The sequence below is a fragment of the Lytechinus variegatus genome, chromosome 4, assembly GCF_018143015.1.
Source record: "Lytechinus variegatus isolate NC3 chromosome 4, Lvar_3.0, whole genome shotgun sequence".
NCBI lineage: Eukaryota > Metazoa > Echinodermata > Echinoidea > Temnopleuroida > Toxopneustidae > Lytechinus > Lytechinus variegatus.
Genome location: NC_054743.1, coordinates 47523548 through 47645443, shown reverse-complemented (window position 1 = coordinate 47645443; position 121896 = coordinate 47523548). Strand labels below are relative to the sequence as shown.

At 36.4% G+C, this 121896-nt stretch overlaps 3 protein-coding genes, 1 long non-coding RNA gene and 1 pseudogene across 10 annotated transcripts; 3 read left to right on the top strand and 2 right to left on the bottom strand.

The window, feature by feature from the left end:
* The first annotated feature begins 1630 nt into the window (after positions 1-1630).
* On the top strand, positions 1631-8865 carry LOC121412730. Its single transcript, XM_041605499.1, has 5 exons — positions 1631-1784; positions 2698-2869; positions 4691-4759; positions 6406-6538; positions 8300-8865. Exons 2-5 carry the CDS (start codon positions 2780-2782, stop codon positions 8371-8373), a joined length of 366 nt encoding a protein of 121 aa, XP_041461433.1. The 5' UTR covers positions 1631-1784; positions 2698-2779; the 3' UTR covers positions 8374-8865.
* Positions 8866-11854: 2989 nt separating this feature from the next.
* LOC121414202 (5'-nucleotidase-like) lies at positions 11855-27403 on the top strand. Its single transcript, XM_041607281.1, has 8 exons — positions 11855-12793; positions 18874-19087; positions 20285-20470; positions 20931-21134; positions 21616-21852; positions 22286-22441; positions 25447-25656; positions 26694-27403. Exons 1-8 carry the CDS (start codon positions 12449-12451, stop codon positions 26873-26875), a joined length of 1734 nt encoding a protein of 577 aa, XP_041463215.1. The 5' UTR covers positions 11855-12448; the 3' UTR covers positions 26876-27403.
* A 2141-nt stretch (positions 27404-29544) lies between these two features.
* On the bottom strand, positions 29545-61026 carry LOC121414203 (probable L-cysteine desulfhydrase, chloroplastic). 6 transcript variants are annotated; one of them, XM_041607284.1, is made up of 15 exons: positions 60903-61026; positions 54857-55213; positions 51946-51996; positions 49846-49910; positions 49077-49181; positions 47999-48164; positions 41552-41668; positions 40572-40666; positions 35858-35886; positions 35333-35425; positions 34174-34397; positions 33367-33477; positions 31488-31544; positions 30857-30966; positions 29545-30246 (listed from the first exon to the last, which is right to left on the bottom strand). In XM_041607284.1, the coding sequence occupies exons 2-15, from the start codon at positions 55185-55187 to the stop codon at positions 30073-30075; spliced, it is 1728 nt and encodes a 575-aa protein (XP_041463218.1). In that variant the 5' UTR covers positions 55188-55213; positions 60903-61026; the 3' UTR covers positions 29545-30072. The 6 variants fall into 6 exon arrangements, with proteins under 6 accessions (XP_041463218.1, XP_041463216.1, XP_041463219.1 ...); XM_041607282.1 differs by having other exon boundaries at positions 54857-55195; XM_041607285.1 differs by having other exon boundaries at positions 60906-61026.
* A 21925-nt stretch (positions 61027-82951) lies between these two features.
* Positions 82952-86427, bottom strand: LOC121414201. 2 transcript variants are annotated; one of them, XR_005969822.1, is made up of 4 exons: positions 86406-86427; positions 85044-85199; positions 84184-84253; positions 82952-83586 (listed from the first exon to the last, which is right to left on the bottom strand). It is a non-coding gene; the product is annotated as an uncharacterized LOC121414201 (long non-coding RNA). The 2 variants fall into 2 exon arrangements; XR_005969821.1 differs by lacking the exon at positions 86406-86427 and adding an exon at positions 85897-86250.
* Positions 86428-94148: 7721 nt separating this feature from the next.
* On the top strand, positions 94149-95011 carry LOC121413043 (annotated as a pseudogene).
* Positions 95012-121896: the final 26885 nt, after the last annotated feature.

Here is a 121896-nt window from a genome sequence, read left to right as displayed (position 1 = left end):
TTTTAGCGTTATTAAGAAAATACCACTGTTCGGACCCGCACACCCATTTTCCTCCCGGGGGGGGGGGGGGGGTGGGTGCCAAACGCATACTTTTATTTCGATGAAACTAGATTGAGAGGGAGTGAAGCGACCGAACTTATCAAGAGGCCGCTCTTGCATTTTCAAAAGTAGAATTTGGAGATTTCCTGCGCATATAAATTTTGTGATTTTTTTTTAAATGTAAGTTTCCATTTTTTCCTGAATATAAGGGGGAGAAGGGAGACTACATGTCCCCTGCTGTGTACGACCATGGTCACCGGCGTTAAGAGTAATGAACAGGTACCTCTCACTAACAATTCACACAACAGCGAAACTATTCAAGACCGACCGGTGGTATGTCACTTGACATTGCGTAAAATATGCCTACATTTCATTTATATGCCACAAGGGATCCGTAAAAAAGGTCAGCGATTAATTACTAATTTGAAAGAACAGTTCCTATTGGTTCTTAGTCTAGTGAGCAGAATGTGCATGCAACGATGAACTTGATAGGCCATTTCATTTAGCAATTAATCGCTAACCTTTGCAGGTGCTCTGGAGTCGGTTTCCCCGAGGTGAATGCACCACAAGAAATATCTATTTAAGGGGTGACCGAAAGTACTTTGGGTGTTTTTTTTTCAGTTGATCCAATGCCACTTCGTCCAATTACCTACTCGTCTGCTTGCATTTGGTCTACTTTCAGTTCGTCTTCTATCCATATTTTCTCATTGCCATCTCGTCCACTCATCATTTCGTCTATTAACCAGTTGGTTCAATAGCTATTTAGTCCTTATACCATTTCGTCTAATTGTGCTAAGTGTTATTTTGGCGAAATGGATGAAAATAAAATTGATATTAGACCAACTGGTTACGAGACGGAATGGTCATAGACGAAGTGGTGATTAGACGAAGTGATGATTTGACCAAATGGTTGTTAGACGAAATGTTGATGGACGTAATGGCATACTAAATGAATGTAGACCATGCATGTGACGAGTGGACGAGTTGGCAAGATACGAACTGGCAATTTACCATTTGGGTCACCATAAAAATGATAAAAATTCAAGAAGAATATTTTTCACAGTTGGACGGTGCAATATGAAGGGAGGGGGGGGGGGGGGTGCTTGCGATTTTCAAGTAGTGAAAACGAGAAAAGGAAGGGGATAGAAGGAAAGGCAAATTGAAAAGAGTTTTAATTCCATTCTACAATACCCATATTCTATATTATTCAATTAAGAAAAAATGGCGCAACTTGCAAAATCTTCATTTCACAATAGTTGAGTTTTTTTTCAATTTAAATAATGGTCCTTTTACTTTAGAGAAATAATACAACAAAACCCAGATCGATGTTTATCGAAACCATAGAAATTCTCATTCTCTTTTGCTGTTTAATTCATTAAAATATTCTCACCTTCAAATAAAGCATTCTAATTCCAAACTCCAATGTGTCATGGACCTTATTGACTTATACGCGATACGTGCCCTTGAACGAGGCGAGGTATACAATAAATTGTTTACTTCGGTACCCATGGTTACTGTGCCTATTTAACGTATGCATACCATAATTGCTGCGATATACTCAGGCTCGCCACGATGGACAGATTGTTACGCTTGGTCGGTATTATTTGAAAGGCGAATTATCCATTCGTTGGCGTGTGCACGCATTATTTACAATAATTTCACAATGATCAGCATTAATCATCATACATCAACCTTCTCCTGTGTGGAAAAGATGGTATTCTATATTGCATTTATACTCTCTACAGGTATGTGGTCTTCAAACGTCTGCAGAGTAAAACAGACATTCTTGTGCATTATCGCTTTCTGTGATTTAATCCATCAATTAATTATGATATATTTTCGTTTCAGTTGAATTTCAAGAGATTATGTGTGTGCGAGCGTGTTTGAAGCTTTCTGGGTGGTGTGTGTGGGATGAGGGTGTCTGTTAAATCTTGTCACATATTCATGAATCGGTTCACTGGCTGTTAGTATTGTAAAATGATTATTGTTATAAGAATGATGATTTTATCAACGACGGTATTCCAATTCATATGATGAATTCATAATATTCATGATATTTTTATTATTCTTAAAAGGTGTGCCCCCCCCCCCGAATGGTTATTCTGCTAATTCGTCTGTAACACATTATGGCTTGTTGTATGTGGATATTATAATTATGTTCATCAGATGTGACATTAGCATACATACAATCATTTCATATGACCAAACTTCTTTTTATAATCTTTATTCGTATGTGCGTGTGCATGTACTAGGTCTGTGTATGAGGGTGTGTGTGGGTTTGTATCCTACGCCTGAGACAGTTTTGAGTTTAACCATCTGAGGACACCATACAAGCAGGACGTCCCCATTCTAATCGCGATGCCTCGAGGCGGACAGTTAGGTAACGGGGGGGGGGTCTTTATTTTTTTTTAAATATTCAAAAATTAAAAAAAATGAGTCATCTGATAGAAGGAAGAGGTATTTTATTTTTTGTCCGGAAATTATTTAAGGTGTGCACACGACTTCAGGTAGCCCCCCTTTTTTTTTTGGGGGGGATGGGGTATAGCAAGCTTTGATTCACTTAAAGAGAAACACCAACTGAATATGAAGAGTCTACAACATTCACTGTATTATAAGTTTAATGGGAATTGATATTCTTCACATCTTATTTCTACACAGAGTGATGAAACTTCCATGGAATTAGGAAACTTGAATATTGTGAGTGATATTTTTCTCTGGGCTGGCATTGCTCATAGTCACGATGACGAAAGAATCACGTGGAACGAGCAGTCCAATGAAAGGAAGCGTGGATCCAGATACACTAAAAGGAAAGATTCCCGATTCCAAAAGAGTAAGTTTAGTGAGTTTGCCGAGAAAGTACATTTTTTTAAAAAGTTTGTTTAAATGTCTTTCCATTCACAACAAGTAACATTACAAATAAAATGATGCATGTAAAATTAACGAAGTAACACCGGAAGGCTAGCATTCAGCAGCATTAATTCATGGTGCTGCTGGTATACCGAATGGAACTAATAATTAAGAAAAACACATAAATATCAATTATAAACAGGAATATATATATACAAAACATAACGTGAAGACAAACCAATCGGCCATAACCTCCCACCCCGAAAGGTAACCTAGCCTACACTGCAATGTTCAATATTTCTTTCACTTAAAGGAATGATTATTAATACTATTCTGAAATAAGTGACGTTAAAAGATAGTTAAATTACTTCAACTCAATTTGCTTTTCATTTCATGGAGATATTGGCAATCGTATAATAACTTATTAAAAAGCGCAGCCATTTTACGGATATCAATACGAGCGACATACGGAGGAAAACTGGTCCAAAAAAGTAAGAAGCCCGTTTTCGACTCGTGGTGCGGACGCCGTATGGAAAATGTGACTGCATAAAGATATAAGCATAAGCACTTTGCTCTCAAACATTTCAACCTGGAATCACTATGATAGAACATAAAATACGTCCATGCAGGTCTAAATGAAAGCAATAGAGTAAAACCTTAGTATTAAACGGCCATTGAAATGAAAAGAGAAACGAGTGGAATGCCTCTGGCCGTCTCACCAGCATCACGGAGCTCAATATAGCAGCAGTGCTGACTTTGAAAACTACTCTAACTCGCACAAGATTTTCAGTGATACATGGTTACTATTATGTCCACTTTTTATGAACTAGACCTATAAACTTTCAAAGTTATGATGGTAATTCAACAGATACACCCAATTCGGCCAAAGTTCATTGACCCTAAATTACCTTTGACCTTAATCATGAGACCTGAAACTCGCACAGGATGTTCAGTGATACTTGATTACTCTTATGTCCAAGTTTCATGAATCAGATCTATAAACTTTCAAAGTTATGATGGTAATTCAACAGATACCCCCAATTCGGCCAAAGTTTATTGACCCTAAATGACCTTTGACTTTAGTCATGTGACATAAAACTCGTGCAGGATGTTCAGTGATACTTGATTAACCTTATGTCCAAGTTTCATGAATCTGATCCATAAACAATCAAAGTTATATTGGGAATTCAACAGATACCCCCAATTCGGCCAAAGTTTATTGACCCTAAATGACCTTTGACCTTAGTCATGTGACATAAAACTCGTGCAGGATGTTCAGTGATACCTGATTAACCTTATGTCCAAGTTTCATGAACTAGGTCCATATACTATCTAAGTTATGACGTCATTTCAAAAACTTAACCTCAGGTTAAGATTTTGATGTTAATTCCTCCAACATGGTCTAAGTTCATTGAACCTAAATGACCTTTGACCTTGGCCATGTGACATGAAACTCGAATAGGATGTTCAGTAATACTTGATTAACCTTATGGCCAAGTTAAATGAACTAGGTCCATATACTTTCTAAGTTATGATGTCATTTCAAAAACTTGATGATTTGATGTTGACGCCGCCGTCGCCGTCGGAAAAGCGGCGCCTATAGTCTCACTCTTATGGTATCACTCTGCTATGCAGGTGAGACAAAAATGACTATTGGAGGTAGGAGGCATTTACATTAACAGGTTCACACATTCCTTGCATATTGTAGACAGGTGGTGCCCGTAGACAGGTTTTGTTCCATCAAAATGGGGGATCGAGCACAATTTAATACTTGCCTCTTTTCACTTTGTTTTATTGCTTCAAGGTATTTCCTTATGACCCATCTTCACACACGACATCGAAATATGCCCTGGAACCGGATACAAGACCGGAGGTAAGACGGTTTGCATTTAGAATAATGAGCAAGGATACATTGTGAATCAAATGTGTGACATTTTGGGTGTGAGACCCGGGGGGGGGGGGGGATGGTATCCACTCCATGTAAGTGGTCCCCCGGGTGTGCGAGAAAGTGAGTGAGAGGGAAGACGATAGTGTGGATGTGCGACATTATGGTGTAGGTGTACGAGATGTGTGTGTGTTTGAGGGAGGGTAAAATTGTGGATGTGTGACATGATGGTGTGAGTGTGCGAGATGTGTGTGTTTGAAAGAGAGGAAAAGGACGACAGTGTGTGTGTGCATTGCAGGGTGTGGATGTAAATGGTGTGTGTTGTGAGGGAGGGCGATAGTGTGTGTGACATGGGGGTGTTGGAATGAGACTGCGCATGCCAGGGATCGAGTGCAAAAGTGTGGGACGTGAAATGCAGGGTGTGGATTTAAGAGGGAGGGCAACAGTGTTGGTACGTGGCATACTGGGAGTGGGAAAAGGTTAAATGAGGGCGACAACTACTGTGGAAGTGTGCCATTTGGTGTGAGAGGGTGAAGGCAACACGGGTGTGTGCCATGAGGGAATGGAGGGTGTGTGAAAGTGTGTCATGAGGGTGTGCGTGCATGAGAGGAGGGCAAGAGGGTGTTTGTGTGTCATGAGGGTGTGCGTGCATGAGAGGAGGGCAAGAGGGTGTTTGTGTGTCATGAGGGTGTGCATGAGAAGAGGGCGAGAGTGTGGGTGTGTGTCATGAGCTAGGAGTGCGTGAGAGGAGGGCGAGGGTGTGGCATGATGGAGTGCGTGAGAGGAGGGCGAGAATGTGGGTGTGTTTCATGAGGGGGTGGATGTGTGAGTGTGTGTCATGAGGGAGTGCGTTAGAGGAGGGCGACGTGTGTGCGTGAGAGTAGGGCGACAGTGTGTGTCATGATCGAGGGTGTGCGTGCTGAGAGGCTCAAGGGCGAGAGTGTGGGTGTGTGTCATGAGGGAGTGCGTGAGGGGAGGGCGAGAGTGTGGGTGTGTGTCATGAGGGTGTGTGTGTGTGAGAGGAGGGCGAGAGTGTGGGTGTGTCATGAGGGTGTGCGTGAGAGGGCAAGAGTGTGGGTGTGTGTCATGAGGGTGTGCGTGAGAAGAAGGCAAGAGTGTGGGTGTGTGTCATGAGGGTGTGCGTGAGAAGAGGGTGAGAGTGAGGCTGAGTGGCATGATGGATGCAGTTTTGAGAGGTAGTACGCGTGCCGGTACACGTGAAAGAAGTGCCACAGGGTAGGTGTATTGGTATGATGGATGATGGTTTGAGGTGTGCGTGTGGAGGGTGCAGTGTGGGTGTGTGTAGACGTTTGAATTCATGTGAAAAAATATGTGGATAAAACAAAACGCGTGTTGTGCGTTTGTATTTAATGATGTTTGTACAAGACGGTATCTCAAGAAATCAAGCATCCCACAAATATCCAATTCTGGTCAGCTCTAAATCATCATGAAGTCCATATAGGCCCAACATGTGGTTGAAACTCTTTGATCCTTTTGATCACATCATGCAGACCACCGTCTTGACACGCGTTTAATCATCCGAAGTGGCAGGGTACCACGTGCAATTAAATAGCCATTTCTATTTGTTAATCTTTGTGCTTGTTTGATGTTTTCTGTTTGATTTTGGGATTTAGGGCTACAACCAGAACTCTGCCGAGTCCAGTTTCAACATGGCACGACGGAAGCTACACACACTTCTCCTCGGCCTCCTTCTTGGCTCCATTCTCCTGGGCGTATCTCTCACGTGTGGCTTGGTCTTTGGAAAGGGTATTTCTACAAGTTACCTTTATATTAGAGGTCAAGTCCACCTCTGAAAAATGTGGATTTGAATCAATAGAGAAAAATTAGACAAGCACAATGCTGAAAATTTCATCAATATCGGATGTAAAATAAGAAAGTTATGACGTTTCAAAGTTTCGCTTATTTTTAACAAAATAGTTATATGAACGAGCCAGTTTCATCCAAAGGAGAGAGTCGATGATGTCACTCACTCACTGTTTCATTTGTTTTTTATTGTTTGAATTATACAATATTTCAATTTTTACGTATTTGATCATTAGGATCTCCCTGCCTGAAGCACAAAATGTTAAAATAATGGAATTCCTTGTGTTCAGGGAGGAATGAACGTTCATTTCACATGAAAATGACGAGAAAATAAAAATATTTCATATATAATATAATAAAATACAAAATAAATATTGAGTGATGTCATCAGTTCATCATTTGCATACCGACTGAGATGTGCATATAATATGTATAACTGTTTTGTGAAATGAAGCGAGACTTTAAAATGTCATAGCTTTCTTATTTTACATCCGATTTTGATGAAATTTTCAGTGTTAAGCTTGTTGAATTTTTCTCTCTTTATTCAAATCAAGTTTTTGTTGGGGTGGACTTGTCCTTTAAAGGAGGGGTCCATGCTGTTTCCCGTAGCACAAAGGTTTATTGAATTCTGATTGGATCCGAGTCAGTGTACTGCGCAAAATGCGCATGCAACAATTTACGATAAGATCAGAGCATATAAAAATCCTTTACGGAGATTTTGCCAAACAAAATTCATAAAATAATAAAAAATTTTGAATTCAAACGATTTTCAATTTGTGACGTTACATGCGCGAAACTCCTCTTTTATGTCAAGTAATGTAAATTTTACAACGTGTCTGCGAGAAGCTCCGTTATTAGTCAAGCAATATCATCATCCAAAATCTCTTTTTCCGCGGCTGAGATTAATCGAAATAACTGTCAGTACTTCAATAATGGTTTTCAACCATTTTTTTTAATAAAAAATCTTATATTCAGACATGTTACGCCATTCAGAGTGGCTTTTTCCTGAATCTAATACTACCGTGCTCATTTCGGATTCTCAACACTAAACTGTTTATCTATAAATATTATGTTACCAAAATTATCTCGACGTAAGGATGGATAGACCTGATGAAGGCCAAGGTCTAAAGGCACATTTACATATTTTAAAGAAGTATATGCGCACATTATACCCTAAGGCTTGTGATAAGACAGTGTAAGTTCGCGTCTTCAAGGTTAAAAAAACCCTTTTCGTGTACCTCCATTCCGGCACAATAAAAAAAAGCCAAACTGTGTTCCGAATGGGACAATGATCTGTACCTATATCGCGTACCTATATTACCACCCTTCTCCATGCGATTCCAAATCATTATTCGTAGTGACGGTTGGATCTTCTATCAGGGGTTCTTTGAATAAGTGTCGATCATACACTACCTTGTATACACTACCTTGTATACTGTGCAAGTTGATTTGATAAGCTAACCAATATGGTAAATAATTCATGTAATTTGTTCATGAATCTGATGTTTTAAATTGCACAAATCGAATGCCATCAACGAAGGAAAAGAGAGTATATATTCAGATTTTAATAAATATCATTACAAATCAAAATCATACCAACAGATTAAAAGATTTTCATTTATTATTACTACAACATAAATCCTTGTACAAGATTGTAGCGCATGTTTTTATTTACTTTTTTCTCTCCCCTCTTTATATGATCAGCCCATGAACGACCTATGATGAATTCAACAAACGCATCACAAACGAACTCTGGAAATTCAACAGTGTACAGCTGATGACTGAAGTTAAAAAATCCATTGCACGTACGAACTACACAGCATGCATGGTAGAAGGCTTTATGGTGGCCAGTACAGGAACGTGAAATTCATGTCCTTGAGAAGAATGGATCAACAATTCGCCATCCTCTGCACATGGTAAAGGATGCCAAAACGTTTGGCTGAAAACTCCTTCATCGTTCGTTAGTTGGCAGTGTGACCATTACAAACGTCCATGTGACAGTCGGTGTATCGGGGTTAACGGGTTTTAATGCATGGACATTTATAATGTTTATAAGGTTGATCTTTGACGATCATTAAGATTGAATCTGACGCATCTCGACGTTAAGGGCTATAGGGGGTAAGATGGATGGGTAGGATGCCAGCGATGATGGCTTGAGAGATACCATTACCATCGCGGCCACCCAGATGGATCACATCTGTTATCGGTGAAGTGTGTCAAGAACAAAGTTTCTTTCGAAGCGCTGTTCATCAACAACGAACCCCATCTTGGGGGGAAACATTTTGACTGTTACATGACCTAGAAATGTGCCATGATCCACAATTACGTCAAGGTTTGCAGATAGAGAAAGGCTCACTGATATATCAGACGTGCACGTTATGTCTGTGACATTGAAAAGTACAACCGCACCCAGTTGTAAACAGTCACCATTTCCATTTACCTACCGACGTCTAGTCATGCCAGTACATCAAACAGACGGGGCCTACTTAAAGGTCAAGTCAAGCCCAGAAAAAAATGTTAATTTGAATAAAAAGAGAGAAATCCCACCGCAGCACTAGAGTCCTTTGGCAAGGCGTTTATCTATATTTGCCACTCTCGACCCAGGTGTAGTAAATGGGTACCCGGTAGGAAGAAATTCCTTGGAATGCTCGATGCGCCCGATCAGGGTAGCCGTGCTAAAGCCGGGGTAATAGTATGCAGCGCTTAGAAACATTTGTATTAAGCGCTATATAAATGTTGCATATTATTATTATTATTATTAAATCAAACTAGATGATATTCAAAGTTTCATGAAAATCGGATGTAAAATAAGACAGTTTTGACATTTTAAAGATTCGCTTATCTTTCAAAAAACAGTTTTATGCACAACTCAGTGACAGGCAAATGAGACAGTCGATGATGTCTCCCATACAATTTTTCTTTTGTTTTTTGTTACAGATTTGACTAGGGCCAATCTTACTGAACCATATATAGTACTAAAATAAATGCTAATTCCACATGTTCAGGGAGAAATTTATCTTTGTTCCACTTAAAAAAAATCATATTCCATAAAATAAAATATAAAAGAAATAGAGGATGATTTCATCAGTCTCCTCGTTTGCATACCGACCAGGATGTACATATAACTGTTTTGTGAAATTAAGCGAAATTAAAGAATGTCATAACTTTCTTATTTTACATCTGATTTTGATGAAATTTTCAGTGTTATGCTCGTTGGATTTTTCTATTTTATTCAAATCAACTTTTTCTTGGGATGGACTCGTCCTATAAGATATAGAACGAGAACATTCCCGAGAACACGAAATACTTCAATAGCATGCAACTAGTGTTGCCTCGTTCTCGTTCAAATTCCATTCGATTTAACTTCCAAACAGAAAAAAACATTGCAAAGAATAAGTAATGAATGATTACATTGATGATATGAATGATTAACATAAAACAAAAAGTCATTTTGATCAAGGATATCTATATAGAATGTAACAATATTGAGAAATAACTCTTCATCTTTTTTCGAAAGTGAAATGTATTCCAAAGTAGTAAGAAATCAACTCATTGTAATTTAAGCAAATTTCCTAGAATAATTAAACATCCACCTCCAGAAGTGATGAGACATTTGCTCCCACGGCAGTGAAAGTATGATTTGATATTAGCTCACTTAATCATATTATGCCAAGAAATTTCAAAAGGGATGCAGAACGGTCTGTTGTCACCCCCCCCCCAATGAAGGCAGCGGATGGGGAGAGGGTGGTGATCGGTATCAAATGCCATTAATGAGTAAAACAGTTTTACTGAGGCCGTTAGGTAAATGTCTTTTAAGGGTCAAGCCCATACTATCAACAGATTGATCGGAATAAAAGGAAAAAAAAAACAAAAAAACAAAATCACAAAAATAAACACGAACATCGGATGTATATTAGTAGGTCATCGTATATTAGTACTGTTTTTTTCGTAAAACAGTTACATGATTTCACGGGTATAAAGCAAGTGAAGTATAATCATGGTGAGGGGGGGGGGGGGACTGCCTTTGAGGAGTGGACAGCATCCGCGCGAATCGTCCTCAATAAAGCACCCAAAACAAGGTTTTAAGGGCAGGTTGGTAGGACACTGCCAGACACTAGCCTGACGTGAAGTTGTGCAGATGTCCCGAATTAGCACATTCTAAACAGGAATTTTCGTGCAGATGCACCTGATTTGCAAATTATACTAATACTAGTGTTTTGAGGCCATCGTGATTTCGGGGGAGCTTTCCCTCATTAATTCTGTGTTTATATTATTCGGGTTCCACGCGTCCCTATCCTACCTGAAAAAAACCCTTTTTTTCTCGGGTAGGAGAAAAAAAAATACTTTTTTTTCTCGCGAGGATGCTGTTCACTGTCCAATGGTTCTGACCCCCCCCCCGTGTAATTAGTGGGTACTACCATGTAGGTTGGGAAGCTGTCCATAGACATATGAAGATGGCACACCGTTGGAATCTGATTTACTGCATGGTGGCTTGTTTGAAAAGTAATGACGACACAAAGATAGATCTGATGGAAGATGTTGGACCAACATTAGACCAGCGTTGGACCAATGTTGGCATAACTTTACCTCGACATAACTGCTCTCAATCCCCTGGTCCTAATCTCATGAATATTCATTACATCATTACCTGACGAAAGTTTGAGCTAATACAGCTATACCAAATTACATATATATGTTTATTAAGTATTTCCACATTTCCCAGAAAAGTACGTAGTTTGTTTATCAAAAATTTATAATCAAACAAGTTATTATAAGTGAAATTTTAAAGGTTATATGGACAATTGTTATTAACCGCTGACTGTCAAGTATTATTTTTTTTAACAAGTGCACACCTAGTTACCAATAATGCATATAGCATTTCCATTTATTTGAAAGCAAGATAAAAGAGCTTTGAAGATTAAATGCTTTGCTTACCGCCGGACATAGGTGCCGCGCCGGGGATCGAACCCCTGACTTCCCATGTATAGCAAGCCGCCTTAGACCACTCGGCCACGGCACCTCATAGTATAGTAAAGTTGCTCGATCGTAAGAGTCACTGACAGGACTCGACGGTTACATGTAGGTGCAGTAAGATAGGTTTTGGATGTATGATAAACTGCACCTTGAAACCAAAATAATGAATTTTTTTTATTGCCTTATGCTTTGGAAAAATTTGTGACAATGTTGCTAGGCAATTAATATTGGAGCAATAATGATAACGAACAACGTTGGAGCGACGTTGCAAACACTGCTGGACTGACGATGTATATGCGCGTGCACTTATTCCACCGATGCTTCAACGTTGGCCACCAACGTTGTTGCGACGTCGTAGCTGACGATTCAGACAACGTTGTAATATTGCATGTTGCCAGACAACGTTGGGCCAACATTGGACACATCGCTGGTCTGTGTATGCATGTGTACTTATATCATGATGCAACGTGGCCTGCCAACGAGAGAAATAGAAGGGGGTGGGGAAGAGAGAACACAAGTATGCACTTTTGAATTGACGTCATAATTAGCGGGCGCCCGATAATGCCAGGCCCGTTAAAATTCACATGAATTTGGCCACTATACAGCAAGGATCAGTGAACTTGACCAACTGACACTATTCCAAGCAGGTCGACACAATCTATTGAAGTTTTGTTTGGTGGAAGAATACAAATATTTATTAATAAACGAATCGATACCGGATATGTTGACCTTGTCTTTTGTTATCAGCCAGTCTCGATTTGGCTTAGAGACTGCGTTCAAATGTAAACAGTTAATAAAAAAACCTACTAAAAGGTGACAAAGTACATTCTACAAGTATAGCTAGATATCTGAGGAAATAATGAGCTAACCAAAACGAACATGACGAGTATTCATCTTATAAATTATTTCGTTTTGCTTATTTTATATAACCAAATTGGGACTCGAGCTGCATCGTTCAACCTCACAATCCTCCATACAAATGATTGCCACGCTCGGTTTGTGGAAACTGACCAGAATGGGAAGGTATGCTCGGCAGATACTGCCGAGTGCTTCGGCGGGGTCGCACGGCGGGCTACCGTAGTGAATGGAGTGAGGGCCGGTAATCCTGATGGGCACGTTCTGTTTCTCGATGCCGGTGACCAGTTTCAGGGGACCGATTGGTTTTATACCTACCGTGGAAACGCGACGGCACACTTTATGAATTTATTAGGATATGATGCTATGGTGAGTAATGTAGGTCTCAGGTTTATCCTCAAAATCATTCTTGTGAACGAATTCTGCAAATTAACAACTGATCCACTAAGTCAAAGAATTTTCGAATGGGAAAGCAAAATACATAATTTCCGCTCAGCCCAAGGGGCAGATCAAGGTTCTTCCAAGGGGGGGGGGGGCAAATTTCCCGAGGAATATTGACATGTAATTAAGCAGAAAAAAAGAAAAGGAGATTACTTTTGTTTGAACGACATATTCTAGCAAAAATATAGGCTGTAACTTTCAAGGGGGGGGGGAGGGGGCACACTCGTGTAAGAACGACAAATAATGACTTTGGTTTTCGGGGGGGGGGGGGCACGGGCCGGTTGTGTCCCCCCTCCCTGGATCCGAAACTGCTCCGACCTACGATGAATAGACCTTTAAAGGACAAGTCTACCCCAACAAAAACTTGATTTCAATAAAAAGAGAAAAATTCAACAAGCATAACACTGAAAATTTCATCAAAATCGGATGTAAAATTTCGCTTCATTTCACAAAACAGTTACGTGCATGTCTTGGTCGGTATGCAAATGAGGGAACTGATGACATCACTCACTATTTTTTTGTACCTTATTACATGAAATATGAAATAATTTTATTTTCTCGTCATTGTCATGTGAAATGAACTTTCATTCCTGCCTGAACACGTGGAATTCCATAACTTTAACATTTTGTGCTTCAGGCAAGGAGGTCCTAATCATCAAATTCGTAAAAATTGAAATATTGTATAATTCAAGCAATAAAAAACATAAAAAATAGTGAGTATTACATCATCGACTCTCTCATTTGGATGTAACTGGCTCGTTCATGTAACTAAAAATAAGCGAAACTTTGAAGTGTCACAACTTTCTTATTTTACATCCGATTTTGATGAAATTTTCAGCATTGTGCTTGTCTGATTTTCTCCATTGATTCAAATCAACATTTTTCTGAGCTGGACTTGACCTTTAAGGATCAGGAATACGACAATACGAGTACCGTGATTGGGAAAAAGAATGGCAATCAGATTAAGATACAAATTTGAAACTCCTTTTTTATGTCAGAGCAATGGAAGTAAAAGGACATATCACACATTTACACTCTAAAAAAATAAAGTGCTAATTTAGCTCTTAAAGGAGAAATATATTGATTATGAATGTGGTCTTATTATATATCAATGGAAAGGTAATGATGTGGGGATCATCAGTGGGTCATTCAAAAATACCGAAAATAATACAAAAAGGTGAAAATCGCCGATTAAAAAACGTTAAAATGCCCCTCCGAAATATGCCTCGCATCGGTCTCTGAATTGACTGGAATTTGATGACGTCACTGTCTGTACGAGAGGCGTGATTGGCTCTCTCACATGAAGCTCCACACTCCACACTGTCACTGAATATTTCTATCACGAAATGAAAGAAAACCCAGAATTTTATCTAGATTTGGATTTTCAAATTGATGAAGAGAATGATGATGAAGTGAACAACACAGTGACGTAGTTGGAGGTAAATTGGGGAACTATGCCGATGATGATGATGAAAATTCAACTTGCCTGACGATCACAAGTCATGTACATGAACCTTCATGAACCTTCAGGTTCGGATTATTCACTTGTTTGTAAGTACAGTTATATCATTATTTTACTTCTTATGATAGACTCTGTCTGGATGTGGTTATTCATGTTCAGCATGAATTCAATTTGGCCCGGCCGCGCGGTGTAGCTAGCACTTCAAGCAGCATGAATTGGTAGCGAATCGGCATGTACATGACTTCACTTGTGATCGTGTTGCAAGTTGAATTTTCATCATCATCATCATCATCATCGGCGTAATTCCCCCAATTTACCTCCAACTACGTCACTGTGTTGTTCACTTCATCATCATTCTCTTCATTTCAAAATCATCAATTTGAAAATCCAAATCTAGATAAAATTCTGGGTTTTCTTTCATTTCGGGATCGAAGTATTCAGTGACAATGTGGAGAAAATGTACCCTTGCAACAGGTTTTGCATGCAAGTGGAGCTTCACGTGGGAGAGCCAATCACGCCTCTCGTACAGACAGTGACGTCATAAAAAATCCCCAATTTCGCGGACGTAATTCTGCGTGTTTGAAGCATTCAGAGAGAGAACTTTAAACTATCAATTAACTGAGTTTCATCGGTCTCCATGATAAATGATGTACACCATCGTGTTCTCCTTATTTTCTCCTTTATTGTGGTATATGATTCTCCATTTTTACGATTTTCAAAGAGCGTGTATCGACTGCACTTCGGAGTGCTGATTTGTCTAGTTCAAATTCGAACTAGACAAATCAGCACTCCGAAGTGCAGTCACTTTACACGCTCTTCAAGAGCTAACTTAGCACTTCATTTTTAGTGTACATTTAAATTCAATCTCTTTCTCACAATTTGCCTTCGCTGGCCATGTACTTTCCATTGGCTGAAATAAAGTGGGATATATTCTGCCACCAATTAATGTTTAAAAGATCTTTTAAAAGAGCACCTAATACAAATGTCGCACTAATTTAGATTTCCTCAGTATACAAATGAGATCAGTTTCCTGCCCTCCCCCGCACTCTCTCGATGTATCTGTTTTTCATTCAGCGCGTAATTCCATGCACGACTATATCGATTGTCAAAACCTTTGCTTTTTAAGTGTAGCGAGGTGTCTGGTTATCTCTAGATCGTGCAGAACGTATAGGCCTTTGTCGGGGCAATAAAATATATTCTAAGAAAAAAAACCTGAGGCCCCCTTCCATTTGTTCCCCATTGATTCGCGAGCGAGAGGGAGGGGAACATGATTTTTTGTGTTGTTACTTCGAGGTAAATGTAGAGCAAAAGGGTCGTTCACCTTACCAGTCTATTTCATACAGAGCGTGTGAATAAAGTTAATTACCCTTTATCAATAATTATCTTAAGTTATCACATCTAATCAGCACAGCCGAGTTAAACCTGCCTTCTACGCAATCTCATTATGCAATGAAAGCAGTAGTTTATCACATATTGTCGTCCGTGAGTACAAAGCCTCATCCCTTGATTTGAATTCAAACTGAGAAATTCAATTGAATGGGTGTGGCCTTATACGCAAGGAGGCAGGTTGGCAAATGTTTTCAGAACTAAGCTGGTTAAGGAGGGGGGGGGGGGGTGATTAGATTTTCACCCACGCCCAACACTTAAAGGTTAAGTCCATCCCAGAAAAATGTTGATTTGAATTAATAGAGAAAAATCAGACAAGCACAATGCTGAAAATTTCATCAAAATCGGATGTAAAATAAGAAAGTTATGACATTTCAAAGTTTCGCTTATTTTTCACAAAATAGTTATATGAACGAGTCAGTTACATCCACATGAAAGAGTCGATGTCACTCACTATTTTCTTTTTTTATTGTTTGAATTATACAATATTTTAATTTTTACGAATATGGCAATAGGACCTCCTTGTCTGAACCACAATATGTTAAGATAATGAAATTCCACGTGTTCAGGGAAGAATGAAACTTCATTTCACATGAAAATGACGAGAAGAAAAAATATTTCATAAAATTATAATAAAATACAAAAGAAATAGTGAGTGATGTCATCAGTTCCCTCATTTGCATACTGAACGAGATGTGCATATAACTGTTTTGTGAAGTGAAGCGAAACTTTAAAATGTCACAACTTTCTTATTTTACATCCGATTTTGATGAAATTTTCAGCGTTCTGCTCGTTGTATTTTTCTCTTTTAATTCAAATCAAGTTTTTGTTGGGGTGGACCTGTCCTTTAAAGTGTGTAAACGAACCCGGCATTTGCAATGTCAAAATACAATACCCTTTCCCAAAGAGAGAGAGAGAGAGTGGTTTTGATTTTTTGGTAGACAATTTGAGATATTTTTTTAACAGGAACATTTTGATAAAGTGACACATATCAATTTGCTTTCATTGGCAAATGAATGATCAGAATTGGTTTTACTCTATTCAATTGTGGCCGAGTTTGTTGACATCTCTCACACGTACGATAAAGAAGTGTGAGCCAAAACCCATGAGGTAAATAACCCCGGTAAATAAATCGGAGAAAGGTTGTATTTATCTTGCATATTACGGAACCCCCCTAGACAGGCACGATAAACATGATAAGAGAAGTTAATTTGGGTAAAATTCCACCTGCAGGTTACTGTCATATACATATCACCATGATCTATTCAGCAGTTTAAACTTGACGGTCTACTGGCGGGGCGGCTCATGGCCAAAAAAGGGGAAAACCCCCCAAAACAAAATAGCACCCTCCCCCGATATTCGGCACCCTCTATTATAGATATCGCATCCAATTTCAAGTCCCCCGTTCCAGTCCCTTTGATGTTGACTACGCTGTATACTTTCAAATCACATCTAAACCGGGGCCCGTTGCTGAAAGAGTTGCAATCAATCGCAAATCTAAAATCACGGTCAACTTGATTTTCAACAAATGAACAGCGTGCATTTTGGACTTGCGATTGATTTTTTGGCTTGCGTTTAAACGCAACTCTTTCTGCAACGGGCCGAGCTTCCAATGTGACAATTCTATAGTCGAGAAGATTCCCAATGCGCACGAGAAAAAGGAACCATCGCTACCAAGACGCACGAGGTATTCAAGAACATAGAGAAAGTATTGCCAAGTGCCCTTCATGACAAAAGCACAACCAAGATAACTTTGTACAAAATTTAGTTAATCAAAATAGCAGGTTTGTCCTGGACTCTGGACAAACGATATACATGCCCTTTTTATGTCAGCCAGCGCCGAAGGCTTAGGAACAAATCGCCATTGCGGTTCACCAATTTTCAAAAAGAAACTATGGAAGCTTAAAAGTGCCACCGAGATACTGAGATAATTATCTAGGAAAGTCGACATCATGATAGCAAAAAATCAGATGACGAGATCTTTTAGAAGAGATGATTAGATGGCAAGATCCCGGATCTCGTCATGTCGACATCTTGTAGAATAAGAGATGATCAGATGACAAGATCCCGGATCTCGACATGTCGACATCTTGTAGAATAAGAGATGACAAGATCTTCTATCTCGTCATGTCTACATCTTTTAGAAGAGATGATCAGATGACATGATCATGGATCGAAGATCTTGTCATCTGATCATCTCTTCTACAAGATGTCGACATGACAAGATTCGGGATCTTGTCATCTGATCATCTATCCTACAAGATGTCGACATGACAAGATCCGGGATCTTGTCATCTGATCATCTCTTCTACAAGATGTCGACATGACGAGATCCAGAATCTTGTCATCTCTTCTACAAGATGTCGACATGACGAGATCAGGAATCTTGTCATCTGATCATCTCTTCTAAGATGTCGACATGAGATCCTGGTATCTTGTCATCTGATCATCTCTTCTACAAGATGTCGAAATGACAAGATTTGGGATCTTGTCATCTGATCATCTCTCCTACAAGATGTTGACATGACGAGATCCGGGATCTTGTCATCTGATCATCTCTTCTACAAGATGTCGACATGACGAGATCCAGAATCTTGTCATCTGATCATCTCTTCTACAAGATGTCGACATGACGAGATCCGGAATCTTGTCATCTGATCATCTCTTCTAAGATGTCGACATGAGATCCTGGTATCTTGTCATCTGATCATCTCTTCTAAAAATTGTCGACATGATGAAATCCGGGATCTCATCATCTGATCTTTTGTGATCATGATGTCGACTTCCCATGATAATTATCTCAACATCTCGGTGGCACTGTTAAGCTTCCATAAGAAACCGTTTGCTATTTTTTGGTAATTTCAAGGGCATTTTCAATACACCTACTCTGTTCTTGAATCCGTCTCGGTTGCAGATGCTTTAACTCCCTAATGACGTATAAACGCATTTAATATCTTCCGGTTTTCCGTGACATTAGGCCTATTGGGACAAAAAAAAGCGACAGTAGACCTAAACCGGAAACAAAAAGGAATTGATATTTATGGAAAATCAATCTCCTGGCGTAGTTGTGTATTGTTTGGAGCACGGTGGCTTGGAATTCATTTGTATCTTCCATTTCCGTTGATCCTATTTACCTTCCCCGATTTTTTATGTTCTATAGGTTCTTGGTAACCATGAGTTCGACAACGGAATAGGCGGAGTGGTTCCCTTTCTGCAGAACGTAACGTTTCCAGTGTTGAGCTGCAATATCGACTCCACAAGCGAGCCACGCCTACATGGCCTCTACGTCTGCAGTCACGTGTTCCAAATGGGCGGGGAAATGGTGGGCGTGGTTGGCTACACGCTCAAGTCTACTCCCGAATTTTCAAAGACAGGTAATGAAGGCTATCATAATAAGGGGGGGGGGGGGGGGGGGCAAGATTCTGGCCTTTCACAACATATCATACCAGTAAGGGGGGGGGGCACTTTTCATGTTCCTGGTCATTCCCAATTGTTTCAAAATGAATTCACGGGAAATTTGATTATAGGGGCTTCCTAGACATTTTGAAGCTAAATTGCCATCCTGGCCTCGTGTTTCTGTTTGCTGCTGCATCGGGGCCGTCTAGCTAGGGCATTTTACACAAATGAGTGGATTCTAAACCATGGAAGCTTGCAGGTTCAACGAAGACTTTTACATAGTCATATGGTGTCAACATATTGTTGAAATAATTAAAGCCAACATCGAAGATATATACAGCCATGTCAACATCGAGATGGCAAGATCTTGGATCTCACCGTGTTTACATCTGTAGAGATGACGAGATATTATCTCGTCGTGTTAACATCCTGCAATTGCAAGAGATGATCAGATGACGGGACCTCGGACAGAACTCACCATGTCCTATATCCTGTGGAAGAGATGACAAGGGTCTCGTAACATCAAGGTTAGCGATTAATCGTACTTTTGATTTTTACGATTGATTGTACATTATAGTCAAGGGAATTAGTCGTAGAAAAATGTTCTACGATCATTGCTAAGCTTGTGTTACGGGCCCCAGGTGATGAGATCCTTGCAATCTCCCGCAACTAATATTCCTGGGGGGCTTTTCATCAATATTTTGTCCGACAAGTTGTCAGATCTGACAACTTTCCTGGACTCTGATTGGTTGAGAGGCACTGCTACTTTAGTAACTGTCGGATAAAACGTCTGACAAATCCTTTCATGAAACGCTCCCCCGGACCATGTTTGTGCACGTGGCGTTAGAAATGGGCAAGGCATCTTGTCAACCGATCATTTGTTCTCAATAAATAGACATGGCGCGATCGGGCATATCGTCATCTGATCATTTCTCCATCAAGCAGACATGACGAGATCCAAAATATTGTATAGCTGGTAATCTCTTCTTAAAAAGTAGACATGACAACATCAGAGATCTTGTCGTTGGTTTTTCTCTTTCACAGGAAGTAGACGTGACGAGATCCATGATCTTGTCATCTCAATCAGTTTTGCAAGAAGTACACCTGACAAGATTTTCTTATCTATCTAGAGTTCTTCTATAAATACACAGATTTCACTGTATTTGTGATTACAGAATCGCTGGTATTCAGCGATGAGATCCCTGCTGTTCGAGCGAGGGTCGATGATCTCATAGCCAGTGGAGTCAACAAAATAATTGCTCTCGGTCATGCAGGGTTGGACGTCGACAAGGCCGTGGCCAGGGAAATTAAAGGCGTCGACATCGTGGTTGGTGGACACTCCAATACATTCTTGTACACAGGTAGTTGATGGACTCGTCTTGTTTCGACATGCAACAACACACACATGCCACAACAACCTTGGATAACACTAGATGCAGCCCAGAGCCTCTAATACACATGCCCCCAAACCTTTCCCAAAATGCAAAATTGTGACCTTGTAGTCCTTATGCACACAGTTCTAGCTACCACTCTGAACAAGACACATCAGGCCAAGTCTTAAATGAAAACAAAAAGTTAAATAGAATAAAAATAGAAAAGTCAAACAGGCATAGCACTGAAAATTACATCAAAATCGGATGTACAGTAAAATATGAAAGTCGTGCCATTTCAAATTATCCCTTAATTTCACAAAACAGTTATGTTTACATCATGGTCAGTATGATAATGAGGGGACTGATTACATTAACCATTCACTACTTCTTTTGCATTTTATTGTATGAAACAAGTAATATTTGTCTAACTCTTTATCCAACCAACCAGGTGATCCCCCCTCCAACCAAGTGCCTGTTGGAGACTACCCTTACATCGTGCACCCTGTCCATGATAGCGAGGCATCTGTGCTTGTCCTGTCAGCCTACGCCTATGGGAAGTACCTGGGGCACCTAGATGTCACCTTCGATGATAACGGGACAGTGACAGACTATGCCGGGAATCCTGTGCTCCTGGACAGCAGTGTGGACAAAGGTCTGATCACCAGGAGGTTGACTCCTCTACTCTCCCAACAAATCTTTGGTTTAAACCGATGACTGCTGGAACTAGGTGGTCTAAATATAAAGCCAATAGTAATGGCAGAATTCAGTATTCATTGGGTCATTACGAGTTGGCCTAAAAGTATTGGTAGTTGAAAGAACATACATTGTAGATATCACCATCATGTCTATATCATATTCATCTTATTTTCAGCCTAATTCGATTCTACCCCTCTTTCCTCCAGTTTTACTCTCTCCAACTCTGCCTTTCAATCCTCCTATAGTATACCCTTTAAAGGGAAACACATTACATAACGGAGTTCAAAAGTCAAAGTTACGACATCATACTACTTTGCAAAAAGATAATTTTACCAAAAATTAAATCATCAAAGTCTAAGTCAAAGTTACGACATCATGCTATTTTGCAAAAAGATAAATTTACCAAAAATTAAATCATCAAATTCTCTTATCTGCAGACCCCTCCATATTGGCTGCTGTGGAAGCTTGGAAGATCAAAGTTGACGAAGTCTCCAACACCGTCATCGGTCACACCGAAAGTAGACTGAACGGTGACCTCGCGACCTGCGGAACACAGGAGTGTAACCTCGGCAATGTGATGGCTGATGCCATGCTCTTTGAACATGGTATGGACTGGTTTGGCGCTAACATTGCCATGACCACCTCTGGTAGCATCGCTTCATCCGTAGAGGCAGGTACGAGTCCTGGTTTCAATTCCCAAGAACCTTACCTTATCCAAGATTGCCATCATCACTGGCAATTTTTACAGATGGCAATGGCCAAGATGATTCATTTCTGACAATACTGTTAAAGAATGAAAACTTTTCAGCGGTGGCTTGTTTCATGAAACTGTTTAAACGTTACCAGACTACTGGAATCACGGCAGAATATTTTCAGGCTAAGTGCATTACATGTATAATAAATAATGTTTCTTTCAAAAAGATTGATAACAGTAATAATAAAACAATATTAAGGATGACAATAACAATAATAATAGCAATAATAATACTTTTAATAATAATGGTCATAACAATATTAAAACATTACAAAATCATAACCATAATCTGAATTATTTCATCTTCAAATATTTGTTTTAATTTATTCACTTTTCTTTGTGGTTTTGATCAGGCAATGTTACAACCGGGGATCTCATAACTATAATGCCGTATGGAAATACTATCGATAAAATTCGCCTCATGGGCAGTGATCTCCTCCAAGTCCTAGAAGTAGCAATGATGACCTTTGACCAAACAACCCCAATCTACAGCTTTCTACAAGTGTCTGGTATGGGAATATTGAATGTTACTTTGATAAAATAGCATTTATATCGCGTGCGTATCCACCTTGTTATGTGTGCTCAAGGCACTCCTATATTACCCCAACTAAGCTAGTCTACTGATTCACGTGCTCACAGTTTTTTGAGGAATGAATTCCTGCCGGCACCCATTTACCTCACCTGGGTTGAGTGCAGCATAATGTGGATAAATTTCTTGCTGAAGGGAAACACAACCTGGCTTGGAATCGAAACCAAGTCCTTCTGATTAGATCACTGTATGCAAAATGTGTAATGATCTACATGCATCCTTCGGCCAGTAGCAGAAGACAGTAATCAAACGCTCGATGCGCCCGATCAGGGTAGACATGCTAAAGCCAGGGTAATAGTATGCAGCGCTTAGAAACATTTGTATTAAGCGCTATATAAATGTTGCATATTATTATTATTATTAAACGCAAATATAAAATGCACTCTTCTGATTGGACGGAAATCAAGGGCTACTTACATGTGGGGATAGAAATACCATTTACAAAAAAAATTACAATCGTCATTTTGATACAAAATTTGCAAAGACTAACAAACAATTGTTACATTGTATCTTGTATGCTCTTCAGGGACAAGGAATAACTTAAAATACATTTGAAAATACAATTTCTATGTTCTTGAATCCATCGTGTGTTTGACTCGACAACAACGCCGAAAGTGAGAAAACAGAAAAAAAATCAAAGAAACAATTCAATGAAAGTTTGTTAAAAATTGAATCGAATAGTTAATATTAATGTTAAGATCGTGAATGTCCCACTGATAATGAAAACAAAAATGTGTGATGTCAGACCTTCCTACATATTTTACTTCAATTAGAACTTTCTTCAATTCTATCCATAGATCAGGGGGCTCTTTCATAAACGACTTGCAACTGTTGTAATTTTGCCATAATGGCAACTACCATGGTTAACAGGGATCAGTAGCCAATCAGGGGGGGGGGGGGGGCGTTTCATGAAATGACTTGTCGGACGTTTTATCCGACAGTTACCATAGAAACAGTGCCTCTCAGCCAATCAAAATCATGGAAAGATGTCATATTTGACTTGTCGGATGAAAATATTGATGTAAGGCTCCCCAGAATCAAGGTTTTCATGGTAGTTGCCATAATGGCAAAGTTACAATAGTTGCAAGTCCTTTATGAAACGGGCTCCTGGTCCCAGTTACACAAAGGATAGCCATCAATTGCCAAATGAAATGGCCCTATCAAGACCATTGATGCATGTGCATTTTGCTCAGTAGACTGACTACCAACCAATCAGAATTGCTCATTCGCATTAGCATTTTATCGCTAACCCTTGTGTTACAGGCACATTTTTTTTAATGGAAGGACATGCAATGGAGATTTCAGAAAATATACCATGGGCAAAGAGATTGCACTGTCATGACCAGGGGCGGATCCAGGATTTTCCAATGAGGGGGGGGGGGGGGCACATGTTCTCAGAGGAAAAATTTGATGAGCAAAACAAAAAAAAAGATTTTCATAAAAAAACAAGGACATTTACGACATTTCGTCCACAAAAAAATTTGACAAGCAAAGGGGGGTGGACACACTTCTGTATTAACAGCATTTTTCATAAGAAATGTTAATTGTCCCCCCCTCCTGGATCCGCCGGTGGTCATGAGGAGAAATATATGTTTAAGTGTACATTTGCAGTGTACAAAGGTGAAAGTTGTAAATCAATGCTTTATTAATATAAATCTCAATATTCTTACACTCATAACTTTCCCGTTGTTTGTCAAATTGTTCTCAAACTGTCATTGAGTTTATTTTTACGTTTTTCTGTTTCATACAAGTTGTTCCAAGAGTTTCATTCTTTAAGCCAATTTATGCATGCGTAGCTCCAAGAGTATCATTTTTTACCACTTTGTTTCTAATATTCCTGATTTTGACCCCATGTACCTTTGCGCCCTTTTTAAATTGAGGGTGTAGAAGAAATTCCTGTTAAAACAGCAAGACATCTTGGTGTCCTATTTTTTGATAACCACTTTAATATGTAAAATTACATTAATTCTACATGTTGATCTGCGTGATATGCATTGCATAAGATTGGGAAAATCTACACCGAATATTCATAGAGATACCTCTGAAAGGCTGGTGCATGTTTTTGTCATGTGCCACTCATGTGCACAATAATCTATTGTATGGAGTACCAAACACTCAACTCCAGAAACTTCAGGTCATCCGAAACTCGACTGCTAGGATTGTTACCAGAACAAAAAGATATGAATCTGTATCATCTGTATTAAGATCCTTGCACTGGTTGCCTGTCAGGTTATGTATGAAGTTCAAGATCTTACTACTCTCATTTCAGTGTTTTCAACAAATGGCTCCATCACATCTATCTGAGTTACTTGTAAAAATATGAACCTGTTAGAAATCTTAGATCTATTCATAAGGATTTATGTGGAGCGTTGTGGCCCAGTGGATTAGTCTTCGGACTTTGAAACAGAGGGTCGTGGGTTCTAATCCCAGCCATGGCGTAATTTCCTTCAGCAAGAAACTGATCCACAATGTGCTGCACTCAACCCAGGTGAGGTAAATGGGTACCGGTAGGAAGTAATTTCTTAAAAAGCTGTGTGCGCTATGAACGCCTAGCTTAGCCGGGTAATATAGGAGCGCCTTGAGCACCTAACAGGGTGGATATGTGCGCAATATAAATACCCTATATTATTATTATTATTTATATAACATACCTGTTGTTAAGACAAAGTTTTATGGCAAAACAGGGTTTGCGCACGCAGCGCCGGAACTCTGGAATAGTAACCCACACAATAAAAGGCAAGTTGATACTAATTGGGCAATTTAAATCTGCATTGAAAACATGTTAATTCAACTGATAAAAATATTATCAAAGCATTACCAGCAGCTTTTCTTCATCTTTTCTTCTTTTTCCTAACATGCATTGAGAACTTTAAAGGTAAAAGCGCTACACAAAACCTGTTCTATTATTATTATTATTATTAATAGGGATGGTGATAGAGTATGACCTGACCAAGGAGAGCGGAAGCCGGGTCTACAGAGCACAGTTCCGCTGTAGGACATGCACAGACGATGGCACCAACTTGCTCATGGACATTGACCCCGAGGCCCATTATGAGGTCATCACTAACAGCTATATGGCGGCTGGGGGAGGGGGGTTCGATGTCATAAGGGATAACAAACTGGATCATATATCAGGTGAGTATTAGTATAAGGAAAGGTGGCTGGGGTGGGGATGGAAGGAAAGAGTGGTCGACATTTTGGCAATCCGCAGCATGCACCAATGATAAATGAATGAATAAAATAAATGCATGGATGTCAAACCATGGACCATCATGGGATATGGTGGATGGCGAGGTAAAATACGTTATTGAGTGCTTAAATACATAACACGGACGAATCACTGGAAATGTGGATACAATTAGGGATGGAAGGATGATTTATTTTAAGCATCGTAGTGTTGGGCAGGACAGGGTGGTCATGCCAAAAACATGATCAAAGATGTATTGTTAGCACATTTTCATGAAGACAGTCTTTCTTTACCAATATGTAATAAATAAGTGAGTGTATGTAAATGGTCTTTTCATACGTGTTTAATTCAGTATTGTTTTCTCTGTTCTGTTTTTACATGAACAAACATCAAGTACATGGAAAAGATCTTGACCTTTGCTCCTCTCTTTCTCTCTCGAAATGCACATTTGTGGACAAATGTGATCTGCCATCCGAAACTAATAAGTCACCAGAAAATAATTCAGAGAGCTCCTTAAAGCAGGCAATAAGCTTTGAAATGACATATAACTTGTCAAAATAGATGAACAATAAGCCACACAATTACTTGATTGCATGTAGAAGAGTTTCAGTGAGATGTTGAAATAAGGAGAAAAAAGCAAGGATTAAGATTGAGTAATCACTCGAGCATGAAATGTGTATCCTGGGCATGTCTCTGGAAAAGACTTATTTTCCTCCAGCAAGAAATTTATCCACATTGTGCTGCACTCAACCCAGGTGAGGTGAATGGGTACCTGGCAGGAATTCATTCCTTGAAATGCATGTGTGCTGTAATTACGGCAGCCAAGCTACAGCTGGGGTAATAATATCCAAGTCCTTTGGAAGCGCATAGAGACATTATTCATAATTGTGATATGTGCTATACAAGAACTGTTTATTATTCATTATTTCACTATACGACTATCTTTTCCCCATTCTCTCTCCCCTCATGATTTTATTTTACCCAGGCAATGGTGACATTGAAGTAACTTCGAATTACATCACGTCGAACTCCCCTCTGAACCAAGCCGTGGAAGGCAGGATCATACTCTATGATGAATTCAACAGACCCAATTCGAGTCCCAACCTCAGGCCCGCTTTTGGACTACTCATTGCCTTGTTTCTTTTAGCAACATGTCACATATATTAGCCTTTTATGTAAACAGTGTAGTCTTTTACAATGAACTTCAATGAAGCTTTATAGGAAACAATGGTGAAAATAGATCAGTAAACAGAAAGTCTACCCCTTTTTTTAAACGCGAGAGAAATATAAAGCAAGTATCACACAGAAAATTTCAAACAGATCAGGTGTAAAAAAAAAGAGAATTTTATGGCATTCAAAATTTTTACAAAACAATGATGCGATAGTAGCCTTGTGGTGTAGCCGTTCAGACTCTCACCTTGAGTCCTTTGGCAAGGTGTCAATTCACACTTTGCCAATCTCCAACAAGGCGTCACAAATATCATGGGTACCCAGTAGGATGCGGAAGCTTATGTAGTATGCCCAGGAATTGAGTAGTGAAAATCTTGTTGGAATTCTCTCTCGTATGTTGAGAAAGTGCACATTATCCTTTGTGGTCATTCTATTCCGATGACTGGGTTAAAAAGATATCTTATTTAGAGACACCGATCCTATATATTAAAGGGAAATGAAACCTTTGGAATAGGCTTGTGTAGACATAGAAAAATCAAAGAATAAGAATAAAGAAAGTTTGAGAAAAATCAGACAAATAATGAGAAAGTTATGAGCATTTGAATATTGCAATCACTAATGCTATGGAGATCCTCCCATTAGTCACTAGTGATCGCAATACTAAAATGCTCATAACTTTCTCATTATTTGTCTGATTTTTCTCAAACTTTTGTTGATCTGTTTCTTTGATTTTTCTGTTTTCACACAAGCTATCTTGTTCCAATGGTTTCATTCTCCTTGAAGTGTAATATAAATGTGGAATATTATCATAAATGATTGGTAAATGGGAGAGTTGATAACGCCATGTTACTTATCTTTATTAACATCCGATTTTAATGCAACTTTTAGTTCAAACCTTGTTTGATTAATCTCAGTTTTAATTCAAAATCAAATATTGGTTGTAGTGGACTTCCCCTATAAAAAGGACTAGTGTTCATTCCTTCAATAATAAAAGGGATCGTACATGTATACTTAAGGCCTCTCCCAGCATGCAACACTGGCACTGGTCCGATGGTCCCAGAACGGTAAAAATTGCTGCTCGGCCAGTAATTTTTCAGAAAGAAATTTACTGGTCCTGAATGAGATCAGTAAAAAATATTTCAAATTGGTACAAATGATATTTTCTTACCTTTTTGTAATTTATAAAAATGACTCTCCAAAGTTGAGAAATGGTTCTCCTGAATTATGTTGTGTGTGTGTGTACTTTGCCAATTTTTTGTAAGGGGGGGGGGAGGGGGGTAACAATAAGCAACAGACGACAGCAAAATAAACTTGAGTTGTTTATACATTTTTCTTTATTTTGGGGACCAGTAAAATACAGGTTCGAACCTGTAATACATGGAAAATCTGGGTATCTACTAGTCCGACATGAACAGGTTGGACCAGCAGAAAAAAAGGGTTGGTGTGAAGTCCTGCCTATCCTTATCTTTGAAAGCTCATCAAAGTTCACTGAGCAATTCAAATTTGGCTGGATGAGCTAGAAATGATCTATCAAATCGCTGTACATGTAAATAAACACACATACTTATATGTTTTGTAAAGGAATATTAAAAGTACTTTCTACAGGAGACATGTCCTCTGATAAGAACTCAAGTGAAGTGTTTTCTATGTCAGCAATCATATTGTAACAGTTGCTCATATTTCAAATCAAGAAAACACAAATAGATATTGGAAGAAATATTATGCTAATTTCATCTCTTGTACTTAGATAAAAGCATCATAGAAGTTAATTTGATATCACCTTACTCAAATTTAAACTTCTAATTAAACTATTCAAATTTAATTTGAATACACACACTATGATTATTACAGTATTGATTAAGAAAACAATGTTCTTTGCAAGTAACTCAGGATCATAATTTCCAATAAAAAAATATTTACGAGCTATCATAACAATAACCTCTTTCAATAAATAATTGACTTTCCCTTTGCGTACAGCTCAGACTGCTTACCATAAAGCTTCTGAGGACCACAGAATCGCAGATTCAACTTATCAGACAATCTCTTCTCAACCTTTGTTTGAACTTTGGCAATTTTATATCTTAAGGCAGGTTGACTTAAACTGTATATTCAACCAATCAGCACCAAAAAATTAGTACAACAGGAAGTTCTCACTATCCATATTCATGTCTTGACGCAGGATTTCTTTTCCTTCAAATTTTTTACAATATTTTTTCCTTCAAATTTTTCACAATGTTTACAATTTTGCCATTGGAAACTACAACGACAAATTGTAATTTTAGTATTTTCAAGTAGAGGGTTGGGCATTCAGTATAAGCCAGTTCGTAGTTCCTTTCTGCGCATGATCAGAAGAAGGTCATTTGTACTAAAGTGACATGGTGCTTTAAAATCTAATGAGATAAGCACCAACTTTGATGTCTTCATTATCAATAAATTCTTTTGAATTGTCCTTTTCATTTACATCAACAAAAAACAACAATACTTCCACGAGCGGCTGGTATTTCAGTTTGTCAAGTACATTGTGCAACATGCTAAGATATGCATTCAATGTAGGAATGCAACAAATACCTTTATTAAGTATTCATTGGTGTGCTATTCTAGTCACCTGGTCTATTCAATTTCTTCATCCTGCTATGTAAGGCAAGCTTACGTAACATCTTGCATTGAAATCTGCCTATCATGATGAAAGAAATGAAAGGTCATTTGACAAAAATTGCCCATGAAGTAACTACGAACTGGTCTTTTGGTGTTGGGCATAAATCAGGGTGCTCAAGAACACCTTCAGCGATTCTAATTGTGCAGGTCTTACCTGGTGGTGTCTATCCAAACATCAGCACCAAACAATTGGGGTGTTAGCTGTCACTCATTTGGTGCAACCCAACACCTTACTTGAGATTATACATTGTATTTGCGGGGAGTCATCACTTCTTGCATTCGATTTGTAGTTTTGGTTGTTAAATAAGAAATTTCAACAAAGTTGTATACAATCCTATACATAAGAACTTGCCTTACAAAAAATGCAGCAAATAGTGATGTTTCACCACGAATAGTATTCCCTGATTTGGTTGTGGAGCTGCAACAAATTTTGCTGTTTGTATCTTGATTAAATTTCAAATAGATCACACAAAAGCAGTACTCAGAAAGGCACATAGGCTTCAAGGAAATAAAGACTTCAGCAAACCTCAAAGGCTACATCACCTAGGATCATTCAGTTTTCTTACTTTCGCGTCTCTTGCTTGATCACCTCCCCTGCTGGACTTGGCTATGTATAGGACCGCGGAAGCGAGTCTTTGGTACTCTGAAAGCTTGTTGTAGATGTGGGCGGAGATCCTGACGTATAGCCGACCCTGGAGGGCTTTGATTGGAACCTAGAGAAAGAAGTGATAAAGACGGTGTATCCGCCAGGATGCCATTAACCCACTTGCTCGATAGCTTGGGCCAACTGAAAATGACAGAAGAGCAAGTTCACTTTTAACGGAATACTGTACATGGCAGGACTCTACATGTATACATCCCCTTGCCCGAGTGCCTTTGGCAAGTGAAAATCACAAGAGGGCATTAATGTCTAAACCACAGGTCTGATTGGAAACTACATTGTAGATGTCGTGACAGAATGAGTGATAAAATAATGTACATGACAGGACTCTATATAATCCTACTTGCCCGATTGCATTGGGCATGTGAATATCACAGTAGGGCAAGTCAATATCTAATCCTGAAGTATTGCTGACCAGGGAGGCCTTTGAGTAGGACCTGAAGGAAAGTGATAGGAAACTATGCCACTGCAGGAAACTATGACCCAAATGCCTGATTGCCTAAGGCAAGTGAAAATTGCGAAAGGGCAAGGTTTTTAATAAAAAAATACTCCCATACCATGTGGAAAGTCCTAAAAAGAAAAATTGAAAGGGGTAAAAGTGAAAAGTGAAATGGATAGGTGAGAAAGTGGAGGTATCATTCAGAAATCAAAATCTTTCATACCTCAATATTAAATCGGTGATACAACTCATTCTGAATGCCTTCAGCTAAAGAGTACTCTACTGTCTGATTGACACTAATTTCATGGGGTAACTCTACTAGAGCCATCGAACCTGGTGAGAGACAAAGATCAAATGAACTTGGGCATGAGACAGAGAAGGGCTGCTTGTGACAAAGCAAAGTGATCAAATCTCAATTGGGTTGAGCAGAAGGGGGAGGAGAAGGTCCCCTCTTGCTCCGAGAAGAAGACAAAATTGAAGCTGATGAAAAAAGACCCAGATTAACCGATTGTTTCTTCAAAATCTGTAGATCTACGGAGGAAAATCATGCGTGTACAGTCAAGACTAGAACTTTAAACCACACTTCTATGGAATGCTGGCTACATATAATTCTTCCACATTGGTGGCATTTATGATGTATCAATTAATTCAATAAAATTCAAAACAGTTTTGTGTTTCCCCATTCTTTCCATTCCATAACTCGATAAGTTTTTTGACATTTATTTTTTTCTTTGCAGCAGCAAAATAAGAATAACTTATAAAAGGTGAACAAGTGGACAACTGGGACTTTTTTAAAACTATATTGTTGGTTTGGGATGGCTGGACAAAAATAAACTCCATTAAAATCAACTTACCACACATTTCAATGGGGGCTAGTAATCCAGTATTCCATGATTTGGTGAGTAAATCAACTGAAAAACAAAACAAAAGATGATAAGAATCAAATCAAAGCTCAGAGAGACACACAAACACACAAAGAAAAACCTTAAACTATCAATTCAAAACAAATAGTTTGTGGAGACAAATTTACCCCTCCTGTCCAATCCCATAAAGACCCCTCAAAAATAGTCTCTTGAGAAATGGGGTGAATTTACTCACAATACATCCACATGCATAGCCATGTAGCGCAGTGTAATATCTATGGTAGGCCTATAGACAAAGAGTTAAAAAATATCCGCAATTATTACCTGAATGTGGCATTTTGGAGACATGATATAAACGCGTATTTTGTCTGTCTAACTGATAAACTCAACATAATCTACGTCACAATGGCTTGGTCAGCGATCAGCTGAATGACGAGTGACCATAATATTCGTACACCCCTCCTCCCCAAAAAGAGTAATTTTCCTATTGCACCTACATACAATAATTAGCGGTCCATAATATCCGTATTCCGAACTCATCAATCCCCAGCGCATTTGTGGGTGCGTATAAAGAGATATGCTTCATAAGGATCCGCGCACCAACAATATACGTCATAATAGAGACAACGCTGGGTCCGAGCGCTTCCAAGTACGTCATATGGTAAAGTGCAGATCGATATTAACATGACACAATTTAAAAGATAAATCCCCATTATCATAACTTTTGCTCTAGATATCTGATTTGGATGATAATAAAAATATTGACTAGCTCTTCTTTCAGCTTGCCATTGCCATTAACAGTTTGTTGTTGCAAGCTTGTAAATAGACATACATGTACATGTAGGTGCATATTTACCAGCCTTTGTGGAAACATTTTCAGCACTATTTGTGGAGATCATAAAAAGGAAATACATTGCAGACATGACAAGAATTGACACTAGAGGCTTGACCAAGGTAAGTCCAACAATTTAGTTATATAATCTATCAATATCGTAATTTAATGTACCAGAAAGAGTTGAACAGGTAATAATAATATTGACTGGCGTTACTTTCGGGAGATACCAAAAATATTTCCCTCACTAGACCCATATTGCCCTCGTCTTCGACTCGGGGCAATATGAGACTAGTTTGGGAAATTCATTTATCTCCCTCAAGGTCAGTCAATATTATATAAATATTGTGTTATGGAAAAATCTTTGTCAAGAATATGGGAGAAGTGAAATGCAGCATTTCAATTGTCAGAATAAAGCTAACATCCAATCTTTGTAGACTAAAATTCGGATAGTTACCAGCAACTCAATGGAAAATTTAATAGTTTAATATTGGGGTACATGTATCTTAATAATAGTGATAATATACATAATTTATAAAGTGCTTCATATACAATATTCAAAGTGCTAAAAAGAAAAAGAAAGAAGTCTATACACAATATCTAGTTAACAGAACAACAAAGGAACTGGAAGTGGAAACATCATTACAAAAATTATATAGGGATAATTGGTATATACAACTAAAATAAATTAAGTAAATTGAAATAATCTTGATAAGTAAAGAACATATACATGTATGACTTAAAAACAAAACAAAACACAATATCATTAACAATGAATATTGACTTAGGGGTATAATTAATAATTTTATACAAAACACAAGAGAACAGGCAAGAATCATGCATAAAGCTGTGCGATTTAAGGGGCTTTCACAATTGCCTGTGCAATCGTTTGCGATCATATGTTTACAATATACGTTGCACAAAATCGCAACGGTTGTAAGCAGTCATGCCACCAATTGTGAAAGGGGCTTTACAAGCAGCAGGATGAAGCAGCCCATAGACCCCACGCTGAAACAGATCTGTGTTGTGTGAACTCACCGGCTTGCGAGAGTAATCCATGCATGCCTTGTCGTATTGTCTTCACACCCACGGCATTCCAAAAATCTAGCACTGTGTGCAAGGCCAGGAAGGGACTGTAATCTCGTAAACCTTTTGACAAAATGATGGATGAAAATATGATGAAATCAATTCAACCTACTCGCTCTACACCCCTTTCACAGCAAGTAAAAGTCACCCTTGGAACTTCTGGCTGATGACTATAATCATGAAGATAATAGTCAGTTCTTGTATAGGGCATAAGACAGATTCATCCCCCTTAAAATCTTGTTGATCGCGATGAAAATTGGCACGCGGATTAGCCAAGATCAAATTCTGTGAAAAATCTCATCTCAAACTATGCTAGTTTATGCGTAAAAGTTTGTTCTAACGATGCCCCTAAAATGCTAATTTGTGGTTCACAGACTCTTTATTGGAATCTAATCAAATGCACCTAAAAAAGTTTCATCACATTTATTTTCTAATGTATGTTATTGTTTTCTAAATTTCCTATATATCTTTTTTTACTTTGTTTTTTCAATGGAAAGTGTCAGGGACTTTATTTTGACCATAAACAAGGTGAAAATAATTTACTTTAATTAGTAAAAGGAAAATACTTATGAATTTTGGCTAAAAAGACTATTAGGATTGGATTAGTACACAAAGGCACGTTTTTGAGCAAATTTTGGTCTGCATGCACTTACGAAATGTTGCATAAATTGTGTGGCGTAAAAAATAGCGCTTATTACCATTATTAAGCTTTTCTGCTCGCAAACTCTGGAAATGTGGAAGACTATTTAGTACACATACCTGACCAGATAAACTCTGAGTTGAACCCACTACCAAATCCATGTGATACAACCAGAGGTCTTGTTTGGCTGCGAAGCTCCTCTCGGACATAGAGAAAGGCACATCCTTTGGGGTTACATAACCATTTGTGGGCGTTGGCTGTGTAGTAGTCTGGGCTCAAGTCTTTCATATCAAGTGGCAAGGCACCAAGAGCATGGGCCCCATCTATCAGTACAGGAACACCCCTGCAGCGCGAAAGGATCACATAGAAAAACATTTGTTTGCTATTTGGAAATCATCTGAGTCCTATCTACAAAGTCATCAAAAGACTGTGAAAAAAAAAATTAGGGTACAATATAAATGGTAAATTCGCTGATCACTGTTTGTATACTGAAGACATCTTTCGAAGAACGGCAATATTTGTGGCTATTTTGCAGATATACAAACACGAAATGTCTGTGTTCTTTCAGAAGTCTAAATTTCTAGGTCTGTAAAAATCCTAACCTTTGATCTCTAAACACCCCAACATCATTATATCAATGAACAATTTTGGTATATATTTCTAAGGGAACATAACTTTCTGGGGGGGGGGGGGGATTGGAGCTAATCTTTTACAATAACCCATCTAAAATTGTTGACACATGGGGAAAGCTAGGTTGATGTCACAAATGTCACGTGGGTGGCGGTGGGGTTTGAGGTGGAAGGGGCAGGATGAAACTGAAACATTAAGCAGTGACATCCTGTTTCCTGTTTGGGTGGGGGAGGGGCAGAAGATGAAAAAAAGAGGACATTTTTTCTTCCTCCTAGACAATTATTCATAGTATTTTGAAAGCTTGGGAAAGGAATTTCAGAGAGCTTTTCATGGTGGGAAATTGGCAAGGCTCTATTCCTCTGTTCTTTCACCATTCCTTCTTCTTGTGGGTCCGAATCCCAGCAATGATGCAATTGTGCCGCACTCAACCAAGGTGAGTTAAATGTATACTTGGCAGGAATTTACTCTTGAAAAGCTCGAGCAATTAACAGAAGCTCGGCTAAAGCTAGGCTAATTTTGACGCATTTATTTTAGAGCACTCATAGATTTCTTAAAACGAGCTTGGTAAGCAAGTACATGTACGTATACTGATTATCATTTTCATTGTCTAAAAGGGAGTTGTGGCCCTCCATTCTCTTTGGTACTTACCTTTCACGGCAGATGCTAATGAGCTCCTTGACTGGCATGATAAAAGCTGCATTGCTTGGAATGTGATCGAATACCGCTAGCCGTGTGTTTGAACTAAACCAAAAACAATAACAGAAAGGATAACAAAGATGAAAGACGAGAACGGTATTACTTGAAAATGTAATTTTAGACTGATAGCTACCGGTAGGCGTTTTGAATTAAACAGTAAAAAGAATATTTGCTTTGAGGTGGATGAAAAAAAAAGTAGAAAAAATAGAATTTCTACATAAAAATTAAAGCTATTTTAGTGCTTCATTCAAAAATAGATTTACAGCCAAATTATAACTTCATGCATAAATTAGTGTAATGTAAACATGAAGATTATGTCACTCTCTTCCATTATGCAAACATTTGTCACAATCTGTGGCCAAAATCTCAAGATCGGGGGGGGGGGGGGGGGGGGAGGGCATAGTGGCTATTGAAAAGAATATATTCGTGTAAAGAAGATTACTTTTGTCATTAATCTATACAGTCTGTTGAACTGACCTTAATTTTGAAGAAACCAAGTCCAGAATCTAAATCAAGAGAAGGGTGAATGGAAATAATAACAGTACATGAGAATCTACCAAGGGATATTGCTTGGGACTACAGGAATTTGTTTGACTATAAATGTGGTACCCACATAATCTGATCTGAAATATTGTTTTGACTTGGACAAACTATCTGCATTATGGACTGATTGTTAACTCTTTGCCTGCTTTGTACCAACTAGAGTCATATACAGGGGGCTACCAACTTCAACTCAAGTCAAAATGCATTCACAATACACACAGTGTATTGAGTCTATTGTTCATGCAACATACCAAGAAGATTCTATGACTGGAGTTCCAACAGGCAACAAATTTATTCAAGCAGCTGTTCATTTCTAAAGAAGCACAAATGAAAGAACGGCAAGAAGGACCTTTTGATGTCTGCCTTGAGGCCGCCAGTTTCAGTGAAGAAAGCAGAGGGGTGAAATTTTACGAATATCCATTTGTATCAATTTTCCGTCTTTCATATTAAATGGGGAATGAAACCTTTGGAACAAATAGGCTTGTGTAGAAACAGAAAAATCAAAGAATAAGAATAAAGAAAGTTTGAGAAAAATCAGACAAATAATGAGAAAGTTATGAGCATTTTAATATTGCAATCACTAATGCTATGGAGATCCTCATATTGGCAATGCGACAAGGATGTGTGATGTCACTGATGAACAACTTTCCCTTTGGTGGACTATAAAATACCCTCAAAATGTGTCTTTTTGCTTTTTCTTGTGATGATGCAAACTCTCTATCCATGATGTATTCTAAAAAAATATGTATTACATGCCCTCATGTAGAAAGAACACATGATCTATGGATAGATGTGATAAAAGAGGCAATTCAAGTGAAATATATACTAAAGTAATGGGAGAGTTGTTCACAAGGGACATCACACATCTTTGTCGCATTGCCAATTTGCTATCTCCATAGCATTAGCGATCGCAATATTCAAATGCTCATAACTTTCTCATTATTTGTCAGATTTTTCTCAAACTTTTGTTGATCTGTTTCTTTGATTTTTCTGTTTTCACACAAGCTATCTTGTTCCAATGGTTTCATTCTCCTTTAATAAACAAGCTGAAATTTAAATGCATGACAAAACATCAATAACCAAGCACTATTACGACGAGATATTTCCCCAGATTATATCAATTCACCTGTATGGTAATTAGTGAAAAAAGAAAGAATTTGACCTTTACAGAAACCAGATTTCAACACCTTTCCGATCGTTTGCGGTGAATGAAAATTTCAAATGTGGACTGTAGAATATTGTTATATGCCAGATGAGTGCCCGCACATGCCCAGTCGAGCAAATTTAGGTCATATTTCAGGAAGTATTGCATAGTTATTTTCGCATGCCTCCGAATTATGTACTACCCATTATAACCAGACCAAGATGCGGCAAAAAGTAATTATCATCACAAAAGCAAATTTCCCTTTATGTACATGTATGACCTATAGTGCGGAGTCTTGCAGGAATCATTTGTCTACACAATTGCAAGAGATGTTGAGCAAAGTGCATGCCTGACATACAGTACTTTCTGCTGGTGGCTTTTAACCTGGTTCAAATAGATTTTAATTGCTGTTACTCCATCTCATTTGAAACCTCCTTGAACATACACATGTGCAGTAGTGATGTGTGCATTGCAATGTACTGTGTACACATACACACAAGGGGCCCGTTGCATAAAACTTTTTACCTGAGAAAACTCAGGTTGTTTTTACCGGAGTTTTTGCCCTGTGTTAAAGTCAATGGCAGAAAATCAGACTAACCTTAGTTTCCAGTTTTTACCAGAGTTTTCTCAGGTAAAAAGTTATATGCAACAGGCCCAAGGGTTTTCTTTACAACAAACCAATCAAAGGCGAAATGTGAGCTGAATTTGAAAAGCGAATGCAAATCCTCTTTTAAGATTGCACCGTGGAATTAATGTGGTGCAGGGATGATTCTATCAGTGGCGGGCAAAAGTGAAGAATTCAACACCAATATCAACTCAAGTGTATCATATAAAAGTTAAACATACATGTATGTTTACACCATGCACTACACATTTGCTCTAATCTCTCACAATATTTTTCCAGAGCTACCAAGTCCCATGCATTATGCGTGAGACTCAAGCATTTTGGAGTCTTGTTCATCCCCTCAAATGTCTGTCTCACGCAACAATCACAGCTTATCTCCATATACATTGTACACAATGTCTGTGATCTCACTCAGATTCACAGAAAATCTCACGCATAGCTGGTCTTTGAACTTGGCATCTCTGTTTTTCACAAATATTAGCTAAATGAAACAATATTTGAATATATCAATTCCATTAAGACAACTCCTCCCTCAACAAAACACCCTGCTCCTCACATTCCTAAGCAAGTAGAATTAAATACATATACCTTACCAGGGGGGTGTTTCACAAAGATTTAAGTATGACTTAGGTCGCACTTAAATGTCGACGCGTACATGATATGCAACGCGCAATCTTTTTGATCAATACGCAGTAGTGCGCATACTCTTGGAATGATCTGACCAATGCTGTTATGCCTTTAATACTGCACGCAACTAGAAATTTAAGTGCGACTCTAAGTCATACTTCAATCTTTGTGAAACAACCCCCAGTCCCTTATTTAGAAGCTTTAAAAACATTTCAGTTTCTTCTGAAAGCTTAGAACCAGAGCTGCCAAGTTGTATTTTGCATTTTCAGTATTCTTATCCCCCCAAATCAGTATTTTGACCAAAAAATCCATATTTTTACCATGAGATAAATATGCATGCATAAGGGCAAAGTTCGATCACTTCTTACACTGAGCACTTTTAGAAATGTACGTCCACATAGTGGACTGGAACGAGATGACATCATTTTTTGGCCTGCCATATGACTCAGGTCCTCACACACGTCCACTATCAAAATCGAGAACCTCGCCACATCCATTTTGCGGTTCTCCTAAATCATAGACGACGTGCACGTGAGTGACGTCATTTTAACCGTTCAAGCCCAGCATGAAGATCAACCTTTCTCTTTTAAAACACAGTTTTCAGTGACTTTTCTCAAAATTAATGTAAGTTGTACGATGCATTATGTTTATCATATTCGAAATTGCTTTCTGATCTCCAACATATACATCTATATATATCCAAACTCGCGTAAAAAGGAATCAAAGCAAGGGAAAGGGCACATGTGCACAAGTTGCACCTTCGCATCACCCGACCGGGTCGCCAATCGATGGTGCGCCAGATATTCCGGGTCAGGCAGAGTGTCATGACCCGCTCGTTATCACGCTGTTCCGTGTGGACGTACGTACACGTACAAGTCGAATGAAATCTAAAGTATTCGCATCTGTAGTGAACGAGGGCAGACGACGACGTTGACTTGAACGATCAGAGGACTGCTACGTTGTTCACGTTCACTGCTTCTAAAACTCTCTATTATTTTGCGCCCCACACCGTCGCACACGAGACCGAAAGCTTCAGTCTAGATTTTGGTTGTTCCGCTGAACTGCGTTGGCTGACTCACCCATACATAGACTGAAGAATTTGGAGGCCCGTACGTACAGACAACGTATTAGCAGTAACGTTAGATCTAACATTCGACGGAAACCTGTTTTTTTTTCGATCGTTTTTTGCACATAAAATCATAAAATATCACATTATGAAAAAGAAATTGCATCCATATTTACGGAAAAATGTATGAAATTCAGAAATATCGTACCTTAGACCGCAGTTACGGCTAACTCGTTTCAAATTATGATCGAAACATCGTCATCTTCGATCCTTCTGTCGGTCAACGTAAGTTGCCATCTTGGATGACGTCATCATCCTTACAGACGTATTTACCAGTCGCAAAATATCTTGATTTGAGCCGCTGCTTGTAAACGTAAACTACACGCGTGCGCTCGGAACTTGTCATCTGCATTGATTCGCCAGGATATCGAAAATTCTAATCGGAAAGCCTTGATGAAAGCATAACTAATTGAACGTAGAGGGCAGCAACACACGGAATACCTTTTCTTCTCTAATTTGTTTTTTCCCGTATTTTATCATGAAAAAGCGTACTGCCGTATTTTAAATTGATTTCCGTATGAAATACGGAAAAATCGTACTACTTGGCAGCTCTGTAGAACACACGATCGTGAAACATAATAAAAATTATCATAAATATGAGCAAAATGGACACATTCAGTGAGAAGTATGTGTTGAACTGTGAGCTAACATTCACAAGTGGATCCGTCTGATTTCACTTGACTAATGCAGAATCAACTATATTTTGTTTAAGGTACATAGCCATGCAACTATGGAAGCTTAAAAGTGCCACCTAGATAGATAATCATTTGGTCAAGTCTATAGTCCTTGCAAAACATGAGATGACAAGATCTCGTCATTTCTACATGCTGTTTGAGAGATGATCATGGATCCAAGGTCTTGTCATCTGATCATCTCTCCAGAAGGATAGAACAAGATCATAGATCATGTCATCTGGTAATTATTTGTAAGGGATGTAGACATAAAAAATAATTATCTGAACATCTGGGTAGCAATTTAAAGCTTTCATATGTAACAAATCAAAGTGATGTTTGAACATAAATTTATAAACCTACAGATATGATTTTATAGTTTGTGATAGCCCTGTCCCCAAGTATACCATATCATGCTGTCCCCATAAAATACGACATCAATAATGATCAAATACCTCTTGATTTGATGTGAGGGGTAAATTGAGATTCTCTTCTTGATATTCAAGATCCAGCGACTCAGCTGTGTGCTTCAGTAGCTTCTTTACTGCACCTACATTTCAAAAAGAGAAAATGAAAGTTCACCCCACAAAAAGTTTGTTGTAAAATAGCAGAAACAAAAAATATTGGAGAAGATTTGACAAAAATCCATTAAATAGAAAATTATTTGAATTTAAAGTTTTTGATTTGAGATGTCATATACAACTGCCCCTCTTTAAATCTCCCAATAGTTTTCTTTAACCATAATCAGACTGGGGGCTGATCACCCCCCCTTGACATTTTTGGCAATAAATCCATCGTGCAAAATTTGACCAGGTCGCTCACGCTAACTTTTCCTTTCAGGTCTCGCACAACTTTTTAGACCAAAATTGGGACCAGCGGGTACTCACTTCTCAAATTACGCAGCATTTCATAAGTGCATGCAGACCCCAAATTACTCAAAATGGGAAATTCATAAATGTATCATTACTTTTCCCTTTACTGATTAAAATCAATGAATTTCTTCTTGTTTATGATCAAAATAAAGTCCCCAACAATTTCCATTGAAAAAAAGTAAAAAAACAAGGAAATACATAAAAAATTTAGAAAATAAAGTACATAAGAAAATAAAAGTGATGTTGAACTTTTTTTAAAGTGCATTTGGTCGGATTCTTATAAAGAAACTGTGAACCACAAATTAGCATTTTAGGGCCTTGTTTAGTTAATTAGAGCAAACTTTAGATTTTACGCATAAATTAGCATATCTGAACCAGCCCCACCTCTATCCATAATTGGAAAATATTAGTAAAACACAAAGGCAAGACAATTTGAAAGATTGGCTCTTGATACTTGATGTGGTATCCCTTTGGCAGCTCATACAGGAAGCTACATGTATACTGTGATGATGAATAAGTGAGCCACTTTAAGGAAAGTCATGCTTTGTTAAGTTCATATTTACCATATGTGATGTTGAGGCAGAATATCCTTTCCCCCTTCTTGAATGGAATGCTCCTGACAACTGCATTGATAGCTGTGGTGACATTGGGCACAAGGACTATTCCACTTGCTTCACAGCCTGAAAAAGGGGGAGATGATACAGATAGAAATACAAAATATAGTTACAGGCTCCAGGAATGTTACCATATGTGACTACTGTAGCTACCCTAAAACCAACAATACATGTAAGTCACCAGGAAAGGTTCTCAGTTAATAGCAAAAGTGGTAGTTTGGTCTTTTCAAGGAAAAAATGAGAAAATTAGCTCATCTCCAAGACTAAATCTTCTTCTGTCAAAGTTTCGAGTTGAGAAGTCAAATGGAAAACAACGTACAAGAGTTTCTTTCACAAAAGCTTTTTGCAGACTGTTTAGAATTTTCAACGAGATTGTAAGTGGTGAACATCTCACGCTTAAATGAACCCCAAAACTTTATTCCTTGCTTTCTCCTTATTTTCTGAAGCTCCTGCAAAAATTCTTCAACAATCAATCAAGTAGTTGCATGTATCGGTTATTGTTGATCAATTTTGACAAATTATACATCATTTTAAAGCTCAGTATTTGCTTTTCTAAGCTCAGTAAAAACCTTGTATTCATTTTGGGTGACTAAAGGTAATACTATTGTTGGTTTTGGAGCGGCAGATCACATATGCATGCATGTCATCGGCCTTCACCATATAGGCAAAAATCAGCCTGTGCAAGTAAATTTGCAGGTAACATATTCAACATTCCCCTCAAGGCTAATAATTTGTAATAACCCAGCAAATATGGTTAAAGGACAAGTCCACCCCAACAAAAAGTTGTTTTGAAGAAAAAGAGAAAAATTCAACAAGCATAACACTAAAAATTTAATCAAAATCAGATGTAAAAAAAGAAAGTTATGACATTTTATTAAAAGTTTCGCTTAATTTCACAAAACAGTTATATGCACATCCTGGCTGGTATGCAAATAAGGAGACTATGACGTCATCCACTCACTAGTTCTTTTCTATTTTATTATGTCAAATATGAAATATTCTAATTTTCTCCTTATTGGCAAGTGATACAATGATTAATTCCTCCCTGAAAATGTGTCATTAGCATTGTTTAATACTATGTTTCAGTCAAGTTATTCCTTATTGTCAAATCTATAATAAAATGAAATATTGTATAATTCAAACAATAAAAACAAAAGAAATAGTGAGTGATGGACTTCATCGACCAACTCATCTAGTTGTGCATATCACTGTTTTGTGAATAAGAAGTGAAACTTTAAAATGTCAGAACTTTCTTATTTTACATCCAATTTTGATGAAATTTTCAGCACTATGCTAGTTTGATTTTTCTCTATTTATTCAAGTCAGCATTTTTCTGGGGTGGACTTGACATTAAATGGACCATAATATCAACAGTTACCAGTGACAAACTTAAAGCTTAAAGGGGAAGTTCACCCTGAAGAAAACTTTGTTGTAAAAATAGCAGAAAAAATAGTAAACTAGAATTTAATTCGTCATGCGGACGAATTAGGTGGTCTGTCATGATTTGTCATTCAGTGTTGGCTGATGTATGAAATAAATAATTTAGATATCATTGATAATCTTGATCGTAGATATCCTAAGAATAAGTTTGGACCATTACTAAATGTGATTATTGATGTGGTGATGACAATCGTCAGACATACATCTTCAAACAGATACATACAAGATAGATGATTATACCTCACGGATCAACACGGCAATGCCGGCATGATCCGGGGAGGTCCGGGATAGTTTTGCCCCAGATGACTGTGAACACGGCATCAACACGGCAGCTTCACACGGATCTACACGGATCATGCCGGCAGAGCACGTCGTCAACACGGACCAATACGTCAGCAACACGGACCTACACGTCAGCTACACGGACCACCACGTCAGCAACACGGACCTACACGTCAGCAATACGGACGAACACGTCAAATGCGTTATCCATTGAGCTAGCATATTCCCCCATAGAGATTACACGTAAGCAAATTTGAGAATTACAATTCCAATTTTGCAAGCGAAATACGGGCATGATCCCGGCATCTGATCAAAAAATGGAGGGCACATTTTCGAAAGCTTAGAATCTCGGCAGAAACATACTAAAAGCTCAGGGAAAACTGACAAGAAACAATGGAGATATAGCTCACGAAATAGAGGAATGTCGAATCTAGTTTTGAGAAAAGGTCATGTCCCATAGAGATTACACGCAAAATACATGTGATATGAAAAAAGTAATTATAATCTGTTTTATCTTGCTAAATTTAAACTTTTATACCTTTTAATTATCATAAAGGATCATGTAAGAAGTGGCAAAAAGAAAAAAAAGTGAAAAAAAATTCATCTTGTTCACCCCAGGACTCGAACCCGCGCCCTTTAAGAAGCAGTCAAAGCCACGATATTCCCCATAGAGAATACACGTAAGCAATTTTGAGAATTACAAGTCCAATTTTGCAAGTGAAATACGGGCATGATCCTGGCATCTGATCAAAAAATGAAGGGCACATTTGCGAAAGCTTAGAATCTCAGCTACAACATACTAAAAGCTTAAAGAAAACTGACAAGAAAAAATGGAGATATGGCTCACGAAATAGCGGAATGTCGAATCTAGTTTTGAGAAAAAGTCATGTCCCATAGAGATTACACGCAAAACACATGTGATATGAAAAAAGCAATTATAATCTGTTTTATCTTGCTAAATTTTAACTTTTATACCTTTCAATTATCATAAAGGATCATGTAAGAAGTGGCAAAAAGAAAAAAAAAAGTGAAAAAAAAAATCATGTTGTTCACCCCAGGACTCGAACCCGCGCCCTTTAGAAAGCAGTCAAAGCCACGATATTCCCCATAGAGAATACACGTAAGCAATTTTGAGAATTACAAGTCCAATTTTGCAAGTGAAATACGGGCATGATCCCGGCATCTGATCAAAAAATGGAGGGCTTATTTTCGAAAGCTTAGAATCTCGGCTACAACATACTAAAAGCTCAGGGAAAACTGACAAGAAACAATGGAGATATGGCTCACGAAATAGAGGAATGTCGAATCTAGTTTTGAGAAAGTCATGTCCCATAGAGATTACACGCAAAACACATGTGATATGAAAAAAGCAATTATAATCTGTTTTATCTTGCTAAATTTTAACTTTTATACCTTTTAATTATCATAAAGGATCATGTAAGAAGTGGCAAAAAGAAAAAAAAGTGAAAAAAAAATCATGTTGTTCACCCCAGGACTCGAACCCGCGCCCTTTAGAAAGCAGTCAAAGCCACGATATTCCCCATAGAGAATACACGTAAGCAATTTTGAGAATTACAAGTCCAATTTTGCAAGTGAAATACGGGCATGATCCCGGCATCTGATCAAAAAATGAAGGGCACACTTGCGAAAGCTTAGAATCTCAGCTACAACATACTAAAAGCTTAAAGAAAACTGACAAGAAAAAATGGAAATAGCGCAATGTCGAATCTAGTTTTGAGAAAAAGTCATGTCCCATAGAGATTACACGCAAAATGAGGAAAAATGACATGCCTCTTTTCATCGCTGTTTTACGCAATGATGCGTTTCTCAAAACGAAAATTAATGATTACTGAGGAGAAAGAGTACATTCTAAACTACAACATATCGAAATCTGGGCGAAAAATGATCTATATTCGAGAAGTTACAACTAGGCCCGTTTCGGGTACACGTGTACACGCACGGTCAAGTCAGTGCACGTGTACTAAATTCCATCACCGTGTACACGGTAGCATCTGCATAAACAAGCTCACAGCCTCACATTAAATCTTAGTTCTCAGACACTGCACATGTTTTAATTACTAATATGTCAACATATTTCAATTAATCCAGAGTGAGTTCACTTCCAAAATCGCCAATTTAATCCACATTCTTTCTGGAGACTCACGTTTTTGTACCACGAAATCGGCACGAAATGGGTCTGCTCCGGTCTCAAAAGCTCGAAAGCGTTGCTCAATCACACTCAGAGTCAATTTGAGAATCACCAATTGCGATAGCGATCATCGCTACAACTTACGTGTTATACGCTCGCACACAAGCCTACAAACAAACGCTCTTCAAATTGGCAACATAATGAAAATTAATCGATAACTTCAGTTACACTTATTCTGCAGCGATCTGTGCATGCATGTACGGTACAGTATACAAAATGCGCATCCACCGAGCGTCGGCGATAGCTAGGGCCCTGCACTGATTTTCTTTTGCATTCTTTATTAATTTAATGCGCTGCTAAGCCGAGTAAACTTTTAATTTGCACCAATTTTTGTGATTGATACTTCAAACTTCTCAGGTAAGCTTCAAAACCGTGACTTAGGCTATATAGACCCCTTTTTATGACATATTGATGCGGGTCCGTGTCGACATGAAAACGGAACTCGCTCTCACAGTGTTTACAACGTGTACACGACCGAAAAACACGCCGTGTACACATGCATCAAAAATGGACTTTCAAAACGGGCCTAGTTACAACCACATTTGCATAAATTTGATGACGTCATTTTTGAAAAAATGAAGGTTTTAGTTTAGGCGCCATTTTGATGACGTCACGATATAATTTAGGGACAATGGTGACATGAAATCGAATCTATAACTCATACTCTATCGATATATGAAAACAAAATTGGGGGTCAATGGACTATTTAAAGAGCTACAGTGAATTTTCAATAGGCATGTTTTTGCCCATATATGGCCTATAGTGAGAGCTCGCGCGCACACGTGCTGCAAAGTTTAACGGGTGTTAATTTCGTTATTAATGGTCGTAGAAGGTTGATCAAGGTATCAAATTGTTCAGAATTTTATTATCAATGAAATGATGTAAAAAAACGGTGTTTCTGCGTTGTGTTAAGGCGTTACGCGCGGAAACGCGCGCGCATGCGTGCGCGCGTGCAAAATTTTTGAAATGCTTAAAATGACCTAAAACGTACTCTCGTTTGGTCAAAAAGTGATTTTGAGCATTTTTAAATTTTGACGCGCGCGTCGTGACCTTCAGGTGACCTTTGATGACATGACCTGATGACTCTTGACCTTAAATTGATGTGATGTTAATTTGATTGATTTTTGATAATTAATAATGGAGATATGATTGATAATGTGATTTTACAAAATGGCGCCTAGATGACGTCATCATGACCTGATGACCTTGAAAAGCTTATTTTGACGTGTCCATGACAGATCCTATGTATGACGAAAAAATCAGCAAAATTGATTCAGCCGATTCGGAGAAAAGTTGGCGACAAGAAAATCCGTAAAAATAAAGAAAGTAAGAAAGAAAGAAATAAGAAAATTCTGACGAAATTAAGAGGTGATCTGTCAAAGACAGACCACCTAATTAGTGAAATATTGGTGAAGGTTTGAGGAAAATCCGTTAAAGAGTAAGAAAGTTATTAGAGTTCAAAGTTATGGATTTGTGACGTCATAAACGAGCAGCTGCCCCATGTGTTATGTAATATAAAATGCATGAATTTCAAATTTTGTATGGTTCCTGATGACTTAATTTTGTTTTCTATTCATGATCGGGTGTGAAGTGATTTGTCTATTGATATACAAAAGGTACAGTGAAAACCATTTTCAATTTTCTGAGAAAATGACATTTCATTGATTTTTTACCATTCGCTATGTAGGAATGCTGCTCGCATATGACGTCACAAATCAAATAATTGAAATTCTAATAACTTTTTAATTATTTGATGAATTTTTCTCAAACCTTTGGCAATATTTTTTATTATTTTTTCTGCTATTTTTACAATAGACTTTTTGTCAGGGTGAACTTCCCCTTTAACCTATATAGGACTGCCAGACAAAAGCAGACAAAGCAATGACTTACGTTGGAATGAAGCCTTAATTTGTATAGTACTTTCAAACAAGACAGGTGAATTAGATACATCGTTTTGAGGGATACCTGCATGTAGAATACACCAATTGTGTGCTTTGTGAAATGTCAATAATTTTGTTGGTCCTCCCCCTACCAACATTGCAGTCTTATTATGCAGAGAAGTTGAAATGGGCAAAACACCAATGCTATCTGACTTCCTTCATTCTCAGTCTATTCTAGTAGCATAGTGTTGATTCAGCCTCCCTCAATACTTTTCATGATAAATCCGCCGCACAAATTTTTTTGACTGCATCACTCACTGACTTCTTTCTTTCTATCTCTCACACAACTTTTGAGACCAAAATTGCAACCCCAGGGTACGCGGTTCTCAAGTCATGCAAAATTTTGTAAGTGCATGCAGACCCCAAATTACGTAATTTCAAATCTGCGTACCCAGGCCTTGTAAATTTGGCCTCAAAAGATGCACAAGACTTGAAAGTAAAAAGTCAGCAAGGTGATTGAGGTGTTTGTGTCAGTTTAATAAGGGTTAGTCTTAAAACCTCGTAATAATGCCAATCACTCTGTACCTACGAATTCAGCCAGTCTCCTAGTCACATAAGCCATATGTGGAAGGACCTCTCTATCAAAGAATCTCAGTGGTTGTTTTTCTATGTAGCTCTGCCACTGCTGGGCAACCTTTAAGGCGTCCTTGAGGACTGCTCCGAATGCCCCATGATTCAGGAACGTACAGTCCTGCAAAAGCACAGCGGATAGTTTAAAATAAAAATTAACGGTCTTTGTTAGTCTGCCAGCACAGACTCAAACTTGACACATTCACAAATTAGACCATGTCTAGAATGGAGACTTTACTCCAAACGCTCTCTTTGTTAATTTGTGTCTAATAATTCGGTAGAAGCTACCACACAACATTGATTGAATCTGGGGAGCGTTTCATGAAAGGACTTGTCAGACATTTTATTCGACAAGTCCTGTTTTATCCGAAAGTTACTATAGTAACAGTGATTCTCAACCAATCAGAATCCTGGGGAGCATTTCATGAAAGGACTTGTCAGACGCTTTATCCGACAAGTCCCATTTTATCCGACAGTTACCATAGGTACAGTGCCTCTCAGCCAATCAAAATCATGGAAAGATGTCAGATCTGACAACTTATCGGATGAAAATATTGATGAAACGCCCCCTAGTCTCACTACGTCAGACTCAGCATTTTGCACTATGCAAAAACCCATGGTCTGTATTACCCTCAAATCTTGACCACTAATTGCATTACTCTCTTTGCTATTTTTGTAATAAAATTTTCATCAGGATGAACTTCCATTTCAAGTTCAACTTAAATTTTTTGATGCCAATGCATACAATAGTATGCATAATCTCAATGGGGAATACAATAATAATAATTGGATTTATATAGTGCTTTTTCCAGAGGATACAAAGCGTTGTTGATGTCATAAGACAGGTTAAGGAGTATGGTTTAGTGCGTATCCCTTAAGCATTGTCTGACTAAGCAATTTGCTAGATAATACTTGCACCTAGATAAATTAAAGAACTACTTTAATAAAGTCACACTAGACTTATTTGTGAAGAGTATCCAGTCTCATTACATGTATATTCATCTTTAGGGGAAATTATTGAAGATACGTTTACCTCAAGCAGAAAGTGCTTTCTCCTTGTCTCTTCGCCGAACTTCAAGCCTTTGCAGTTGGCAAAATCTGGGACACTAAACGGGGAATCAGGTGGGACGTAAGACTCCTGGAAGAGAGTGAGGAAAGAAGTACATGTACGCATGAAGGTTAATTAGCAATGCATATTGAAATTAAGCTCTTGGTCTAGGAACAAAAGGATTGAGGTGGAATCATTATAAACATAAATTTTCATCACTTTTTTTTATAGTCATAGCACCCCTTAAAAAAATAAGACTAAAACAAAGCAACATAAACATAACAGTACTAAAACAAAACAAAACATACAAAATTATAGAATCAATACGAAATGACAAAAAATATGCAAAATAAACAAACAATGAATACCACATTATGAACAACAAGATTTGAATTGAACATAAAATTACACCAGAGATAAAGGGTGATGAAAAAAGTACAGGACTTTAATCAAGAGCGATGAAAAAAAAAGAAAAAACAGGAAGACACAGAACAGCTTAGTAGAATTTGAGGTGAAAGAAAAAAACAGCCGATAGCATACAGTAACAAGAGGGCGTAACTGCTTATGAAAGCAATAAATAATGGGGGGGGGGGGAATAACATACTGTATGTACATGTAAATTACAACCAAACACCAGGAGTGTTGTTTGCAAGCCCACAGTCAAGTTGAGGTGGGCGCCCATGGAAATCTTCACCATCGCTTGGCTTTGCAATCTACCCCCATGAAAACTAATACCTGAGCTTGAGCAACTCACCTCTGGCGCTTCAACAAGTTCTTGCACGTTGGAAGAATGGAAAGATCCAAAATCTCTCTTTGTTCCTAGACAAAGTTTGAATGGAATCAAAATGTAAAAAAAAGTCACTTTTTCCTCTTCGCACCATACAAATTAATCATTTTAGAAAAAGGCATGCATATTTTACATTACTGTTAGTATCATTATTGGCAAGTGTTGGAGATACGTGTTCCACTCTGGAGGTGGATTAAACCATCATGAGCTTTCAATCTTAATTTCATCAGGTTACATGTAGTTTATATTTTTTTAGGACACTGTAATCAAAATGTTCTTCAGTGAATATAACATACAGGAGGAGTTTCATTTTAATATTTCTGATTTATCCAAATATCTGTAGGTGCGCCTTGAGCACCTAACAAGGTGGATATGTGCGCAATATAAATACCCTATTATGTACACAATGGATCATATCCTGAACAAAATAGACTTGATTTGTTGGTCTAGCTATGCATTCTATGGTACATTAAAGGGGAAATTCATTTATTGTAAAAATAGCAGAAAAAAGAATACAAAAATATTGCTGAAGGTTTAAGAAAAATCGATTGCAGAATCAAAAATTTATTAGAATTCTAATTATGTGATTTATGGCGTCATATGCAAGCAGCATTCCTACATAGCAAACAGTAAAAAATCAATATGTCATTTTTCAGAAAATTTATGGTTTGTCACGCATTTTGGTTGATGTTCGATATTCTCTTATCATGTTTATGTATATATTCCATTCTTATGCATTAATTAGTTGTACTATACTCATTTATGTAATGAATGTCTTGCTTAGATCAATTGTGAATGTCACTTTCAACTTGCCCAGTAACCTGCACACAGCCAAGCCCTCTCTTGTACTGTAACTTGCTCAGGGTCAAACTCTTCTGGTCTGTCCACTCTGTATTATATTTGGCTTTCCTTCGTCTTTCAGAAATGCCGAACAGTGCATCTCCCTTCTTTACGACCTTGCATCTACTTTCAGATAGTTTTACTCTCCTCACTTTCTCTTTCTAGTGACTTTCAACCCTCGTTCCTCACTCTCTCTTCCCAGTGACTTTCAACTCTTGTTCCTCGCTTTCTCTTTCCAGTGACTTTCAACCCTCCTCACTTACCCTTCCAGTAACTTTCATCCCTCCTCTCCCTTTCCAGTGACTTTCAAACCTGTGTAATTCCCTTTAACCTTGCGATTACTTTCAGAAACTCATTCTTGTTTATTACCTTGGCTACACATTTATAATGTTCAGTAACTCCCTCCGCTTTCTCTCTCCTCACTTCGACTTTGCCCTGCTCTTCAGGCTTCTTTCCCTCTACTCCTAATGTCCAAACCCCTAGTTTAACCTTGTGGTCAGTGTATTGGTATTTATGTGCTTATTCTATTGCTTGACTTTATCCTATCCTCGTTTGGAACGATTTATCCTCTCTCTCCCTCTCTCTCTCTCTCCCCACTCTGAATCTGGGTTTTTGCTGTGTGCTGGGGATGACCTTCATGCTATGTCCAGAAAGTGTACATATAAAGCGAGCAGCATCTCAGTCAAGTTTAGTTCTTAGTTTTAGTTCAGAGTTTCCTTCATGATTCCAGTTGTATGTATACTTCAGAATTATCACAAGTAAAATTCTTATGATTGTTCCAGCATCGCTCGACGTTATCTCAGTTATCAAATTTAATGTATCGCTGGAGTTTGTTTAATTGTCATCATCACATACTCTGTTGCACCTTCATTAAGTTTTGAGAAGTAATAAACTACTGAACTTTAATTTCCTGTGTAATGACTGTTATTCGCTTCAACTGTGTTATTTAAGCTCTGGCCATCCTCAACATTTATTTTAGACTCTTATAGCGAGACTTGTAGGATAAACCGAGCTGTCGTTACAGGTTTAAATGAAAAGAAAACAAAAATAAGCCATAAAAAAAATTACGAAATGAAATTCATGCATTTCATATTACAGTGTACATAATTTCTTCATTTTTAATGGATTTTTCTCAAATTTTCACCCATAATTTTCATAATTTTTTCTGCTTTTTTTACAACAGACTTTTCTTCAGGGTGAACTTCCCCTTTAGTAATTTTAACCTACCCACAACATCTTGTGCAGGATCGACTTCCATGTTGGAACTCCTCAGAACTGCTGCAGAGTGAAGAGAAATTGGAAGAAAAGACAAAATTACCTTCACAGAGCTGCCAACCTGAACAAGACCGTTTCAGTATTTTTAAGGCTGAAAATCAGTATTTTGGTGAAGAAATTAGTATTTTCACAGGAAAACCATAGGACAACACATAAACTGAAACTTTACAAATCAGTATTTTGCATGAAACCATCAGTATTCTTCTCAGTATTCTTTTCAGTACTAAATACGAAAAATCAGTACTACATGTACTTGGCAGCTCTGCCTTCACTAAAAGCTTAAACTTTCAACAGTGCTTGTCATTGACTTGTTCCAGATATTTTGTGCAAGTGCTGCACAAATGTATCACGTAAAGGATACTCTGCAAGAAATACAGGACTATCCTGGGGACCGTCTTACAAAGAATTACGATTGATCCAATTAATCGCAACTATGGAAGGCCAGCAAGGTCAACATCTATTACATGTATGCATGGTTGTTCAAAATATTTTCTAGCTACATGTATGACATACATATATTCATGCACACATTGTTTTCTTGGAAATTCACTGTGCTTCGATATCTCTTTGCATAAAACGGGCATTGTGCAAAGTTTTTGTAGGAAAAAAATATTGGCACTGATGGATTTCCATAGTTCCAATTAATCGGATCAGTTGTAACTCTTTGTAAAGGCAACCGCACACCTTACGACTGGTCTGCGACCCAATTTCAGAATAAAAAGTTGTAGGATTTGATGCTAATAAAAGCGAGACTTGGATATGTTACTATGTACTGTTCTATAAAATCATCGTACGAATACCTACATGTATGTTCAAATCTGTGACTATGCTATCATCCTTATTAGAATAAAAGTGAATTTGATATCTAGTCATAATGAAATCATAGCAGTCGTAAAATTGGCTACAATTTGAAACTAATTTGGCCTTTACTCAAAAATAAAGGCTTGCTATCTTTAAAAATTGTATAGCATTCTTTCATTTACCGGTAATTTTAACCTCAAATACAAGGCAAAACAATTTTGTGTCTCGCCCACTTATGAAAAATATGATGGTTTGTGAGGGCACGCAAGAGGATCAAAAATTCATTATGAAATGACTGAGATGGAATAACACAAGTCATAAGAGCCTGCACGTAAACTTTAATGTTGACCTGAAAATGACCTTTGACCTTACCATGTGACCTCCGACTGCAGCATAACATGCCTGTCCCCCAAGTCCATCCACCATCCAAGTTTGGTTGAAAAACGACATACGGTTGCCGAGTTAGGTGTCATAAGAGAGTCTTACATGTAAACTTTAACGTTGACCTGAAAATGACCTTTGACCTTACCATATGACCTCAGACTGCAGCATAACATGCAGGTCCTCCAAGTCCATCTACTTGCGGAGTTAATAGTCTTGCATGTAAACTTTAACATTAACCTGAAAATGACCTTTGACCTTACCATGTGACCTCCGACTGGAGCATAACATGCCTGTCCCCCAAGTCCATCCACCATCCAAGTTTGGTTGAAAAACGACATACGGTTGCCGAGTTAGGTGTCATAAGAGAGTCTTACATGTAAACTTTAACGTTGACCTGAAAATGACCTTTGACCTTACCATATGACCTCAGACTGCAGCATAACATGCAGGTCCTCCAAAAGCGACATACGGTTGCGGAGTTAACTCTTCATGCGTTACGTTCGCATTATTGCACATCCGTTGGCGTGTTTCGTTCGCATTTTTGCACAACCACACATTTCCAATAGATGTCCCCTGTCCCATTGTTTTTCGAACAATTGCATGCCCATGATACAATACATCCTGATCACAGCCAGGAAGTTTGATTGAAAAAGGAGAGGAGAAAATCAATAAAACCCTCCTCACAAACAATACCATGGCCAGGTTTATTGTTAGGAGTCTGTGACTCATGGCACGAATGTTAATGAGACCCTTTCAATGGAGTACCATACCTTGACCAGGCAAAAATTTACTCTCTTTTATTTTCCACTATATACATGATGTGTATGGGCTATTTTTATCAGATTATCATGATTTTGGTATCAATACAAAGCTTATGTAATGAAAAGTCCAAGTGGATAAATAAAAATCATGCCACTATTAAACACAAGAAACAAAGTAAAAGGGGGGCTACATTTTGTTGGAAGTGTTAGGAGAAAGCAGTTTAGAAAATGTAATTTACCATACATACATTTTTCCTTAATTTATCCAATAAATTTATATACGATAAGAAAGCCCAGGAAACACTCTACAAGTTTGCTACACAACATTTTATTTCAAAATGATCAGATAAAAAGTTATGGCACTCTAAATAACATACTGCGTAGAGGGGATCACTGCTAAGATAATGCAACACACATGGGGTTTACAGGTGGACGCATGAAGAGTTAAGAGTCTTGCATGCAAACTTTAACCTTGACCGGAAAATGACCTTTGACCTTACCATATGACCTCAGACTGCAGCATAACATGCAGGTCCCCCAAATCCATCTACCATCCAAGTTTGGTTGACTTGCGGTTGCGGAGTTAAGAGTCTTGCATGTAAACTTTAACGTTGACCTGAAAATGACCTTTGACCTTACCATGTGACCTCAGACTGCAGCATAACATGCAGGTCCCCCAAGTCCATCCACCATCCAAGTTTGGTTGGAAAGCGACTTATGGTTGTGGAGTTATGTGTCATTGCAGGTTTGTGACCGACGGACGACATTTGTATCCCTAAGTCTCGCCTTCACCTCTGGTGGGCGAGACAAAAATGATTTAAATGTTATATTTTGTAAATATGTATTAACTATTATTGCAAATATAAAAAGATTGAAAGAGAAAAAAAAAAGAAAACAACTTCACAATGTATACTTACCAATCTCCTCATGGATAAACTTGAATGAAAATGGCTCTGCACACATATCCAGAAAATTCTTCCTATCATTTTCTCTTGTCAAGTTCTTAAATCGGTCACTTTTGTTAATGATATGATTCAACATAGAAGTTGTAATAGCAGCTGTAGCAGGAAGAATTTCACGAAGAGAACGAATCGTGGCTGCAACCGATCTACAATTGTCCATGTGAAGGTGTAGAACATGGCCAATCTTAAGGTTTTGATCCTCTGGGATGGAACCATAAGAGTCCATGAGAAGCTGGCACTTGATTCCTGGCTTTGCTGGACGTGGAGCTGAGCGTTTCTTCTTCATGTTGACAGCTGAGAAATCATGTAATTCTGTTGTTAAATTGTTTGTTTGTTATCAGACTATTTCTACCTAGTACATATATAAATATTCAGTTGAAGATTAAAGAAAAGGAAAAGAGTGGTCTATTTCTTAAAAACAAAAAAGCCCATAACAACCAGAAAAAAAAACAGATATCAAAACTCTAATCAACAACGAAAACAAGACATATGATGAAAGCTCCAAACACTCAGAACGACAGAAACAAAAGTGATAAAAAACTTGTGCAAATCCCATCCCCATGCTCCAGTCAAACACAACCCCCACCTGCATGCACCCCTCACAAAACAAAAAGAAATTAAAAACATGATAATAAAATTTATGAAATAGAGAAAAAATAATGAATACAGGACTTGGCCCATGTGGTAATTAAATATTCTTTCCTCTGAGTTTTCATGTATTTTCTTACAAGAGTGAAAAAATTAAACAACACAATCTTTGTATATATATACATCTTAATTATTAAAAAGTCAACATTTATGATAATCCTCTTTCAAAAGCTAATCCAGTCTCCAAATAATGACGCATTGATTGAAAAGTTTCCATATTTAATTTTTTCTGCAAAAGGGTAGAGACGCGAGAGCCAAATTCGAAGTTCCATCTCCCGAAACTTCTGCAGCTTACGAATCTCAGTTTCCGCAAGGCGAAGGAAGCTTGGTCCCTGCCTGGCCTGAACTCTGGCATGTCTGTATAAACCCAGGCACTCATTCTATGAACAAGCTGATGATCACTCAAGGGTTCATTACCAGCCTGCCTGTGGGGAATCTACAGGTAGGACTATGGTATACCAATGCTGTACACAGCACACAATTAAAAAAAAAATCATTGAAATATCACTTTGTGACGATAACTAATTTCCATACAGTTGCAATTTATTTTTCATTAGTAACTTTGGAGTAATTTTGTATTCACCAGAGCCCTCAAAAACTTGAATTTTCGGCATATTTTTGTGTACACCTTCTATTGGTGGAAAGTAATAGGACAAGACAATTTTTCAATAGATTTTTAATTTATATGAAAAAATATTTTAAGAATCAAATTTACTTAGTCAAGTTATATGATGAATAGCTGTGATGGAAACCGAGTGTCAAAAATTCAAGCATTTGTCCCAAAGAAAACGAGAAAATAAGCCAAACATTGCCAACTTTATTTCACCACACAGGGAGTACTAACAGAGAACAAGAATATCATAACCTACATGTAGACCAAAAGCTTCAGTCTCTGTATTTTGGTTGTTCCGCTGAACTACGTTGGCTCCACTCACCAATACATAGACTGGAGAACTTGGAGGTCCGTGCAGCCAACGTATCAAGTGAACTAACGTTTTATAGGTCGCGATTTAAAACTGTTTATAAGCGAAATTTACAGTTTCATGGTTTCCATTATCAGGGAAATATGAATAACTTAAGTAACTGCTTACCTTCGACTGAAGTTATTTAAAAAATCCTCTGGATGATTGAGAAATCTTTCATCTAAGATATTTTCACCTGAGCTGAGGGTTTTTCTTGCAAGTTGCCATCTTAAATGACATCACTATCATTATTAACTTTTTAAAGTTTCGATATATCGAATTTCGTCTGCTACCTGTGATCGTATATGGAGCAAAGCGTATAATATTGAAAGCAATAACGATAACACATTCGTAAATTGTTATCGCCCTCTCCGTTCATTGGTAAATATCTCATACTATATCCTACATAGAGTAAATCCTGTATAGTGATTGGTTCAAGTAGCATCATGTGACCGAATATATTTCAACTATGATGGTGCGTGACGTCAGACCTTGATATATTTTTGGATACATGTATATCGAGGTCTGACGTCATTATTTCACAAAACTGGATATCGAGCTAAACTCTCGGGCACACCGGCCAGTGCGCTCTCTCTCCGGGGCAAGTCCAGTGATGCGTCGGCGCAGGCACTAATCTGCGTTCCGCTGAGCACTATGGCTCGGAGAAAAGTAGGTAATTCAACTCAAGTAACCGGTCTTTGCAAGCTCAGCACATAGATTTTGATTATAAATTATTAAAAGTAGGATATAAAACAAATATACATGTATCAGGTGTTTCATTTAAAAGCATATTGGGAATTATTAACATGATTAATCCTCGGTTGGACTGGCAAAACTACTTTATTTCTCTCGGGGCAAATAGTAATGACCATGCCAACCTCGGATAAATAATTCCACTATACTTTCTCAAAGCCTGATATATTTGTTTAATATTTTTTGGCTGCCATTTTGCGGGTGATTCTCGAGACCAAGACAAGTAAACATTGGTAAAGTACCATTTTCATACCTTTTGATCTATTTCGTGCACATTTCATTATCAAATATTCCAAGATAGAACTTTTGTTGTTTCTAAATCCTTAGACTGTTAATTCGATTTAAAAATGTATGCTGAAGTCTAGACAGTTTAATCGGCGAATTGGACGAAGTGTTAACACATGAGAGCTTAAGTTTTTTCTACCGTCAGTGAATGGTGATTGTAGTGAAATGTCAGAATTGTTAAGGAAATCCCCAGAAGCGACGGTTATTCCTGTCTAATCATAACCTTGTTCATAGAATGAGTAACTTATGATAACCTTGTTCTGTTAATAAGGCAGGTTGGCAATTTTTAACTTATTTTATCTTTTTCTTTGGGGGTCATTTCATCAGGATTCACCCACTTGTTCACTGCTACCACCCTGCCTGTGGGGAATCTACAGGTAGGACTATGGTATGCCAAGGTTGTACAGAGCACACACTTTAAAAAATCATTAAAATATCACTTTTGTGACCAAAATTACTAATTTCCATACAGTTGCAATTTATTTTTCATTAGTAACTTGGGAATAATTTTTGTATTCACCACAGCGCTCAAAAACTTGAATTTTGGGCATATTTTTTAGTACGCCCTCTATTGGTGGAAAGTAATATGGCAAGAAAATTTTCATTTTTTGATCTCTATTTTTAATTAAGAAAAAAATAATTCAAAGAATCAAATTTAAATAAGAGTCAAGTTATATGAATAATAGGTGTAATAGAAACTGTCACTTTTTGTCAGTGTAAAAAAATCAAGCATTTTCCCCAAAGAAAAAGAGAAAATAGTGCTGTAGCTCGGTTCCTTCAACTCGGTCCGAACCCGGCTCGTAAATCTTATCAGAATCATAGCTCGACCCGGAGAGGCCCGGTAACCCGGTCCGGCTAAAATTGATTTATGTCCATGCAAAAGTACAATGTTTTGACCTACTTGACTCTTATCTGTGACCGACATAACCTTCTGACCTTGTTCTCAAAAGACATACAAACCCCCAAAATAATTCACTGTTTATATCATCCAGTAATAATGTAGAGGATGTAGGGGATGGAGACAATACAAGGCCAATTCGCAACCCTCACATGCTTATCACCAGTGCAGCGGTCAACAGTACAGTCTGTGCACCGCTAGTGATTTACTACGAAACATGTGCTTTGAAATGATTTTGTGTGTGTGTGTGTATAAAATCAAGAGGCAGATTACAAACCACATTGTTTATTATGTTATCATTCTGGTGACCCAATTTTCAAACAGGCTCTCACAGAGATTGTTTCTATATATCATAGGGCAGATTTTTTTCGGAGGGGTGGAGGTGGCAGAAAGAGTTAATTTCTGAGCGTATTTCATTATTCATATTTGCTTTGAAGCAATAGAATATTTTACTCAAACTATTTTTTGTGTAAGATTTATTTTCATCTGTCTTCTTCTAGCCGTCAGCTACCGGTAATATTTTTAATAAAAAAATGAATCAAAATACATTTTTATTTCATATTAAACTTTGACAATCGGTCCAATATCATCCTACCCCCATATCATCCATTTATGCATCTCACACGTTTTTGTTTTGGGTTTTTTTTTTTGCTCCTGTACACGTACCCCCCCCCTCCCTTCTCTCTCTCTCCCTGTAACGGCACCCTCCTATTCTCGTCTGTCTCGTCCACCCTCTTTGATGTATCCTTTAAATGGGAATTAAATGTTTTGCACCCAGCTGAGCTATTATTTCGGATCACCGACTTTGTGGAAAATGTCAACACAACAGGGTTTTTTGGGGGGAGGGAGGGCTTTTATGGTTAGCAGAAAAAACTGACCCGGTTTATTGAGATATCTTTTATACCAGTATAAAAGATATCTCAATAAACCGGACAAATTATTTTACCAAAAAAGAGAGAAATATTCTGGATGTCATCACAGTCATAATATCAAAAGGAAAACTTCTTGAGTTATGATCATGCCTAATGGACCAACCGGCCTTTACTTGTAAACAAATTGGACATTCTCACCCAGTGAACCATTACTCTCAGCCAATCACATGACCAGTCAGATGATATCACATGGCAGGTACTGTGTGCATGTGCGCCGTAAGCCGGCTAGCTATAGGATATCATCTCCATCCCTCACACAAGGCCATGACTCAGGAGGTCCCATCATGATAGGGAAAAAATGAAAATAAGGTAGGGATGGTTGATCTTTGACCTGTCCCCTCGACCATCACACTAGGTGGATGGATTGCTTGTTAAAAATAGTTTCATAACTTTTATTGCGGTGACAAATGACACCTCAAATATTATCAAACAATCCGGGTATATTTACCGAGTTCAAGGGATTCAAAGTGAAACCCGGTCCGTAAAGCTCCGAGCCGGTCATTGCCAACTCGGCAGGATTCAGCTCGGTAAACAATTCGAGCTACAGCACTAAGAGAAAATAAGCCAAACATTGCCACCCTTATTTTGCCACACATGGAGATATGAATGAGTGGATTCACCCACTCATTCAATGAACAAGGTTATAATATAACCTTGTTCTCAGTTATATCTCCATGTGTGGCAAAACAAGGGTGGCAATGTTTGGCTAAATTTCTTTTTTTTTTGGGGGGGGGGGCAAATGCTTGATTTTTTACACTGAGTTTCCATTACACCTACTATTCATACAACTTGGCTCTTATTTAAATTTGATACTTTAAATCATTTTTTTCTTAATCAAAAACAGAGATCAAAAAATGAAAATTTTCTTGCCTTATTACTTTCCACCAATAGAGGGCGTACACAAAAATATGCCCAAAATTCAAGTTTTTGAGCGCTCTGGTGAATACAAAAATTATTCCCAAGTTACTAATGAAAAATAAATTGCAACTGTACGGAAATGAGTAATTTTGGTCACAAGTCAAAAGTGAGATTTTAATGACTTTTTAAAGTGTGTGCTCTGGACAACATTGGCATACCATAGTCCTACCTGTAGATTCCCCACAGGCAGGGTGGTAGCAGTGAACAAGTGGGGGACATCATGATCAGGATTCACCCAGTGATTGCAGATTTGCACCCGACCGTCTCAGAATTCGTTGTAAATTGGTACACATAAAATTCACAATGGCCCACGCACAAAAAAATATTCAATTATTCAAACCAATTCCCCAGACATGCCAGAGGCAGGATGCTATTGAGCCCAGAGACACTATAGTGTCGAGTGCACGAGTGTAACCCAGGGAACTCCGCTCTGCTTCACGGGCCGGAGCTCCCTGGATTGTCTGGTCTGGAGCTGGCAGCGGATGCCCAATGCAATGCGACCATCGCATCGGCCATATTCATGAGGATTATTTTTTGTAGGCCTACGCTAAAATACCTGATATTGATACTAACTATGGGCAAACATATTAAAAGGCAATACTTACTACTTCTTCCATGCAGGCTTATCGTTACGTATTAAAATACGGTTTTCACGCTTTATCAAATTTTAACACCAGTCACTCGGCATCAGCCATCACATTTGTTTATCATCAGTATCATGGCTCAACGACGTACGGTATACAAATAGCGAATAGGCGGCATGAGTGCGATGGTGCGAGATTTCGCATGAGGTGAAAGAAAGTTGCTCTATTCAACGAGGCGTTAGCCGAGTTGAATAGAGCGTTTCTTTCTTTCACCGAATGCGAAATCTCGCACCATTGCACGAATAAGAATATTCGCTATTTGTGTTGTACAACGCCTCGGAATCTACCGAAAATATGAAAAAAGAAGAGTTTTTCCCTCCAGTTATCTATGAAAAAGGAGCAAAAATATTGAAAGCGAAAAGCAAAATCCCACAAGCTGGGCCCACAAGCGCACATGATCTTGGACAGCATTGCGCATTTAGCCAGCTGGTTTTACGCGCATTGTCATCTTATTCAATGAAATCGCATTGTGACGTCACCTCCTAAAGCCGTACGTGCAATGGTACATTTTGGATGGTACGTCTTGTGTGCAACGGTACGAATGTGTGACATTCAGCCTCCCATTTGATCGCGTACAACAAGCTAAGTAGGCGTTGTACAATATACAAATAGCGAATAGGCATGAGTGCGATGGTACGAGATTTCGCATGAGGTGAAAGAAAGATGCTCTATTCAACGAGGCGTTAGCCGAGTTGAATAGAGCGTTTCTTTCTTTCACCGAATGCGAAATCTCGCACCATCGCACGAATAAGAATATTCGCTATTTGTGTTGTACAACGCCTCGGTAATTTCTAGCGAAAATATGAAAAAACAAGAGTTTTTCCCTGCAGTAATCTATGAAAAGGGAGCAAAAATATCGAAAGCGAAAAGCAAAATCCCACAAGCCGGGCCCACAAGCGCGCATGATCTTGGACAGCATTGCGCATTTAGCCAGCGGGCTGTACGCGCATTGTCACCTTATTGGAGAATTATTGAAGGGTAAGGACGTGTTTTCTTTTTGCTCCAAGATTGACGTCATTTAATCATTAATCTTCGAAATCGTTAAAAAACTTGTGTATCAATGTTGAGATCTCGTTCTGAGGCTTCCGTTGGTGACACTGGTTTTTGGAGTTTTTAAAGGATTTAATCTTGAAAACACAGTTAATACCCATTTTTTGAGGATTCTGTAAACGGACTGTGACCAAGAGAAGAGACAGTTGCATCCACATATCCTAGCAACGTAAAGCCAGGGTGCGTATCATACCAGCTCCATCTTCATCAGCGCATCAAATTGTGGATACAACGCAGACTGGTTGGCAACCATTGATGCACCTGCTTGTAACTGTCTAGACGTCTTGCACCTGTTGCACCTGTAGCGCACACAACCACCCATCTTAACACTGACCTTATTGTGACGTCATAATGGCATCAGGAAATAGATTTGACGTGCTTGATGACGAAGTGGCTATGAAAGCACCGCCCCCAAATATAGAGGAGGCCGTCACCTATGCTGTAGCTGCCGCAACTAGTGGAAAGGAGAGGCCAAAGGGGAAATCTGATCTTTCTGATGGTGATATGCAAAATATAATCACGAAGGTTCTGATGGCCATACAACCGGTTATCATCCAGGCAGTGACTCAGGCTGTCAAGGTGGCTGTGACAACTGCGATAGAGCAGATGAGACCAACGCCGTTGCCATCTCACCCATCTCAACAAGTGAAGCTGGAAAATGATATCGATCGTCTAGAGCAATATAGTCGGCGGGAAAATGTACGAGTTTACGGCGTGCCGGAAACAGATGGAGAGAACACCACCGAGAAGGTAGTAGCTTTGGCGAGGAGGATCAATGTCAACATCACCGCAGACGACATCAGTGTGAGTCATCGTCTGCCCACATCAAAGCGGCGAGGACCCTCTACTCCCAGCAAGCAAGAACGACATAGGCCCATCATCGTGAAGTTTGTCAGACGGGAACGGAAAGTTGAGCTAATGAGGAGTAAGCGACGCTTAAGAGAGAACGACCAACTCAGAGGGATCTACATCGAGGAAGACCTGACTGCCCAAAGAGCCAAGCTTTTCCACGCAATTCGAAGAGCAGAAAGCACCAAGAAAATCTGGACGATCGATGGTCGCATTCATTGCGTTGTTGCAAAGAATGGGAAGGAGGATAAATACATAGTGGAGACAGGTGATGATCTCTTCCGCCTTGGATGGACTGAAGATCAGTTAAAGAAATTCTCACTGTCAAAATAGGAATTAGCAGGTACCATTCTATCTGATGATTTGGATTTGGGTTTGAATAATAACTTCAAGATATTAGGGCTAAATGTATGTGGGCTAAAGAAAAAACTTGATCTTGGTATACTAGAGTGCTATATAAAAGATTTTGATTTTATATGTTTATCTGAAACTAGATCTCAATACATTGACCTGCCACTGATTGACTATACGATGATTTGTAAAGAGAATAATGACAAATCTTCCCCACGTCTTGGTGGACACCATGGCTTATGTATCATTTTCAAACAATGTTTGAGAAATTATGTTGAACAACTAGATGTAAATGTTTTCAAAAGTGATTCTGTCCTTTGGCTCAAAGTGAATAAAGGTGCTTATGGCTTTGCTTTTATAATTGGTGCGGTATATATGCCACATGAAAATTCTAAATACTACGATGATGATTTATTTGAAGATATTATATATGATTTAATGAAAATTAATGGTACCCTGGGGTTGCCAGTTTGTTTGATAGGAGATTTCAATGCAAGATCAGGATCACTAATAGATTATATTGAAGATGATGACTCTACCTTTTCTGTTAATGTCAATTTGTCGGCAGATAATGCAGACATGCCCTCAACTTGTTCTTATCTACCAAGATCTAACGAAGACAAGTTTGTAAATGCTAACGGTCGCAAACTGATTAATCTATGTCAAGCTACTGACATGCACATTGTAAATGGCCGCTTTGGGCAAGATTTTGGTAAGGGTGCATTAACCTGCGCCGACGCAAGCACAGTTGACTATTGTATTGTCTCTGCAAATTTCATTGATCATATTGAAGACTTTACTGTTGATAACTTTGAAAAATGTCTGTCAGATAAACACAGTCCAATATTTGTTTCCATGAAATATGTTAAAAAAATATTTCCAGAAGAGAAGAGTCATTACACCAATAACGATAATGATTCTCACTTGAAAAAGAAATATTATAAATGGAATTCAGAATTAACTCACACATTTGCAAACTCCTTAGATGAAGATGAAATAAACAAAATATTAGAAATGATAGAGGTTACTAGAAATATGCCCCAAACTAGTATTCAATCTGTCAATGATATAGTAAATCAAATAAAACAAGTATATTTTAAGGCTGCAACTCTATGTGGTATGTCACGGCAGAAAAAAACTGGCACGACTGTTACCACTGCATCTCCGAAAATGAAGCCTTGGTTTGATAAAGAATGTAAGAACTTGAGAAAGAATTTCTTAACATTAAGAAATAGAATTAAAAAATGTAGAAATGAAAATATGAAAATGGAAATGGAATTAGTTTTGAATACCTTACGCAAACAATACAAAACAGTTTTGAAGAAGAAAAAGTCAAAATATGTTTCTGACCTTCAGGACAATTTGAGGAAAGTAAAAAATAATAACATTGGCGACCTTTGGAAATATCTTAGCAAGGCGAATTCCAAGCCCAAGAATCGTGCAAATGTATCAATTGATTCTTTCAAAGATTTTTTTGAATTACTGAATAAAGGAGACGATGTTAAAAACAGACGCACTATAGATGAGGAATCAACACCTAATGAAGCAAATTGTTTCAGCCTTGAACTAAATTATCCAATTTTGGAAGAGGAGATAGAAAATCAATTAAAGAAGCTTAAAAATAACAAATCATCCGGTGATGATTTAGTATTAAATGAAATGATAAAGTATAGCAGCAAACCTATGATGAAACTGCTCACAAAGCTGTTTAACTTAATACTGGATTGTGGCAAAGTTCCCACAGACTGGACAATAGGTATCCTTTGCCCAATATACAAAAAGAAGGGTTCAGTGAATGAACCAGATAACTATCGTCCAATTACATTGTTAAGTTGCTTAGGTAAACTGTTCACATCTATTTTGAATAACCGAATTTCTTTATATTTTGATATTTGCAACCTGATGGGTGAAGAACAGGCAGGATTTCGTGAGGATTATTGTACTCTAGATCATATATTTACTCTTTACAGTCTGATAGATATTTATCTATCTCAAAAGAAAAGAATTTATTGCGCATTCATTGATTATAAGAAAGCATTCGATTCTGTAAAAAGACATTTATTGTGGTCTAAAATACTTAAGTATAACATCAATGGCAAAATTCTCAAGGTGATCCAAAATATGTATGAAAACGCAAAATCTTATGTTATGAGCAATGGACAACGGTCTGAGTTCTTTGAATGTAATATAGGAGTAAGACAGGGAGATAATCTATCTCCATTATTATTTGCAATCTTTATCAATGATTTTGACAATACATTGAGAAAAAATTGCAATGGTGTTAATTTACTTACGAATGGCCTGAAAGAAAAACTCCTCGAGAGAAATATATGTGTATATCTTAAGTTATTTACCCTATTATACGCTGATGACACCATTGTATTAGCAGAATCTGAAAATGATCTCCAAGAAGCATTAAATGCTGTTTACAAATACTGTGAAGATTGGTCGTTGAATGTAAATATACAAAAAACAAAAATTGTCGTATTCTCTCGTGGTAAGATCCGCAATTTACCCATCATTACTTTCAATAATCAACAACTAGAGGTTGTTGATGAGTATACATATCTTGGAACAGTTTTGAATTATAATAACCGCTTTTCGAAAGCTCGGAAAAAACAAATAAGTCAAGCACAAAAAGCATTGTTCAGTTTACGTTCCAAATCAATAAAGTTGAGTTTACCAGTTGATATTGAATTAGAATTGTTTGAAAAATTGGTACTTCCGATTTTGTTATATGGAAGTGAGTTGTGGGGTCTTGAAAGTAATCTTCAAGATGTTGAAATGTTTCAAAGTCGTTATTATAAACGTCTTCTTCATGTGAGTAAATTTACTGCAAATTGCATGACATATGGAGAGGTCGGTAAACACAGTATCAAGAAACTAATTGAGTGCAGAATGTTAAACTTTTGGATTAAAATAATCGAGAGCAAAACATCAAAATTGTCCCATACTGTTTACGATATTCTGAAAATAATGTTTGATCTGAATATATATCAAAACCCGTGGCTAGTAAAAATAAAAAATACATTGGATAAATTAGGCTTATCTTACCTTTGGTTTGATAATCAGCCAATAAATCCACGGTGGTTCAAAGCAACAATTAAAACACGATTGGACGATATATACTCTCAAAATTGGCATGCTGAAATGTTTTCTAATTCACTGTGCTTAAACTATCGCATTTTCAAAGAAAATTGCAGTTGTGAATTATCTCTTCTAAAATTGCCTTTCAAATACAGAATTACTTTAACAAGATTCCGGTGTGGAAACCACCGTCTGCCAATAACATCTGGTAGATTTGCAAATATTGAGCGATCACAGAGAATATGCACTATATGTAATACATCAAAGCTGGGTGATGAATTTCATTATTTGTTCGAGTGCCCTGCATTTCTTACAGCAAGAAAGAAATATATTGATGGTTCCTATACAAGCCGTCCAAATGCATTGAAAATGTTTAAGCTTTTCAATTCTTCCAAAATGTCAACATTAATAAATTTATCAAAATTTTGTAGCATTATAATGGATAAGTTTAATAAATAAACAAATAAAATATTTATGTTAACAGTTTCTATTTGAAAACACGTTCATGTATATATGTAAATAAACAATAATTAGGTAAAGGATAAATTAAATTTTAATACTCTCTCATTTCTTAAAATAAATTTTTATCAAGTTTTATGCCAAAGTCCAATATAATTATATATATAACCACGTTAAATACACATATCGGTGCCTTTGCATTGCAGTTCCAACTTTTTCAATTCTATAACACGCATTCATTCGTATTTATTTATTATCATTGTTAGTACTGTTTCTTTTCAAAATTATTGTTATTACAATCATTTGTCTTTTTGTTCTTTTCTTTTTTCTCTCTCTCTTCCCCTTTTGTTTTTCCTTCTTTTCCTATTTTGTCTCTCCTCCTTCTCTCACCAATTGATTTAGAGACACATCATTCCTTTTACTTTTACGTCTCTAAAGTAATTTCATGTAGTATTTATTCAATTACTCTGTAACATGTGATTGTATATATTTGTAAATACTTTGTAAATATAATTGAAATGATTTTGAATATGTTATGTTCTATATGATAATATCCCCAATACCCGAATTAGGGTGACATGGGTAAATAAATCATTGTCATTGTCATTGTCATTGTCACCTTATTCAATGAAATCGCATTGTGACGTCACCTCCTAAAGCCGTGCAATGGTACATTTTGGACGGTACATTTTGGATGGTACGTCTTGTGTGCAACGGTACGAATGTGTGACATTCAGCCTCCCATTTGATCGCGTACAACAAGCTAAGTAGCTAGGCGTTGTACAATATATAAAGTACGTAGCTAGTTTCAGTTCAGTCTATATAGTCAGTCGAGCGCATAGGTCGAGCGCTATCACACAATGTTCGACGGTAGAAGGGGGGGGGGGGGGGGGAGATAAAGGGTACCTCGACCATAAAAACGCACTTAGTCCAGGCCCTGGGGCCGCGGAACCGGGGGGCTGGGTGGGGGGGGCTTCAGCCCCCACTCTTTTCCAAAACCGTGTAAAAAACTGTAAAAATGGCCACATGATTGTGATTTTTAGCACGGTCAGCCCCCGACCCGTTTTGAAAACCGTTCCGCGGCCCCTGACTTACTTCTTCACTACGTGTTACAAAAAGATATTATACATCAGAACTCAATTTGTACCAAAACGATCTGAGGAACACATGAAAAATCATTAATAGAGCATTAAATAAAATACTGAGCAAACAATACAATCACCGATAACAACAACTCAATAGCAAGAGTTTAATTCATATTTTTCAAAATAATATTGGTAACAATCTGGCAAGCAAAGACCCTTTAACTCATAAATCTTTCAACAGTTTTCTTGACAACCCAAATCCAAACTCTACACTTTTTAATCCTACTATCACAAGCGAAATTATTAATATTGTTAATAAGATACAGACCAAGAAAGAGAGCGATGGGCTAACCTCCCACTCAAGAAAATTATTTCAACTATCGTCAATACTTTGGACTACATTTCTGTGAACACAGGGGAGGTACCTAATCTCATGAAAATAGCCAAAAGTCATCCCCTTTATAAAAAGGTTATAATCAACTTGCTTCTAGGTACCATCCTATCTCATTACGCACCTCGTTATCTACTTAATACATACTCATCCAAATACGTTCATAAATATAAAAAATTTTCGAACTCGCAATTTGGGTTTCCCGAAAATCATAGCACCTCGCATGCAATATTCTGTCTTTTATTAATAAAATCACTTCTTCCATGGATAAAGCTTGTCATAGGCCCCAAACCACTATTTCGGCACAATTGGTCAAAAATCATGTCTCCAGCGTTCTTGCTCATCTTTCGGAGAAACAAAGCTTTTTCTGAATGCTTTTGTGTTTTAATGTGATGCCAAGGGACATGTAAACAAAAGTTAATTTAATTTCAAAGGCAAAATTTAAGCAATAAAGCGTTGGGGGGAGGGCTGAATTTGGGCTACAGGCTAAAAAGTGCATGTCGCCAGTAATTTTCATGTTTTTCAACTTTATTTTAATATACTGTATAAGCACAGAGAAGAGACTTAATCATAGCTTTATAAAGGCAGCTAAATGTCCCATGAAATATACCAAAATCTTTTGAACTAACCGTTGTTTAGAAAAAAATACTGAAAATGTGTCTCCGGATCTAGTGAAACCTATGTTACCATTTTTATACTCCATATTTGGCTATGATATTAACTACACCACTACATTGTTTTTCTAAGCATAAGAGTTATATATATATATATGTTTAGCAATGCTTTATCATTCCGATTCAAACGTAGTGCGACTTGTAACATGAAGAAGAGAGATTAGAAAAAAGTATTTTTAAGAGGTGTAACATACGTTACCATTTCTATAAAATGTATGAAGGTACAGAGCTCTGAATCCATTGCTCATAAGTTGAGACTAAAGGGGTATAATCTCCCTTCCCATAGGGGTCTTAGGATTCATTATTATGTTGCTAACTTAACCAATTTAATCCACAGATGTAACATACGTCATGTAACATACGTTACCACACAATCGGAAATATCTGTATTAATCATTAATTCAATAAAAATAAACATAGTTGAGGTATGAGCCGTCTGCGAGTGGTCATTAGAAAGCTTAGCAACAGCTTCCCAGGAGTATCAACTGTACAGAATACAATTGAACCTGCAAACAAGACGGGTTGAAAATTTTGGGTATTTCAAGTTGAAAATATATATTGTTTTTGTTATATAATCATGTTTTTTATGTGACTGTTGTGGATTCATTTGGTGTATAGATCCCAAACATCTATACATAATCATTATGTTGATCTGCAGGTATATTATTTCCAAATAAATCACTTAATCATCAGGTAACGTCAGTTTCAAATTTTGGTAACGTAAGTTTCAAAATATAGCCACATTAAAAGTAGATAATCCACAGAAAAGTATGTTACTTTGAACCAATTTTATTGTTGCAGCTAAGATGTAGAAGAGTTTCTGTGTCAAACCATGTTAAATTGTGTTTTTTTTATTAATTGTTAGGGGGTTTTGGAGCGTAAATAAACATAACTGTCTGTTCAATAATTTGATTTGTAAGTTTTGTTGTTGAACCTGGCTTAAATATTATTATACTTCGAGTATAAAGGAAAAATGTAACTATGAAAAGAAAAAAATATTGGATAAGCGATCAATAAAATCATCAAGTTTTTCTTGAAACATTAATGGATCAGGCATCTGTAATGATGTGGTAACGTAAGTTTCATGCTTTGGTAACGTAAGTTTCAGCAATCTTGTGTCATTTAAAGGCTGTTTCAGAGATTATACATGAATAAGAACAGATTTTTTTGTTCTAGTATATTGTTAGTGGGCTTCTCTAGGGGAAGAGTTGTATTAAATAGTATATATATATTCTACGAGCAAATACTAATTAGGGAATTCCTTACATGACCATTTGTAATAAAGGAATATCACTGGAATTAGAGTTGGGAATATCAATTATCTCATAGTGAAGAAGAAACTATTTGAATGAAGAAAATACAACAAATGGTATGAAAATACACGTTTCAACGATTATCCTTGCTCATCATGGACCAAATTAATAAACTCATAATTATAAACCCTATAGTGACATAAGTTTTAGTAAGTGATATGGTTCATAAAACTAATTATTTTTTCCATTCTTCTCTTAATTTTTATACAGTTGCAATGGGTAGAAGCAGAGCTGAGATACAGGCCGCTTATAGGGCACGTAAGCGCCAACAGATTGTATTTTATACCAATCTGTCAGTAATTTAACAAAGAAAGAAGCGAGTCAAGGAATTCACAAACGCAAGAGTAAAAAGGCTCAGGGAACGAGTTCGCCAAATAGCTGGTGTTATAGATTCAATTGCATTAAGACTGAAGTTATCATTCCCTATCATTGTTTTTTTTTTTTTTTTTTTTTTTTTTTTTTTTTTTTTTTTTTTTTAATTATATTTTTATTGGAAAATCATCGAGGATCACAATATATACAAACAATTTTTACATGATTAGAAAACAAAATCAAGGCAGAATAATAGCAAAATGGTGCATTGATCAAAAGCGAAGTTCCGAGACAGAAAAGGATGGCCAGTGTACAGACCTTAGTTTACAAACCTCCAGAAAGTCACTATTTCACTGACATCGAAGACCTACAAAAAACAGGTAAACAACGCGCAGCTATGGCCGGAATAAACAAAGTCGAACGGCAGGGCGATTCATGTAAAAATACAAATTGCCTTCCACCGCCAACACCCAGGCACCCCCCCCCCCCCAACTGTCTCTCTCTCTCTCTCTTTCGCACTTTCTCCTTTCAACCCCCCCCCCCCCCCCGAGGCATTACAATTTTTCATCACTTCCACGTACACCGCACCAAGAGTAAACCAAAAAATCGCTCCACCACTCGACCCCGTTCAGTCCAGCCCATTCAATATGCGAAGTCTACAAATACATGTGTACATTCTAAAAATTGTTCACCGACCGAAAACAATGGTGGGAATTGTAGGTCAGGAGGTCACGCGCAAACGCTCGGAGTTCGCCCTTGAGGTAAACGAGAGTTTACATAATAGCAGTACATACAAGTATCACATTGTAAATGAACATATACATGCAGCACTATCAGTATCATGGGAATAGGCAAACATTAGATGTGGCATTTTATACAAAAACTGAAATAAAAAGACACTTTTAAGCAGAATACGTATTAATTTTAGGTTTACACAGGGGATTGCAAGGGAAAATTAAATCTCAAAGCGCCATTTCTTAAAGTGAGCAGTTAGTTTGTTTTTCTTCTTTGCCAAGTAAAATTCAACTTCTTTCTGTTTTTTAACAAGGGACCTGAAAGCTGATGAATTGGGAAGATGGTTCTTGAATTTGCAAATGAAAATGTGGTATTTCAATAACAAAAATAAATATGAAATGAATTTGTCATTACAGATTCCAAATAGTTTTTCAAAGTTGGTTACAATAATGACAGATTTGTTTTTCTGAGAAATTATAGCAAGAAGGTTCTGCCAAACTGGGGTAACCAATTCACATTCACAAAAAAGGTGGACCATTGTTTCCTCCTTTTTATTACATAGGGAGCAATTAGGTGAATCTTTTCGTTTAATCTTATAAAGAAAATCGTTTAATGCAATTGCTTTGTGGAAAATCTTGAAGTAAAATGACCTTAATTTGGTATCAATAGTGCACAAGAAATTAGTATTGTGGACCTTTCCCCAGTCAATACCAACTGGTACAGGTAAATTTTCATTCCAAAAAGCATATCTTTTGTTTGGAGTGTGAGAACCAAGCAATAATTTGTAAGTATTTCTGGGGACTTTTTTAGTGTTTACTAGCTTATGGACAATTGTTTCATGGACACCAACCATATCAGGATCAAAATTCTTCATCCACTCTTCTGGTATATTTTTAATTAAAAAATTAAATTTCCTCCTGTCTGTAGCAGGGATATCAAAATCTAATATAAGTTCTTCAAATAATTTATGGCCAGGTAGAGGTGGATCAAATAAATCAGATACTGTCAAAACGTTTTTACTATACCAACATGGATAGAATAAATGAGATTTAGATTTAGACCGAATTGATCTATTATACCACAGAATTTGACAAGCGCCTAATTCAGAAAACTTTTTGTCATAAAATTCAATAGTAGCTTCTTCTCTAAAAATGTACCAACTTCTTAAAGATTCAGCTAGTTGAATATTACCCAAGGAATTTAATACACTCTCAGGAGCATGAGTTTCCCACAGAAATTGAACATTTTGGTTAAACTTTTCCAAACACGACACTTCAATATGTTTCCATGGAGCATCAAAATCATCATCTAGTAATAATTTCACCCAAACAAGTTTTTGAGCAGTTGCAAAGGAAAGGGGGTCAACCATCTTGAGACCTCCTTGAATATAATCATTACACATTATCTTTCTCTGTATTCTATCTTTACCTCCATTCCAAATAAACTTAAAAAACAATTTATTCAATGTTTTAAAAAAGGAACAGGGTAATTTAATAGAGAGAACCGAAAATAGATATATTAATTGTGGTAACACGAGGGTTTTGATAACACAAACTCTGCCAATTAATGAAAGGTTTCTCATTCTCCAGCAGTCTAAAGTTTGCTCCAATTTTTTCAATTTCTCCTTGTAGTTCAGATCATAAATTAAGGAAACATTCAGACAAAAAGTAATTCCAAGACACTTAAATTGAGAGTTCTTCCACGAAATACCACGATCTGCATAAGGGAAAACTTGATTTCCCTTTTTTGAACCTATCCAAACAGCTTCAGTTTTGCTAAAATTTATTTTACACCCTGAAAATTTACCAAATTTACGTAAGGTTTCAAAAAGTTGAGAAAACGAACTGTCTGTGCCATCCAAAAAACAAACAGAGTCATCAGCAAACAGGGAGATCTTGACTTCTTGATTTTTTACCAGGATACCCTTAATCAAATTATTTTGTCGAACGGAAAGGGACATGATCTCTATAACAAGTAAAAATAAATATGGAGAGATAGGACACCCCTGAAAAATTCCTCTTTCCATAGGGATGCGTTCTGTAAGGAAGCCATTATTCAAAACATATGACTGGCGACCAGCATATAATGTCTTTATTGAGTCTATAAAATCTTTGCTAAAATTGAACTTTTCTAGGGTTAGAAATAGAAAATTGTGGGAGACACTATCAAAAGCTTTCTCAATATCTAGTAACAGTATAGATCCAGGAATACTATTTGTTTCAGTGTACTCAATTATGTCTAAAATTAATCGAATGTTGTGACCAATATTCCTACCTTTCAGAAAACCTGACTGATCGATGTGGATAAGATCTTGTAAACAATGCTTAAGACGGTTTGCAAAGCATTTCGCCACAATTTTATAGTCAGTTGTCAATAGCGTAATAGGTCGATAATTATTTATGAGGAGAGGGTCCTTATCCTTTTTAGGGAGGAGAGTGATTATTCCATTCCTTTGTGAAGGGGACAAAATACCATTTTGTAAAGAGAAATTCAGAGATTTTAGAAGTAAATCGCTTATGTCAGGCCAAAATACCATGTAAAACTCAACAGGTATACCATCAAAACCAGGGGTTTTATTCATACTCATGGACTTAATGACATTATACAGTTCTTGTATTGTAAGAGGGGTGTCTAAAAATGATTTCTGGTCTTCAGATAATTGTGGAATATTGATTTTATCAAAGAGAGAATCATTAATTTCCTTTTCATCAATTAATCCTCTAGCATCATCCTGAAAAGAGTATAGCTTACTATAAAAATTTTGGATTTCTCCTAAAATCCCAACTGGGTCAGTTACTAGTCTTTAAGCCTAGAAATATTTTTCTTATGCCAGCCCCTGTTCTCTAGATTACAGAAATATTTAGTGCTTTTCTCTCCTTCCTCTACCCATCTAGCCCTGGAACGTGTAATTAACCCTTTTGTCTCAAAATCATAAATTTTATTCAATTTTTCTTCAAGTTCTTCTAACTTTGTCAAAAGAAAATCATCATTGGGAGATGGAACATTATTGGAAATTTGAAGTCTAATCTTATCAATGTCAAGCAGTAACTTATTTTTTTCATTATTTCTTTCTTTCTTCTTCCTAGATGAATATTCCATACTAACACCTGTAATAACACACTTCAGGGAGTCCCACAATATGTTTGGATTACAGTCAGAATTTTTATGATTTTCTTTGAAATCATTGATTGTATCCTTGATTAATTTAACAAAATCATCATCGTGATGAAGGTAGTGACAATTCATTTTCCAAAAACCTCTGCCCCTTTTGGGTTGATTGTCATTAAATAAAATTTGTACCATAGAATGATCAGATTGTATTCCAGGAATTATTTTAGAACACACAATTATCTATAAAGTTACTAGAAACTAAAATAAAATCAAGTCTGGATAAAGCCCTCGGGGATTTTTGGTGACGAGTATACTGTCGTAAGTTAGGATGAAAGTGTCTCCACACATCAATTAGTCCAATATCTTCCATTAAAATAGAGAGCATTTCACTAGAATTTTTGTTTGAATGCTGTGGTCTTGTACCCTGGTAGTCAAGTGGACTAGTTACTAAGTTGAAGTCTCCACCTATGATTAGGAAGGGACTGCTTAATTTATCTATTTCAGCAAAAACTTTTAACAAGAAGTCTGGGTCATCCTTATTTGGTGCATATATGTTAACTAAAGTCAATTGTAATTCATTTAAACATGCCTTTAATACAATAAATCTCCCATCAGGGTCACTGAATACAGAATGAACCTGAACAGAGACAGTTTTTCTAATAAGAATTGCTACTCCCCTACTGGCAGAATTAAAACTTGAAAAAAAAGCCAGTTCGCCCCACTGAGTTTTCCATAACATATCATCTTTTTTATCTGAATGTGTTTCTTGTAGGAAGATAATATCTGAACCCAAACTTTTCAAATAGTGGAAAATCTTCTTTCTTTTATGAAAATCTTGCAATCCACGACAATTAAAAGTATGCAACTTTAAAGCCATGGTGTAGGATCTGGATTAAACACAAATACTAAAAGCCAAGATATTTGAATACTACATGTACATGTATGTTGAACTCCACTGTGAAAACAAATTGACAAGAAAACTGCATTGAGCACACTACTCCTAATGAAAAAAACATTCTGCCACAACATAAAATAAATTGGAAAAATTAACATGAATAAAGATAATTACAGTACCAAAAAACAAAAAAAAATGGGTTGCACTAAATCGAAGGAGATGGCCTCAAATCACATCACAGCCAAAACCAAAAATGCAAACAACAGGGGATATAGCAATCCCAAACAGGAAATAGATTTTCTTTTAAAAAATACCAAACTTACCAACTGTATTCTGTAACATTTGAACAGCAATGCATACTGTGACATTCGAACCGCAATAGTATATACATATGCAAGCATAAAAAATACCTCTGAAGCTTTCGAATCAATACTGTATAACAGATGACCATCTGATAAAATCTAAATCATTTCAAACATTCACTTCACAAAAGGAAGAAACATTTCTAGACCAATCCGAACAGATAAACCTAACCAAAAGATTTACTGTAAAAATGACCAACAAACAAAAATATTTTTAAGCGAAATAGTATTAGGCCTACAGTACCAAAAAATTGTAAGGCCAAAACTGCCCACAATACATGTTTACATGTAAATAATTCATATCAGCGTTGAAGTTCTTCATAACAAATGTGACAAAAAATGGATAATACAACTGGAATCTTATAGTGTGTGTAGTGTTTAATGTTCAGTTATACGTTGATCAGCTTCCCGTCCGCATCCCTGTAGCAGAGTTTATCAGGAAAAACAAAGAATGGCTTTTTGCCTTCGTCTTTCAGCCGCTTGAATGAGACTGCCTTATTCTTCCTCAGCTGGAGCACACGGTGTGACAGGTCCTCTGCGACGAAAACCTTCTGCTCGTTGTAGACTGACTTGGTCATCTTTAACTTGTCGATGCAAGCTTTCCGTGCATTCTCTTTAAGCATGTAAGAAGCAAAACCTAGGTGGATCCTCCTAGGATGTCTTGATGAATTGACATTTCCCTGGGGCTGTGGGAGGTAAGTAGGCGTACGATGACATCTCTGGATGTCTTGGATGACTCCTTCCGGCACATTTGCGAACCTCAGGAAATCTGCTACCTTCTGTTTGCAGTTCTCCTTGTTGGATTCCTGAATACCAAAAATCACCAGATTGTTTCTACGGGAGCGGTTCTCCAGATCGTCAATCTTCTGCTCCAGTTTCCCATTCTCTTCTTTCAATGAATTGAGAGACGCTTTCAGATTGTCAACCTCAAAACCCAGACCTTCGATCTTCTCCTCGTGTTCGGTGACCTTTGAGGTAAGATCTCCTAACTTTCTATCGAGAATAGACTCTATGCGTGCATCCTGTCTATCCTCAAAGTCTGAGAAAAACTTAATAAACCACTGTGGTGCCTGCTCACTCGTTGATAACTCACCGGGCGGTGCGGGCGTTGGCGAGCTGCATGGCAGAATGCCCCTCTTGGCTGAGGAGATGTTGACTGCAGTGTCCCCGGCAATCCCGGGGGAGTCACGAAGAGGTTTCGCTACGTCCACATGCTCGTCGTTTAACTTAAACTTCTTCGAAAGAGGTGAAGCAGATTCCATGATTGTACGTAAAAATAGCTCCAGTAAATAAATAGATGTATAGCAGAGTGTCACAGAAGAAAAAGATCGCTAAAAATCAACAATTTTAATGTCACTTTGATTCGTCACCGGTTATAATTCCTGTCTGAAATTGCTCGCTACGGAAATCACATCCGCACGAAACGCGCCGCCATTTTCCTTCATTCCCTATCATTGTTATTAATACATTGTATACTTGTAATGTAGCAATTAGATTTTCACTTAATTTATATGACAAAGTCAAAACATTAATCCAGGAGACAAATTCATGTGGCATGATTAACAACTGATATTTTTTCTCACATATTTGCCATCAATTTCGTAATATGGGTTAAGATACATGTTCAAAATGTTTAGGCCTACTTGCATGTAAATTATTTAATTTATTTTTTTATTTTGATTTTTTTTATTTATGCATGTAGATTTTGTGAAACTTAGAAATGTGATGTTATTTCTTAGGCTATTGACATCCAACTGAGGTGTTATTGATTAAAAAGTGACAAAATTTGTTTTTTATGTACCTTTTCCAATAGTTCTTCTTCAGCAAGTTCATGATAGTTATTATATTGTGCATAGGGCGTTATTGTTCATGTTTGAGAGCACATATAACCGCACATATTGCAATTTCTTGTTCCATGCAAGGGTTTTGAATTTTTGGCTTCTTTGTACAATATTGCAATCGCTGTTCTCTAGAGTGTTCCTGTACTAAGTTTATTGTTGTTTTATTCAATCGTTTAAACAGCCTATTAAAGCGACTGGTACTAATGGATTCAAAACATTAAAAATAACAATTTTCAAGATGATTGATACGTATACTTTCATGCTGATAAAATCAATGTGAAATCTACGTTACCAATTTTCTCCAATTTCTCAATTGAAATCAAACGCAAAACATGGCATACTTATCCCTTGAATAACGAAATAGCATTTTCCCAACTCTCGTGATTTTATTGGCATAATGTATAGTGCCTCAAATTGTCTTCTCACAGGTTATGGATTATTGTTCTTGTGTAGAGTACATGTACATGTATATACATGGACAAGTCAGACAGTTGTACAGTTTTATAGATATTCGAAGTGTAGCGTTTGATAATTTTTATCTCCAGTTCATTGTTGTATACGTTCACTTACAATTTATGACAAATTAATGTATGAATATATACCAAAACAAAATCACATATAATAATATTACCCATGTAACTTACGTTACATGGAAACCATTGAATATAATTCTAAGTACACAGTATCACTTGCGTCCTTGATGTTACTCAATAATTGTCTGGCACGTTGGTACTCCTAAATGATGAAAATAGTTTCTGTCGTAGATTCAGATGTCAAATACAAAGAAAACTCATAAACCTAAAATTAAGTAAGTGTAACAAAATATGACACGCTTACGTTTCGTATCTCACGTAGGTCATTGGTCATGGTATAATCTGGCAGAAATTTTTACAAAGATTACAGCCGATGGTTACTGCACTTCTGCATTACGTTCTCAATTCTTGACTGTAGTGACTGATTTAAAAGCATTTGGGATTTAATGATAGTGGTAACGTATGTTACAGATGGAAATTTACATCCCGTGAAAGAAATTATCCCACTATGATAACGAAGTAACATTATGTGCTCATATTTTTCAACTATGAACTTGAATATATGTCACTTTGAATGTTAATAAAATTAATCCAATTTCGTTCACTTTTTTTCATTTTTGTGATTCTCCAATTGTGCCGAAATAGTGGTTTTGGGCCAATAGTATTGGTATTTTCCTGGACTTCTCCAAGGCATTCGATACCATTAACCCGGCGAAAAACTAATTCATTAACGTTCTCTTTATGGTACGTATAAGGGGTGAGGGGGGGGGGCGGGGCGGAGGCCTTTGAATGGTTCACGAGCTATATACCTACCAGACAGGTTTCAATTTGTGTCAGTTAACAACGTTACCTCTTGAACTCTTTGTATGTCATGATCACAGGGTAGCTTACTTGGTCCTCTTCTTTCTATCATTTATATTAATGCCATTAAAAAGTTCAAATTTACTTACAGTAATATTGTTTACCGACGATACGAACATTTTATTTTCTCCTGATAACGTAAACCAACCAAATTCAGTTTCAGTTCATTTATTCAACCAGAAAAATACAATGTAAAACAATTAAATGGAAAGCTTGGACCCCTATAAGAAGCAGTGCTTGTGAATTGGGGCCCAACATATATACAACACATTAAAATTGATACAATACACTACATAATATACAAAAGGGGCGGAGGGGGGGGGGAGAAAAAAATATAAACAAATTGGCTGGAAATCATTCAACACCTGACTCTCACACACACACACGCCGAAAACACCATACAAACACACATCTTAATCATCTGAAAGCAGATCATGCAGAAAGAAAAGTGAGAAAGTGAGGTAGAGAAAGATAGAAAGAGAAAATCGGAGAAGGAAGAGAGAGGGAGGAGAGGGGGGGGGGGGGGGGGGGGGGAGAGGGAGAGGGGGATAAGAAGAGAAAAAGTAGATGGTTAAAAATAATGCAACAATACATCAACAATGGGTTAAGTCTCTGAAAAAAATCTCTTTTACATAATTCCCTAAATCTTGACAAAGTGGTACTAGACCTGATATTATCATCTAAACTATTCAATTTGCTTAGTCCTACATACAAAAATGAATTCTATGTTCAGGTAGTGCGTACACGTGGTTTGTGTAATAAAAATCTTTGCCTATAGTATCATACGAATGGATGAGAGAATTATTTACAAACATATTTTTAAAGATTTGAGGAACATTACCAACACTGAAAAGATAACTTTGTCAATTGACAAATATAAATTCGTCATTACTGTGGTTTAATTTAACAAATTAATAAATTTGTCATGCCAAAGATTTGTCATTATAGATTTGTCATGCACCATAACATGACGAATTTTAATTTGTCATGAAAAGTGGTCTAATTTGACAAACCTTTTTCAAAGTTTGTCATTGCAACATTTTAATTCGTCATTCTCATTTTTTAATTTGTTTTTTTCATTCATCAATTTGTAATGCATTTTGACGTTAATTTGTCATGTAATAGTCAGAAAGCACACCTGTGATAAACAAACAAATACAGATATAGTTAATATTTTTGTAAGTTTTAATAGAACCTCGAAATTCCTGAGGAAACAAATTCAAAATACATCAAATCCAGTCAACACTTGCCAGCAAGTAACATTTTATAAAATATTTACTAAAATTCACTGCAAAGTCAAAATACTCTGCATTAAGGATGTTAATCTCCTTTGCAGTCTGACTGATAATTCTGCTATCACAGTATGAGTGTCAAGCAGACTGCGAAGGAGATTAGCTATAACTCCTATAAGAGCAACAATCTTCATCCTGACAAAAAAATTCTTTATAACCATTGCAACAAATTCGGTTACAAACCTAGCCTACATCAAATTCACTACAATGTCAATATACTCTGCATTAGGGATATAGAGAAGTTTTGGCTTTTCTCCTTAGCAGCCTGATTGAGATTTCTGCCGTCACAGTATGATTTTCAAGCAGGCTGCAAAGGAGATAAACCAAAACTCCTATATATCCTTAAGAGCAACAAACAATCTTCATTCCAACAACAAATTATTTTTATTAGTTACCACTACTGTATAACAATCGCAACAAATTCAGTTACAACAATTAGGGCCTACATTAAATTCTCTAGCAATGTCAAAATACTCTGCATTTAAATAAAGATTTTAGCAAATCCTTCGCAGTCTCATACTGAGACTACTGCTGTCACAGTATGAGTGTTAAGCAGGCTGCGAAGGAGATTAGCTGGAACTCCTTGATATATTCTTAAGAGCAACAAGCAATCTTCGTCCTGACAACAAATTCTTTTCAGTTACCACTACTGTATAATTGCAACAAATTCAGTTAGAACAATTAGGGCCTACATTAAACTCACTAAAAATGTCAAAATACTTTGCATTAACCTGGGGCATATGCATTGCAGGGGGTGCGGGTTTGCGTTCGCAAAATGCGAAAGGTCTACTTTTGTGCATCTGCGTTTAATAAATCGCCCTTTTTTTTACGTTTGAAAAAGAAAATTGGGTTGTCAAATTGCCGCCCCCCTTAGCTTTTTTTGGTCGATGATTAAAAATAAATGTATATTTCAGGAAAATTTAGCAAAAAGTCCACTTTCCAAAACTTCTCCACCCCCTCCCCCCAAAAAAAATCCTGCATATGCCCCTGGCATTAACTTCCTGACATCAAATGCAGTTACCAGTACCATGCAACAATTGCATCAAATTCAATAATATCAAAATATCAAATTTGTTGTTTTTGCTTGACAAAACCATTTGATTTTTGTCAAACAAAAACAACAAATTTGATGATTTATTACAAACCTGACGAATCAAAATACTTTCCATTAAGAGTTGAAAATCATTCCAAAAGAACAATAAAATGTTGGACAACTTTAAAAAAAAAGAAAAGAAATTTCTCCTGATCCAAAGCCATTAAAGAATGAAAATTCCTCTTTAGTGTTTCAGTCTTTTTGGAACTGTATTTACTGTTTTTGTTCTTCCTTCCTTGAAAGAGGGTTCTCACTTTTTTCCATGATTTACTCAAGAAATTGAGAGCCCACTTGCCACTTACCATTTCACATTCAGAGAGCAAAACATTTTAGCTATACACAATGCCAGTCCAAAACTGCCAACATTGATAGTATAAAATCACCAAATTGAAAAGATGGGTGATTTTTTCCAATTAATTTATATATAAAATCTTTGAACTTTAAGATTGAATTAACCATCATTAAGAATTTCAAAAATCTGAACTATCCAGAATTTTTAGTTTGAAAGCTCAAAAATCTGAATAGTTGGCAGGTATGTAAAACTACTGCACTTTGTAGAAAACACATTTACGTCGAGACCAAAACTAATGTCCAATCAAGTTTTAAAATATTGTCCTTTTGTTTGACTTGTTCACAATACTATTTTTTCTTTTCTTTTTTTACAAGCATATTTTCAAAAACAATTTTGCATTCAGCTGTTGCAATAACATAAACAAGGCAGTTCTTGAACCGATACAGGTTGATATGAGAGAATCCTTATGCAGTTGGTGAGGCTACCTCACAATATATTCAAAAGCTCGCAAGCTACACTTTGGCATCGTCCATCAGGCCAACCTCGGCAATTGTACAAGGATTCTCTGTACAGGAGATTTGAGAGTCAACATTGATTATGTGTACAGAAGTTCCCACATATTCTAAAGAAGATACAAGACCTTGCACTATGTTTTCTCAGGAATGGAGCTCTTGAGATATTCAGATTTTCCTGTGAGTAGATGAAGTGTGAATATTATGGAAGCTTAAAAGTGGCACCGAGATAATTATCTTGGGAAGTCAACATCATGATAGCAAAAGATCAGATGACGAGATCCCTGATCTCATCATGTCGACATCTTTTAGAAGAGATGATCAGATGACAAGATCCAGGTTCTCATCATGTTGACATCTTGTAGAAGAGATGATCAGATGACAAGATCCCGGATCTCGTCATGTCGACATCTTGTAGAAAAGATGATCAGATGACAAGATCCTGGATCTCGTCATGTCAACATCTTGTAGAAGAGATGATCAGATAACAAGGTCCCGGATCTCGTCATGTCGACATCTTGTAGGAGAGATGATCAGATGACAAGATCCCGGATCTCGTCATGTCGACATCCTTTAGAAGAGATGATCAGATGACAAGATCTTCGATTCATGATCATGTCATCTGATCATCTCTTCTAAAAGATGTAGATATGACGAGTTACGAGATCATGACACCTAATCATCTCTTCCACTGGATGTAGACATGACAAGATAGAAGATCTTGTCATCTGATCATCTCTTCTACAAGATGTCGACATGATGAGATCAGGGATCTTGTCATCTGATCATCTCTTCTACAAGATGTCGACATGACGAGATCTGGGATCTTGTCTTCTCTTCTAAAAGATGTCGACATGATGAGATCCGGGATCTTGTCATCGGATCATCTCTTCTAAAAGATGTCGACATGATGAGATCCGGGATCTTGTCTGCTGATCATCTCTTCTGAAAGATGTGGACATGATGAGATCCAGGATCTCGTCATTTGATCTTTTGCTACCATGATGTCGACTTCTCAACATCTCGGTGGCACTTTTGAGCTTCCATAGAATATGCTTCATCAAGTGTGTGAGCCATCTCCATCTACTGTGCTCTGAATGTGACTTTAAACTTTCTTTTTCAAATCTCTTTCAAAAAATCACAATTTATCAATACAACTGTACTTACAATCTTTCAACTTGTAACAATTTTAACATAAAGGACATGCTGTGTGACTTAAAAACAGCTGTTCCATGACTTCAGCCAGACTTCAGTTACTTCCCTGTTTGGAGGGCACTTTCTTCTTCAACATGTTCAGAAGGTTGATAACAGATTTATCAACAGGACATGCATCTTTCACCTGAAGAATTCCAAGTTGGCAAAACTCACGAATTTTCATGACTGATGGCTCATAGCCATAGGCTGAATGAAAAATAAAAACCAGCTACTTAACAAGCCAATGCATGCACTTTATCCTGGACTTGACAGACTCTTTGCTCCTCCAGAACAAGCTCATATGATTCCTCTTGATTGCAGGATACACATATGTACATGGGCTTCGTATCAACCTGTCAATGAAAAACAATAACAAGGGTTTCTTATTCAATGCATGTGGTTTAGCTTCTCAACAAGAAATATGTTGGTTTTTTGAAGAAACTTGGCCCACCATTATGGGACAATGGATGGGCAGGCGGAGTCAAAAACGATAAGATTTCTTAGCAAGCAACACACAATATTTTTCACCCTACTTGGATTGAAATATTTCTCTTTCAATTATTATTCAAATAACATTAATAAGATGTAACAATATTTTTGGCAAATAAATCACTCTGATAAAATGCAAAACTAACAAAATTCCACCACTCAGAATGTATTCAGCTTTGTTTGGTGCTGTAATTTGCAACTGCATGCTAGTGGGCTGACTGGAATGTTGTGTTATCACACATCACACATAGCATGCATGTAAATCTTAAGTACCTGATCACATAATACCAGTGTACTTTGTCATAAACACAACCCACCAGTTGGCTCAGCAGTCTAAAGTTGTAGAGCGGAGTGCAAAAGAATGCTAAAATATGATTCTTAGGTTTTGGCTTTATGAAACTTATAATCTAGTCTATGTCAATGTTGTAAAATTACTTCTAACTGGTTATGCGGTACCATACCTTGTCACTTGAGATGAATATATCACCAGGTCTTCCTTGAAAAAGGTTGGTAGAATCTGTATGGCAATTTCTGGAATCAGATTAAGAAATGTCAATAATTTAAAAAATGCACCATGTTTTTAAATCAAAACAGAAGCTTGTATTCTGCAAGTTGGAATCCAACATTGATTATACCACCACGTTACCACCGCATACTTTAGATCATGAATGAATTGAAGGGACTGAAGTTCTGAGCTGTAATTTTGCTCAAAACTAATGAATAGCTTCCTGCCTTCATTCTCATGATACCAGCTTGCAAGAATCAAGTTTGATTCACACATAAAGTTGTCTACAAGAACCTATCAGCGAATCAATTCGCACCAAATTCTGGCCCTGCCAACGATTCTAAATTTAAATACCAACATGCTTCATAACTAACAGCTGTCTCTTAATGCTCAAATTATTGAAAGATAGAAAAGAAAAAACCCAAATTCAATGAAGAATTATCTCAGAATGTCGGCTTCAAAAATGACCACAAATGGACAGGAGTTAAACACTTTTAGGCAGGCATAAGAGACAAACTCATGAATTGTTGGACATTGATATTACACATCCATTTTACATCAAGTGACTAGGCCATGTGCGAGTGTAAAATGGTTGCATGCCTTTGTCAGCATAAAGTTGGTTGCCTGAAGGGGTTCGAACTTCAATTCTTAAAGTGTATTTACAGTTTCCTTTTGTCATGTGTGGCACCCTGGAATGAAGAGATAATTATCCATTGTAATAAGAGAATAATGTTACAAATTATTTTTCCATTGTATAACATTTTGGGTTTTTAATGTGTGATGTTACAAATTAAAAAAATCCGAATAACAGAATACCTTCTTAGCTTCCGGGAAGTAAACTGTCACATCTTTCTTGGCTCATTTGCATCTATCTTTGTGAAGTCCAGAAAGGGGTTCTGCCAGTCTTTGTAGTCCTTGGTTGAACAGTGTGATTAGGTCCTCACCATGAATCCTGCGAAACTCTGCAAGAAACTGAAAATATGAAAAACATCATGACCCCTGTTCACTAGATTAATGCTGGTGTTGTTGAACATGTTAACTTATTGGTGTTTATAGTGACAGGCTGATTGGATTTATAATTTTACTGACAAGAAAGATACAGCTTCAGCCTGTAAATCAGCTAGCTTATCATAACCACACACTCCTGTACAGATCTTGTTTAGACTACTTCAGGCATTAATTTTATAAAATTGTAATCATAAACCCTACCATCTTTGGTAGGGTTCATGTGGCTTGCGACAGTGAACATCGCAAATCAAAATCTAAGCGAACTATGCTAGTTTATGTGTAAATTGCCCCCGTAATGACGTCGGTGGGGCATAGGAATGTGCAAAGTCGGATTAATTTGTAGATACATGTAGGCCAAGGCCATGTCAAAAGGCCTGGCAATCATATGGCAGTCAGTAAGTAAGTTAGGCCTGGGCCAACACTATTGACTGTCATGAGACATGAGTGTAGCAAACAGTCTGCAGTCCAGACAGGTCTCTCCTTATTGCTACTTATTGAATTTGAGTACAAATATTGACTGATAACAAGTAGGGCCTAGCCTATGATATTACATTTACTTAGGCCTAGTCCCATAATAGGCCTACTTTTTTCGAAACTTAACGATTGTCTAAGTTTAACATAAAACATGTAAGTTAGGCCCTAAATAAAGGCCTAGGCCTACCTCGTATTACTAGACTGGTGAAACTAGCCTAGATAGTCTACACGTACGTGAGTACAGGACACTCGGTCAAGACCAGGCAAGACACACATGACACACACAGTACGGTATACATTGTACACGCATTCGACATTGTTGGAGTCAATCGCATTTTATAAGCTTAGGCCTACATTGTATTGTCATTGTGCATGGGATGCCCGTCCCGCCGTGTGCTACCTCGAGCGAAGTTCGTGCAGGTTTCACTCCACTTCACTACCGGTACACTACACTCCACGTACCGGTACTTTCGGGTAGGTGGAGACGGGAGTGTAGTGTACCGGTAGTGAAGTCTGCACGAACTTCGCTCGAGGTAGCCGTGAGCATGCAGGTATGCATACTCAATTTACTAATATTTCGGAGAAAAAACACTTCACTATTATAGAATTTCATACAATAGTTATCTCCACAGTAATATACTACAATCAAATTCATTAATTAATCATTTAATTTATTTTTTTAGTATAAAAGTTTACCTTTACGATCTACCCAAGCCTTGCTTCGCAGCAAAATCACGGCGACCGTACCGGCGAGTGATTCGAAGACGCTGATTATGTGCGGGGTGTCCCGAACTGTCTTCAGGAGCTAAATTTGTCATGCATTTTGCCTCAACAAATTGATTTGTTTTTCAGCAAATAATTTGTAATATAATTCGTTATGGCCGACTTAAACTCGTCATTTCTACATTGACCGCGAAGAGGATTTGTCAAATACGGTTGTGAAGAGTCGTCACGCAAATAAATCAGTCATGCGCAAGTTTGTTTTTGTCAACACCAGTTGAAACTTTGTAATAGTGCTCGATCAATTTGTTATGTTACTACCATGAGTTTGTCATTTCACAGTTATATCGCAAAACAAATTATTTTACCCCGATTGACGAATTAATCGGGCCTTGTGACAAAGTTATCTTTTCAGTGAATGTGAAAATCAAACATAAATATGAGTGAGTTTAGTATTACAAGCTCCTGAACTGGAAGAATCTTCAATTGTACAAATAAAGGATTACTATGAGCGTTGTAATCAGAATGAGCAATTATTCGAATTGTTTTCTTTTGAAGAATTTTTAATTTGATGTAATGAGATGAAAATTACCCCAAATGATATTGCAATATGATAAATGTGGTAATATGATCGAATTGTACAATAACATTAATGTCTTAGATGAAACAAAACTACTTAATTTATATAATATGCCAATATTTCTTGATATTTTTATAGAGATATTATTAATATGAGTCTCCCAGTTCAGGAACTCATCCACAGTTATATTAAGGAAGGATATCGATGGAACACATTGAAGTGTAGTATTTTCAACAAATATTGCTTCAAGATTTTCGGGGACTCTCATGTTCTTTGAAAGAAATATGATATACTTAGATTTTTTATAGTTGAGAAGTAATTTATTGCTCTGAAACCAGGATGTCAGTTTACGTAATTCAAAGTTGGCTGATGATATAAGTGTGTGAATATTTTTGTGAGATAATATGACAACTGTGTCGTCAGCAAAGAGAGAAAAACGAAATAGATTTGAGCATTTTGTAATATTGATATATAACAAGAACAGGAGAGGCCCCAAAACAACCTTGTGGAAACCCACACGTTATTTCTTTTAAGTTTGAAATGACACCATCGACCACCCCCATGCCACATACTGTTTTGATTTAAACCAGTCCAAACATACTCCTTTTATTCCATAATATGACAATTTTCTTAGGAGCATATAGTGGTCGATGGTGTCAAATGCCTTAGAAAGGTCCATAAAAAGCCTTATACAAAAATTATCATTATCCATGTCATTTAAAGAGCAGTTGAGTGACCCTTTCGAAATCCAAATTGTTCATTAATTAATACATCGTACTTTGAAAGATAATTATATAATCTGCTATACATCACTTTTTCCAGTAGTTTGGAAAATATTGACAAAATGGCAATAAGTCTATAGTTATCAGTATTTTGAGCACATTTCTTTTTATATAATGGAATTGTTTTTGCTATTTTTAGTGAATCTGGAACAATACCTGATGAAAATGATTTGTTGAAAATATTACAAAGTGGTTTGACAAAATAAAATATCGACTCTTTTATTACCCTCGGAGCTATATTATCACTGCCGCATGACTTATATGGATTAAATGAATTACATATCTTTATCAATTCATCAGCAGATGTTGGTTTCACAAAAAAGAGGTAATATAATTTGAATTTAAATACTTTTCAAATGAATCAGATCCAGTTGGAATGGAATTTGATATATTCTGGCCAATATTGGCAAAGTAAGAATTAAACCCCTCAACAATTTCCTCACGCGAAGAAAATCGATTATTTGCAGAATACATTTCTTGTGGAATGATATTTCTTTTTTTATTACCAAGTATATTATTAATGTCATTCCAGGTTCTTTTTAAATCACCCTTACATTTCTGGAATATTTCACAGATATATTGGTTTTTAGTATTTCTTATAATAAATGTGAGTTTGTTTTTATACACAGAATACTTTCGCATTAACATCTCACAGTGTTTTTTGTAGATATGCTCTGTACTTCTACAGTGCGTATCAAAAAAAAGTTTACACTTTGAAAACGCCATGGGAATTAACAAATATACAACATGTGAATAATTTTTTCACATATAATTATGGGTTTGGGTCTCATCTATCCAATGAAAGTAAAAATTTTCACAGAATGTTACACTTCAGTGAGCACTGTCCATTTTTGTAAAGCTCGCAGAAATCTGTTTGCGCAGAAATGCTTGTTTTCACGCTGTGTCAAAGGGAAAAGGAGAAATTAACCTTAGCCTGCAAAGTATTTCTCATAAATTTCCCTAGCTCTTTTAGCCAATTGACAAAAAACGTATACATTCAATCATTTTTGTAACAATTTTGCCGCCCAAATTTGAAATTTCAACACTTAGTAAGCACAACCTTTGCCCTTTTTGTGCCAGCTGGATCTGAGGCATTAGCGGCGGAAGGAAAAAAATTATGGGGGTGTCCACCTGAAATTTTGGGATGGACACATGTAAAAAATTCGACAAGTGCTCCAAAAATTTTTGACAAGCAAAAAAAAGGTAATCAACCTTAATTTTAGGGGGGGGGGGACAACACATGTTTCAATGGGGTCCACGTGAATTTAGGGGGTGACGCAGTGAAAAAACTTGAGCAAAAAAAAAGAAAAAAAAGGTTTGCAAAATAAATTTTAGGGGGGGGACCGTCCCCCCACCTAAAATTTAGGGGGGGGGGACACGTCCCCTCCGTCCCCCCGCTTCCGCCGCCTATGATCTGAGGACATAACTGAACCTGAAAAAAAGTTTATATCAGACATCTCCAGCATTTTTCACTAAGTTTTTATCATTTAAAGTTGGTTTACATTTCATTTTTCATTTAATACTTGTTTCTCCACACTTTTCCCAAGCTTGGCAATGATTAACAAAATGAAAATCAAGCCTAAGCTATTTCATGTAAATCACTGCTCAGTGCAAAGCAAATATCGTCACGTTGGACTCGGTGTGTGGGTGTGGGGGGGGGGGCAATGCACTCTTCGAAGTGTTTGGGCAAGGAAACAAGTTTAAAAGGGTAAAAGATATCTTCAAATCAATTTTACTAACTAATTTCCACGTGTTCTTCATGATTAAGGTCTACTTTTATTCGCATAACTATTTCAAAGTTCTGCGCAAATCATTTTTCATCAACTTTACAAAAGTAAGTGGTGCTCACTCAAGCGGAAATATTTTAGCACAGTTATATCGTCATTTGCTTAAATGGATCTGTACAAATGGTGAAATGTGGAAAAATCTTTAGCATATTACAAATATATATTTTTACAGGATTTTTTCTAAGTCTAAACTTTTTTTTAAACGCACTGTATACATACGATTTTTCTTTTTTATGGATAATAATAAGCCATTTGAGATCCATGGTTTTCTTATTTCTCTTTTACGAAGAGTTTGAGTTATTAATGGGAAACGGTCGTCATAAAGTGTGGTATATTTCTATAAAAAATAGTCATAGCTAGCATTTGTGTCATTACTCATGTAGATTGACGACCAATCAGTTTCCAACAACTTCTTTTTTAATTCTTGTATATCCTTAGGGTAATTGACCTCTTATACTTAATATTGGGATTTTGGTTATTAGATACATGTACATATTTTCCAAGTTTATTTTTTACATTAATTAGACAATATATAGGAAAATATCTGTGTAGAGCAAACCAGTTTCAAAATTTTCATGAACAGTATTAATAAAAATATTATCAATAAGTGTACAAGATCTTGATGTAACTCGTGTGGGTTTACTTATGACAGGAAACAAGTTATGAGAGAACATTGTTTCTAAAAAAATCATTTGTTTTGGAGTGTTTATGGTAATTGAGTAAGTCAACATATAATCATCCATCATATAAATATTTTTCTTTTCCTTGCCCAATGCTTCTAAACATGAAATAAGTTTGTCATTAAAGGATGATAAATTGGTATTAGGGGGTCTATACACACAACCTATTACAGAGTTTGTAAGGGATTCTTTGAGTTCTATAAAAAGTACTTCAATATCAGGTAAGAAAAAAAAGATAAGTCATTTCGAATCACATAATCAATACAATTGTTTATACAGTGCGTCCCAGAATAAACGAAACCGAGATTTAACGATCATTTATCATAACTTAATAATAAATAGAATAGACAAATGACCTACCAATTTAAAGCTTAGAATCTCCTCTTTCATCTGATATTACTTAGGTTATTTCTTATTCACGCATGAGTGAGCAAAAACAATTTGAAGAAAGGATACCAAAAACTCATTTGGCGGGGGGTATCTGGGTTTCAAAAAGAAAACCACATTTCTGAAAAGTTCAATATCTGCTCTTTAATTTGGTACCTAAATTACAGAAAATGGTCAAGAAATAAAAAAGTTCTGGTCATTTGAAATAAGGCTTGTATTTCCATAATTTCATGAGATAAACGTGTTTTCACCGGTTTCCCACAGAAGCTTTCGCATGGTGAACAAAAGATTTAATGCATGGCTGATCGTCAACACAACAGAGTGTCGAGTGAGTTTGAAAGCCAGCCTGGAGAACCTCTTCATTTTATGAAATTATTAAAATTCAAGCCTTATTTCAAATGACCAGAACTTTTTTATTTCTTGACCATTTTCTGTAATTTAGGTACCAAATTAAAGAGCAGATATTGAACTTTTCAGAAATGTGGTTTTCTTTTTGAAACCCAGATACCCCCCGCCAAATGAGTTTTTGGTATCCTTTCTTCAAATTGTTTTTGCTCACTCATGCGTGAATAAAAAATAACCTTAGTAATATCAGATGAAAGAGGAGATCCTAAGCTTTAAATTGGTAGGTCATTTGTCTATTCTATTTATGATTAAGTAATGATAAATGATCGCTAAATCTCGGTTTCGTTTTTTCTGGGACGCACTGTATAACTAGCAACACCTCCACCATTTCGTTCCTGTCTTGAAATTTGAGCTAAAGAATAATTGTTTACATTATACATACTGTGGTGAGTTTGAGGAGTAAACCATGTTTCCGTCACACCGATGATATCAAAATTATACTTTAAAGATGACAAAAAGATCTGAATGTTATCAAAATTTCTACATAAGCGTCTCATATATAAATGAATTATTGAAAAATAATCCTTGTAATTAGTAAATCTTTCCTGAAAATCTTTTGAAAATATATAATTACTTTCACCTTGAGACATGCACTGAAAGTCATCATCAACAACAATGTCATTGAGAAAACTATTTCGCTGAGTATTGTTCATCATGTTCATATTAAATGGATTTATTTTCATATTTCGAATTCCCTCGAAGTCAATGCTATGATTAAGGCAAAAGAAATTATATAATGACCAATAGTATTCATAATCGTCAGTAAAATGATTGAAAGGGAATAGATCTGATATACGTTGTGTACATACATGACATAGAAATTGAGTAGGAGTAGATCTATGTGATTTGCAGTGCTTACAATAATCATCCATCAGTACAAACAAAATACACTCGCACACATCCAAACAACACACGAACAGCCCAAAATATCACATATGCAATTAAAAAAAGAAAATCGAAAATGGAAAACAGATAATAAAGTGCAATACGGGACGAAAGAAACACTTAAGCCAGGTAAGATAAATAATGTCCTCTGAAGTCCCATCATATCTCTGAGATATTGAAATCTCATAAGGTCCAGGTCTTTAGCACATAAACCTTTGTTATTGCACGGTTGTTCGATGATGGAATCAATGCAACGATTCGACCATCGCGAGTCCATGCTGAATTGACCTTTTCACTATCTCTGGTCTTTTGCAAGAGTTTGGCATTTTCACTTGTGAGGTCTTCTTGGATCGATTTCCGTAGACCTGCAAGTTTTATTCTGTGTTTTAAGACTTCTGATCTTTTAGGATAAGAAACAAACTTCGCTATGATTGGGCGCACTCGTTTCTTGAATTCCTTTCCTAGGGCGTCATGTTGGCTTTGAAGTTAACGCAATGACTTCTTTCCAGCTATCCTTGGTCAATGGCACTCCTAAAGATTCGTTTGCCAGCTGAATAATCTTCATGTCAGTATCCTCATCTGTTGATTCTTCTATACCAAAGAAGCGCAAGCAGTTGCGGCGACTATACTGCTCTTGCCTGTTGGTTTCATGTTGTAGTTTCCGAAATTGGTCGCTTTGTTGATCAAGTTCTGACTTTAGTTGACCAAGCTCATGTGATTTCTTTCCATTTTGCACCTCCAACTCCAATATCTTTGCCTCTTGTTCTTCAAGCACTGATTGAAATTTGCTGAGTTGAGTATCAACATGGTTTGTAACTAGGTCCAGGAATCGCTTGTCATTTAAATTATCCTTAATGACAGCAGAGATCAGAGAGAGACTGTTGATTCTTACTTTTCTTTCCCAGCTCTAGTTGTGATTGTGTTATCTGCCATGGTGAATGGATTTAGGTCTAGGCCTATAGTTCACTAGTCTAGAGTTAAATGCTGAATAGAAATAGACTATGTTATAGGCCCTCACCTCAACAATAGCTTGGAATCCAACTCACAATGGGCTAGAGGTACAAAAACTTTTCCTCACAATGGACTATTGAAGTCAAACAGTATTCAGCTATGTCCAGGGGTATCCAAGGTATGAATGACTTTGAACTGCAAGCAATGAAGCTCAACAACACAGAAAGGCTTGAATGGGACTGAACCTGCTCAACTGCAGAAAAGTTCACTTCATCATGGATTTGTCAGCTTAATTTCAGACTTTCTATAGGCAATTCCACTATATTTCCATCCTGGCTGGTGCTTGGTAAATGGACTTACAGTTTGTAAGTATTACAACTTGTCAGTATTTTAAACTCAAAACTCATACATGTCACTGAATGGATTAAGGCGAATAAACTAAACACACAAAAGACAAATTTTACGCTTTTTAGTAACAAAATATATACATTACCTCATAATCTCATTATTTATAACACTGTTTTTGAAAATGTTTAAGAGAGAAGACTTTTGAGTGTCACTATGTATAATAAACTCTCATGGAAACCACACTTCGATATACAAAACACTTTCAAGAAACATCGGTATTACCAACAAACTGAAATGTTTTCTCCCATCTACTTTATTTACACCGTATCATAGATTAATATTACCATACATTAATAAAGTCTGAAAGTAGTATGAAGTATTAATGATATGAAGCGATAGTATAACGAATTTTGGCATGGGGTTGTGCGATCCAAACACAATTACAAAGAATACCGTTGCTGCTAAAGAAGACCCTTAGAATATTTATTCCAAACTAAATTCAGATCACAAACAGATTTGCTATTTTTCCAAAATAATATTCTTACAGTGAGTGATGCATATATTTTTTAACTCACCCAATTCATGTATAAACTAAGCAAAGATGATCTCATGATCTCCCCACATTTTTTTTTGCAAATATGTTCTCTGGGCTCTAGCTCTGGGGAACCTTGATTTAAGCTACGATTACGCAACGATGTTAGATGCTGCCTGGCGAGGACATATTCACTGAAGTCAAATGGTAAACATGGCTTTACCAAAAAGTAATTGCATCGTCTTACGTGACAACTCTACGGAAGGTGTTTTGGGGCAGGACACATTCTCCTATTTACGCGGCTTTCATGGCACTCTTCTGTCTTCTCTGCTTCATAGGAAACACTCTAAATTTGGTTGTGCTTCGAAAGCTGACCAACTAAACTGCACCTCGTAAAGTAGTGTTCTCCTTCCTATCCTTATCCGACTTTTGTACGGGAATTGGTTGGGTACCTTCGGTTCCGGCAGTGGTTCTGAAGGCATTTCCATTCGGTCAAGAATTCTGCGTGTTCTGCTTTTACCTGATAATCACGAATCTGGGTATATCCATCTTCCTTCTTCTCCTCGTCACCTTCGATTGCTTCATTGCTGTGGTATACCCTACAGATATGCATCCATGATCACCACGTTCAGGGTCACAGCAGTATCTGTCCTTGTTACCGTCGGTTACTTCCTAGGAATGCCCATTCTGATGGGAGTAGGGAGTTCTGGAGCGTTCTCAGATATCGAATTTTACCCAAGCGTTGGCATTTGCTTCGTAAGCTACCGTTCAAAGGGACTCCTAACTTACAGCGTTTACTTATTTCCATACGTCCTTATCTTGTTCGCTATTGTGCAAGGCATGGTTGCCAATGTTTCCAGGAAACAGGCACGTCGCATTGCAGAAGGTCGGTTCCGGGAAAGCGCCGTCACCGATGTCAAGGACTCCAACCGTGGCACTGAGCGCAACGGTGCTCAAGGTCCACTTCACATACCGCGTCGCCGTCAACAATCAGAGCTAAAGGGCGTCACAGTCCTCGTCTGTATCGCAGTTTCTGTATCTTTCTTCGTGTCGTGGTTACCGACGACTGTGTGGCAAATTTACACAATTCAGAAAGGAGGATGTGTAAATCCTGAGAATCTGATCGTCATGACTTCATTCTCATCTTCGCAATGTTGGATTAATCCCTTGAAACGGAGCTACAGGGAACAAGTTAACAAGATACTGGATGGAGTGGTCAAGCGATGTCAAAAACAACATGATTAATTCTAATTTACACATCTTAGTAAATGCGGCCTTCCTTCCTAAAGGGATTCAATGCTAAAAGCATGGTGGAATCCTGCCGCAAAGACTGGCAAGAAAAAGTACTTACTTCTACATTCATATCAATTCTAACATGCAAAATGCAAAAAAGTGTCACAACCCACCCCGAATTCCCTTGCCGTATATAAAGGATGGATAAGAATGCTTGCAAAAGCACCCCCCCCCCCCTCGAAAGAAGTAATGGCACTCCTTTTTCCGAATTTCTCGTTGATTCTCCTGACAATATTTTATTTTTGCCTTGAGGCAGGGATTTTTCTAACACAACTGAAATTTGGTCGGGTTATTCCCATTTTAAAGGTGTTTGTCCTGAAATACTTACAAACTCTCGCCCATTTTTCATTTTCCCTGTTATTTTCATAGAATTTTGATAAATGTATTATGTTAGATTACTAAATTTTATCAATGAGTGCAGTATTATAAGTCAGAACCAACATGGATTTCGGTTAGGGTATTCCACATCTTCAGCATTACTTGATTTTACTCAAAGTATTGCTAGTGTTGAGCGTGATCGGTTCATCACGGACGGACATTTGATAGATTTTGAAAGTTTTGAAGGCTTGTAACAAATTAGGAATAAGATGAACAAGGTTCCTTTGTGTTTTGTAGTGAAGGGTAGGACAAAGTATGCTGAATGATGAAAAAGTTTGTTGCCTTGGTTACCTACAAACATAGGTATCCACTAAATATCCACTAAATGATAGAAATGTGGTTTTTAGAATTTTTGTACATTTTTATTGTTTCTATCTAAACAGCTTAACATGGACCAATAATTGTTAATGCAACTAACACTCGGGTATGTTAGCTTCTATGTTCAGCATATTGAATTCTTAACCAATATTAAAGTTCTGAGAGAATTGCAAATATTTTCCATCACGGACGGACATCTTGAACGGACATCATGGACGGACACAATCAAAATACATTGGAAGTACCCTGTAAGAAGTTCTTAATACTTTCTTGGGGGAACAAATGCTATTGTATTGATGATTTGTACATATCTTAATATTATTAAACATTATCAGTTGCACAATCAAGTTGCTACAACGTCAATTAAGTTGCTGCAACTTAATTTAAGATGTATAGCGACGTGTTTTCTATGCTAGACGCACAGTATATTCTAGACATATGATTGCTCTAAACACAGTTCTTGTCAAATTAAGAATATTGTCTTTTTAAATTGTAGAATACTAGGTTTCAAATTAACAGCTAGTTGATCAATGATCATGTTGATACAAGCATTTTTATGATCATGATGATTTTTAGGCATTAGTGTAGTATTTTTCACGGTACACCATGTACACTGTATCTTTCTTGGCATTAATTTTCCAAGAGCAAAGAGGTTTTTTTAAGGTAAAAAATCTAAATCGAAAAGATCAACAGGTCGCTGATCCTTATGCTTGTTTGTTGGATCAACACTTTGTCGGGGGCTCTCTTTAAATCCATCTTTTGCACATATCAAAGTGGAAACACCCCATAATATCAACAGCGATCATGTATTTAGGCCCTGACCGAATCCAAAATTGAAATTGATATACCAATGCAAAGCTTTTAAAAACTTTTAAACACTGCAGTGCAAGCTTTATGCATTTTCACAGTTTACCAGATATTAAGCCATTTGCTTAAAATTAGCTCCATAATGGAGTTCAAAAAAAGGTATTCATGTAATTTTCACAAGCCTCAAGACTTTGATGTCATGTTCTGTTAGAAGCATTGTGAATCCATAGGTTTGTACATGGAAAAGCTGATTTTTCTGCTAATATCAGATTATGCATTGCAGTCTACTTTCTTCTTCTCCATCATTTCTGCAAGCTTGAATTGATGAAATCTACAGCTTTGAACTTGTTCTTGCCATATTTTATTTCCTGCTTTTTTGGCGTATAGATGTACATGTAGCTTTCCAACCCTATCTGCATTCCAATAATGTTTAACAATTTTTCCTGACAAAAATATAGCCCCAATAACGGCCAAACAATGATATCACAAAAAAGGTGTGCAAGTTGTAGGTAGTTACTCCATTTGAGTTCTTAATAATTCTCAGAGCCACTTCTCACTGCAATTAGAAGCTAAAATTAAATTCATAATTTGCTCGGTAAAGTTTCTCATTTGCATATATGAATCTTTCCACAAGTATTTCACTCGTCCGTCCATGATGAAAATAATGTCCATCCGTGATCATTTTTTATTGATTTATTGTATGCATAAAATGTATGGATTTTAGCTATGTTCAAATAAAATGATATACAGTGTCCAGTGAAATACTTCTACACAATTTTATTTCTGTTTCTATTCTGATAAAGAATAAAAAGCTGAATCCATAGACATTATCCTAATAAAAATGATCCCGGACGGACATTAATTTCATCACAGACGGACAGAAATGTTAACATCTACAAGGAAAGTTTACTTCCCATATTTTTTTCCTATTAATTTATGTTTGATGATAGATTAATGTTCAGAGTGCAAGACCATTAAAAAAATTGGAGTAACTTTGAAAACAATAAAACTAGAGTGAAATGAATTTGAGTGAATTAACTTTGTCCGTCCGTGATCAAATTAATGTCCGTCCGTGATCATTTTTGACTGAGTTTATGATATGGATAAAATGTATGGATTTTAGCCATGTTCAAATAAAATAATATACAGTGTTTAGAGAGATACCTCTAAACCTTTTTATTTTTTATTTCTACTCTGATAAAGAATAAAAAACTTTTCATCTTTTTTTCCATCACGGACGGAAATTTCAAAACGGAAATGTTAACACCTACCAAAAAAAATTAGTTACCAATATTTTTTTTCTACTATATTATGTCTGATAATAGAGAAATGTTCTGAGTGCAAGAACATCCAAACCAAAGTAGAGTAACTTTAAGAACAATAAAAGTAGAGTGAATTTAATTTGAGTAGAAATGTCCGTCCGTGATGAGAGGTAGCAGCACCCCCATGAATAAAATGGACTATTCCGGTACTTTCGGAATCATCAATCTTCATGAAACTTAGTTTTTTGAAACCTGAGATATCAAAGATTATTTTAAAAGCAAATTTGATAAAAGTACCTTAAAATTTTTATTTCACCTCAATGCGAACCCTTAACCGATCATGCTCTGCTTTATATACACATTTTGGCTCCTAACAAGTTGGCTCCAGAATATGACCCCCCGGGGGGGGGGGGGGGTTAAGACTAGCCCAGACTAAGTTTTGATAAACGAAACCATAACAAGACAAGGAAGTTGAAGCCAAGACCAAAGGAAGTTACCCTACCAGTCACTTGGAGTATTTTTTTGCACAGAAATCGAGAGTGGGACAGGAAAAATGAACGTGATCTTAACCACTTAACTACATGTATGACAAGTATTGCAAATGTTTTTCAGGAAGTAATCTATCCTACTATTGAAATATTAAGTTATGAAATCAGTGTAAGAAACTCTCATACTAAGCAGACAATGAAACAAATAAAATGTGAATATATCTAAATTGTGTTCGAAAACTCAACGCAATATTATAAAGTACAGACCGATGCAGGGCCTATTTTCATATTAATGCTTCACGGGAATATCAAAGTATGCCAATGCCCAGGTGCATTAAGGGTTTTCCGTGGGGGGGGGGGGGTAGACCTAAATATTCGTTGGGAAATTTTGTGACTATTCCATCCCTATAAAAGATTTGAAATGAAATAAATGTATTTACTTCTTACTGAATGTGATTTGTTCAATAAAATGCAATACAAACTGTCGTACTCCCGACTTTGTCCTGATGTCTAAAAGTATTTTCAGCTTACAAAATGAGTTTTTTCTGAAAATGTAAAGTGATAATCGCAGACATTAAATAAACGGAGCAATAACTGTACTTCAAAGCTTCTGAGTAGGAAGTCGTATCTTATGTTTACTAATTCTCTGTACACGCCCATAACGTATCTAAAGGATAATAATATCGGCGGGTTTGTAAACGGTTCATTTTCCTCTATTGCTCGCTCGTGGACCTTTTTAGGCAAGTAAATTGCAGGCATTCTTAGCGGTTTATCATGGTTATTTTGGTCTACTGCTCCCCCTCGGAACTCTCTGTACTTTCGATCATGAAAACCTGGAACGCATAAAGACTCTAGTGAAGACCCTAAGTTTTCACCAAACAATTTAACAGTAATTAAGTTTCAGACTTTTCAGACTGATATATTTCACGCATTTAGGCATAAAAGCCACGATTGTGATTTATGCGACAGGCCGTCATCGGAGTGACGGAGTCAGGTGAGTCTCCTCCATATTCTCAGTTTTCAAGAGATTGCCATTTATTTAATTGATAATATCCAGGGAATGTACATCATTTTAAAGTATTATGTTACAATGGAGGTTAACCCTTTCGTCAAGTGATATAAGGAATAGGGAGTTGTTGTTTTAAAAAAACAAGATTAAAGGGAATGTGAATTGTGTATGTTTTCAGAAATATTCTTCCAGAAAATTGAGTCATTGCACATTACTGCAAAAGTTATGCGACACAATAATCAAATAATAGTGTCAAAACGATCAATTTCAGAGAAAAAAGGCTATGATGACAATATTATTTGAAGCTTATACGAAATAATGAAGAATGTTTGAAACCAGTATAGAATATCATACTGATTGTTTTTAGGGTTCTCGATAAGCTTCTGAAAATAAGACAATAAAATATCCCCTGGCGATTATTTTTTTTTATAATTCCACTGTTTAAAGGGGAGTAAAAACGAGAGTTATAATACTTTTAAATTTTGATTTTGAGACAACTTAAATGCTATATATAGTAGTTTAAGTATACCGTGTAAACGAAGGTTTGCTTTAGTAATGGCTTTGATTATTTTCTTTCTCTTTGCCTCTTCCTTGAGGTTTTATTGTTTCAAAATATTTACAAATATACATATTTACATGAGAATAACCTTTTTTCACAAAGGATGTAACATTTACAACAGGAATTACAATATATCAATAATTTTCTTGACCTCTAATACACAAAATTGTTTAGATCCGTAATGATTCAAATAAAACTTCAAATATGAAACAAATTCCGTGATCAATCTCTTTATGCTATGATTTAGAATTTGAAGGTTGCATTTTACATAATGATTATAAACTACAAACTGGGCAACATTGATCGTCAACTTAACAAGTTCAAATTTTGGGTTTGATTATAAACATATTTGAAGCTTACAAAAAGAGTAAAGTAATGTGTAAAGCTAGTATTAGTTGTCACTTTGATTATCTTTTGAAGGTTCAAAATGATGTTTTAAGATCCCCAGATTGCAGTTTATAATCTTATAAGTCAGGATAAATTTACCGTGATGATATTTTGGTGAAAGAAAAATAGTATTATACTAAAGTTTTCACTTTGAGACGTCGTAAACGACCAGCTTCATATGTCGGAGGATACGAACTCCAAATAATGGGAACTCCGGGATGACGACCATGTTATTTGTTATACGAAAAAAGGAAGAGTTGGTGTCTGCTATCTGCACTCTTGCCTTTGACTGCAGTATGGATATATTGATTTTGGTTTATTGTAACGTTTACTATCTTCATTCAAATGCGATTTGTGTGACGATATGTAATGCATTGAAATAAAGCCCCCCCCCAAAAAAATACTCTATTTATCGTACAGATAAGCTTCATTTGGGAGTTCTGTTCCTTTATCTCTCTGGATCATATTATTCTCAAACCGGAGCATCCCTTAAAATTTTAAAGTGGTTTAATTTTTCTTGAGGGATATATTATAATTCCTTTAATAGTCCCATCTATACTAAAAACATTACATAAATCATATGCAATCAAAAGAAACAAATCGGATTCAAAGGGTATTTTCAAATACGTTGTTCGGAGTTGGCGTTGGTATTGAGTGCGTGAAAAAGCTGCTGCCCCAGTTCCAATACCGAGCTGGGTTCAGAAGAACGAAAAGTACATGTTTTCCTTAAAATCTTTCAGTGATTTTATTTTTTTTTAATGCGGGATACTCAATAGTTCCATCTGTATGAAAAACATTTTCTGAATCCTCATGGCGAAGTAGAAGAAAAAATTGATTTAATCGATGATAAACGTGCGATCTATATTGTATAAAATATCTGAATTTCGGCTTCTTTTTCTAAACGTAAAATAGCTGTTATTGCCATCACTGAAACATGGTTAAAATCATCTGTAAATGATGAAGTATGTATAGATGGATACTGTATATTACGTAAAGATCGTGAATGTGGGATAGTTGGTGGTGTTTGTCTGTACATAAGAAAAGACATTGCATTTAATATAAGAGAAGACTTGAATTCAAGAAATATTGAATCATTGTGGATCAATATCCTATTGCCTCGGACAAAGCCCATTACACTGGGTGCTCTTTACAGACCCCCTAAAGATAATAATTTCATTGAATCACTCTCTGACACTATAGATAAATTTAAAAACGATGAGGAGATTATAGTATTAGGGGACATGAATATTTGCCTTTGGAAAAAGTCTCCTTTATCCCAGAAATATGAGAATATACTTAATCTAAGTGGTTTTAAGCCAACTTGTAAAGCTGCCCACACGTACAACTCAGACATCTTCCTCCCTGATTAACTCCCTCACTCCCTCATAACATATTGTGTAATAAAGTAGAGCATATTAGTCAAAGTGGTTGTTATTTACCTAGGTATAAGCGATCATTTATTAATTTACTGTTCAAGAAAGATTGTAAGGCCCGTATTTGGGCACCACAGAACTGTATCCATCAGGAGATTAACAGGTTATAATGAAGACGATTTCAACTTTAATTTATCCCGATCAGACTGGTCCAAGGTAACTGAATGTAACGATGTAAATATGGCTTGGGCAAATTTTAAATCTATGTTCTTATCAATTATAGATATGAGCGCACCTCTGAAAGAGGTAAGAATTAAGCAATCAACTGAAAAATGGATGAACCATGAAATTAATGTTTTAATTAAAGGCAGAAATGTAGCTTATAAAAGTATGAAAAGGAATCTTGGCAATTTAGACCTTGAAAGAAAATATAAAGTTTTTAGGAATTTAGTTCAAAGGAAGGCAAGAAGTGCCAAAAACGAATACTTTGAAGAACAAATTGAAGAAAACAAACATGACTCTAGAAAATTGTGGAAGAATTTGAAAGGTAATCTGACCAAAAAACGGTTATTAACGTGCAAGGTCAATTAAGTCATGATAAGGCTAAAATTGCAAATGAGTTTAATCGTTACTTTACGACTGTGGCCGAAAGCTAGTTTGTAAATTACCAGTAAATACAAACAAATTTCATGCAGAAAGTGACCAATTTCAAAAGTTTTATGAGGAAAAGGGTATTTCAAAAAGTAGTTTTCATTTTTCCCCTGTTGCAGAAAATTTGTTTTAGACGATCTAAATAGGTTGAAAATATCAAAAAGTACTGGTCTAGATATGATACCCGCAAGACTTCTAAAAGATGGGGCAAGAAATTTGTACAAACCTTTGAATTATGTTCTTAATTTATCTCTTATGTCCTCTACCTTTCCTGATGATATGAAATTTGCAAAAGTTACCCCGCTACATAAAAAGAAAGATAAAACTGACGTTAGTAATTATAGGCCTATAAGTGTATCAAGTGTAGTGTCGAAAATCTTGGAAAAATCTGTTCATGCTCAAGTGGAGAAATACTTTCAAGAAACCAAGCTAATATATAAATTTCAGTCCGGCTTTCGTAACGGATATTCCACTGAAACTCGTTTGATACATTTAACAGATTTCATCAGGAACGAAATTTCACATGGGCGCATGGTTGGAATGGTTCTCCTAGACTTACAAAAAGCCTTTGATACTGTAAATCATAACATACTTTTGAAGAAATTAGAAGTGATGGGTTTAGACTCTGCATGTGTGACATGGTTTAGATCATATCTATCTAACCGTCATCAAGTAGTTACCATGCAGACGGCTCCTTTTCTGATTCACTGCCTATTAAATGCGGAGTCCCTCAAGGAAGCATTTTAGGCCCCATTCTTTTATGTCTTATATCAATGATATGTGTACTTATATTAACGAATCTAAATTGATTTTATATGCTGATGATAGTGTCTTGCTATATTCGGATACAAATCCCAAGATAATTGATAAAAAACTTAGTGCAGATTTGGCGAATTGCATTGAATGGATGTCTGACAACAAGCTTAGTTTACACGTTGGGAAAACAGAAAGCATTTTATTTTGTTCGAAACGAAAGTTAAGATATACACACGGTTTCAAAGTTTCATATAGTAATCAAGTAATTGACAGAAAAGATTCAGTGAAATATCTGGGAATTAATTTAACAGGTAACCTATCATGGACGGGTTTGGTAGACTCACTCGTCAAAAAAGCAAAAATTCGCGCTTGAAATTTTTGTATAGATATCAAACCTGTTTGAATATGAAGTCTAGACGTATTCTATGCTTTGCTTTAATATAATGTCTATTTGACTATGCTAATGCGGCTTGGTACGGTAGCCTGGGTGTTACGGATAAGAAAATAACTAAGAATAATCCAAAAAAAATTGTGAGATACATAAATGTTTTAGGACCAAGAGCACATGTCGGATGTAATGAACTTGAAAGGGCAGGATTACTTCATGTAGATCACAGATCACAACAATTAGTATTACACCACGTGCATGAAATATTCTATTCGGATACATTAGATCATTGCAAATAATTTCACCCGTGTATCAAATATCCATAGGTACGGTACTCGAAATAGTAATTTTAATTTTATATTGCCAAAACGTGAAGGACAAATAGGGAACACTTGTTATTTGAATGACATCCAATCTTGGAATGCTCTTCCCAATAAAGTAAAAGCAGTTAAAATATTTCCTCAATTTAAGAGTGCATTAAAGAAGGACCTAAAACTGGAAGCTACTTGGGAGCAATATTACCATTAAAAATCATACATTTTTTTGTACTGTTGGTTTCTACTATTTTAGATAATGTATACATTAGGGCATGTTAAAATATAATCTTGTTTCACATATCAGGAGGATTGTTGTTTGCTTCAGATGTTTGCATATTATTTGACTGATGGATATGTATGTATGTATGTTATTATTTTTTACCATATTCCAGTTTTGTTACAATATTATAATGTTTTATACTAACTATAGGACCCCATTGGAAATAAGCCTTTCGGCTTTCATGGGCTATCCTGTCAAGGTATTCTTCAATTTCATTGTCATCTCTAGTGATATTCTTGACGAATAAAATCAATCAATCAATCATTCATGATTTCAAGTACCGTATTCGGACTTAGTGTTGTTGTTCAGAGAGTGAAAAAGCTGCAGAACCAAGCTCCAACACTTTGAAAATTTCGCTAATTTGAGTTTTGTTTACTATACAGGTTTTTAATGTCCTCTTACGGCTTATGTATATGTACATCTACATGTGATTTCTTCAAGTTAAGGCATTTTTTTGTAGTTTAGCTAAATAAATATAGACTTTTACAATAATATCAAATACATTTTTTTTAATTTGTTTGCTTTTTACATAAGTTGAGTGAAATGAAAATGAAAATTTATCTTTATTCCAAAGTGTAATTCTTTCACATGATTTATCTCGTGTCCATCACTCTAGCTCAGAATAGATAATGTTGAAATAATGACAAAAGAATAAATATGTAGAATATGTTCATCATTCTTATTATAAAAGATACATGTTGTATCAGCTACCATACCGAATCTTTACAATGCATCCTCATAAATAATATGTTGAAACAATAGGTGTCCTATGCATGCACATGGCCATGTGAAGCGGGGGTACTGAAGCACCCCCAGTATTTTGAGATGTTGAGTGTATTATTAAAGGCAGAATCTCCGGGAATTATTTTAGGTGTGAAAAAAAGTTGAATGAATGTATAATGATCTTCATTATTTAGTGACAGCCCTCCTTTTTTTGCTTGTCAACTTCTCTGGATCACAATTTTTGCCATTTAAGGGGAATCCTTTTTTGTCAAACTTACATCAGCACCCCTGGTAGAGAAAAAAATCGTTCCCTGGTCCCTTTAAATGTTGGCCTGCATTAAAATCAACAAGAAAAAAAGAAAAGAAAAACAAGGAAAACATAATCGTCACGAGGACGAATTACGGGGTCTGTCAATATTGGCATAGATTTAGGTAATATGGAATTAATATTTGAATAATATATAACTTGCATTCACTATTACAAAATTATCAATATGGAAATCGAAATACATCGCTTTACAAGGCAGACTCGCTTTCCATTCGACCGAAACATTTCCCATAGACATGATAGACAGAAACGTGTATACTGAACCATAATCTAACATTAAATTTTGCAAGTGTACGACTGGCATTATTATATATACACCTGTAATTTGCCATTTTTCATGATATCAATTTTTTAAATGAAAAATAAAGCATATTTTTAAGAGTAAATTGTAACCCTATAACTTATTTATCTATTTTACTTGTTTAATTACTTTCATATCTATCTATCAATACATTTTTTTTGAGGGGGAGGATTTATGCATTGAGACAGAAAGAAATTCGCACGAATGTGATGACATTTTAAAACACAAAACGTATTTTTTTTAGTTCTAACGCCATTTTGTTTTAACTTCTTCTTCTTGTTCTTCCTCCGCTTTTATCGGAGATCAGCATCAAAATGCAGTATGTCGTAATCGTCATGGTAAGGGTAACATACGATGTGAAATCGTATTTATGCTGTATACTCTATCTAGCCATGGAAAAATGTGGTTTTTCAGTTATAGTGAATTTTACATAGCGATATTCTCGCCCGTTTATGACCTTTTGCATGTGTGCTGGATGCAGTCTTAGATTGATGCGCATTTCCTTACCAGTATTATTGATCGTAAAAAAAAGTTGCAGAGGTATCAAATGTGCCCTGCTACCCCTAAACCAACAATAAGTCAACCAAAATGAATATTGGGAATTTATTGAGATTAAAAATTCATTTCCTAAGCTTTAAATGAGATATAATATGTTAAAATCAACCAACAATAACCATTATGAGTACTTGATTGAATGCACAGAAAATTCAACAAGAGCTAAAAAAATAAGTAGATAACAAGGTTTGTAGTTTTGGGTTCACTCAAGCATGATATGTGCATACTGTGTAATCTCAGTGAATCTTTCAAGACGTCTGAGAAAGTAGTGTCCAAAAAACTCTTGTATCTTTTCTTTTATTCAATTTCACATCTTCAAATTTTCGCAGTATGAAGAAGAAAAATTGATTATTTTTTTACTTTTTATTTTTGACTTATTACTATTTTGGTAGTTTACAGAGAACCTTTACTGGTGGCTTATTGGTGGTTTTGGGGTGGTATGTCAAAAGACATTGCTCAGAATTACATTATCAATGCATATGCATATCGATGACGACATCGTGATTTGATGACCTCGAAAAGCTTCGTAGAACAGGTTCATTAAAGACTTCCATACATGACATGAACATGAAGTAACATAACATGGTCTATTTCGAGATAATATGGGAACAGAATATAAAATAAAAGTAAGGAAATAAAGAAAGTACTGACAAAATTAAGAGGTAATCTCTCATACTAATGACAGATTACCTAAACAAACAATAAACATTACAACTCGCATTTATAATCATTGCACAATTGTTCAATAGTCAGTTTTGAAAACGGATTAGCTTCACGGCTTAGTCCTACACTCACAATAAAAGACCTGCAAATTTATTTTTGACTCAGTTATAGAATCACATTTGGTTAATTTGAATATAAAAACCCATTATTCTGTGTTTTCTCTAACACACCCCCTTTAATTATTCATTAGCTAAGTTCATATTTTGTTTTTCATTTGACGTGTTTTAAAATCAAAGAAATCTTTGAATGCAAGTCTATTTTTTATCAGTATCATTTTAGCACTATCATTATCAATGTGTCCTAGAGGGCGAAAGACAATCAATAACCATGGTTATGAGATACCATATGAGATACCATATCAGGGGTTATAATTGTGCTCAGGAACAGTTTGCACAAATATCAAGGTTCATATTTATCAAAAAAATTATCTTTAATAACCTTTCAATATCATAAGCACGAGTGATAAGAAAGTTACGTGTTAATAATTAAACGGATTACTATAGCATTTAGTCCAGTAGATATTTTTCATACCTGAAAGAGTTGTTAAGTACAAGGTTTTTTTTGTTGATTTACGTTCTAGATGAGTATTGAAGTAAATTGAGCTTGGTTGCCACCTTGGCAAACTTGAGCAATTTTTTCAATTAGCCTAATTAGCATAACCATCTAATTAGCATATTACGATATGTAATATGGTACTTCTCTTAAACCAAAAATATTAAAAACACAAATAATGTCATTTTACTAAGAGGTCCTGTGACGAGGAATTGATTTATAGCAATAATTTAAATATGTAAGTTATACAATTATCGTAATCAGCCTAATTAGCACAATGAGCTAATTAGCATAAGTATAATATATACGTATTTGTGGATGTATATCCAAAAATGCCCAATATGTAGATAATGCATCCCTTTTAGAGTTTTCTATAGCGAGAAATTCATTTATGACACTATTTTGCAATTTTAACCAATGTAATTGCTGAAATTAACATAATTAGCATAATGCACTAATACATGTATATGTGTATTACATGTACATATAAAAATATATATTTCTTTGTCATTTCATATCGAGAATGTCCGAAAACATGATTAATACAGGTACCCTATGCTTGTTTTATATGGTGAGGAATTCATTTATGACATTGTTTTTCCCTTCTAACCAATGTAATTGTAAATAGCATAACCAGCATAATGCGCTAATTACATGTGCAATTTATACTTTCCTTTGTCATTTTATATCGAAAATGCCAAACACATAAATAAAACAGCTATCCCATGGTTTTCTATGACGAGGAATTAATTTCTGACATTATTTTCCCCTTTTTAACCAATGTAATTGTCGTAATTAGTATAATTAGCATAATGCGCTAATTAACATATATGTGCAATGTATATATTCCTTTGTCATTTTATACTGAGTGAGAATTCCCGAAATCATAAATAATACAGCTATCCTATAGTTTTTCGATGATGAGGAATTCTTTTGTGACATAATCTTTTTCCTTTAAACAATGTTATTGTTATAATTAGCTTAATTAGCATAATGCGCTAATTAATATATATTTGCAATAAATAGATTTCTGTGTCAAAGTACTGAGCTCTTCTAATGTTTTCTATGTTGATGAATTCATTTATGACAGCAATTTTCCATTTTAACCAATGTCAATGCCTTAATTAGAATTACTGGCTCAATGCACTAATTAACATCTATGTGCAATATATATATGTGCAATATGTTCAGTGGATTAGTCTTCGGACTTTGAAACAGAGGGTCGTGGGTTCGAATCCCAGCCATGGCGTAATTTCCTTCAGCAAGAAATTTATCCACATTGTGCTGCACTCGACCCAGGTGAGGTGAATGGGTACCCGGTAGGATTTTTCCTTGAACGCTTTAGCGCCTATTAATATGGCGGCTCAGCTACAGCCGGGGTAATAATATGATACCAATTATCAAAGCGCAGTAGAGTATATGCACATAGTAGCTGCGCTATATAAATGGACCTATTATTATTATTATTATTATTATTATATCAAGTATATATTCCTATGACCGGTGTGTTGGCTCAGTTGGTTGAGCGTCTGTCTCACAATCAAGGAGGTCGGGGGTTCAAACCCCGGCAAGGTCAGACCAAAAGACGTTAAAACATGGGAGTTGCTGCTACCCTGTTTGACGTTCAACGATTAAAGGGATAGAGCCTCGTCGATCTGGCCCAGCTAAGCGGCTGCCGGGCCCACGATCAATTGGGCAAAGCAAATTTTCGTAGTATTTCATGTCTATTTCGAACAATAAATTCTGAATTTTCATTTTTTCATTTTTTTCTATGCCAGTTTACATCGAGTGTGCCTGAAAACATGAAAAATGCAGCTATCGTATGGTTAGTGGTAATTGAAATACAGGTGCAAAACATATATTTCGTTGTCACTGTTGTTATTGTCTCGCCTGCATAGCAGAGGGAAACTATAGGCGCCGCTTTTCCGACGGCGGCGGCGACGGCAGCGTCGTCAACATTGATATCATATAAACCAAGCAATGTCAATGTCATCATAACTTATAAAGTATATGAACCTAGTTAATGAAACTGGGACATAAAATTAATCAAGTAGTACTAAACATTTTGCCTCAGTTTCAGGTCGAATGACTAAGGTCAATGGTAATTTACGGCCAATGAACTAAGATCTTGTTGGGGGAATCAAAATCTTAACCACGGATAAGTTTTTGAAATGTCGTCATAACCTAGAAAGTGTATGGACCTAGTTCACGAAACTTAAACATAAGGGAATCAGATAGTACTGAATATTCTGTTTGAGTTTCAGGTCACATGACCTTGGTCAAAGTTCACTTAGCTTCAATGAACTTTGGCCATGTTGGGGGTATTTGTGGAATTGTCATAACTTTAAAAGTTTATGGATCCAGATGTAGTTTATGAAACTTGGACATAAATGCAACCATGTAGGCCTATCCCCGTATATCTTGTGCGCATGTCAGGTCAAATGACCAATATCAAAGGTAATATAAGGTCAATGAACTTTGGCCATGTTAGGGGTATTTTTAACTTGGCATCATATCTCAGAAAGTTTATGGATCTAGCTCATGAAACATAAACATATGGGTAATCAAGGATGAATGATTGTTTTGCACACATGTTAGGTCACCTGTTCATGGTCTAAGGCCATTTGGATCGATGGACATCCTATGAATTGTTCTTATGTGAATATTTTATGCAATAGCTGTTTTCAAAGTCAAAACTGCTGCTTTATAAAATCGCGTAATGCAGGCGAGACTGCCAGAGGCGTTCCACTTTGATTAGCTCATTATGCCAATTAAGCTAATTACACCATTAACATTGTTTAAAGGAAAATACGATTATTAATTCCTTGTCATGTAATATATATATATATATATATATATATATATATTATGTTAATAGCGTATTATGCTATTTACGAAAATTACATTGGTAAAAAGGAAAATATAATGTCATAAGTGTCAAAGGAATATATATTAACATGTAAAATATTGCCCATAAGTTAATTAGCGCATTATGCTAATTACGCTAATTAAAACAGTAACATTTGTTAAACGGGAAAAATAATTTCATAAAAGAATTCCTCATAGAATAATACCATAGGATAGCTCTATTATTTATGTTTTCTGGCTGTTGTAGTACTTTGACAAATAAATCTATACATATATATGTTAATTAGTGCATTAGGTTGATTATGCTAATTATGCTATTTACAGCGACTGCATTTGTTAAAATGGAAAAAGAATGACATAAAATAATTCCTCGCCATAGAAAACCTTAGGATAGCTGTATTATTTACGTATTTGGACCTTTCTGGATAGACATCCACAAATGCATATATACGGTGTATTACACTTATGTTAATTACCTCATTATGCTTATTAGGCTGATTACGATAATTGCATAACTTAGATATTTAAAATATTGTTATGCATGGATTCAACGTCACAGGACCTCTTAGTAAAATGATATTATTTATGTTTTTAGTCTTTCTGGTTTAAGAGAAGTAGTATATTACATATCGTACATATGCTGGCAACCAAGCTGAAATTACTTCAATACCCATCTAGTACACGAATCAACAAAAAACCTTGTACTTAACAATTTTTCCAGGTCTTGTACATTGGCCTATGAGACCGTCTACTGGACTAATTGTACATGTGAATGCTATACTAGTGAAATTTCCACTATGGCCTGATCAACTTGAAACATATTGTATGTCAATAGCAAAAATGCTTTTACTCGACTTTAAAAAGTGGATAAGATGACCGTCGTGGAAAATGGAACACTGTCACACCGGGGCAATGTGTGCAAAAAAAAATGCAATACAAAGGTTCACGTCTACTCCACTGTCGTACTCCCGACTTTGTCCTGATGTCTAAAAGTATTTTCAGGTTACAAAATGAGTTATTTCTGAAAATGCAAAGTGATAATCGGAGACTTTAAATAAACGTAGCAATAATAATAATAATAATAATAATAATAGTGTATATTTGTAGAGCGCACACACCGTCAGCAGACGCTCATGGCGCTAGCCGAGCAACAGTTCTCTTTTACAATGTAAAAATTATATTTTATAGAAATTTATATAAATACCACACAAGAACAATTAACAAGTACGATGTAAGAATAATAATAATAATAATTTCACATCTGGTTCATTCACCCCAACCCATCCATCAGCCAATCATCATGTGGAACCCAGTGCCCTCTAGTTCTTCAGAGCTCCTGAGTAGGGAGTCTTATCTTATGTTTACTAATTCTCTGTACACGCCCATAACGTATCTAAAAGATAATAATATCGGCGGGTTTGTAAACGGTTCATTTTCCTCTATTGCTCGCTCGTGGAACTTTTTAGGCAAGTAAGTTGCAGGCATTCTTAGCGGGTTATTTTCGTCTACTGCTCCCCCTTGGAACTCTGTACTTTCGACCATGAAAACCTGAAACTCATAAAAACTCCTGTGAAGACCTTAATTTTTCACCAAACATTCTAACAGTAATTGAGGTTCAGATTTTTCAGACAGATATATTTCACGCATTTTGGCATAAAAGCCGCGATTGTGATTTATGCCACAGGCCGTCATCGGAGACAGGTGAGTCTCCTCCATATTTTCAGTTTTCAAGAGATTGCCATTTATTTGATTGATAATATCCAGGAAATGTACATCATTTTGTTCCAATGGAGGTTAACCCTTTCGTCAAGTGATATAAGGAATAGGGAGTTGTTTAAAAAAACAAGGTTAAAGAGAATGTGAAATGTGTATGTTTTCAGAAAGATTCTTCCAGAAAATTGAGTCATTGCACATTTACTGCAAAAGTTATGCGACACGATAATCAAATAATAGTGTCAAAACGATCAATTTCAGAGAAAAAAGGCTATGATAAAAATATTATTTGAAGCTTATAAGAAAGAATGAAAAAATGTTTGAAACCAGTATAGAATACCATACTGATTGTTTATAGGGTTCTGAGCGATAAGCTTCTGAAAATAAGACAATAAAATATCCCCTGGCGATTATTTTTTTTTTATAATTCCATTGTTTAAAGGGGAGTTAAAAACAGAGAGTTATACTACTTTTAAATTTTGATTTTGAGACAACCTAAATGCTACATACAGTAGCAGGCGCGCCGGAACACTTTCAGTTTTGGGGGGGCAAAATCCCGAAGGGGGCACAATATTTTTGACAGCGTGAGATACCGAAGCGATCGAGCGGGAGAGGCTATGGGACCCCCCCCACGGTAAGGATTTTGTGTAAAAAAAATAGTATAAAAGTTGCGTTTCTAAGTGCATTCAAAAATGAATTTCTTGAGAATTAAACAGTCTTGGAGTTCTTTTTGCTCCTTCTGTTTCCTCCCTTCTGACCCAGCCTGGTGTTTCTTCATGACCAGGGTCGCAGTTCCAGCAAATTACGAGCCTTATTGCAAACGAAATTGTTTCAAACCAATGTTATATAGGCCTTTTAAAGACTTTAAGATGACAAACATGACCGTACGAGCCGGGCCGCCGATCGAGAGGGCAAAATTCACAAAATTCACAAAAAGTGTGCACGAAATCCTTCAATTTTATTCTAGAAAATGCAAAAGCTCCCCCATCACAAATCCCCTCGCTCTTACGTTTCTTCGAAAATTTAGGTCTTGCAGCCCCACCCACTCCGGGTTGTTTTTTTTTTTATTTTTGCAAACGTCCATGAATAACAAAAGCTGGGATGAACCAGAGAACATAGCTGCCATCTCGATCTGATTAGTAACAGGTAATGGGAAGAAGTTTTGGAATCTAAAATACATATATAAGTGCTATATATGAGCTGAAATAGTATCGGACAAAACGCCTTCCAATCATGCCAATGAAAAGGAATAGAGGAAAATACGGGGCTGTGAAAATATCTTAAGATTTTTTTTTTGTATAGTAGAGCAGTACTGTAACGCTTTTTTTCTTTTATATTCTTTACATTTTTATTCATATCTCGGATAATATGAGTCCGGTCAAGAAGACACTTTCACAGATGATTTTAGTTTTTCATGTCTAAACATTATCTCTAAGTTGCTTTCGAGTTGGATTCACCATTTTTACAAATAATAAATTATAATCCTCTACACATGATTATTCTGAATGTAATTTTCTGATAACATGTCTACATTGAGTTTGAATGACCTTGGTATTTTCTTTAGGGCGCTGAATTGTTATTATTATTTGTTTGGCGTCACCTGTGCCTGGGAGGCGAAAAGCGAACTGAATCACTATGATCCACAGGTCTCTCCTCCCGATATAACTGATTGGGGGGGGGGGGTGCAGATGGACCTCGACACCGGGGTTTCCCCCTATACGAATAGTGCAGTGGGTTCTTAACGTGCAAGGGTGGTGACTCTCCTCTACACGGGGCCTCCATTTAACGTCCTATCCGAGGGACGGAGTGTTTTCCATTGTAACATAGCCTGCATCTATGAAACATGGGAGAGACGTTTACACACAACGCACTGACTTTAGTCATCCGCCCAGGGTGGACTCGAACCTACGATCTTTGGTTCGACTTCGACGGGCAGACGCGTTACCGACTGAGCCAACACCGCTCTCTTGTTATCACTGTATTAACTCAATTCATATTTAGTTGAAAATGAAATAATTGAAACAAGTTTCTCGAGATGTTATGGTTTCTGGGCTTGACAGCTATGACATAGATTCCATATCTTGCTCGAGTAACTAGTGTTCACGCGCGTTAGTGATATCGGGTCCGGTCTGAGCGTTTCTGGGCGACCGCGCGTTTGTTAGACGACACAGCCAGCATCATAGAATTATAAACCTAATCATTGATGGACCACTATCAATTTGCCATTCGCTTTTAGTCTGAAATGTATTCATTAAAAGGTTAAACGTTATCACACTGTAATAAGATGGAAAGGGGGCTTATCAAAGCTATGTTTCACAGAGGAACTGTTCGTCAAAAGACGCGAGGCTTACTATGATAATGTATTTGCCCCGTCAGGGGCAAATACATATTTATACATATTTATCATACATTACTATGATAATGTATTTCCCCCGTCAGGGGCAAAATTTTTTTATTTTTGAAAATGGAAATGACAATTTTCAGACAGAAAAATGCCTTCATTTACTTTTTTCCTTAAATAATTTATTATTTTTCATCTTTCAGGGGGGCACGTTGGGGGGGCAAAATCTCGTTTTGCCCCCCAAAAATTTTATTTGGGGGGCAAGTGCCCCCCCTGCCCCCCGCTTCCGGCGCCCTTGTACAGTAGTTTAAGTATACCGTGTAAACGAAGGTTTGCTTTAGTAATGGCTTTGATTATTTTTTTTCTCTTTGCCTCTTCCTTGAGGATTTATTGTTTCAAAATATTTACAAATAAACACATTTACATGAGAATAACCTTTTTTCACAAAGGATGTAACATTTACAACAGGAATTACAATATATCAATAATTTCCTTGACCTGTAATACACAAAATTGTTTAGATCCGTAATGATTCAAATAAAACTTCAAATATAACACAAATTCCGTGATCAATCTCTTGTTGCTATAATTTAGATTTTGAAGGTTGCATTTTGTATGAATATAAACTATTTTATGATTATAAACTACAAACTGGGCAACATTGATCATCAACTTAACAAGACCAAATTTTGGGTTTGATCATAAACATATTTGAAGCTTATAAAAAGAGTAAAGTAATGTGTAAAGCTAGTATTAGTTGTCACTTTGATTATCTTTTGAAGGTTCAAGATGATGTTTTAAGATCCCCAGATTACAGTTTATAATCCCATAAGTAAGGGTAAATTTACCGTGATGATATTTTGGTGAAAGGAAAATAGTATTATACTAAATATTTCACTTTGAGACGTCGTATACGACCAACTTCATATGTCGGGGGATACGAACTCCAAATAATGATATTTTTTCTTCAATGTCTCGGGGATGACTACCATGTTATTTGTTATATGAAAAAAGGAAGAGCTGGTGTCTGCTTTCTGCACTCTTGCCTTTGACTGCAGTATGGATATATTGATTTTGGTTTATTGTAACGTTTTCTATCTTCATTCAAATGCGATTTGTGTGAGGATATTTAATGCATTGAAATAAAGCCAAAAATAAGCTTCATTTGGGAGTTCTTTTCCTTTATCTGTTTGAATCATATTATTCTCAAACCGGAGCATCCCTTAAACTTTTAAAGTGGTTTAATTTTTCTTGAGAGATATATTATAATTCCTCTAATAGTCCCATCTATACTAAAAACATTACATAAATCATATGCAATCAAAAGAAACAAATCGGATTCAAAGGGTATTTTCAAATACGTTGTTCGGAGTTGGCGTTGGTATTGAGTGCGTGAAAAAGCTGCTGCCCCAGTTCCAATACCGAGCTGGGTTCAGAAGAACGAAAAGTACATGTTTTCCTTAAAATCTTTCAGTGATTTTATTTTTTTTAATGCGGGATACTCAATAGTTCCATCTGTATGAAAAACATTTTCTGAATCCTCATGGCGAAGTAGAAGAAAAAATTGATTTAATCGATGATAAACGTGAGATCTATATTGTATAAAATATCTGAATTTCGGCTTCTTTTTCTAAACGTAAAATAGCTGTTATTGCCATCACTGAAACATGGTTAAAATCATCTGTAAATGATGAAGAAGTATGTATAGATGGATACTGTATATTACGTAAAGATCGTGAATGTGGGCTAGGTGGTGGTGTTTGTCTGTACATAAGAAACGACATTGCATTTAATATAAGAGAAGACTTGACTTCAAGAAATATTGAATCATTGTGGATCAATATCCTATTGCCTCGGACAAAGCCCATTACACTGGGTGCTCTTTACAGACCCCCTAAAGATAATAATTTCATTGAATCACTCTCTGACACTATAGATAAATTTAAAAAAGATGAGGAGATTATAGTATTAGGGGACATGAATATTTGCCTTTCGAAAAAGTCTCCTTTATCCCAGAAATATGAGAATATACTTAATCTAAGTGGTTTAAGCCAACTTGTAAAGCTGCCCACACGTACAACTCAGACATCTTCCTCCCTGATTGATCACATATTATGTAATAAAGTAGAGCATATTAGTCAAAGTGGTGTTATTGACCTAGGTATAAGCGATCATTTATTAATTTACTGTTCAAGAAAGATTGTAAGGCCCGTATTTGGGCACCACAGAACTGTATCCATCAGGAGATTAAAAGGTTATAATGTAGACGATTTCAACTTTAATTAATCCCGATCAGACTGGTCCAAGGTAACTGAATGTAACGATGTAAATATGGCTTGGGCAAATTTTAAATCTATGTTCTTATCAATTATAGATATGAGCGCACCTCTGAAAGAGGTAAGAATTAAGCAATCAACTGAAAAATGGATGAACCATGAAATTATTGTTTTAATTAAAGAGAGAAATGTAGCTTATAAAAGTATGAAAAGGAATCTTGGCAATTTAGACCTTGAAAGAAAATATAAAGTTTTAAGGAATTTAGTTCAAAGGAAGGTAAGAAGTGCCAAAAACGAATACTTTCAAGAACAAATTGAAGAAAACAAACATGACTCTAGCAAATTGTGGAAGAATTTGAAAGGTTTAGGTCTAATAAGTAAAAGGAAATCTGACCAAAAAACGGTTATTAACGTGCAAGGTGAATTAAGTCATGATAAGGCTAAAATTGCAAATGAGTTTAATCGTTACTTTACGACTGTGGCCGACAAGCTAGTTTGTAAATTACCAGTAAATACAAACAAATTTCATGCAGAAAGTGACCAATTTCAAAAGTTTTATGAGGAAAAGGGTATTTCAAAAAGTAGTTTTCATTTTTCCCCTGTTGCAGAAAAATTTGTTTTAGACGAACTAAATAGGTTGAAAATATCAAAAAGTACTGGTCTAGATATGATACCCGCAAGATTTCTAAAAGATGGGGCAAGAAATTTGTACAAACCTTTGAATTATGTTATTAATTTATCTCTTATGTCTTCTACCTTTCCTGATGATATGAAATTTGCAAAAGTTACCCCGCTACATAAAAAGAAAGATAAAACTGACGTTAGTAATTATAGGCCTATAAGCATGATAAGTGTATTAAGTGTAGTGTCGAAATCTTGGAAAAATCTGTTCATGCTCAAGTGGAGAAATATTTTCAAGAAACCAAGCTAATATATAAATTTCAGTCTGGCTTTCGTCACGGATATTCCACTAAAACTTGTTTGATACATTTAACAGATTTTATCAGGAACGAAATTTCACATGGGCGCATGGTTGGAATGGTTCTCCTAGACTAACAAAGAGCCTGTGATACTGTAAATCATAACATAATTTTGAAGAAATTAGAAGTGATGGGTTTAGACTCTGCATGTGTGACATGGTTTAGATCATAATTATTTATCTAACCGTCATAAAGTAGTTACCATGCAGACAATTCACTGCCTATTAAATGCGGAGTCCCTCAAGGAAGCATTTTAGGCCCCATTTTTTTTATGTTTTACATCATTGTATTAACGAATCTAAATTAATTTTATATGGCGATGATAGTGTATTGCTATATTCGGATACAAATCCCAAGATAATTGATAAAAAACTTAGTGCAGATTTGGCAAATTGCATTGAATGGATGTCTGACAACAAGCTTGGTTTACACGTTGGGAAAACAGAAAGCATTTTCTTTTGTTCGAAACGAAAGTTAAGATATACACACGGTTTGAAAGTTTCATATAATAATCAAGTAATTGACAGAAAAGATTCAGTGAAATATCTGGGAATTAATTTAACAAGTAACCTATCATGGACGGGTTTGGTAGACTCAAACGTCAAAAAAGCAAATTCGCGCTTGAAATTTTTGTATGGATATCAAACCTGTTTGCATGTGAAGTCTAGACGTATTTTATGCTTTACTTTAATACAATGTCTATTTTACTATGCTAATGCAGCTTGGTACGGTAGCCTGGGTGTTACGGATAAGAAAAAACTAAGAATAATCCAAAATAAAATTGTGAGATACATAAATGTTTTAGGACCAAGAGCACATGTCGGATGTAATGAACTTGAAAGGGCAGGATTACTTCATGTAGATCACAGATCACAACAATTAGTATTACACCACGTGCATAAAATATTCTATTCGGATACATTAGATCATTATATAGCAAACAATTTCACCCGTGTATCAAATGTCCATAGGTACGGTACTCGAAATAGTAATTTTAATTTTATATTGCCAAAACGTGAAGGACAAATAGGGAACACTTTTTATTTTAATGGCATCCAATCTTGGAATGCTCTTCCCAATAAAGTAAAAGCAGTTAAAATATTTCCTCAATTTAAGAGTGCATTAAAGAAGCACCTAAAACTGGAAGCTACTCGGGAGCAATATTACAATTAAAAATCACACATTTTTTTTGTACTGTTGGTTTCTACAATTTTAGATAATGTATACATTAGGGCATGTTAAAATATAATCTTGTTTCACATATCAGGAGGATTGTTGTTTGCTTCAGATGTTTGCATATTATTTGACTGATGGATATGTATGTATGTATGCATTTTATTATTTTTTTTTTACCATATTCCAGTTTTGTTACAATATTATAATGTTTTATACTAACTATAGGACCCCATTGGAAATAAGCCTTTCGGCTTTCATGGGCTATCCTGTCAAGGTATTCTTCAATTTCGTTGTAATCTCTTGTGATATTCTTGACGAATAATATGAATCAATCAATCAATCAATCATAATTTCAAGTACCGTATTCGGACTTAGCGTTGTTGTTCAGAGAGTGAAAAGCTGCTGGACCAAGCTCCAAAACTTTGAAAATTTCGCTAATTTGAGCTTTGTTTACTATACCGTTTTATAATGACCTCTTACGGCTTACGTGTATGTAATTTCTTCCAGTTAAGGCAATTTTTTTTGTAGTTTAGCTAAATAAATATAAGCTTTCACAATTATCAAAATACATTTTTTTTATTTTGTTTGCTTTTTATGTAAGTTGAATGAAATGAAAATTTATCTTTATTCGAAGGTGTAATTCTTTCACATGATTTATCTCGTGTCCATCACTCTAGCTCAGAATAGATAATGTTGAAATAATGACAAAAGAATAAATATGTAGAATATGTTCATCATTCTTATTATAAAAGATACATGTTGTATCAGCTACCATACCGAATCTTTACAATGCTTCCTCATAAATGATGTGTTGAAACACATCATGACCATGTGAAGCGGGGTACTGAAGCACCCCAGTATTTTCCTAGGGGATGTTGAGTGTATTATTAAAGGCAGCATCTTCAGGAATAAATTTAGGTGTGAAAAAAATGAATGAATGTATAATGATCATTATTTAGTGAAAGCCCTCCTTTTGTTTTGCTTGTCAAATTTCTTTGGATCAAAATTATTTTCATTTTAAGGGGAAACCCTTTTTTGTCAAACTTACATCAGCACCCCTAGTAGATAAAAATCGTTCCCTAGGCCCTTTAAATGTTTGCCTGCATTAAAATCAACAAGAAAAAAAAGAAAAACAAGGAAAACATAATCGTCACGAGGACGAATTACGGGGTCTGTCAATATTGGCAAAGATTTAGGTAATATGGAATTAATATTAATTTGAATAATATATAACTTGCATTCGCCATTACAAATTATCAATATGGAAATAGAAATACATCGCTTTACAAGGCAGACTCGCTTTCCATTCGACCGAAACATTTCCCATAGACAGAAACGTGAATACTGAACCATAATCTAAAATTGAATTTTGAAAGTACACGACTGGCATTATTATATACACCTGTACCTTGCCAATTTTCATGATATCAAAACTTTAAAATGAAAAATAAAGCATATTTTTTAAGAGTACATTGTAACCTATAACTTATTTATCTATTTACTTGTTTATTTACTTTCCTATCTATCTATCAATCTATTTTTTGAGGGGGAGGCCAACATTCACGCACCCAGACAGAATGAAATTCGCACGAATGTGATTACATTATAAAGCACAAAACGTAATTTGTTAGCTCCAACGCCATTTTGTTAACGTCATGGTAAGGGTAAAATATGACTTGAAATCGTATCTATGGTGTATACTCTATCTATCCATGAAAAAATGAGTCTTAGTAATAGTAAATTTTACATAGCCACATTCTCGCCCGTTTATGAACTTTTGCATGTGTGCTGGCTGCAGTCTTTGATGGATGCGCATTTCCTTACCAGTATTATTGATTGTAAAAAAAATTGCAGAGGTATCAAGTGTGTCCTGCCGCCCCTAGTCCAACAATAAGTCAACCAAAATGAATATTGGGAATTTATTGATATTGAAAATTAATTTCCCATGCTTTTAAACGATATATGATATGTTAAAATCAACCAACAATAACCATTACAAGTACTTGATTGAATGCAAAGGAAATTCACCGAGAGCTAAAAAAAAGGAAGTAGATAACAAGCTTTGAAGTTTGGGGTTCACTCAAGCATGAGATATGTATACTTTGTAATCTCAGCGAAACCTTCAAGCAGTCTGAAAAAGTAATGTCCAAGAAAATTTTGTATCTTTTCTTTTATTCAGCTTCGCAACTTCAAATTTTCACAGTATGAAGAAGAAAATTTGATCCTTCAGATAAAGTATTTTCTTATTTTTCTTTAAAGACTGATTATTATTTTGGCTATGTATAGAGAACCTTAACTGACGACTTATTGATAGGTTTGGGGTGGTAGGTCACAAATGGTAATGCTCAGGATTATATTATCATTGCATATGATATCGATGACGACATCCTGATTTGATGACATGAAAAAAATTCTTAGAACATGTTCATAGTAGACATCCATACATGACATGAAAATGAAGTAAAATGACACGGTCTATTTCGAGATAATGTTGGAACCAAATTTGTATATAAGATTAAAAATAAGGAAATAAAGAAAGCTCTGACAAAATTACTAGGTAATCTGCCATATTCATTACAGATCACATAATAATAACAATAAAAATAACCACTCACTCTTATCATTATTGCACAATTGTTCAATATTCTGTTTTCAAAACGGATAAGCTTCTAAACGGCTTAGGCCTACACTTGAAAAATTGATTTGAAATATAAAAAGACCTGTAAATTTATTTTTGACCCAGTGTTAGATTAACATTTGCTTCGATTAAAAAAAAGTATAATGGGCAAATCTAAATAAAAAACCCTTTATTCTGCTGCAATCCTTTTAAATTTCACCTATTTATACACCCCCATTAAAAAGATTGATAAGTAAAATTCACATTTTGTTTTCATTTGACGTGCTTTTAAATAAATGAAAATAATTGAATGTAGGAATTCCCATTTGTATTAGTATTGGTTGTGAAGCCTGATTTCGAATAGTTTTCTAAAATTTTAGGGTATATCTGTATTACATCAGATACCGTAATAGGGGTTATTGTGATTAGTAAAAGTTCGTACAAATATCAAAGTTCATATTTATATCAAAAAAGTTATCTTTAATAACCTTTCAATATCATTAAAAAGACAGTTTCATGTTAATAATTAAACGGATTAGCAAAGCAGTGTATGTGCAAATGCTATACTAGGGGAATCTTGAAACATATCGCATGTCAATAACAAAAATACTTTTACTTGACTTTAAAAAAGTGAATAATCCGATCATCGTGTAACGATACAGTGTAAAGATGAAAATGTGTTGCAACACATATTGTCATCCCGGGACAATT

Excerpts from the sequence above, each read along its gene's own strand:
- LOC121412730 (XM_041605499.1), top strand. The coding sequence starts at position 2,780 with ATGACGAAAGAATCACGTGGAACGAGCAGTCCAATGAAAGGAAGCGTG. Across the intron at positions 4,760-6,405 it reads AACCGGATACAAGACCGGAG|GGCTACAACCAGAACTCTGC; the intron begins GTAAGACGGTTT and ends TTTGGGATTTAG. Across the intron at positions 6,539-8,299 it reads TGGCTTGGTCTTTGGAAAGG|CCCATGAACGACCTATGATG; the intron begins GTATTTCTACAA and ends TTATATGATCAG.
- LOC121414202 (XM_041607281.1), top strand. The coding sequence starts at position 12,449 with ATGACGAGTATTCATCTTATAAATTATTTCGTTTTGCTTATTTTATAT. Across the intron at positions 12,794-18,873 it reads TATTAGGATATGATGCTATG|GTTCTTGGTAACCATGAGTT; the intron begins GTGAGTAATGTA and ends TATGTTCTATAG. Across the intron at positions 21,853-22,285 it reads CGCTTCATCCGTAGAGGCAG|GCAATGTTACAACCGGGGAT; the intron begins GTACGAGTCCTG and ends GGTTTTGATCAG.
- LOC121414203 (XM_041607284.1), bottom strand. The coding sequence starts at position 55,187 with ATGAAGAAGAAACGCTCAGCTCCACGTCCAGCAAAGCCAGGAATCAAG. Across the intron at positions 49,911-51,945 it reads TCCTGCACAAGATGTTGTGG|GAACAAAGAGAGATTTTGGA; the intron begins GTAGGTTAAAAT and ends AACTTTGTCTAG. Across the intron at positions 41,669-47,998 it reads GAGACTGGCTGAATTCGTAG|GCTGTGAAGCAAGTGGAATA; the intron begins GTACAGAGTGAT and ends CCCCTTTTTCAG.